This window comes from Rhinoderma darwinii, chromosome 4 (assembly GCF_050947455.1).
Source record: "Rhinoderma darwinii isolate aRhiDar2 chromosome 4, aRhiDar2.hap1, whole genome shotgun sequence".
Classification (NCBI taxonomy): Eukaryota; Metazoa; Chordata; class Amphibia; order Anura; family Rhinodermatidae; genus Rhinoderma; species Rhinoderma darwinii.
The window spans coordinates 79697494-79841672 of NC_134690.1; the positions used below are offsets into that span (position 1 = coordinate 79697494).

The 144179-nt window shown below is 43.3% G+C and overlaps 2 protein-coding genes across 2 annotated transcripts; both read right to left on the reverse strand.

The window, feature by feature from the left end:
• Positions 1–889: 889 nt before the first annotated feature.
• On the reverse strand, positions 890–7453 carry SHBG (sex hormone binding globulin). The gene is made up of 8 exons (XM_075861240.1): positions 6978–7453; positions 5096–5205; positions 3709–3898; positions 3439–3606; positions 3069–3234; positions 2647–2789; positions 2008–2233; positions 890–1037 (listed from the first exon to the last, which is right to left on the reverse strand). The coding sequence occupies exons 1-8, from the start codon at positions 7086–7088 to the stop codon at positions 907–909; spliced, it is 1245 nt and encodes a 414-aa protein (XP_075717355.1). The 5' UTR covers positions 7089–7453; the 3' UTR covers positions 890–906.
• Positions 7454–10454: 3001 nt separating this feature from the next.
• On the reverse strand, positions 10455–118357 carry RASA2 (RAS p21 protein activator 2). The gene is made up of 24 exons (XM_075861241.1): positions 118210–118357; positions 93800–93917; positions 88540–88643; positions 82798–82892; positions 72032–72105; positions 69430–69513; positions 66387–66459; positions 64570–64646; positions 54060–54161; positions 49863–50019; positions 49046–49188; positions 46182–46296; positions 43970–44044; positions 41852–41975; positions 37814–37920; positions 34814–34900; positions 34598–34675; positions 33027–33100; positions 24914–25020; positions 23691–23773; positions 23359–23567; positions 21651–21754; positions 17988–18168; positions 10455–15921 (listed from the first exon to the last, which is right to left on the reverse strand). The coding sequence occupies exons 1-24, from the start codon at positions 118301–118303 to the stop codon at positions 15891–15893; spliced, it is 2496 nt and encodes an 831-aa protein (XP_075717356.1). The 5' UTR covers positions 118304–118357; the 3' UTR covers positions 10455–15890.
• Between the last annotated feature and the right edge of the window lie 25822 nt (positions 118358–144179).

Here is a 144179-nt window from a genome sequence, read left to right on the forward strand (position 1 = left end):
AATCAATGGTGATGCAAACGGAAGCTATGGTTTCCATTTGCCTTTCCGTTGATGGGTTCCTCCGACGGAAAGGTCTGACAGAAGCCATCAACGGAAACCGAACGCTGATGAGAAGAGGCCCTTAGTGGTTGGAAGCTTCACTATAGATTCATTTAGAAGAATTATATATTTTACAAATGCGATCACGAAGCCAAGGATTGTACATTCCTAGTGGCTCTTAGTGAATCAGATATGAATTGTAAAAGACCATTGAATGACATGATTTTGCATATTATAAAACTTCAACACTCATTGGCCCACTTTTATCATGCATTTTAGGACAGGTTCTGGTGGACACTAGGAGAAAAAAGTTCCAATTCACAATGTGCAATAAATTTGCTGTCATTTGGAAAGTGACTAATAAATTTGACTAAAACTATAAATCCTTGAAGACTAAACCCACTTTTATAAAGGGGTTATGTGGAGAGCGAAAAGTATTAGCAGTTTACTCCATGCAGTATGTGAGTACACACGCTAATATACATTACGGTCCCCGGTCTCGCTGATTATGAGATTTTAATTGATTTTTATAGTGCTGGCGGGGGACCGGAAGTTTAGTGGCACAGTCTTCCTTCATGACAACACGACTCTTCGTCATGTGGCCCCGCTGTACTCTATGTAATCGCTGTACTAGTCACAGATTGGTTTATCTGCCTTTCAGACAGTGCAAAACTAGCTAAATTTATTACAAAGGTATCTTTTACTGAATTTGGTGCAAACTATATGACTGGTGTAAAATATGCCAGTCTTAATAAATGTGGGCATTCTCTCCAAATCCAGCAAGAAAAGGTGAATATAATGATTAACAATCAGAATGCTAGTACGAAAAAAAATCACAGACTCCAATGAAGACTTTCACATTATTCACTATATTGCCAGTGGGCAACTGTGACTGTGCACATGAGGGTGTTTGTACTGAGCCGAGTCGATCTCAACAGCTGTTCCTTGTAGAGTTATCTTCAGACACCCTGAGAAACGTGCTCCAGGCTCAGCTTGTTCTGCAAGATAAGAGAATTTGATAATTAGAATGGACATGTACATTACCTAATCTGTGTGCCTAGATGCCCAAATGGGTTTCCATAGACCATAGAAGCAGGCCTACAGTATATTGGTCAAATTAACAAAAATTAATTGTCAAAATAAATGTCAGATCACGGGCAATCAATATAAGGTTGACATTTTAGGGCACATAAATTGGTTTATATTTATCACGGCGCAAAGTAAAAAAAACAAAACTTTTTTTTAAAAGAAAGTTAGAATATAATGTTCCATGTAAACCTAATCATTCTAAAACAAAAAAAGAAATAAGAATTTATGAAAAAAATATATCGAAATAGCACCCTATATGTTGTGGGGCAAAAAATGGAAAAATCATTTGGTTTGCCTATTAAATAAATCATGTATAGGCCAGGAGAAATTACTGTAGCCTTACATAGGGGCCATTCAGATGAATGGCCATCAATATAATGCATGGAAGGCTGGAGTCCAGTTACAGAGCGGCTTTCCATTCTGGCTCATTGAGAGGGATTTCAAGCATGGGGACCCCCCCTCTTTGACGTCCATAATTACGTCCATATGGACCCCCCTCTTTGACATCCATATGGACAAGGGTTGTATTCATAAGACAACCCCTTTGAGGTTCTGACACAATAATGAGTCTCAAAGCTGACTTTAGAGCGGACTTTGAGGCCAATTGAATTTTTCTTATGGGGTGAGTCAGAAATAACCCATTATTGATGATATGTCCTGTGTGTGCAATGATAAAAAAAAGTTTACATTGCAATTAAATGTGGATGTGAACATGTTCTATACAGATGGAGGGTGGACCCTTAGAATAATTTCCTCTGGTGGACTCAAAGAACCCCAGTCCAACACTGCATAGATTAGAAAACAACATTAAGAAATATAGTTCAGGTGTTCTGACCTCCAGGATGTGGACTGGCTGTGGTCCAGACAAAATAAATTTACCTGAAGTGCCTCCAATATAAATTTGAGAACCAGCGTCCAACCATATGTCTTCCAAAGCCTTGAAGTCTACTGGTAGAATGTCCATGGAAGAGGAGGCCTCATTGGTACTCAGGACAACCTGATCGGACTGGATCACAACATTCACACTATGCCAGTTGTTGAGGCATGCACCAGATGGGAATTTTAATGAATGTGCTAATTTTCCCAATAGTGAGACTTCTAGAGCCTGAAGACAACGACATAATATTAAACATAGATTAAAGACTAAAAACATCTAATGGAAAAACGGGTCTAGAAAAAGTACTTAAAAAGGGAGCCTGTCCGTAGGTATGGAGCCACTAAACTACTAGCATGCGGTTATGCAGCTGGGATTTAGTGTTCCAAAAAGAGATATTTAGGGAAGTTAGTAATGTAAATCACAACTCACCGAGATGAGGGGCATCGGGCGCATGTGCATAACGCACATGAAGCCAAAGTGCGTCAGATGCTGCCGGACTCTTTTCTTTAAATGTCCATTTTTGAGGTAGGCAGACCGGGAACACTAAATCCTAGCTGGATAAAGGCATGCTGGTGGTTTAGTGGCTCCAAATCTAATGACAGTTTCCCTTTAAGAAACAAATAAAACTCAAGGGTTGTTACCAATTTCTCCAAATCCAAAGTGAATGTCAGTGCTGAAACGTTCCCTGCCCCAGACAATGCCAGCAGAACCCCACCATCTTCTAGTACTCGGAAGGAGAGCTGAAGGGCAAGTCTCCAGGAATCTTTGTCCTTTGTTAGAAAAACTAGAAAAAAAAATAGCAAAATATTAAAGGGTAATTCCATCAATATATATTTATGGAATATCAATGTCAAAAGGGGAGAAGAAGCAGGGAAGAGTAGGCACGGTACTTTTCATTATAGTCTATGGAAGCAGCCATGTTCCAAGAAGCAATGGGGGAAGTGGGTCCTCCATTCTCTCAAATCCAATCAGACATTTATGGTGTAAACTATGGACTCTGCAAAAGAATTTCTAATTTAAAAAAAGTAATAATCACTTGAATATAAATATGAGCACAACTCACTGGCTGGTTTAAAGGTAGCATAGCCATGAGAAGGAAAGAAAGCTCCCGGTTCCTCATGTTGAAAGCAGCGCCGGTTCTCATCTGTCTCCATTGCGTTGTCTAGGGCTTCTGTATTCTTTTTCACCCAGGCCCAGTTACGCAAACACCCATCTAGTGCAGGAGTTAGCTAGACAGAAGGAACACATAGTGAGGTCAGTTACACTCTTCACAGTGATGTCTTACCCGTAAACTAAGGTGTAGAGTAGATTGTAGGCATTTGCTCATTGTTTGATGTGTATTTCTATATTTTTGCTCTTTTTTTATATACATTAATTTGTTTTTTATGGAGTGTCTATCCATTTAATCTCTGTGCCACATAACGACATAGTACCGGCCTAAGAAGCTGCATTTCACTGTTTGCGGGAAGATCACCCAGGATGATGCCAAGTGTGGAGTAGCTCTGAGGCACCAGCTCATTGTTCACATGAAACGTCAGCATCACCACAATGTCTCCATTTACTCTCACATCAATAGTGTTGATCGTACTGTCTACAGTCACCTGCAAGACAAGAACGTAAACAATAAATGCAGCCCTAACTTCCATTGCCCAAGGCCCGCTGCGAGTGGTGATCTACAATGTTGATAGAATGCTTCGTCTCACCTTCCTCCATTTTCCATCGCTCACATTTGGTCCCCACTTGGAGAGAACCATCTGTCCATTTCCGTTACTCATCTGTACTTCTAGATGACGATCTCGGACCCCAAGTACAAACCAATTATACTTTCCAACATCTCCATAGAAGATGATGCCTTCTGGGTCAAAGGTTCGGAAATCAAAGGAGGAGAGATTACTGTGGAGTACAGGACAGCCAACACATTAGACCAAATGGGCACCATAAACGTGTACACATCCATACACAAATACAAAAAGACAGCATGTTAGTCATTGCTGGACTGACATGAAGATTTCCTTTTCTCTTCACAAAGAGGTTCTGCAGCACCGGGAGTTTAAACCATACAAAAACTTTTCCCCAGCTGTGCAGAACTTCCAAATACAAACCTGAACTGCTGAAGGGCCTCATTTTGAAGAGGGAGACTCATGTTACCCAATGAGTGACTGACCTGAAGCTCCGATTTTGTTTTTAAATGAGGTTCTAAGCAGCTGATGTCCGCCCTACTGCCAACTATTAAAAAAAATTAGTTTTGTGGCCTGTGTAAATTAACTTTTATATTATCCCTGAATTCTTTGGTGACTTTGAAGATTCTTAGAATTTACAGTCAGGGGTAGATTACCCTAAGTGACATTATTTAAAGGGAACCTGTCATGCATAATATTCTGCCCTCACTGAAAACTATGGCCAAGGCAGAGTAGACTGTTGATGCACCCCCTGGCACCTCTCTAGTGAAGCCCCTGACCATTATTGAATGGCCAAGTGAACACCCAAATGTAAACCCCATTGAGATGCAGTGGGGGAATTGAAACAGATTGTAAATTCATCGCACATTTCAAAAAAGATTCATGGAGACTTGGGAAAAAAATTGTCCTATGTCAGAAACTGGTAGACGGTTAAACAAAAAACACCTGCTGTAGGTTGTTTCTGCCAAAGGGGGAATACCCAGTATTATAGCCAAAAGACGTAAATGGCATATCAGTGTACTTTCGTTCAATGATAATTTAGAATTTGTTAGTATTTTTTGATTAATCACATCACCTCTATATTTATATACAGTTAAAATAGAAATTAAATATTAATATATATGCTTAAAAAAATAATGAAAGGATGTGTCCTTACTTTTTCCCATTCAACGACATACAGACAAATGTTATTTGCAAAAATATCTATATATACCTGCAGATCATTAAACATTCCTTCCATATCACATTGCACATACAGACCATTCATTTTCTCTTCATTTTTTGAAGATCCACCATGTAAACACTCTGCAATCCTTATGTAGCCGGTTCTCATACACATATTCCCCCACGTGGCAGTTTATCTGCAGAGCAGATGTCAGACTGTTACAAAACATAGTGAGATGGTTAATACCTTGTTAGTTCAGAAAGTTGGAATTCCAGGCGCAGAACACTCCGAGCATCTCCATTCCCTATGTACAAATTCTCGGAGGATCTCACCAGCTTCTCAACAGAACAAGGCACCTGGAAAACACACCACAAAGTAACTTAAAACAATCACATTTTTTCGTAGTCCAGTGAATATTTCATGAAGTCTTTTAGGGGAAAGGCTCTTTCCTTACAGATTTGGTAGATCGGAGTTTTATCATTTGCAACAAATCAAGACTATTGTGTTTATCTGTGGATCCGTATAATTTTGCAGGTAAATTTACTTATCTTATGTCAGAGAGTTATCACAATGCACAGGGGGCACAGGCCCAAATTCAGCTCTGCTACATCTGTAACTCAAAAGCTTTATGATTTTTTTAACTAGTGATATCATCCTCATAGATTGTAAGCTCTTGCGAGCAGGGTCCTCACTCCCCAGGTTTGAATTGTAAATGAACTTTGTCACTATGTAATGTCTGATATTGTTTGTTTCATGTTCCCTCTAAATTGTAAAGTGCTGCGTAATATGTTGGCGCTATATAAATAAAGATTATTATTATTATTATTATCATCCTCATCAATTCTGCATATATCATGAATTCTGAAACTCTTCTCTGGGTAGATATGAAATAATTCTAGAAGCTTTATTAAATTTTTAGAATTCTAAATTTCCCCTAATATATTGAGTACCTTTTTCACGGAATATAAGCGGATATGCAATAAACACTGGCTAAAAGTTGATGACACTTTTGTATTTGTGGTACATATGTTGTATTGATTTTGGCAATTGCACATTTGTTAAAAGAAAACCAATTATTTAGATAAAGAATAATAATAATAATCCATTTATTGTATCTCATTGTCTAATGTAGTCCAATATGCCATATAATAACATACTTTTGTCTCCATGACATATCAAAAGTGAAAGTGTAGTTACTCTTTAATGAAAATACTGTTTAGAATACACTGCTAATAGGTTTTCTAAAGTGGTCAAGACCTTTAAGATTCGGCAGGTTAATCTATAGAAAAATACCTAGAATTATTGAAATCAAAACAAAATAAATTTTTAATATTGTATTATTATTCAAAAAGATCTGTTGCCGTATCATTGGCCACTTTTGTTTAATTGCAAACAAGCAATACTCTGGTTACTGGACCAGTTGTTTTTTTTTAATCCAAATCTATTGATGCCTATTCCCTTTTAGAAGAGTTTACTGTAGATTTCCAGAAATATTGTATTATAATTGTGTGGAAATTATTTTTGGGGCTAGAAACATCAAATCCCAGCATATACCTATAAAACATTTGCCGTTTATTTGCAAAGATCATGAACCTCGAACACTCATCCAAACATCTAGATTCCTTTGGAATGGTCATTAAAAGTGAAAAAACAAAAAAAACAAACACAAACATACAAAATCATGGAAACAGACTTGTCCGTTATTTTTTTTAACAAAAAAGTTCCAACTATTCCTAAATAAGAATTATTAGAACCATTTTGAACGCAATTTTACAGAAAATTCCTACAGGAATCCTTTACAAGTACAAGAATAAATTAATCTATATGGTGAACATGATGAAAAAACACAATAAAGATTTAAAATATAGATGTAGCAGATCTAAAAAAGTTAAAATAGTTCTTAAACTCTTCATGGCTGCATTATTACTCTGAGGTACAATAACGTAGTGGATCTTGTAGGGAGTGCTGTGGAAAAGAAAAATATCACATTGTAATGATAAACTCAGCTCTGCTACATCTGTATAGGTATATAAAAAATATTACTAACGAAGTATGTGCCTACTGTGGTTCCTCAGATAACTTACACTATTAGTAACTGATCATTGCCAGTTCTTCATTAAAATATTACCTTTGCTGCGTGATCCTGGTTTGGGTCAGGCAATATCGTCCCCACAGTAACATCTCCATAGGAAAGCAGGCAAATAATGACCGGAATGAACACACTAATAAAAAGCTTCATTTCCTTGGTGTTGTGAACATGAATGGCTGTGACACGTTCACTGTCCTTTATATATTAATAGGAGGGGACTGACTCTTCTTATGTCCCTTATTCAAACGCCAACCTTGGCTCCAACCATAACATGTTCCCAGTATCTGCCTCCTGCAGACGTTTTACAGGAACACAGAAGATGTCCATTTAACCCTTCACCAATGCGTGACCATCTGGACTAGTGTCTGTTCCCTGAATAGTCTGATGGTCCTGAAATAAAATAATGTTCCGGAGTGTAGATTTATAAAGAGGTTTGTTCTCTACTAGCTCTCTTAGGGAACCGTGGACATCATAGCGGGTGGTCCACGCATTATATGGAAGGCTAATCATCTGTGGAACGCAGCCGCTGAAGGGGAGATTTGTGGTGGTCTGCACTTTCCCTTGGAGATAATAGCTGATCGCTGGGGATGAGATAAGGCGAACCCGCAAAAACGGGTTGTTTTCATGAGACAACCCCTTAAACAGTTATAACCAATGTCATTAAAGGGGTTTTTCCGGTTTCAGCAAATTAATGTTATTTTTTGTATAATTGAAAGTTACACAATTTTCCAATATACTTTCTGTATCAATTCTTCCGTTTTCAAGATCTCGGTCACTCAGCAGGAACATTCATTGGTTACTTCCAGTGGATACAATTCTGTGTACGGTCACGTGATGGACACACAGGTGCTGGGATCATTAGAAGACACATACTGTAACGAGCCGTGCACATGTGTCCATCACATGACCATGGACAGAATTTTATCCACTGGAAGAAAGCAATGAAGGTTCCTACCGACCTCTGTCGGAGCAGAACAGAAAGCCCAGGCGCAGGTGTGAATATAGCCTAACAATAGCACAATCAACAATCATCCAACGAGCCAAGATGGAGGGGTCAGTGGACTTCCAGGCCATTATGCTTTTCCAGGCGCAGAAAATGGATAAAGATTTTATCATAAAAGCCTTGAATGACTTAGTCTGTTGCATCCAAAGTCATTTTAAAAATTGGTAAGGGGTTGTTGGATAGTTATGGGATTGAGGTAAGGACAGTTTTATGGTCTGTCAACGATGAATGTATCAAGATTCCTCCATCAAAAACAACACCAACTTTTTTGTGATCTCTGAAACCCAGGATCCTGGTGAGGAACGAGTTGGGAGTAGCTACAATAATTCTCCATGGGTAACACCAAAGCATTGGCGTCATGAAATATTTTCTGAAGTTTTATTTTATTTGTTTTTATTTATGGACTTGTGATTGCACTAACAAATATGAATGGGTTCAAAGACTACTTGGGATGACACACACACACACACACACACTTGGGATGACACACACATACATACTTGGGATGACACACACATACATACTTGGGATGACACACATACACATACTTGGAATGACACACACATACACACTTGGGATGACACACACACTTGGGATGACACACACATACACACACTTGGGATGACACACATACACACACTCACTTGGGATGACACATGCACACACACACACACTTGGGATGACACATACACACACACACACTTGGGATGACACACATACACACTTGGGATGACACACACACACACACACACACACACACACACACACACACACACACACACACACACTTGGGATGACACACATACACACTTGGGATGACACACACATACATATATAAAACCTTTATTCGGGCATTCTGTAGCTGGGTTTAGCTAAAAATGTATACAGTGGATTTCAAAAGATCTTTATTCATAAAAATGTCTTCAGATTGATAACTTTTTTGTCAGAACTGTCCCTTACTAAGCATTTTTAGACCCAGTGAGCTCTCCGAACAGGTATGAGCAGTTTTAACCCCTTAATGACCAGGCCTGAAAAGGCCTTCATGACCAGCAAAATGTTTTCGTTTTTGCCTCTATGCTTTTCAGCAGCTATAACTGTTTTATTTTTTTAATTTATGTGGCTGTATGAGGCCTTGTTTTAGGCGGGAGAAACTATTTTTTTTCGCGCAGTTTGGAGGTAAAAAAAACACAAAAAAACTCATTTATTTTTACAGCGTGAATATAGGAAAAAACGATTCTCGGCGTTTTGTTTATTTTATATCCCGTTCATATTGCACGCAAAATAAACTATTACATTTATTCTTCAAGTTATTACGGTCGTGACGATTCCGAATATGTGTAGGTTTTTTATTTTTATGCAATGTAGGGGCTATAAAAAATAATTTAATTCAAAATAATGACTTTGGGCAATTTTTTAATTGATATTTTTCATAATTTTTTTTTTAAATCCCATTAAGGGAGAACTTGTTTTTTACTTAAAATGTATTAGCATACTTCCGGTATGTGTCACTACAATACACACAGTGTGCCCTAACAGCAGGTAGACTGTACAGACAACCCTGGGGTCCTCTCTAGGTCCCCAGAGTGGACTACAGAAGAATTTCCCGGTCTTCGATCGCGTCACCGGTTTTCCAGTGACACGATCGAAGAGGGGAGTTCCCTTTGATCATGTCGCGGTCACAAACCACAGCAATCAAAAGGGTTTAACAGCTGGGGTCAGAATGGTGGGGCAGATTCATGATTCAAAATGCAAGAAATCGTAGTGGCTTAAAATGGTGCCAAAATGTGGCATAAAGTTAGACAAGTGTCGAAAGGTGCGTCAAATTTATCATATAGCATGAGTCACTGTTATAAATTTGGAACATCTAGTCTAGTTTTAAGATGTCTTAATGCAAGGTATTAATATAAAATCTGCCCAACTGTGTCTGACATCCAGCTGAAATGAACATTTGGGAGAAGAATCGTGAATAGAGTGTTAGCTTTCAGTCAACCAACCTGGTCAGAAATGGCCTCTTCAATGCCATTTGATTGAGAGCAGCTGACACATGAGGAAAGCACTGTGAGGAGAGTCCGTTTCAGCTGGATGCCAAGCATATTACCATGTTCCCTAAACCCTGCTATTGGGAGCTGTTAGTAGGGGCGTAGAGGTAGCATTCACATCCCGGGCCTGGAGCCGGAGGAGGTCCAAAAGCCCCTCAGCCTCATAATAAGACACCAGTATTATAAATGATATATGGCAAGTGGGGGCCCGGTTAGAGATTTTGCATTGGGCCCAGGAGCTTCAAGTTACTCCTCTGGTTAGCACCAACTGCATTAACATTCTGTGGGCATCTAACTGGAATCCCAGATGAGTGGTGATTTAGGATTCATTACATCAGCTAAATCCTCATAACCATTGTTGGAATTGTAATCATTAAACATAGAACTAGTGCATAAGGAATTCATAAGTTCACATGCATAGACGTATAAAGGCAGATGTGGTACTGGAGATTACAGTTCAATAAGACGACACGGTTGAGCTTTCATTTCTGTCATTTTATTCAGTAGAGGTTCTTCTCCAACCAGTAGTTTACAAAAAGAAAAACATTAAAAAAAATTAACAAACATGAAATATGCCTGATGAGAAAATAAAACCGCTAATTAAAATAAACATTTCCACGATTTCTCAAGGTTAAAAGAAAGAGCTAGACTTCAGAGCGATGAGAATAAGCCTTACAAAAAGCAATGTGGGAAAATGAATAGATCTCAGTTCCGGGAACTGGCAGTGCCCATGCATGATCCCAGCGCAGAAGCCAACAGCATCCACAATAGCTCTGCCTCTGGGCCTGCCTTATTGAGGGCACCAGGAACCTTCTAATAACCCTTATGCGACAGAAAGATAAAATCAACACATATGGAAGGAATCATTGCGTGTAATGCCATATTAGTCTAAAAAAAAATAAAAATACCCTGTTCACGCATATAAGAAAGTGATTGTTCTGATGCTTTACAGTATATAAATAGGAAACGGTATGTGGACCATACAAAGACATATGTTCTATTCCAGGCTGGTAAGCACACTGCCGTTTCTCTAGCAGTTGTCACCACACACCATTTTGCCACATGCTGGACCCTGTAGTACGGCAGCTGCGGGGAGAGATTATTTACACATGATTCATAGGACTATCAAATCGATGTCTGGTTAGAATTCCCAGATTTATCGGTCACATATAAAGAAGAAAATACATTCGCTAATTTGAAAGAGTAGTTCAACCATAACTTTAGAGTCTCATTGGACGTTGTTCCAGGGATTTATTCTGATTGCCATATTTGTAGTTGGGAAGTCATTTTTTGCCCTAATATTGGGCAATTGGCATCTGCCTCATAGTGGGTTTTGCCTTCCTCTGGATCAACACAATAGGATTATAGGTTGGACTTGATGGACCGGTGTCTTTTTCCAACCTTATCAACTATGTAACATGTTCCCTAATTAAGTTTTGAATAGAGAGTTAGGAATTATATACATATTATATAGATATAAAAATAAAATCATAATGAATATGTATTTAAAGCGATACTCCAGGCAAAAGCTAAAAATACAGCTATTGCCCAGAGTGGAGGCACCCAGCCTAGCCCAAAAGTTTTACCTAAATGATCCCCACTAATTGGGGATCCACCGGTGAATTCTGGAATGCTGATCCTGCAGACTGACTGTACGTTCAGGAACCTACTTGGGAACCTGCTCAAGGTTTGACTCAATGTCAAGTCGGAGCGGACCTTGTGTCATTTCCTCGGCAGGTCCTTTGTTGGGTCACAAAAACCACTGATGGACAGCTAAACTTACGAGCAGGCTGCTGGAATGGTCTGTAAGAATACACCCATAGATCCCCCGATCGGTAGAGACAACGTAGGTAAGGCTGGGTTCACACGAGCATGTTACGCCCGTAAAGGACGGAACCTGTTTCGGCCGCAAGTCCCGGACCGAAACACACTGCAGGGAGCCGGGCTCCAAGCATCATAGTTATGTACGACGCTAGGAGTCCCTGCCTCTCCATGGAACTACTGTCCCGTACGGACAACATGATTACAGTACAGGACAGTTGTCCTGCAGCAAGGCAGGGACTCAGCGTCGTACATAACTACGGTTCGGGACTTGCGGACGAAATATGTTCCATCCATTACGGACGTAACATGCTCGTGTGAACCCAGCCTAAGACTTTGGGGATGGGGTGGAAGGCTCCCCATTGGGCAATAGCTGTATCTTAAGCTTTCGCCTAGAGTATCACTTTAACAAGCCATGGCATTCACGTGACAGCCTGTTCTAGCTGAAGATTCAGGATAATTCAAGGAATGTAAAGTTCAGAGTTGAAGGCTTGTTCCTATTGTTTGTTAAAGAATCCACATTTTTTTACCCCATTCCCACGATATGACTGCATGGTCAGGAAATGTAACCAGTGCAATTCAGTATGCCGATATGTACATAATTATGAAAGATTCAGAAGGGGGTTTTTAGACCTACAATATAAGTCGACTTTGCTTAAAAAGACAACCATAATTAACCTTTAATTATGTTACCAGCCATATACACTTTTTCTACCAACTTTTTATTGCTCCAATGAATCTAAATTTAAGAAAAAAAATGAAGCAGCTTTGAAAATAGGGTTAATAAAAATAAATTTGGTCAATTAGTCTACAGTTCCTGTGCAGACCCATGTGTGTCTATGGTTACAGGCCACAAAAATTCTGATTCTGCAGTCAGAGTTCTATCTTCCATCTGCCCTCTTATCTTGCTACCTTGAACACAGTGGGGGGGGGGGGGGGAGAGAACAAGTTAACACACAACTGCAGGACCAGACTACACAGGGTTTGTTTGTAGTCTGTCGCCATGGAAATACATAGGTCTGAATAGGAGCGGAGGACATAAAACACAATGTTTTAATTATTATTTTCAAGGTTTTTTCACCTTGCATATAAGCTATAAAAAAAATAAATCACAGCAAGTATATATTTAAAAATCTAGATTTATTCTCCTGCAGTTAGATTATAAACTAAGTTCAAGTATTGTGCTCACTTTCTGTCATATTTCTACATAATTTTTTCTGTGTGCTAATAAAATAAAAAAAGAAAGTCATATTGCAACGCTTTAGGACAGAACCAATATCTGGTCCTAGAAATCGATTTTGGGACCTGACAATTTTTATTCTGTTTGAAACAGCTTCTAAAAAAACAACGTAGCCCCTGGTGTTTCCAGAAAACGTGCCCAAGGACCTGTTTCAATGTGAACAAAAACTTAATCCTTCCAATAGCGAGATAAGGCAGAGTAAAGCAGTACCTGGGGTTTTTTTTTTTGATTTGTTTTTTTTTATAATACTGACGAAAGCAAACCTCATATCTTTTCCACAATGAAAGCAAGATTTAAAAATAAATACATACAGAAAGATTATAAGTCATCTTTGGTCTTCTAAACATTTCATAAAACTTTTTTTTTGCCAATGTATTTTTTTTTTTTATCATTAAAAGAAATTACAGCATTGATCATGGAACTGATCTTAACGAAGAAAACAACTTGATACATTATGCATCTTATATAAAAAAAACGAAAAAAAAAAAAACGACTCATGTAATCCGGCCACAGCAGATTACTAAAGTGCTCAAAGTGGTGGCTGCCTTGAGGAGGCCATTCCTATAGTGAAGACAATTGGTGCAGGATCAGATTGTGAGACAATTTCCCAAAATCCATGGAGGGGAGAAAAAAAAAAAAAAAAAAAAAGGGGTGGGGGGATGGGACACCAAGTATGCAGCCAGGAGGTACAATACCACCTGCATTGTAAGTCCTATTTTACAAAAGTGATATGGACATATGCCATTTTCATAGCAATCAATATTCAACGGCATGAATACATTCATCCCCTTTCCATAGTGATGCTACTACTGGCTATGGCACTTCGTGGAGCTCATGAAGGTGACAATGGGTTTATAACCACTTTCCATGCAAGCTCTGCACATTGTTTTACACTGGGCGATTAGAGGGCAGACAAGCGTTCACAGAACGCTCGTTGCCGATAATTGCCCTATGTAAACAGGGCAGCGATCAGCAGGTGAACGCCCAAACCCTCAATCATCTGATGATCGTATCGTTTTAAAAAAGTAAAATATTATCGTTGTCAGCTCATCTCCCTGTGTAAACAGGGAGATGCGCTGCCGACATGATAGAAATGTATGGAGACGAGTGATCGGAGTAATGACCGCTCGTCCCAATCCATAGCTCCGTGTGACAGCAGCAAACAAGCACCGATGAACGATGCCTCGTTGATCGGCGCTCGCACCGGCCGATTATCGACCAGTGTAATAGGGCTTTAAGGGTCCTATTAGAGACAGCTCGTTGATCGGCGCTCGTTCGCTCCTTTCACAAGGAGCTAGTATGGGGACAAGTGCTCGTTACCCCGATCGCTCATCCCCATACATTCCGATCATGTCGGCAGCGCATTTCCCTGTTTACAGAGGGAGATGTGCTGCCGACAACAATCTTTTCAGCATTTAAAACGATACAATCAGCCAACGAACGAGCGTTTGCTCGTTCATCAGCTGATCGCTGCCCTGAACGCTTGTTTGCCCGATAATTGGCCCGTGTAAAAGGGCCTTAACTGTGATCTTACTAAAGGAACACTAAACCGTGTCTGCAAAACTAAACCGCATTTACAGACCTGGGGCAGATCACCTTTGCAATCTAGTGTTCATTCCCAAGCATTCTGAATGAAAAGGGAATGTAAGCACATGCAATGCAATACATGCTGTATTGACCTTTCCAAATCATGAAGTACATCCTATGTTATACGCCATTTCAACCTATTCAGAAAAACAGTTTTTTTGTTTTTTTTTTACCTCACAGGTGTCCTACTAGCAGAGCATGGCCTTCCACTAGGATGGTATAGGTTTTAAATGCTTACATCTTCACCCTACCACAAAATCTGCCTGCTTTGATTGGTTTACAGGTTGCTTTTATCGCCAGCACAAGTTATTGCAGAGAAGGTCTAACCCAACCAAGTACTACATGAAATCTCAGTGAAACTTACAGTGGTCCCTCATGTCTCTTAACAAAGCCACTCAGGAGGGGGTGGCAACATTAACAGACCGAAGAAACGGTTTGTACAGCCAGTGGTAGTCAATAAACCCCTGTTTCCTAAAAAAAAAATCTACGACTAAGTTATTCTGTAAGGCGACATGTGGTGGTAAACTTCGTGCCTCTGAGTTTATAGAGTTTTACTGGGTCTATCCCTAATGTTTGCAGGAGGAAAAAAATAATAATATGGAAGAAAAATAAAATAAGCACAAAGAGAAAATAACAAAAAAAAAACAAAACAATAAAAACAATTTGTACCGTCGAAAGGAAACCAGGCCCTGATTTACCTAGTTCTAGGGCAGGTGGTAAAGTCTATTGTGGTTTCTTCAAGGGCTACTCCTATTACTCTGCCACAATTCTTCTTAAACTGGCCACACTTTTCATCCAGCTACAAAGTGCGCGCCAAGGTTTAGATAGAACCCTGCATGATTGCACAGCGCTGTGCGCACTTGACGGATTTCCCATTGTCCTTTGAGTGGTGTGTCCTAACACAGCTAGGTCACTGCAACCAGGCCAAGAATACAGAATTAAAACATTAGGTGTGACCCCTCAGGAGATGGGAATGAGAAATTGACGACAGTATCTGTACAATGCAAAGTACTGCCTGCAGTGTGAAGGTCATCACAAACCAAAATGCATTGTCATTATCCCTGGCTGCTGTAAGAAACTGGCACCTCATGGCCCTTCTCTACTTTCAACTAAGACATCCAAATGTCATTGAAAATATTCCTATAAAGAGAATTTAAGAGGATCCGGTCAAGTGGTTACAAAACTCCAGCCTTCATTATGACTGTGAATTGTCTTCTGGCAATACATTGTTCCAGTTTAGTGGCCCCACATTCCTGTGGGTGCTATGAACCTTTTCCCACAATTGGATTATCTCTGAAAGGCAAAACACAAAATGAATTACAGCACACAGTGCCCCAATGGAAATGCAACATTAACTTCATGCTATAAACCAAAAAGGTCATTCCAAAAGGTAAAATTCTGTAAAGAAGTATAAATTATTATGAATATTATCATCAGTAGCCAGGTAATAATTAAGAATGTCGCACTGACCTAGACTATGTAACAACAGCCATACTATGAGAACACTGCCGATAAGATATTCACACTTTCCCACAACATCCACTATGTTAGTGTACTGGCAAAATGCTGTTGGGTGCACATTGGACTTTTTATTTTATTTTTAGCAGCGATATTTGAGGTTGTGTTTAACATATTGCATTGTTTTAAATAGGTACTGTTATCTTATAAAGTAATGGCATATTACCAAGATACGTCATAACTTTATGATCGGTGTGGGTAAACCCTTTGCATCCCCTTCACTGGGGCCATGCGCCACTGTGCAGGGAAAAATAGTGACAAGGTCGCAGAGGTTAGACCCCTACCAATCATACAGTGAAACCTCCCCTGAAGACTACACCTTTGAAAGTACTCCCCCACCCTGACAGTAATTTTCGGTCACCGATTTTCCCCACTATTATAGTCTATGTAAGAGGACCCTCTATAAGCAGACCCCCCCCCCCCCTAATCCGACCAAAGACCACTCTTTTTAGCTATTTTTTTTAGTGGGAAACCCTTTGAAAAGTTCACAAATTGGACGAACATGCGCTGTAAAACTTCTGGATGTGAGTGCATGCCAGGTAGCACCGGTGTCCACGAGAGAGCAGGTGAAGTAAACTTGCTTGGCACATCAGGGGAGAGAAGCTGCCAGCATCGCACCAAATCATTGAGGCAGCAAGAGCAGGAGGAGGAAGAGCATTTCCAGCCTACGGTGCATTATAGGAAAGAAAGGGGATGCTGCACCGAACAGCCTGCAGGATTGATGAGCAAGGGAGCCTGCAGACTACCACTGAGATGTCAATATTAGCAGTGAGGGGGGATATGGAGAGGGGAGCCCCGCCGGGGACCGGGGACGAGAGGGGAGCCCCGCCGGGGACGAGAGGGGAGCCCCGCCGGGGACGAGAGGGGAGCCCCGCCGGGGACGAGAGGGGAGCCCCGCCGGGGACGAGAGGGGAGCCCCGCCGGGGACGAGAGGGGAGCCCCGCCGGGGACGAGAGGGGAGCCCCGCCGGGGACGAGAGGGGAGCCCCGCCGGGGACGAGAGGGGAGCCCCGCCGGGGACGGGAGGGGAGCCCCGCCGGGGACGGGAGGGGAGCCCCGCCGGGGACGGGAGGGGAGCCACGCCGGGGACGAGAGGGGAGCCACGCCGGGGACGAGAGGGGAGCCACGCCGGGGACGAGAGGGGAGCCACGCCGGGGACGAGAGGGGAGCCACGCCGGGAACGAGAGGGGAGCCACGCCGGGAACGAGAGGGGAGCCACGCCGGGAACGAGAGGGGAGCCACGCCGGGAACGAGAGGGGAGCCACGCCGGGAACGAGAGGGGAGCCACGCCGGGAACGAGAGGGGAGCCACGCCGGGAACGAGAGGGGAGCCACGCCGGGAACGAGAGGGGAGCCACGCCGGGAACGAGAGGGGAGCCACGCCGGGAACGAGAGGGGAGCCACGCCGGGAACGAGAGGGGAGCCACGCCGGGAACGAGAGGGGAGCCACGCCGGGAACGAGAGGGGAGCCATGCCGGGGACCGGGAATGAGAGGGGAGAGATGCTGGGGACAAGGAATGAGAAGGGAGGCATGCTGGGAACCAGGAATGAGAGGAGAGGCATGCTGGGAACCAGGAATGAGATGGAAGCCATGCTGGGGACTGGAATGAGAGGGCTGTTTATTTATGTGCTGTACATGTTTACTGACTGCATTACACACTGCAACCTGCCTCTCCGTGTACTTTTTTTCTCTGAGAGGACCACCCTCATAAAATACAATTTTCCTGTGTATTTTGGTTGGTCGGCTTAAATTGGTTTCACTGTAAAATGATAGATGGAAACTATGTCACCAGTTCTCTAATCTAATTTAGAAGTTTCATACCCATATTAATATAATACTCACTGGCTGCCATATTTTGCACTGGTAGAACCTTTCTTGTATTTCTCGTGGGGTTCATTCAGCTTCTCAACAATAGTTTTAATTTGTTGCAGGGTGTTGAAAATTTTTACAGAATCATCTCTACTGAAGTGGTAATCACTGTGCTCCTCTGGGCCCTGATACACAGCCATGCTCGCACAGGCCTCTGAAATGAAAGGATATGTTAATGTGCAAAATCGGCCATTAATTAACAAAAATTGCTCCCTCGTTTCTCCGTGAATACATTGTATCATGTTCGTTTTTCTTGGTTATGCCTCAATGCACCCTGCATGATCTAAAAAGGAACAGGATGTCAGGGCATGTAAGGAGTTTAGTTACGCCACCGGTGGAGAGCAATAGATTGCAGAACACTTTCTTTATAGTATCTATTTTACTTTAACCAGTCCTTCTTTACTTAAAGGGATACTTCCTTCAGAAAGAGTTTTTTTTTTTTTTTTTTAAGTTTTCCAGTCCTAAGAAAGAATCAGCCATAAATATTGGATCGGTGGGGGTCAGACTCCCAGCCCCCTGCCGATCAGCTGTTCTGAAGGGGCCGTGGCGTGGTTTACCCTTCATTCCTTAGCTACTTGTACTGTGAATCTCCAACACGCTTAATTGAACCGCTGCTACAAGTGTATCGGTGATTTTTCATTCTTACTTATATTTGCTTCTTTTGGACACAGCCGGGTTTTTGATGCTGGGAGAGTATGGTGTGCTGTTGTTTGGCATAGTAAGCAGGGTAGCCCGCTCTAAGAATTATCAAGGCGTCACAAATAGGCTTCTACTTATACACGCTGCGCCTCATGACCTACACACTATCCCTCCATGTTTCACACACACTGGCACCCCATTATTAATTTATTTTTATTTATGCACTTTACTAATTACTGCCCCCTATATTTCACCCCTATTATCACTTGCACATACACTATTCATTTATTATCTTTTACTACACATCCCATGCACCACACGCCACTCCCCTCAAGACTAGTGGGAGTGGCTATTATTATTTAAAGCACCTGCTCACTCTCCTTCATCAGCATTTCTGACCTGTCTGTGTCCATTTGTAAGTATGGCCTTTTTCTGTGTTTTTGTGTTATATGTCCCCTTGTTTTTATCTGTATCGGTGATTCACAGTACGAGCAATGACAGTAATGAAGGGGAAGCACCGCTCGTACGAGCACCGCGGCTCCTGCAAAACAGCTGAACAGCAGGGGTGCCGGACCCCCCCGCCGCTCATGTATTGGTGGCCCATCCTAAAGATAGGCTATCAATTTCTTAGGACTGGAAAACCCCTTTAAACTCAACATTCACAGTAAACAGATGAAAGCTCTTTTGTTCCCTTGATAGGCCAAAATACACATGGTCTAGACAGACAGGGGCCCTGACAAGTGTATAAAATGAAGACGTATAAAAGCTGCAAAATGTGTGTAAGGCTTTGTTCACATCTGCGCTCGATGTTTTCGCTGCTCTGCTCCGGACATAGGACACCAACGGCACCCGACATAACCCATTGACTTTAATGGGTCCTTCATGATTTTACCAGACAAAATAGCGCAGCATGCTATGCTGCTCTATTTATGTCCTTGGCTTAGGGTTACTATAATGGATGAACTATCAATATTATGAGGGCTCTGTGGTCGCTTCTGTTATGGGAGCACTGAAGCTGAATGGGAGATTAGAGGGGGAAAGCTTGGCGCTCTGCTGGATTTATTATGGAGGCTCGGCATCAGTTGTCATAACATGTTGAGTTTATCAGATGCAGCGGAGTTTAATATCTCAGATATAGTGCAGAGCCTTTCAGGTGCAGAAAAATTGAATATTTGAGATGTAGAAGCGCTGTGTCTATTAGATGCAGCAGTGTTCAATATATCTGATGTAGAAGTGCTGAGTGCATCACATGCAGAAGAATATGTTATATGTAGCAGACCGGAGTTAGTGTGCTGTCAAATGTAGTAGTGATGCAGCAGAGCTAAATATGTCACATGTACTGTGTCTGGTCATAAGTAATAGTAAGAGTTAAATATGTCATATGTAGTAGAGCTGAGCTAATCAGATGCAGCAAAGTTGAGTGTAGGAAATGTCGAAGATCTGAGTCTATCAGAATTGAATGTGTCAAATGTAGCATAGGTACGATAATCAGATGTGTCACAGATTATTGGGGGCGCGATTTTGCAGTTTTACCTGCAACAATGTGTCGAACATTATGCCAGTGGGTTTTTTCGCCCCGAGGGGCCTTAGCCTGACTATGTATGATGGCAAATTGCGATCGGCCTCCTCCTCCGCATTACAGGTGAGATGGCGGCAGGTTACACAGTAATAAGCCACCACTGGGTCCATCTTGTCATGTTTCTGTGATGTCCTAAGCAAGGACTTGAACTGAGGAGGTATAGGAGGCAGCTGAGCAGCCATTTCCTTCCACCATGGCTGGGTTTATAAGTGTTCAAGATGCATTTGTTTCTCGCCAAATTGCAGCAAAAACACGCCATTTTGGCACGATTTTCCAAAAAATTGAACACAATGTAAAAAAAACTAATTTCGACCGCAATGTGTAACTCCAATAGGCAGCTGAACACATTCCTTCCAGAGAAAAGGAGGAAGAAGCAGCACAGCCTCCACAATCAGGAGACATTGCTGGAGTATTACCATTGCCTAGTGTCAGGGTGGAAGGAGTAATGGGGTAGGCAGAGCAGCGAGCCTCTTCAGAGTAACACGTACTACAACAGATTGGTCTCTGGGACAAGGGATACGGGAAGTGGAAGGAGCCGCGTGTATGGGGAGGTGGGCATGCATTGGACAGGTCTTGCTTCTTATCTCAGAGGTGCAGTGTAACAGATCACAGACTACTGAACATCTAGCAGCTCCCGGCTTCATTTTATTGGCCATATTGTCCTCCAGCAGTCAAATTACAGGGAGGGCACACGTGACCAGTATACATAGTGGAAGAGGGGTGCTCTTACTGTCACCACCCCTCACTCCTCCCCGGTGGAACTGCTGGTCAACTATATCACAAGACCGAACTATTTAAATTTTTTATTTAAAACGATTTTGAGCTATTTTCTTATTAGTGCCTGTGTCATGGGAACTTTAAAACAAACATATATAAAATGTCTGAGTTATTACGACAGCGGGAACTCTGCAAAAGATGCGTGCGCGCAGCGCGTGATGAGAAGGACCCTGTAAGACAGCAAATACATCCTGATAATAAGGAATGAGGAAGAGGCGAACACCCCCTCCAAAGTCCAGGCTCTCCTAACTGCTCATACACATCTTATAACGGTGGCACGATAAGAAGTTTCTCCATGACATAAACACTGATGGCTCATCCTTAGAATAGGCCATCAACGGCGTCTGATCAGCACAATAAAAGAGCCACGATGCTCATTTCACTTGAATGGGACTGAGCTGCAATTCCAGGTACAGCCACCCTGAGCTGCTGGGACTGTGTAAACATAGGCCATGCAGTGCTCGCAGGTTATCTCACCCCCACCAATGAAAAATTTGTGTTTTAGACCTGAAAAACATCTTTAAATACAGTTTAAAGACAGTGATATATGCAAGCAATCGTCATATAAGCAATGAATTGCTTAAAGAATGGGACCAGTACAAAACGTACAGAAGCGGGGGTTATTTTTAGGAGCATGTTACCTTCCATTTTCTGCAGTCTTGGCATATTTGTGCTGAACAGAGAATAGATCTTCTCACATTCGCGATCTCCATCTATATCTAGCGCCACGTCAGCTGGAACACCTCTGTAAAGTGAAGACACAAGAGGCATTATTGAGCTCATGACACAATGTACCCAGCACAGAACACTCTGATTCACAGCTGCTGGGACAATGATTCAAGTGTAATGAATATGATAGAAGCCAGAAGCTTTCACATTGTCCCTTCCAAGTTGATTGCTCTCCAGATAAAGTTGTAGAAAATATTATATTGGGCAACTGAAACTTTAAGTATAAGGAAGTTTATTCCAGGATTATACATACTTCCGAGTAAGGAAGACATTAGAATACAAACAATGGATGCTCCAGTATAATACTCATATATGTACATATTGCGTGTCAATCCCTACTTTTGAGGACCACTTAGAGAGCTGAATATAACCATGAATATACACTGTTTAGCCAGAATATTAAAACCAAGGTGAAGCGAATAACATTTATTATCTCGCTATAATGGTGCCTAATAAGTGGTGGGATATATTATTAAGCAAGTGAACAGTCAGTTCTTAACATTGATGTATTCGAAGCAGGAAAAATGGGCAAGCGTAAGGATCTGAGTGACTTTGACAAGGACTAAAATGTGATGGTTAGACGTCTGGGTCAGAGCATCTCCATAACAGCAGATCTTGTGGGGTGTTCCTGGTGTGCAGTGGTTACTACCAACAAAAAGCGGTCCAAGGAAAGACAACCGGTGAACTAGCGACATGTTCATGGGTGCCCAAGCCTCACTGATGTGCGTGGGGAGCGAAGGCTAGCCCGTCGGTCCGATCCCACAGAAGAGTTACTGTATCATAAATTGATAAAAAAGTTCATGCTGGCTATGATAGAAATAGGGCAGAACACAGTCCGCAGACCGGTCACATTGCCCATGCGGACCCGTGTCTACCACCTAAAGTGCCTACAATGGGCACGTGAGCATCAGAACTGGATCATGGAGCAATGAAAGAACGAGGCCTGATCTGATGAATCACGTTTTGTTTTACATAATGTGGACGGCCGGGTGTTTGACACGTATCACCTACCTATACATTGTTGCAGACCAAGTGCAACCCTTTATGGCAACGGTATTCCCTAAGTGCAGAAGCCTTTTTCAATGGGATAATGTGCCCTGCCACACTACAAACATTGTTCTGGAATGGTTGGAGGAATTGACAAATAGTTTAAAGGTGTTAATTTGGCCTCCAAATTCCCCTCATCTAACAGCAGCTGTGAGAGTCGATGGAAAAACAAGTCAGATCAAATGCAGGCCCCACCTCACAACATACAGGACTTAAAGGATCTGCTGTTAACATCCTGGTGCCGGAGGTCTTGTGAAGTCCATGCCTTAATGAGTCAGTGCGGTTTTGGCAGAACTATGGGGACTACACAATATTAGGCAAGGGGTTTGAATGTTACAGGTGTGTGTGCGCGTGCATATTATATATACATATACACACATACATACATACATATACACATACATACATACATACATACATACATACATACATACTACACATACATACACACACGAAAGGAAAATAAATCTACAGTATATCACCTTCCTATATACTGTAGATACTGCATTTTATGATCTAGGATGACTTCTTTATACAAATTTATATTCTGTACCAGCATTGTTCAATACTTACACAGTGCAGGGGCTGCAGCCTTCAATACTCTCAGAAGATGCCTTGCAGCACAGCCAGGTCCCATTTATAAATGCAGATGGATGGTATTTGCTGAGTCTTCTATGATTTCGTCTGCTCACCCTACTCAGCACCTCTATCCATTCGCTTGCTTCGACACAGTTACTGGCAAGGATGTACAGGGGCTTTTCACCATAAATCACCTGGAACATCTGTAATATAAAATAGAACATAACAACCAAAATATCCATATTTTATGTATTAAATAGGATTTACAATCCAAATGAGGATTGGTTATAACAGGCGGGTGTGAAATACTAATTATTACGACTTACATTATTTTTACTGAAGGCACTTTCATCCAGCTTCTCAACAGCCAGAATATTTCTAATAGCAATGCGGAACTTTGGCTCTTTATCTGATAAAGATACGACATGATTAAATTAGGAAGATAATAAACAGAATTCCTTTTTTATGCACTGCATTCAAATAACACGGAGGGAACCTAATGTAAACATAGTGCCCTATACTACAGTCCAGTATTGTACACTTTTTTTTTTCCAGCAAAAAAATTTAAAAAATCAATTCATCTAAAGAATGTAGACCTATCGTTACTATATTTTATTATGTTCACATATTCTCAGTTTTGATCCATAATAATAATTTTGGTTGCTTTGAAGACATGTTGCTATACAGGCTACATGTCAATTTTGGCTACAATAACACAGCATATGTAGATACATCCATATAGCGGTTTTAATCCGAGCAATACAATGTTAAATAAGCACTAAGATAGAACAGTAAAGTAAACCTTGTCAATTTTCTTTACTTCTTACCAACTAAATTGGACTACAATCCAAATCTAGCAGAAAACAAATAAAATAAGGTGCCTCCAACACCCTATGAGAGCCAAAGATGTCGGCCACCCCAATGTCCGCGATGAAATGTAAATCTACTGCCACTAATATAACAATGTATGAAGAGGATTATGAAGAGGAGCCCCGGCTGTAATAATGGGCTAATAAAGTGGAGCTAAACGTTTGACAAACTTCTGATATGTCATAGAGACATGCCAGAAGTTTGGATAGGTGGGGGTCCGAGCAATGAGACCCCCACCAATTGCTAGAAGGAAGCAGCTGAAGCGCTCGTGTCTGTTCGGCTTTTTCGGGATATAAATATATCGGTGTACGGAATCAATAGAAAGTCTATGAGCCCGTACTCCGACACATTTATTTCCGGAAAAAGCCGAACAGACACGAAACGGCCGAGCGCTCACACAAGCGCTTCAGCTGCTTCCTTCTAGCGATTGGTGGGGGTCTCAGTGCTTGGACCCCCACCAATACAAACTTCTGACATGTCACTATGACATGACACTACGACATGTCAGAAGTTTGTCAAACGTTTAGCTACACTTTAATATCTGCATATCTAAGCGACAGAGACAGGAGTCTCTTAAGAAGACCGCAGAACAGTCATCATGTACCAGATAAATAGAGGATATTACTGAATCATTCCTTCACTTTAGACTATGGAAAAGCAGTCCTTATACAACATTTACCTTTCGTCTTGTGGAAAACAAATTCTCGACTTGTCAGTGAAAACCATCTCTTATTATATGGCTTCGTTGCAATTCTAATTCGATTCTGTGCTCGCTTGTACATCTCTCTGAAGTAGAAGAGGATGAATATTTTTGAAACATTAAAATATTTTTTTTTTATAGATGCATAGTTTAAAGAGGCTCTGTCACCAGATTTTGCAACCCCTATCTGCTATTGCAGCAGATAGGCGCTGCAATGTAGATTACAGTAACGTTTTTATTTTTAAAAAACGAGCATTTTTGGCCAAGTTATGACCATTTTCGTATTTATGCAAATGAGGCTTGCAAAAGTCCAAGTGGGTGTGTTTAAAAGTAAAAGTACAACTGGGCGTGTATTATGTGCGTACATCGGGGCGTGTTTACTACTTTTACTAGCTGGGCGTTGTGTATAGAAGTATCATCCACTTCTCTTCACAACGCCCAGCTTCTGGCAGTGCAGCACTGTGACGTCACTCACAGGTCCTGCATCGTGTCGGACGAGCGAGGACACATCGGCACCAGAGGCTACAGATGATTCTGCAGCAGCATCGGCGTTTGCAGGTAAGTAGCTACATCGACTTACCTGCTAACGCCGATGCTGCTGCAGAATCAACTGAAGCCTCTGGTGCCGATGTGTCCGACACGATGCAGGACCTGTGAGTGACGTCACAGATCTGCACTGCCAGAAGCTGGGCGTTGTGAAGAGAAGTGGATGATACTTCTCGTCAGAACGCCCAGCTAGTAAAAGTAGTAAACACGCCCCGATATACGCACATAATACACACCCACTTGGACTTTTGCAAGCCTCATTTGCATAACTACAAAAATGGTCATAACTTGGCCAAAAATGCTCGTTTTTTAAAAATAAAAACGTTACTGTAATCTACATTGCAGCGCCTATCTGCTGCAATAGCAGATAGGGGCTGCAAAATCTGGTGACAGAGCCTCTTTAAACATCAGTTAGAGAGGGCAGAGGATGCTGTAAAAGTTTTCCTGCAATTTTAGGCTGAGTTCACATGTCGCAGATTTAACGCAGATTTGTTGTGGATGGTGAATTTTACCCTTTGCAATGCAAAAGGGCGAGATCGGCATCAAAGCCGCAACAAATGTGTGACGTGTGAACTTAGCCTTAGGCTACGTACACACATCTCTATTTCTTGCAGAGTTTCGTGCAGATGTTTCAGCCAAAGCCAGCAGTGGATCCAGGAGAAAGAGGAAGATCTTCCTTTATATTTTCCATTCCCTTCGAAACCACTTCTGGCTTTGGCTCAAAAAATATGCAACCAAAAGCATTGTGTGAACATAGCCTTACAGTTCTTCATTCATATTCTTTTTTGGAATAAAGTAATCCTTTATTAAGGATTTTGTCAACAAAAAACCTACATACCCCTTAAAGACATGTATCGAATAATGCCATAAAGAGAATAGCACATTACCAGAATTGCGTAGATACTGCGACCTATCTCCAACTAATTCCCTCCCCTCCCCACCCTCTCCCTCTCCCTCCCCGGTGTACCCGAAACATGTGCAAATCATTCCAAAACATGTACATTATACATAATGATGAGATTTATACATATGATTAACCCATTCCACCACAATATAAGGAATTATGCATTGCGATTATCTATATAAAAAAGACACGACCTTGATATTCAAAGTTAATGAATAGAGCGAATCAGGAACATTCCGTATTATTCTGTCTCGAGTCATAGTAAAGGAGGCTAGGCCCGATTTATCTAACCACAGGGCCCACATTTCTTCAAATTTTTTCACAGATCCCATTTTTAGATATTTAGGTTTTACCATACCAACGAGCCAATTTATTTTATCTACAAATTCTTGACGTGTTGGGGTATTTCTTGCAACCATTTTTGAGCAATCCGCTTCCTCGCCATGTATAGCAGTTGAGCTATAAGGGTATGTTCAGACACACTAATTACGGATGTAATTCGGGCGTTTTTTCCCCGAATTACGTCCGAAAAAATGCGGCTTGAAAGCATTGACAAACATCTGCCCATTGAAAGCAAAGGGCTGACGTTTGTCTGTTCACACGAGGCGTATATTTACGCGCCGCTGTCAAATGACGGCGCGTAAATAGACGCCCGCGTCAAAGAAGTGACCTGTCACTTTTTGGGGCATAATTGGAGCCGTTATTCATGGACTCCAATGAAAAGCAGCGCCAATTACGTCCGTAATGGACGCGGCGTTCAATCGCCTGCACATGCCGTTACGGCTGAAATTACGGGGATGTTTTCTCCTGAAAACATCAACGTAATTTTAGCCATTACGGACGCTGCCGTGTGAACACACCCTAACCGTTTTAAACACCTCAGAGCCCGGCAAGTCATCCACATATCCCAAAATACGAACATAAAGGCGACATTAGAATACTGACAGAATAAAATGAATTTATATACCCTGTGGAGCAGATATAACTGTGACAGTCTATGTGCCTCACTAAGAGACAATCAGGGCGTATATGCAACAATCTCTTGCCACTGCATATCTTCTATGGGATAGAGATCTCTCTACCACTTTTCTTTAATGGCTAAGGGGGGGGGGGGGTGAAGCTTTTCCAAAAGGAATTTATAACAGATATAAGGCCTTTCAATTTCTCTGCAGAACCCACAATAGTAACAGGATTATTAGTGCACAGAACTGAGGCTCCTACGTGGATTTCTGCTTCCAGAGCATGTCTCAACTGTAGGTATTCAAAAAAGGAAGATCTCGGCAAGGCGAATTCAGATTGTAGATCAGTCCTCTCCCATATTCTATCAAATCGGTATACAGTGGGAAACGGTCTAGAATGTATTCTAAACGTATTAGTCCCAAGCGCTGCAAAAAGATCATCACATGGTATGAATTTTTTTTAGAATTGTCTCGAGTAGATTCGTGATCATCTAGCCGAAGATGTTGTAGCTGTGCTGCCAAATAAATTCCAGGATAAGGGACCGCTAATCCACCGTCCGTCTTAGACCTTTGCATGGTGTCTAATTTAATACGTACATGTCCCCACTTCCATATAAGATCTCTGAACAAACTACTGACCGTGATAAAAAAAACGTTGGGGTATCCAAACCGGAACGTTATGGAGACTATAGAGCAATTGAGGCATCCACACCATCTTTAGGAGATTAGCACGGCCCACTATAGATAAGAGCAACCCACACCAGACGTCCAGTTTATTTAGAAATCTCACAATTAAAGGGTCTAAATTAAGACGCTCATAATCTGTCAATACCGTCGAGATCTGCACTCCCAAATACTTCACAATTGCACATCTCAACGGCAGCCGCTCACTGTACAGAGCAATGAGGGGTTCATCCAACGGCCACAACTCTGATTTCGCCCAATTAATAGACAAACCGGAGTATGATCCAAACCGACCAATAACCGACATCACAACATCCAACGTGTGTCCGGTATCTCCGAGGCATAAATGCATGTCATCGACGTATAAAGCGATCCTTTCCTCCACTATACCTTGCCTGAATCCTACTATCCCTGGATGTATTCTAATCCACGCCGCTAAAGGTTCTATGGCTATAACGAAGAGCAGGGAAGACAAGGGACAACCCTGTCGTGTGCCCCTGCCCAACCCGAATGCCTCAGTCAATCCCCCATTGACCCTCACACATGCACTGGAGCCTCATACAATAGTTGAACAGATGTTCTGAACATTTCACCAAATCCCATACGTTTCATAACCTGCCACAAATACGCCCATTCTATACTGTCAAAGGCCTCGGCTGCATCCAAAGAGCATATAGCCCGTCTGCCCGGATTATCCACTGGTATCTGCAAATTCATGTATAATCTCCTAAAATTAATAGCAGTTGATTTTGCTGGCATAAAGCCGTTCTGATCCGGATGTATCAATAATATTATTTTGGATAAATGCACAGCCAAGGCCTTTGCAATGTCCTTCACATCTACTGGGAGTAGGGATATCGGCCTATAAGAGTCTGGTAAATGTGGATCCTTTCTTGGTTTCTCCAGAACCACAATAATAGCTTTCTTCATGGAATCTGGCAAAAATCTCAGCAGTAAGGCCTCTTCTTATACCTTCAGTAAATCAGGAAGTAGCACATCCCCTGTTTATATAATTCCCCCGGTGACCCATCTAGCCCAGGGGCCTTATTGTTATCTAGAGAAATAGTAGCCTCTTTCAGCTCCTCCAATGTCAACGGAGCCTCTAAGAAATCTCTATTAGTCTCCCAGAGGTATGTTGGATAAAAAGTGTTGTATCTGGTCAGATGACATGAGCAATCTAGATTTATAAAGATCCTTAGAAAAAAAGATAAAAAATATCCAGTATTTGTGCTTTGTCTGTTACTAGATCACCCTGGGGTGTAGTCATAATGGACACATGTGAGGAACCTTGCTGCGTCCTAGATATTTTGGCTAACATATATCCTGCCCTATCTCCTTCCTCAAAATAGTGTTGTTTAAAGAAGTATCTCTTGTTCTCAGCTTCTGTTAGAAGGTGTACCTGTCAAGTCTCCCTAGCTTCCTTCCATGGTTTAGCTGTCTCCTCCGTAGGACACTCAATAAAAGCAAATTCCGTCTCATCAACCCTTTGTCTTAATGCCAACCCCAATCATCTAGGTTTCAACTTCCTCTGACTAATGAGTTTAATAAGTATCCCCCTAGTAGATGCCTTCATAGCAACCCAAACTATGTTACAAGAGGCTGTATTAGAATTATAACCAAAGTATTCGGAAATATGCAGCGAAATAACCCCACCATCCAACAATGTAAGCCAAAATGCATTTACCTTCCACATCTGAAGACCCTGCCTAGCCGTATGTCAAAAATCTGCCCGCAACAACATAGATGAGTGATCCGACAACGCCCTAGTCAAACACCCTACATAGCGAATCCTGGGCAAAAGAAGATCATTGACAAACATATAGTCTATCCTGGATAAGGAATCGAAAGTACTGGAATGGCTAGAAAAAGCCCTCGTTTGGGGATGTTTGAGTCTCCAGATGTCGAGCAGTGAGACTTCTTGTATCAAACGACCAAAACGAGTTACGGTAACCCATCAGACCAAGAAGCAGGGTCAGCTCGCAGTTTATCCCAGTATCTATGAACCATATTATTAAATTCTCCCATCATAAGTAACGGGACACAGGGGAATCTAGCAGCAAATAAAATAACTTTATTTAACACAACCCCAGAGAAAGGAGGCGCCACATACATCGCTACCAAGGCACATTCGATGGCATAAATGGGGCAATGCAAGCATACATATCTGCCCCCTCCGTCTTTCTCTACATTCAGACATTTAAATGGAACCGTTTTATGTAATAGGAGACTTAAACCTCTAGAACATCCCGTATGGGTAGCGTGGTAAGCAGAACCAATCCACGCCCTTCTAATGGTATGTACCATTTCTTTAGTAAGGCGAGTTTGCTGCAAGCTAACAACTGATGGTTTTTGTAACTTAATATATTCGAATATAGCCCTCCTTTGAATCGTATCTCCCATACCCCTTATATTCCAGGTTAGAAAGACGACTCGTTCAGCCATCGTACTTGTGGATATCTAGACCAGAACGCTGCCGCATACCACCAGACCCGCCCCACCCCCGAGCAGCATACATCAGCACATAGCATATACCAGCAAAGTTTGGCATTGAGAGTGCATCCCTGTTCCAGGTGCACCAAACACCCCCCCCCCCCCCCCCCAACAACGGCAAATAACAGATACATAGTGAGATGAAGCCATCTGACCAACATTGTCAGGTGGGGGTACGAGTCCACCTTAGAACTTTCAGGTAGAATGTGATAATTCGGCTACCACCCATCACTCGTAGGAGACGCTGTCCCCCACCGGCTAGAAGGGTACATATCCCACAGATATAATAGCATTTCCTTCCATCAGGTTGCATTATCGCCTTGAGCATTACGTCACAATCTTTGCTTCCAACGATCCATCTAATCCAGGGCCATTTTCGGATTTTCAAAAAGTGTGTGGAACCCATGGCAACCACTTGCAGACAAGCAGGATAAAGCACGGCGTACGGCAATTGTAGATTTCTGAGGCGTCTCGACATCCATAAATTTCGCCTTCCTCTTTTGAATGTCCGTAGAATCCGGATAAAAGGCGATTTTACATCCATTTATGGCAATATCAGGCATCTCTCCAGCTTTCTTCAGGATAATGTCTCTACCGCTGTAATGTAGCAGTTTAGCCAAAACGGTTCTGGGCAGGGCACCTTCCGGAAATGGGCACGTTGGCGCTCTATGAGCCCTTTCTACAGCATACAATGGTGATAAAGTCCCCTGTCCGAATGTATTTAGAATCCAGGATTCTAAATACAACGTAGGGTCCGTACCCTCTACTTTTTCCGGTACCCCCACAAGGCGTACATTATTTCTGCAGTCTATTTTCTAAGTCATCAGCCTTAGTCATAAGACCCGCAATAGCTGAATCATGTAGTCGTATATATCTCGCAGGGCAGGTGTGACTACGTCCTCCACGTCACTTACTCTCCTCCACTGCTGCAGTTTGCTCAGAGATCTTTTGAATATCATGTCTCAGAAAAGTGATATCTGCCGTCACCTTTCCCATTTGAGAGACTTTTGTAGAAACATTCACATTGCATGTATTGACTGCCAGCAAAATGTCCCTCAGAGTAGGCTATGAATCAGAGGAACCCTGGTGTTTATCTGGCAGTGAAATAGCTGCAATAGAATCTTGAGGCATCAATAAATCACACTCTGCACTCCGTTCACTCCCACCTCCTGTCACTGCCATAGCCTCGTCCTCACCGGTTATATCATCTGCCAGCGTGTCTGATATCCCGAGTATTGCCGGATCCGTACATGTTGCAGGGATAGACGGTCTTGCAAATTGTTCAAGCCTCGCTGCCGCGCCCGCAGCCCTTTCCACCTGTCTCAGCTGCCTGGGCATCTGCAAGCCATGGCCAGCGCCATTTTGTAAGGCGCGATCTCCCCCTTCAGTGACAGTTTTCTTCTGTCTCGTCTTGAAGTTCTGGGTTTCGGAAACACCACCCTGTATTTTGTGCTCGGTAAGAAGGACTCCACCGTGTACCGACAGGATGTTTTAAGCAGAATAAACGGTCACTACAGAAGCGCCAGGCGGGGAGCTCTCACTTCCTGCGACTGCTCACATCCTGGTTGAGGCCACTCCCCCATGTTCATATTCTTTAGAATAAATGTATCACACTAAAACTGCCTCTTACCTCAAAATTAAAAAGCTCTAAATAGACGCTAACTTTTCAAAAACTTATTCTGATCTAATAGTTTACCTGATATATCAACTTTATAACGTACATATTGTTAAAATTTAGTTGATTTATCCATGCAAATTCTATGTGAAGTTACTGCTAGGTGTCTCCCTTCCTGTAATATGCTGTTTAGTCCCTGTTGTCAAGCAAAGTAAGTCCCTGGTTACAAAGCAGAGGAGACTGACTACAGGAAGTGGGGGTGGGTCTCTTCATCGTCTGCTCATAGAAGTCTATGGAGAGGGGAGAGGGAATAGGAGGAGAAGCAGAGAGAGAAATAGAGAAGTCTATAGGGAGGGGAAGCATGAAGAGGGAGCTAGAGCAGATTGTAAGAGAAAGACATGCTGCCCATACAAGTCTTTGGAGAGAGGAGGGAGAGTAGGAGCAGAGTTAGAAAAACACACACAGATGTGCAGCAGCTTTCTAGTAAGTGTCTTCTCCCACCCCAGTGCTAGATTCTCAGCTACAGTGCTCATTAATGCTGTATGATCTACTCCACGCTGCTGAAACACATATATATATATATATATATATATAATAGATAAAGATAGGGGTGCAGGATTCTCTTCTATGTGTGCTGTGTATAGAAGATATGATACCAGTTAGCTGAGAGACAACGAAGAACTAGAAATAGAGTCTGAAGGGGGAAAACGCCAAAAAAATGCAGAATACAAGTTATATAATAACCACAAATAGGGTTATTCCTTATGTACACACATCTGACAGCTTATTCTGAAAAGTCACCTGAAAGGTTAGGTATATTTTAAACAGTATAACTGTGGGAGATAGACAAGTCTAAACAGTTGTTAGTAGTGCTAAATAAAACCATGCACTTACCCTTCTTTCAGGATGACCGATTCACTCATTCCACTTGGCTCTTTACTTTCAGTAGATGAAATTTCCTCTAAAAACTAGGCAATAGGAATACAAATTAGGAGGAGTAAGAGGTCCTAGATTAATTACCCTACCTCTGCAAGTGGTCACTCTACAACACAAACAGACTGGCTTAGGCTTCGTTCACGTCTGCGCTAGGGTTGCGTTGCGATGGAGCTTTCCGTCGAAACAGGACCTTGACTGACACAAATGGAAACCAAAGGATTCCGTTTCTATCACCATTGATTTGATTTAGACTACAATATTGATTCCATCAAAACGAGGGAACCCTTGCATAACTGAGACAAACGGAAACCATTGGCACTGGATCTGTCACCATTGAAATCAATGGTGATGGAAACCTTTGGTCAGGGTCCCGTTCCGATGGAAAGCTCAGACAGAACTTGACCCTAGCGCAGATGTGAACGATGCCTTATTCATGGACCTGTATACTGTAGGGATGTCACGATACCAGAATTTGGACTTCGATACAGATACTTTGTTTAGTATATTTCGATAGCAATTCGATACTTTGCCAACAGTAATAAAAAAAGTTCTTTCGTTTTCTGATGTGAGGCGCAAGGTGTGATGAATTTTGAATGTGCCTCACATTAATAGTAATTAATCCCATCATGTTTCTCAGTCATAATGGGTTAATGTGTAAGGTACATGATGGGGTTAATTACTATTAATGTGAGGCACATGGAGGTTAAAATTCATCATCACACCTTGTGCCCCACAATAAGTGATAGAAAGCAGTTATTAAATTTTTTACAGCATACACATCATAAATGATGCAAACAAATTGTTGTGAAGGTTATTACGGCCGCGCCAATACGTGAATATTTTATGTATTGAGATTATAATGTTTATTGTAAAAAAGGTATGTGTGTATTTTTTTTTAATTTAACATTACTTTAGGTTTTTACTTTATTTTTAAACTTTAATGTACTGGCATATATCTATATGGCAGTACATTAGCCTGTGTACTGATAGAACATACCCAAGTATGCCCTAACAACAGGAAATATGGTAGGACAGCCCTGGGGACCTTCAATGGACCCTGGGCTGTCTGCCCATATATGGTATGTCCCTCAATCGCGTCACAGGTATTCCTGTGATGCAATCCAAGGGGTATCCGGACATCATCCTGATAGCGCGAACATGTCAGGACTCAGGAGCGCGGCAATGGCTGTATTACACGGCCGCAGCCCCGCTCTCGTATTCATGTGTTACTATACTGAGATTTGCGGCCGCACAGCTAAGTATCGAAATACATGAAATAACGGTATCGAACCGTTTGGGGACGCACAGTATCGAAGTTTCGATGCATCGTGCATCCCTAGTATACTGTTGATCTGGCAATCCAAGACATACAGAGGAATTCTGGATAAGAGTTTGTAAGAATAGAAACTGGTCCAACATCCTTTAAAGATAATTCCTTATCTTTGGTCCTACTATTTGTTATGTTCCTTTATGCATATCAAAGACTGATGGGATATTAAAAAAAACAACCCACATAACTATTAGCTAACCTTTTTAACATCTGCTGTGTAGGATTCTTCCTCAAACATCTTGTAGAATTCACACATGAATGGTTCTTTGAAGCTGGACTGCGGAGAGGTGCAGACAGGGTTTTAAGTTACAGGATTCAGCATATAAAGGAAAGAATGCAATTTGATTCGAAACAAGGACACTGACAATTTTGTTACACTCCCCACAATAGACAATACAATCCTGATGAAACTTACGGTTTTACTTTTTGACAAACTGCCAACACTTCCAAGAGTCTGAATGGTTTTTGATATGAGTGTCAATACACGTGATGTCTGAGCGTCCTGTGCAAGGGAAAGATTTAGGAAAAGCTAAAATATTTATATTGTATCAAAAACTGTTCATATATTCTATTGAATGGCCAGTATAAGCATAAACAATATCCTTGTGTGTTTGCTACACAAGTATAACCCTCGGTGGAAAGCCGGAGGATGTCCTTCGCTACAATTCTCTATGTGGCATAAGAAAACAATAAGATAAAAATGTCCATTTCCCCAAATTGTAGGCAATTGCTGTATTCCATAGTTGCCTATGTCTGCAATTTAACATTTTCCCATGAGAAATTTCATTGGCATTGGATACTGGTCATAGCCCATGAATATTAAATCCTAGAAAACCCCTTTAATGCTCTGCTCAGACGGAGTTCTGGTTCTGTTCCATCGGCTCCGTGTGACCTCTGACAGCAGAGAGGAGATTCCAAGTGAAAATATTTATCAGGTATAGTCCTTCAGACTGCTCAATGAATAATCCATCACCTCTGCAAGCAAAGACAATGCTATGTAGTTCAGATGGCCGCCTAGCAACTGGCTTGTAGCCTTATGCTTAAAGAGGATCGGCCACTGGTTTATTAATTCCCCATCTCCTAACTAATCTAAGAGGCGATATGATGCTGATAACTACATCATTTTTTTTTTTCAAAAACGTTTATTATGTGCAAAGTTATGAGCATTTTTTTTTTTTTAAATATGCTAATTTGGCTATACTTGCCAAATGGGAGGTTACTCATTCTTTTCACTCTGGGCGGTGTAATGTTTCCTGTATGACACTGTCCAATCATCATACAGCTTCTCCCCCTTCCCTGCCCAGCAACTGGTGATACCTCCGGTTGCTTTACAGATAGAACTGCGATCCTGGTGCCATATGAAAGAGCTGGGGATATGGCCATTTGAAGCGACCCCCGCCCCCCCCCCCCAGCCTCAATCTCTAACACTGTGTGAAGCAGCTTCATGCTGTTAGGACAGGGTCAGAGGCTGTGAGGAGGCTCCACCTCAGGAGAGTCGCTGGTGTTGACACCCACTTGTCTAGTATAGCCTCATCTGCATATTGAAAAAAAAAAGCTCATAAAACTTTTAAAATGATAAACGTTTTGGGACACAAATTTTCACTAGCATTATCAGTGTGAAAGCGCCCATTAGACTAGCAAGGAGATTGGGCATTACTAAACTAGTGACAGATCTTTAACCCATTTTTTTTTGCCAATTTTCACAATGTAAACAGTTAAAAAACAAAAAAAACACACAAAACATTAAAGCTGTTTACAAATAGAGTATACAAGAATCAGTGTACACCATATCCACCCCTAAATCCCCCCGAAAGATATTCATAGGTAAAGAGGCAACTTGTAAAAGCTTTTTGTCACGCAATGACCAGGGAAAGGACCATCTCGGATCAGCAGAAGTATTTACTAAATGTGCACAAACACATTTGGGAAGATTTAAAAAGACTAGAGCAAGGAAACAGTTGCTCACAGCTACCAATCAGATTCCAGCTCTCATTTTTCAGGGGCCTTCTGGAAAATGAAAAGGGCAACATGATTAGTTATGGGCAACGCCTCCATTTTTCACTTGCACTTGTTTTGATAAATATGTCACATTGTATTGATCAGGTTTCATTTGACTCCTTGGGAGACCCAGCCAATTTTCTATTTTCATTTTTCCATCGTCAAAGTCCAAGAGCCATAACCTATTTATTTTTTAGTCAACATAGCCACATGAGCCCTTTTTTTCCCCCAGTTATTAATGGCACCATTTAATGTTTAGACACAAACAATGATTATTTGTGGGGTGGTATGAGAACAAAAAAAAGCGATTCCTTCATTGCTTTTCTTTTGGATTCCGTTTTTTTACGTCATTCATTATGCAGTAAAAAAAAGTTTATTCTGTGGGTCAATGCGATTACGGCAATAACAGATTTAGATTTTTTTTGTGTTTTACTAATTGAAAAAAATAAATTTGTTCTGTTTTGCTATATTTTGGGAGCAATTACTCTTATTTTTCGGTCAATGGAACAGTGTGATGGCTTGTTTTTTGCCATTAGTTTTTACTGGTACCATTTTGGGAATACATTTTTGATCACTTCTTATTTAATTTTTTTGAGAAGCAAGTTGACCAAAAAAAAACAATGATTTTATTGCTATTATTTTGCTATGGCGTTCATCTGACAGGTTAAATAACTTGATATCTCGATTGTTCAGACTTTCATGGACTTGGCGATACCAATAATGTTAACTTTTTTTTATTGCTTACATAATTTTTTGTGAAAAATGTGCAAAGGATTTGGAGTTTAGTTTTTTTTATATTTTTCAAAATCTTAATAAACATTTTTATACTTTTTTTTTAGTCCCCCCCTAGGGAACTCAAACATGTGATCTTTGGATCGCTCGCATAATACACTGCAATACTTATATATTGCAGCGTATTGTCTTTATCTTTGCTCTACTGGCAAGGCTTAATAATAGATCAAAGGGCAGAAGGCCTCCAGGTGCCATGGACTTCGTCACGGGGGAGTAGCGTTCGGGGAACAGAGGGTCCCCGCCATCTGTCCTACTACCCAGATGCCAAGGTAGCTATTGATCGCGGCATCTGAGGGGTTAAACGCCCGGGATCGGAGTTCTCTCCAATCGCAGCCGTTGCATGCGGATGTTAGGTGTTTGAAAAAGCCGCCACCCACCGCTTATGGTGCGGTATCAGCTTCTGGGCCCGTACCATATTGTGATGGCATACATACAACAGAATAGTACGTCGGATGTCGCAACGGGGGTTAAAGAAGCTTGATTTTATTTTGGATTACTGTAGCAAAAACAGTACATACAAAAAGATATAAAATATTGAATTATTGTGACAATAGTCCAGTGTGTACCACCCACTCTATAATTATTATTGGATTGAGTTAGTAGCATTATAGCTGTGGTAACTTACTGGGTGATGGGACCTCAAATGGAATATATGAGGAGACACAACAGCTACAGCAAAGAATCGCAGGAAAACAAAACTGCTGACAGCGGAGTACTGTACATGGCGGTCATCTGCGGATATAAATTAAGGACAAACAATTGTCAAAATGGCCATTTGCGTATATTAAACCTCCTTAGACCACAGGACCTTAGTCCTGGCCCATAAGCTACTTACATACAGGGCAATGCAACATTCAATTTATGGAAAGGATTGAACACAACTCAGGCAAGAGACAGGGGAATGTCTAACAAATACAGGTATCCCTGAATCACCGGCTGAATATTGGGATATCATGTCGGATAAAACTGAAAAGAAAGACTGATGTATATACAATAATAACAACTAAAGTGTCAAAAGATTCTAATAGTTCTAAAATAATACTTATACTACAAATATACAAATATACAAATTTGCGATAAACCCCTTATCACACGCGGCTGACTGTCACAGTAGACACCTGTATTTTCACATAGAGCATGAAATGTCTGCGTTACACGGCTGGAATGCAACAAAGAAGGTTTTCTTGTTCTCAACGTGTACCTGTCCCCTAGACACTAGTGACTAGCCTTTTTGTGAGCTGACCCAATATGCATTTGAATGCAGCCGATCACTAGTGAACAGCGGCATCAATGAAAATTTTTTACCTCATCGTTCGGAGCAATCACCAGATCTTTCTGATAAGATAATGTGTATTATGGTATCTACAGGATCAGCCCTCAAAATGGCTGCCTCTATGGGTAATGGTATACTTGAAACAAGCCACCTTGGGGAAAAGAACGAAACTAGGGCGAGCATGTGGGTGATGTGTGAAGTGACTGAGCGGGAGCGCGCAAAACAGGGAAAGAAAAGAGCCAATATACAAACTGAATGTTACTGTGCAAAACCTCTTCATTCAGCTGCCTCCTCTGTTCTAATAGCTCAGTAGCAAGAAGCAGCTAAACAAGATAAAGCGAGAATCAGAGCAACTGAACAGGATGAGATGCGCTCCAGAAACCCTCCCACAGCCCCGACCATAGCAGGGATTTATAATTGAGCCCCCAAAGCAGTGGCACATGCAAGTTTCGAATTGAATTCCCAGCACTAAGACATCCTTTTCAATGACTATGAAGGAGTTAATGTTATATATATATATATATATATATATATAGCATATAAAAAAGTAAATAAAAATGACGCCTTTGGAATTCCCGTGATTTCTGCATTGATTACTAATAAATTATGGTCTGCTTGTAATCAGTCACAATTATAGACCAACACAATCTACCTAAACTAAACTCACAAACAGTTGTACAGGTCAAGTCCTTTATTGATCAGAATGGAGGAAATAGAGATTTACGCAAATTTTCTGAAGTAAAATATTTTGGCGCACGCCATAGCTGCACTAAAATGTAAGGCGGGATTCACACGACCGGGTCGTTCCCGAGCCCGAGTATCGGCCGGTAAAATCGGCCATTTTGCCCGGCCGGTTTGCATAAAGTTATGCATCCGTGCCGGGCCGGGCAGATCCGGACAGTGACATCAGCGGCAGCTCCTGAAGGGGAATCCCCATGTGTTCGGGGATTCCGCTTCAGGAGTTTCCCCTGATGTCACTGCCCAGATATGGACAGAGACATCAAGCGCTCTGTCCAGGAGCGGAATCCCCGAAAACACGGGGATTCCGCTCGGCTAGCACATAGCAGAGCGGGGAGATACCTCCCTGCTCTGCTATAGTGGCGTCGCTGCAGTAGTAGCAGCCGCAGCGGCAGCAGCTGCTGCTACTAGCGGCGCCATCGAAGGTGTCGCCGAGCCAGGGTGCTTTTAACAAGCAGGGGAAGGGAGCCAGCGCAGCGCTCCCTCCACCTGCTGTACACCCCGGCCCTGCAACACAGTGTACAGCGATGCCATTCGTCAGAATGGCATCAACTCCTCCTCCTCACATGCACTCTGCGCTGTGAGGAGGAGGAGATAGAGCGCAACCGCCGGGAAACCCGGCCATCACTCGGAACACATTCCGGTGATGGCCGTGTAATACCCGGCCCCATAGACTTCTATGGGAGCCGGGCGGCCGTGTGCCCGGGCAAAGATAGAGCATGTCCTATTTTTTGACGGCCGGATTTCCCGGCCGTCAAAAAATCGGTCGTGTGAATAGCCCCATTAGGGGTCTATCATTCCTAATGCAGCCGGGTGCCGGCCGATTTATGAACGGCCGGCACCCGGCCGGGAAACCCTGCCGTGTGAATGAGGCCTAAGACTTTTTACTTTTCTTGCCATTTTCTGAGAGCGGCAAAAGGGGTGGGGCTTAGCAAAAATAGGTGGGGCATCCACCGAAAAATATTTATCATAACTTACGCCAGAAACTGGCGCAAATCTACTCTTGTTCATAGCAGGCATGGATTTAGATTTGCATCGGCAGCCAAAGATGCACCAAATTTATTAAGAAGTGTATACGTCTAAATATATTTGGTGCAATTTGTGCCAATGTACATTAGTTTAAGGCTGGCGTTTGACAGCCAGTCTTAATATATTTTTCCCATTAGGTAAACGTCCACAGTGCAGGGATAAAAAGTAAGTAAATCCTTAAATGTATAACTCGTAGATCCCCTTTAGCAGCAACCACCTCCATCAAACGCTTCCTGTAGCTACAAATAAGATTTTTGGACCATTCCTTCCTGCAAATGTGTTTAGTTCATCAATATTTCAGGTCATGCCACAGCATCTCGATAAGGTGAAGGTCAGGACTCTAACTTGGCCATTCCAAAACACAGATCATCATCTTTTTCAACCGTTCTTTAGTTGATATACTTGTGTGCTTTGGGCCATTGTCTTGTTGCATCACCCAAAGTCTCTTCAGCTTGAGGTCACCATTTTCCTTTGAATGAATTGTTGAAATGACTGCAAGGCATCCCGTACAAGAGGTTAAAGTAGCTTGATTTAGTTTTGGATTACTGTCCAGGCCCTGAGGAAGCAAAGCCGCCCCAAACCATGATGCCCCTTTACAATGCTTCACAGTTGGGATGAGGTTTTGGAGTTGGTGTGCAGTGTAGTTTTTCCTCCACCCATAGTGTTGTGCATTTGTGCCTAAAAGTTCTACTTTTGTCTCATCTGTCCATAAAAAAAATTCCCAGAAGAATTGTGGAACATCCAGGTGGTCTGGGGCAAACTTGAGATGGGCTGCAATATTTTTTGGGACATCAGCGGCTTCCTTCCATAAACACCAACTATTGTTCAGTGTTTTTCTAATCTTGAACACAAACAGAAGCTTTTTCAGTTGGTAGAGACTTCAGTAGGTCTTTTGCGGTTACCCTTGGCTTCTTTCTCATCTCTTTCAGGATTGCTCATCATTCTCTTGGAGTGGTTTCCACAGAACGCCTACTACTAGGGAAAGTAGCAACAGTCCTGAATTTCCTCCATTTGTAGAAAATATACACCCAGGTCTTTACCAATGCTTTTGTAGCCTTTTCCATGCTTCATAAATCCGTATAACACATATTCTGAGGTCTTCTGAAAGTTGTTTGCCTCTAGGCATGGTTCACACTAACCAATTTTTCTTGAGAAGAACAGATTTTTCAGTAACCATGCTGTGTGTGTCTTTAGGCAAAGCACCTGTGAAACCCACACTTCCAATCTCATCTACTTGAAACACCTTTTGTCAATTAGCAAATGGATGTTTACTCATTGTGCTTAATAAAGGACATGACCCGTACAACTATTTGTGTGTTATTAGTTTAGTTGGATTGTGTTGGTCTATAACTGTGACTTAGATTAGAATTAGACCACATTTTATCAATGCAGAAATCCAGGGAGTTCCAAAGGGTTCACTTACACTTGTTTGCATGTGTATATATATATATACAGTTGCAAGAAAAAGTATCATCTTCTCAACTGTGCATATGTGGATTGTTCTGAAAATTAAACATGAACCCCTTCCATATTGGAACTATATTTAGTGCCTAAAGTATATAACAGATTGCTACTGCATTTACAAAGCTCCTTATAACAAGTCAATGGGGGAAGAGTTCTTACTAGGGAAATTTTTAACAGCCATGTGTCGTAGTGAGGAGAACAGGTCACACATCACAGTGGGGCAGCTCATGCTGGATTTCACTATACATGAGAACACCTTGTCCACATAATGTCTTAGATTGTCCTGTAGAAAAGAAAATGCATTATACATTTTTTCACACAGAAATAGGGCTGCTTGAAAGACTAAAATCTAGATCAGGTATAGAAAGAAGGTCTAGCAATTTACTGCATAATGACAGGTCACAATGTTACTACCAACCTGTAAAGCAAAACACTATAAGGGTATGTGCACACACACTAATTACGTCCGTAATTGACGGACGTATTTCGGCCGCAAGTCCCGGACCGAACACAGTGCAAGGAGCCGGGCTCCTAGCATCATACTTATGTACGATGCTAGGAGTCCCTGCCTCGCTGCAGGACAACTGTCCCGTAGTGTAATCATGTTTTCAGTACGGGACAGTTGTCCTGCAGCGAGGCAGGGACTTCTAGCATCGTACATAAGTATGATGCTAGGACCCCGGCTCCCTGCACTGTGTTCGGTCCGGGACTTGCGGCCGAAATACGTCCGTAATTAGTGTGCATGCACATACCCTAAACTGGCTGGCGCTTGGTAAGAAATAGTATGACAGGACAGGATTAGCTGGTCAACGCTTTTGAGATTATACTACAATTAAAGAGGAACTCCAGGATTCCCCCTCTTCCCCCTGGTTTGCAAATGTGATGTAGTGTAATATGAATATGTGTATTGACTTACCTGGGACTGCATTTCACTGGCCGCCACTCTGTTATGGGCCGCCATGGGGTCACGTGTCCTCATTTACTGCCTGTACCCTATAGCATCTGCAGTAGGGACCAGAAGTCAGGCTCTCTATGCAAGTCTAGAAAGTCTCGATGTGAGTCTCATAGACCTGCGATGAGACGGACAACAGGATTCTACAACAGATGCTGTAGAATTGGAGTACAGATCACGTGACCCCACGACAGCCCGGAGCGGACCGGCGCCCCGTGAAATACAGCATCAGGTAAGTCAATACACATGTCCACGTTACACTACATGTGCAAGCACGGGGGGGCCGGGCAGAAAAAAAACCCCAGAGTGCTTCTTTAAAGGTGTTATAAAGTAATCGAAGAAGACCTACTGACTTTGTAATATAACCTGTGAAGCGTGAGCAATGACTAAAGATGGAGTTGCTTACATAGAAATAAATATAAGCAGCACGATCCTTAGGTCAATAGATGCTTTGCCATAATTCAATCATTAAGTGCTCCTATAAAAATAAAAACACAAAAAGTGCGATCTTGATTTCATTATTATTTTTTAAATTCTGGTTTTATTTTATTAAATCAATTAAAGGAGATATCAAGACTATTCATGAGACAACCCCTTGGGGAAGATGATCATTGATTATCATAAAAGTCTCAAATATTAATGAAACTGCGACAAAGTCAATTGAAAATATATATTTTTTTATATGCTTGATTTAAATTTGTGCGTAACTTTAGAAGAAAACCACATATCGCCCTCTGCTGCCTGAAATGAGATTTGCACTTGCTTAAAATCTAGTTATGTTCCTAAATCTAAAATAAACAGGTCAATTAATGTTGCAGATGAAAGACTCATTATCATGTTAGCAGGCGATGACTTTTGTTTGTGGTTTGTAATAAATCGGTTTCAGGCTACATGCACACGTTGCGTATTTTGCGGCGGAAAATACGCACTAAAACCGCAGAAACACGCAGAAAATTTGCAGGTAAAAACCGCAGCTAATCGTGCATTTTACGATGTGTTTTTTGTTGTCGTTTTTACGTTTGGATGCGTTTTTCGGCACGTTTTCATGCTGTGGGTTTTGGTGCGATTTTCCACAGCACTAGGCAGATGCAATTCGAAAGCGGAAACACAAGATGAATTGACATGCTGCGGATTCTAAAATATACCGCAGCGTGTACATCAGATTTCCTGGAATCTCATTTACTATACAGGTACTGTATTATGCTGCGGATTTGCCGCACGCAAATTTGCGCGGAAAAAACGCACATAATACGCATCATGTGCATTGAATCTCAAAGTACCAAATGCTCCATAGAAAATATAGCCTGGAAGGAACATGAACACACCTTGTGATTGTCAACATTTTCACCTTCCCTCAGCCGATTAGGGTCTATCTCACAGGGTTTGGGAGATTCGCATATCTAGAACAGAGTACAAGGTGAGGGACACATGGACACATCACTTCTTTTGAAAAAGAACAATACAAAAAAATATGACTCTTATAACATGGTTCAGTATGTAAAACAAAACGCAAAGGTGAAACCTCTTCATGAGAGGACGATTGTGCCGCCTTCAAGATAATTGCAGCCAAAAACGCAATATTTTCCCCTTTATTTTTTTCATGTGGTGCAAATAAAGCTTTTTTGTTATCTTATTATTTTATAAGCATTGTTTTGGAATGGCTGTTTCTTTCGTTCTTCAGGCCCTTTTACATGAGCGATTGATCGGTCAAATGAGAATTCACATGAACGCTTGTTCCCGATCATTGCCCTATGTAGGGAGGGCAACGATTAGCCAATGAACAAGCAAACGCTCGTTCATTGGCGGATATGCTCGTTTATGTGACCAATAAACAGGGAGATGCGCTGCAGATATGATGGAAATGTATGGGAACTAAAGATTGTAGTAATGATCACCCATCCCCATACATGAAAAAAATCATTGCTCCTCGTGAAAGGAGCAAATGAGCGGTGATCGACGAGCTGTCTCACTGATCGGTGGTCGTTTTCACGACCTATGTTAGTGTGTCAACTTCTGAAATGCTCTAAAATACCGTATACAGCAATGCGAACCATACACTTTGTATTATATGGGAATATTCTGATGGCCCTTAAAGAGGCTCTGTAACCAGATTATAAGTGCCCTATCTCCTACATAATCCGACGCTGTAATCTAGATAAGTGATTTTGAAAAACGATCATTTTTGAGCAATTTATGAGCAATTTTAGATTTATGCTAATTAGTTTCTTAATGACCAACTGGGCGTGTTTTTACTTTTTACCAACTGGGCGTTGTACAGAGGAGGGTATGACGCTGACCAATGCCTCATGCACACGAACGTATTTTTTCCCTCCCGTAAATACGGGTCCTTGGTCACATGTATTCGACCCGGATTGCACCAGTATTTACGGACCCGTGCCTGTAAATACGGGTCCGGTGTCACCAGTATTCCACCCGTATTTACGGGCACGTTTTCGCTGCAAAATTGCACTGCACTAATCGGCAGCCCCTTCTCTCTATCAGCGCAGGATAGAGAGAAGGGGCAGCCCTTTCCGAGGTAAAAGTAAAAGAAATTCATACTTACCCGGCCGTTGTCTTGGTGACGTGTCCCTCTTTCGACATCCAGCCCGACCTCCCTGGATGATGCGGCAGTCCATGTGACCACTGCAGCCTGTGATTGGCTTCAGCGGTCACATGGGCTGAAAAGTCATCACGGGAGGCCAGACTGGAGGAAGAAGCAGGGAGTTCTGGGTAAGTATGAACTTCTATTTTTTTACAGCTTGATCTATATTGTGATCGGTAGTCCCTGTCCCTGGTGCTGAAAGTGTTACTGCCAATCAGTTAACTCTTTTAGCACCCAGGACAGTGACTATCCACTGACGTCGCCTAGCAACGCTCCCGTAATTACTGGTGCACACACGTAGTCACCCGTAATTACGGGAGCCCCATAGACTTCTATGGGCCTGCCTGTGCCGTAATTACAGCCTAAAATAGAACATGTTCTATATTTTTCAACGGCCCGGGCACCTTCCCGTAAGCATACCCGTGGCCAATAGAAGTCTATGGGCCCGTAATTACGGGCCGTGATTACGGACGTTTTTACGTTCGTGTGCATGGGGCCTTAGTCACAATTTAATCAAGTTACAATACTTTTAAGTTACAATGGTCGTCCCCAGTAGGAATTAATATTGTAACTTGAGGGAACACTATCAGGCCCCATGCACACGACTGTACTTTTCATCCATCTGAAAATACTGTCCGTAAATACGGATCCGTAGTCATCCATAAATCATTTGCAAATGCGGAAGGGCGTCCGTAAATACAGTCCGTAATGCATCAGTATTTACGGATCCACAAAAAAACAGGTCAGAATCTAGGGTAATCCCCTGGTGTCGCATAGAAATGCTGCTGATTTTTAGGTTGAAAACCATTTGAGATAAATGTCTGCGGGGGTTCCAAGTCCCTGTAATTCTATGAATGCACTTAACAAAAAGTTTTCAGAAAATATGGGCAGAAATATGGACAATAAAGAGTATTAGCAGAATGGGAAAGCTCTACCTCATCTATAACATTCTTCAAAGTTACTTTCAGATAATGGTTCCCAACAATCTTCATTGTCTCATCCATACAACGAGTGGCTAAAGAGTTCCCCCGGAAAATGGTATTGGCTTCTCTGTAAAGCAAAGCATTAACTGAATAATTATCACAGAAGGGGTTACTGTAGAGTAGTCTTAAAGAGTCTCTGTCACCAGATTATAAGTGCCCTATCTGCTATATAATCTGATCAGCGCTGTAATGTAGAGAACAGCAGTGTTTTTTACTTGGAAAAAAAACCATTGTATGACGCTGACCAATCAGTGACTAATCAGTGTCCTACACCAATCGCTGTGTCCTACACTTCTCATTGTTCCAGCACAGTGTGATTGTGCAGTGAAAGAAGCTGGGCTGGAACGATGAGAAGTGTATGTCGCTGATTGGTCACTGATTGGTCAGCCTCATACACTCCTCTGTACAACACCCAGTTGGTAAAAAGTAAAAACACGCCCAGTTGTCTATTAACCCCTTAATGACCGGCCATTTTGCACGTTAAAGGAACAGTGTTACCACAATTTTTTTTTTAATATGTTAAAGATGTTAGTGCTTTATTAAAAACGTTTGGATTAATTTGTGTGTTTGTGTTTTACTTTTTCTTATTTTTACACTTTTTCTTCCCTATGGGGGCTGCCATTTTTTTTCCCATTTCTGTATGTGTCGATTAACGAAACATACAGACATGGAATACGGCAGCCACAGTCCCATAGGGACTGCGAACGGGGCCCGTTCGCAGTCTCTATGGTGTACGCCGTCTGTGTGAACGGCGCATGCGCCGCTCCCACACAGTTCAAATTGAAATGCACGCCGTCTGGCGCCATTTTCCTGTGGACCGGAAGTCGCGGCCCGACAGTAAGATTACTACTTCCGGTCGCGGCTTCCGGACTTGTGCACATGGAGCAGCGGCAGCAGACGGAGCGGATGGACCGGCGGCGACTGGAGCAGTTAAGGGATTTCTATGTATGTTTGTGTTCAGTGCGTGTTTACTACTGTATGTAAACCTTCTACACTGTGTGTTAGCTCAAAAAATGGCGACACACAGTGTAGGAGGTTAGACCATTCAAACCCCTCGTTTCTCCCGGCACTAGCCAGGATAAAGGAGGGGGGGATTCTCAGAGCTCACTAGAGCGAGGGCTTTTTACTTAATTTTGCAGCATAAAGCAATGTGGTTGCTTTACCACATGCAATGCTGCAATTTTGGGAATGGTTCCATCTAGTGACCAGCAATGGTAAATATTATAAATTAGAATCCAATTGAATCCAATGTATAATATTTCCTGACTCGTGAAAAAAAAAAAAAAAATTAGAACAATGTTTAATCACCTACACACTAATTGTTTAACTAAAAAAAAAAAAAAACATGTTTTGCTGGCAACACATTCCCTTTAATGACCAAGGATTATTTTTTGTTTTTTCACGGTTGCATTCCAAGAGTCGTAACTTTTTTTTTTTCCTTTGACATAGCCGTATAAGGGCTTGTTTTTTGCGGGACGAGTTGTATTTTGTACCATTTTTAGATGCATATAATATATTGATTAACTTTTATTAACTTTATTTTAGGAGAGTATTGAAAATAAGCAGCTATTCCAGCATTGATTTTCACGTTATAAATTTACGCCGTTTACTATGCAGTGTAAATAACATGTTAACTTTATTCTATGGGTCGGCACGATTACGGGGATACCAAATATGTAAGGGTTTTATATGTTTTCCTACGTTTGCACAATAAAAACCCTTTTAGAAAAAAATTACTTGTTTTTGCATCGCCTCGTTCCAAGAGCCGTCATTTTTTTATTTTTCCGTCGATGTGGCCGTATGTGGGCTTGATTTTTGCAGGCCAATGTGTAGTTTTCATTAGTACTATTTTGGGGTACATAGGACTTCTAGATTAAACTTTTATTTTATTTTTTATGGGGGGAATGGGAGAAAAGAGAGAATTTTGCCGTTTTTTGCGTTTTTTTTGGACGCCGTTCATCCGGCGGTTTAATTAATGTGTTCATTTTATTGGTCAAGTTGTTACGATCGCGGGGATACCATATATGTGTATGTGTGATTTGTTTTGACACTTTTACTGAATAAGTTTTATTTGATTTTGACTGTAATTATTTTATTTTTTTTTCAACAAACTTTATTTAACTGATTGACATATTTTTTTTTTAAAGTCCCACCAGGGATCGCATATATAATGCTTTGGTATACTTAGTATACCAAAGCATTATTGCCTGTCAGTGTAAAACTGACAGGCAATCTGTTAGGTCATGCCTCTGGCATTGCCTAACAGGCAGTTGCGGAAGACAGACCTGGGGGTCTTTGTTAGACCCCCGGCTGTCATGGAAACCCGACGGCGACCCGCGATTTGTTTGCGGGGCGCTGATCGGGTGACAGAGGGAGCTCCCTCCCTCTGTCAAACACATTAGATGCCGCTGTCACTATTGACAGCGGCATTTAATGGGTTAAACTTCCGGAATCGGAGCGCGCTTCGATTCCGGCAGTTGCAGCAGGAGCCAGGCTGTGTATAACAGCCGTGCTCCTGCCGCTGATCGCATAGGTACGCTGTCAGTACCCGCGCGATCACAGGACGGATATATCCGTCCTCCTGCGCGAACTAGCAGCTGCTGAGGACAGATATATCCGTCCTTCGGCGTTAAGGAGTTAATAAACTAATTAGCATAAATCTAAAATGGTTTATAACTTGGTCAAAAATGCTCGTTTTTAAAAATAAAAACCACTGCTGTTATCTACATTACAGCGCTGATAAGATTATGCAGGAGATAGGGCACTTATAATCTGGTGACAGAGCCTCTTTAATGTCCATGTACATGAGCACGCACTCGTTCAGGTCGAGCTGAGCAATAGTTGTCACAAACGGAACTAATTTCTGATGGTGAAGAAGAAGCCGGACTAAAGGGAGGATCGCATCGTTCTTGTCTCTACAAATCTCTCCCAGGATGAAGGCAGCAGAGGTAGTGATGGGCTGAAAGAAAGAAATAGGATTAAGGTCACAAGAATTATTTTTCTCATTTTACTATATTTATTCTTGAATGTACGAGTTTCACTACGGGGCACAGGTTAGCAGGGAACACACGATCTGTGTGTTCCCTGTTGTCCCCATATACGGATCATGGTTACTAGTGATCTGTATACACAGACAAGCAGAGAAGATGTACATCGCATCGCGTCTTCTCAGAATGCTTCTGAGGCACATCTACACAGGGGGATATGTGATTGAATATGCCATAAATGTCTGACAGCACCTAACTTTACAATGGGGGTCACCCAAACCCCGTCCCACTTGTTGACCGAACGGTTTCCAGAACTCCCCTAGAAATTAATGGGGGGAGCTGCATACATGTGCAGCAACCTCTATTCATTCTCCGCCTGGATGCAGCTCCCACCCCACATGATGGGATTGGAGTCGAGTTACCCCCATTCTGGAGATAGGTGAGGATCCAAGAGCTTAAATCGATTAAAGTTGGTCATTGATAAGCCTTATTCTACAGCAATGGGTTTTAGTGCTTTTATCATGTAGCGGTTTTGTAGATTTACTCAAAACCACAGCATAGTGAATAAGCGATGTAGGAATAAGCCTGAAGCAGACGCATGTGTCAATTAATTTTAAATTAAAATGTTAAACCACAATATATCTACCTTAATATCAGATGAGTTCACAATCAGGGTTTTAAGTGGGATATATAATTCTGAAGACAGCACATAGTCTTCTGTATAACAAATGCTTAACCTCAGTGACCCCAGATCATCATACTTTGAAGATTTGCTTCCATTGTCTTTTGGCTGGAGCAGATACCTGAAGAAGGAAAGTAAAAGAACCAAGGAAGTCATGAGGGCAAGTTTTCCAAAATCTAGGACTAAGTGAAACTGGCCCAATAACTGGATCGTGTGATGGGGCTTTTGGGATCATACAACCATGCCCTTCGCAACCTACTATAGCCCCTGTTTAGCCCTAGTTTACATAGAGTCTTTGCCCTTGGTTTAGCAGATACCTCGGAAAAGCTCCCGACGTACATGCTAAACATGTCCATAGGGCTTCAATGTCCCATCTGGGTCCAAAAGAGTGTCCTTTTGGTTTTCCTTTTTCTTTAAAAAAATGGAATAGAAACCATCCTGAGGGATCCCACAAAAAAAAAAAAAAGTATACCGATTGGTAACATGGGCGCTTATGGGTGACCAATGCCACTGTATAGCACTGTCACAGGTATAAATGTAAAGGTCGGAAGCTCCTGATATCACGGTTCATATATGAACAGTAATGTCAGAAGCTACAATGCCAGTCCCCAGACAGAGAATCGGAATTGCTCCGCCTGCAGATTTTGGCCATGGCGGAAGCTCCTGATATCACTGTCCATATTTGGCCGGAGTGCCTGGACAGAGTGCTTGTGATGCTCTGGCCCGGAACGGCGGCATTGTAGCTCCAGACATCATTGTCCATATATAGACAGTGATGTCAGGAGTTTCCCCAGCACATAACTTTAGGTAGCGCACTGCCCAGGGGTTCTAGAACCCATACAGTGGGATACATTGCAGCCTTCTGTCAGAGGTATACATTGCGAGTGCTCTCGACGTATACCTCTGATGGAAGGCAAAAGGCGCAATGTGAACTTGGCCTTAGTCTTGCATTGGCATATCCATCACCTTTCCATTCCATCCAATTATTCAGACTGATTGAATTGTTAGAAAAATTATGGCCTGGATCTGATGGACATTTCCATCAGTGCAAGGCTCGCAGACCGTGGGAAGGAAACTCCTCCACACGAGATGCCGTTGTTGCCAAACAACTGTTGTGCCGAGTCGTGCCCTCGGCAGCAATGTCTTGTGTTAAAGTAGCTGTCGCTACCAGTGGCATTTACATTTGCAGCCAATAACTATGATATATAATATATATATATATATATATATTTTTTTTCTTGGCTGCACTAACTATCAATCAACATCATGCGATTTTTAGTGTTGATCATCATTCACACTTGTCAACTATCATTACGATGGTTTTGAAACAGGCATTTAGCTAGCCACAATTACACAACCCAATTTTCGGGGATCTGAGATACTAAAATTGTAGAATCTCTAATATCAGTCTTTGTAAACACTTAAAACTTGCTGTGTCGATGTTAATTTTCTCTCTCAAATATCTGGTTAACGGTCTAGTAAATTTTCTCTATCTTGTGATGTGGCACAAGTTATTTGATGTAGTTATACCTACCGTGCAGTTTATTGATTTACGATTTATGACATTCGATTATGTCCTGTGTCGTCAACATCGTAATAAAATGTAATTTGTCTATTAGAAAAAAAAAAAATCTACTCTACTAGTTGTAGACGCCTTTTTGTACAATGCATTCCAGGTTCTTTGTCAAAGTCTTCGTTCAATGCTCTGTGGGGGAGATTTATGAATCTAGTGCAAAGCAAAAAGGTTCTGCTGACAAACACAGCGACCAGTAAGATTAGAGCTGATTTTTTTCAAGCTCAGCGGCCAGCTTAAAGGGTAACTAACCATTTGACATGTGATAGCAACACGTCAGAAGTTTTGATTGGTAAGGGTCCAGGCACCGAGACCCCCCACTGATTGCTAAAACGAAACGGCAGAAGAGCTCGTGAGCAGCGTGCCGCTTAGTTTCTGATCGGCTTTCCTCGGAAAGCCGAGCGAGTGGTGTATGGGCCCAATAGAAAGTCTAGGAGTCCGTACATCGCTCACTCTGCATTCCACGCTCCGTTTTATCTATCGGTGGGGGTCTCATTGCTCAGTCCCCCACCGATTAAAACTTCTGACACGTCAACATTTTAAAAAAAATCACTATGAGTGAGTCCTCTGCTTCTCCAGTGCACCAGATTTCATATATATAGGTCCCTTACTGTTAAAGAGGCTCTGTCACCACATTATAAGTGCCCTATCTCCTACATAAGGAGATCGGCGCTGTAATGTAGGTGACAGTTTTTTTTAAAGAAAAAGCATTACTGTCTATTTTCACCACTTTATTAGCAATTTTAGCTTTATGCTAATGAGTGTCTTAATGCCCAAGTGGGCGTGTTTTTACTTTAGACCAAGTGAGCGTTATACAGGGGAGTGCATGACGCTGACCAATCAGCGTCATGCACTCCTCTCCATTCATTTAGGCAGCGCATAGGGATCCTTTTAGATCAGTATGTGCTGTCTTAGGCCTCATGCACACTCCCATCACCGTTTTATCGGCCGTTTTTTGACGGATCCGTGTGTCCGTTTTTGTTTCCGTGTGCACTCCGTTTCCGTTCCGTGTTTCCGTTTTACACGGACGTTGTGCTTCCGTTTGACTTCCGTTTAAAAAACGGAAGGTAAACTTCCTTTGAACTTGTCACATGTCCCAGGAAACACCCATAGAAAGGTTACAAGAAGTTTTTGGTGCTGTTTTCTGCAGCTTTCAGAGCATAGAGAACAGTTTGAGATGACTCTGCTTGGCTTGCTTTGGTTTTTTGGGATTGTTGGAGTGAAATGTGTGCATTTACTTGCTTATTTTGTGACGCTGGGCACTAGTTCCCTGCTGCCATCTGTGCGTCAAAAGCTCCTTGGCAAATTCCTCCCACTGGGCGTCCTTTTTATAGCGGTCATGGTAGGATTCTGCCCGCGTATCCCACAGTTCTGGGTGATCATGCACCAATGCTATGAGTCTCTCCACATCCATCTTCAGGAATGAATGTGTACTGTAGTCTGAACTTTGGCTCACCCAGCGGTTGCTATGGCAACGGATCCGTCAAAAACGGACGGCACACGGAAGCCTTGCGTGTGGCATCAGTTTTTTTTGACTGACCCATTGACTTCTATGGGCCACACGGTCACGGAATCACTGACCAAAGTAGGACATGCTCTACTTTTGGCGGAACGGAACAACCGATCCGTTTATATAACTGAAGTGTGTATGGGCCCATTGAAATGAATGGGTTCAGGGTGCTATCAGTGACAAAAACGGATAGCACCCTGAAGGAAAAAACTGAAGTGGGCATGAAGCCTTATACTAAACACATTAACAATACTGAAGTGTTTAGACAGTGAATAGACATTCCACAGGATGTCTATTGACAATCTCTGCACTTCGTTACTGTTTCTATGGTAGTTACAGCAGAGCAAGCGTAATCTCGCGAGATTACGCTGTAGATGACAGGTTACATGGAGATCACGCTTGCTCTGCTGTAACTACCACAGACACATTAACGAAGTGCAGAGATTGTGAATAGACATCCCATGGAATGTCTATTCACTGTCTAAACACTTCAGTAACGTTAATGTGTTCGTATAAGACAGAACATAGTGATCTAAAAGGATCCCTATGCGCTGCCTAAATGAATGGAGAGGAGTGCATGACACTGATTGGTCACTGATTGGTCAGCGTCATACACTCCTCTGTACTACGCCCACTTGGTCTAAAGTAAAAACGCCCACTTGGGCATTAAGCAACTCATTAGCATAAATCTAAAATTGCTAATAAAGTGGTGAAAACAGATCGTTTTATTAAATAAAAATCACTGCTGTCACCTACATTATAGCACCCATCTCCTTATGTTGGAGATAGGGCACTTATAATGTGGTGACAGAGCCTCTTTAAGATAAGAACATGTAAGATTCCACAGAGGGTGACATTTTAAGAGTCAGCGGAGAGGATGTGACAATGCCCAGGTGGCTGATACAGACTACCATAGACAAGGCCTGTATTCTGCCAACGGTGAATGCACTACACGCACTGGGAACTTAACTTTTTGTTGCTGTCATGCTCTCTTACATGAAGGGGCTGTTGTGGGACAAAGCCTTTAAGTTGGTACCAAGCAGCAATTGCCCATTGATTTTTTGTATGATATATTTACCATGCCTGGTGGGACGAGTCGTTCCTCAGTACTCTCACTGGAATTCTTATCTCTCCAAGAAACACATCCTGAGCAAGATTTCCATTGTTCCACAGGTCAACTCTGCAAAATGTAATGGAGTACATTACAGTGAAAGACAAAACCTCAAAAGGAACTTTTAGGGATACAGTAGGGTTGAATACATTTTATAGACCCACAGAGCCCATGTAGCACTTACATTTTATAAAAGTACTCCCTAATTTACTTAGCCTCCCTAATGCCGATCTCAAGGAACGTAGCCGCAGGAAAGGGAAATGGGGGATTTATTTACATATGCTTGTCCATCTGGATAGATAGAATATACACGTAACCTACAAACATATGTCTAAATGCATGTAAACAAAGAGGGCACTCCTTCCAGCTGCGGTCCTTCAGATGAGCACTTGGGGAACTGTTTGTAACAGAGTACATAAAGAAGTATGAGATCTAGGTTTGCTCATTTTGTGGATGTGACAAGCATAGAACACTTTAACCCTTTCCCATCTGGGGGTTTCTGGACATTTTGCACCTCTGGCAAACGGGATAATTTTAACTTTTTTGACATCTACAAATAAAATTGAAAAATTCATACCAAACCTTTATGCTCATATTTTCTGTAAAAAGACACCCACCACATTGTCAATATAACACTCCGCACTTTATACACACAGACCCCTTCACGCAATTTTGCAACAAAACATGTAATTTGTTGTAAAAATAAATGCATAAAAATCCATTTTTGTTTGTGGCTAAAAACGTCACTCATGCAGAAAATGTAGGAGTCACAGCAACTCCGCCACGAAGTCGCAGACTGTAAAAAGTTACAGAGTGGGGTTGCACATAGTGCACAAAAAAAGTAATCAACGCTTTGCAGAGCTCCAAACCTCCTCAGGCATGAACATCCACACAAAAACTGTGCGCTGGGAGCTTCATAGCACGGGTTTCCGTGGCCGAAAAAAAGGAATGGAAGCCTTACGTCACCAAGCACAATGGAGTGTGTGGGGCGAGTGCTTAGTGCTACTTACTGGAGGCCACGACCCAGACGCTGGTAAACGTACAGGTCTTGGAGTTAATGAACCGCAACTGCTCATCTTCTTCACCCTTATCTTGAAAAAAAAAAAAAAAAAATCACCCCCCTTGTTCGTCTCAGCGGCGGGTTCCATTAGACCTTTTCGTCGGATGAACCCGTGAATGGAAAGACAAAACGGAAACCGTATCTTCCGTTTCCATTATTGATTTAAATGGTTATGCTTCCGTTGCAAATGGTTTCCGTATGTTTTTTTTTTAGCGGAAACAACAACATAGTCTCAATTAGAGAGTGAATATGCTCTCTGATAAGGGAGTGATAACATGAACAAAGATTCAGGTTGTTATCCCTGCCCCAGGGGTCAATTGACACGCTAACACACCATGAAGTACATGTACGTCATGGCGAAAAGTGAGAAGTATGGAGCGAGCTCAGGAGCTGTATATTAGAACTGACAACCTGCTCTATCAGCCGGGATCGGAGAGAACTCAGTTCCCAGCCATTTAACCACTTCGGTGCCGCGGTCAATAAGGAGCGTGGCATCCAAGCCTTTAGACAGAGAGTCGGCACCTGACATCACATCGCTCAACCGCTACATAATTGCAGGTTGCCTAGTGAAGGCCACTAGTGCTCCTATTAAGTCCTGTCATAGGAGTCTGTTAAAAGCACAATACACTGTAGTGATCTCACTGTAAGCGGTCATTTACAGCGAGATCTCGCACGATTACGCTTGCTGTGCTGGAAGTTCCACACAAACGTTACCGAAGTGTCGGGATTGTGAATAGACATACCGTCCTGGCTGGAGGTGATGTCTATTCACTGTCAAGACACTTCAGTAATGTTAATGTGTGAGTATGTGACAGCACATCGTGAACAACGCAGGATCACTATGTGCTGATTGCATGAATGGAGGGAAAAGTGTATGACACTGATTGGTCAGCATCATACACTCCTCTGTACAACGCCCACTTGGTCAAAAAGTAAAAACACGCCCAGTTGTCTATTAAGAAAGTCATTAGCATAAATCTAAAATAGGTCATAACTCCGTCAAAATAGTTTTCTTTTTCTAAATAAAAAAACACTGCTGTAATCTACATTACAACGCCAATCACATTATGTAGAAGATAGGCCACTTATAATGTGGTGACAGAGCCTCTTTAACACAGGCTAAATTTGGAGCTGAAAACTTCAGCCTTCTCTAGTTTGGGCTAAATTGCGGCTAGAGCCACAATTTTGGTTGTGTTTTTAAGCCGCAGCCTGAGATAGTTCCATTTGTAGTCAGGACGTATGTCCTTGGTTACCACATGGCTCCTGGCTTAAAAAAATCACTAGGCTGTCAAATTAAAAAAATCAATATGTTACATGTAAAATAAAGAAAGCATTTACACTAGACCGTGGACTAACAAGCTGCAACATTTACACTAGACTGTGGACTAACAAGCTGCAACATTTACACTAGACCGTGGACTAACAAGCTGCAACATTTACACTAGACTGTGGACTGACCAACCGCAGAATTTACATTACACTGTCATAGTTGCCAACATTTGTTTTGTTTTTTTTCAGGGAAATTTAGGGTTTGGCGTCTTTGGTGGGTGTGTCTTATGGGGACTTTCCTGAATTTCTGCATACAGAAGAAAAACGGACAAAATGTCTGCATTAGTTTGGCTGACAACTACTATGGAGGCCGGTGTGTCTCTGGTTATCCGGTTGTTTACAGGCAAGTGATGTCTCACTTTATCAATAGGGCTAGGCGATATGTGCTGACCACTACTAGTAGCTTAAAAAGCCAGCGTAAATAGTGCCACACTCAGTCCCCCTTCTAGATGGTGGCCCAGACTGCCCCCATTGAATATTGCCACACACTGCTCCCTGTAGATGACGCCACACACAGCCCATCGGTAGATGACGCCACACACAGCCCATCGGTAGATGACGCCACACACAGCCCATCGGTAGATGACGCCACATACTCCCCCTGTAGATAGAGCCATTGTGGCTCCCTCTGTGAGCGGACTACCCGGCCAGGTGTCGGCAATACTCTGGCTGGTGATACCACTGCAGGTGGTGCCCCTGACGTCACTGCCCTTATATGGACAATGAAGTCATGAGGTACTGCTGGAGCGCCGGAATTCCCGGCCAGGGTGTCTGCAATGGAGAGACCTGACTTCACTGTCCATATAGGGGCTGTGACGTCAATGGCACCTCCTGCAACGCTTTGGCTGGGGATTTCGCTCGAGGAGGAGTGAATGGCAGAGCAGGAAGCGGATAGTTTCCTGCTCTGCCATAGTATTCAATTATATCTGCGTCCTGGGGATGCAAATGCAATTGAATGTAGCAGTTGCCGGGACAAGTCCCGGGACACTAATTTTCCGGGACGGTCTCTGTAAATTCTGGAGTGTCCCGGCAAATTCAGGACAGTTGGCAAGTATGCACTGTGGACTGACCGACCGCAGTGTATACATTACACTGCTGACAGTGTACTGACTTGCAGTAGCATTTACATTAGAATGTGAAATGACCGACCACAGATTAACCACACTAGACTGTGGACTGACTGACTGCAGCGTTTACATTAGACTGTTGACTGACCGACCACAGCATTTGCAGAAAGCAATGTGCTGTACATTCTGGTAGCTGCCAACTATGTTGTTTTTCGGTCCAAAGCTCTGTGCTGATTAAAGGGGTTATCCCACCAAAACAACTTATCACCTACCTACGGGATAGGTAATACAATTGTTTGATTGATGGGGTCTCACCACTGGAATCCCTGATCCAGAGAACGGGGTCCCGAGTCCCCTGTATGAACCAGGCCAAGCATGTGCGCTGCTGCTCCAGTCATTCTCTATGGGACTGCCAGAAGATAGCCGAGCACTGTATTTGGTTATCTCAGGCAGTGGGACCCCTATCCTGTAGATAGGTGATAAGTTGTTTTGGTGGGATAACCCCTTTAAGTTCCTAATATGTCACAGCTGAGTTTTTCCTCATACAAAGCACCAAATCCCCTGCATAGACATTTAAAATATAACATTATGGCTGCCGGCATAACTGCATAGTGATTTATTAGGGAGTTCAATGCATAACAGTATGCATAAAGCTTCGTAGCTCCATCTAGTGGCGGCTGCAGGTAGCCAGAACGTGTGAACGTATATGAGAGCTGCTAATATGTTTTTTCAATTTATTTAGATAAATACATATACAGTACTGTGCAAACGTTTTAGGCAGTTGTGAAAAAATGCTGCAAAGTAAAAATGCTTTCAAAAATAGAAGTGTTAATAGGTTATTTTATTATCAATTAACAAGATACAAAGTGAATGAACAGAAGAGCAATCTAAATCAAATCAATATTTGATATGTCCACCCTTTGCCTTCAAAAGAGCATCAATTCTTCTAGATACACTTGCACACAGTTTTTGAAGCAACTCGGCAGGGAGATTGTTCCATACATCTTGGAGAACTAATCTTTGGTGGATATAGGTTTCCTCAAATCCTTCTGTCTCTTCATGTAATGCCAGACAGACCCTATGTTAAGATTAGGGCTCTGTGGGGGCCATATCATCAATTCCAGGGTTCCTTGTTCTTTACGCTGAAGATAGTTCTTAATGACATTGGCTGTATGTTTGGGGTCGTTGTCCTGCTGCAGAATATATTTTAAGCCAATCCGACGCCTCCCTGATGGTATTACATGATGGATAAGTATCTGCCTGTATTTCTCAGCATTGAGGATCATTAATCCTGACCAAAACCCCAACTCCATTTGCTAAAACGCAGCCCAAAACTTGCAAGGAACCCCCATCATGCTTCACTGTTGCCTGCAGACACTCATTATTGTACCGCTCTCCAGCCCTTTGGCGAACATCTGCCTTCTGTTGCAGCCAAATATATAAAATTTGGACTCATCCGTCCAGAGCACATGCTGCCATTTTTCTGCGCCCCAGTTCCAAGTTATTGTGCATAGTTCAGCTGCTTGGCCTTGTTTCCACGTCAAAAGGTATGGCTTTTTGGCTGCAATTCTTCCACGAAGACCACTTCTGGCCAGACTTCTCAAAACAGTAGATGGGTGTACCTGGGTCCCACTGGCTTCTGCCAGTTCTGAGCTGATGGCACTGCTGGACATCTTCTGATTTCTAAGGGAAGAAAGCATGATGTGTCTTTGATCTGCTGCACGAAATTTCCTTGGTCTATAGTCCTAAACGTTGCTTGTTTCTTTGTGCTTCTTCAAAAGAGCTTGAACAGCTCATCTTGAAACTCCAGACGGCTTTGAAATATTTGCCTGGGAGAGACAATGCTGATGCAGTATAACTACATTGGGTCTTGTTGCTGTGCTCACTCTTGCCATGGTGGGCCTGTGACCTGAAACAGCGTTCCACAATCTCACCTTTGTAGCAGAGTTTGGCTGTTCCTCACCCAGTTTTAAGCCTCCTACACAGCTGTTTCTGTTAATCATTTTATATGTAGGTTGAAAAACTCATTATCATCTGTTTGGTATAAATGGTTAATCATACACCTGACTATAATCCTACAAAATCCATGACTTTATGCAAGTGTACCTAGAAGAATTGTTGCGGTTTTGAAGGCAAAGGGTGTATACACTTAAATATTGATTTGATTTAGATTTCTCTTTAATGCATTCACTTTGTATTGTGTGAATTGATAAAAACAAGAACTATTAACACTTCTAGTTTTGAAAGCATTCTTACTTTGCAGCATTTTTCCACAACTGCCTAAAACTTTTGCACAGTACTGTATAAAATGGTATTCAAGGGTGGTATGCAACACTAACATTTGGGGAGGTTGGTACAGCCCCATTAGAAATCATGGAAGATATGTGCTCTCTGATTGTCACATTTAGGGGTGGGGGGGGGGGTGCATTTTTTTTTTTTAAACTACATGGGTGGTAAAATGAACAGTTACACATCTAATCACCTCCTTTGTCTAATGAGACCATTTGTTGAATCTGTGACTCGGATGTTTACCAGTATCTGAATCTCTGAGATTTTTTGTCTCTTCAGTTTTGAGGAATATGCGAAGATTTTTGCATGTAGACATAGGCATAAGTATCATGTATGAACGCTGCACATCCTGAACTTTTATTTTTAGGAGCTGTTGCGTGTCTTAGATTCTGCTGGGGTGAGACATTTAGCCACAAACATGAACTCTTATACATTTTTTACAAAACTTTTATGCTTTGATGCAAAATTGCATAAAGGCGTCTGTGATTGTAAAGCGCTGGGTGTAATTTTTACATTGTGCCTGGTGTCCACTTTCAGAAAATATATGGATAGAGGAGTGTAATGTTATTATTTTTTCAATTCAGCTTTTATTTGCGTACTTGAAAAGTGTGAAAATTGTCCTGGCATTGAAAAGGTAAATTCCAGTAAATATTGACACTATCTCTGGAACTCTGTGTGGACGATTGGGTGCTCTTGGTAGGGTTCCCACCCCATAAAACATAGGATAGACTAGAGCACTCCGTAGTAGTGAATTGCAGTATTCTTTTATTCAGAATAAGGCAAAAAATTTAGTAAGGGAAGGACTGCTGAGAGTCCTGGCGCTAGGAAGTGGTGTATTAACCCATGTGCGGTGCTCCAGTAAAAACAGGTGTTTCGTATTGCAAATATTCATTAGAAAGTCTTGCTGACTATTTGAGAATCAGCAGCCTGAAAGTGTTTGGACTATTAGTTAGCAAAACAGACTGTGGCTCACGGGTGACACATTTAAATCTCCATAAGATCATGATGATCTAGATACATCACCCACCTCCAGATGGAGTGCTGGCAGCGCACAATGATACACACCAAGCGGGAGCAAGACGGCCATGACTCTTTGGTGATATTTATAAGTTTCATTTAAATACACTTCAGCAGGTGACTTGACTTGCACCCGACATAAGCACCACACAAAAGTAAAGAGATACATAAATACATGATAAAATTATTTCACTGTAAACAAATGGTCATCAGTAGGGATTTAAGTATTGTTAGACGTCTGCACAAAGCATAGCTCTCTGTAAATAGGGAATCACATTGGAAAATCCTATCACTACTCAGAGCTCAGGTGTGACATCTCAGAAATAAAAATCACAGTATGGAGAATAAACTGATGAGTAATGCACACAGGAAACAGTGTTCTTCCAAGGAACTGTAATACTAATGATGAAAAGCAATCTACTGTGTAGGTCTTGTTTGGTGTGAATTAGAATGTAAAACAAAGGCTGCATGTGACATGCACCCACGCATCCCTCAGAAAAGTTGCTCAATAGATGAAGCGGGGCCTGTCAAGCGCCTATGATCAGGTTACAAAGCCGTTTCTACACACAACCGACTGGCAATAATATTCAGTCAAAACAGTCTTATCATTTAACTGCTGGGTAGTCACATATCCTAAAAAACAGGAACATTGGATTTGGGAACGGTGATCTAGTGTGAGGGTATGTGTATGAAGCCCTGCTTGGCAGGAGTAGAATAAAAACACAAAAATATACACACGCTTAAAACACATGCATTACCTGTACTAAATGTATTGAATGTGTTAAATGTAAACTGCAGGAAGAAACAAATAGGACCTGGCCTGCCAGAAAATCTCCTGACGTATACGCAGATGTGCCCATAGAATGTAATAGGCAAATAAGTGGGGGCACTTTTGGCATAGGTTTGCCCAGGATATGTTAGGATCCCGTAGTCCCAACTGTATATATGTATAAAAAATATATATAAGTATTAATTTTATTTATAGGCTTACAGGTGCATACTTCTGTCTATATGTTTGGTGGGAATGTTTCAAATGTTTTTGTTTGAAGGACAGTTTATTAAAAAAAACCTCTATACAACCGAAACTATACAATCAACAGAAATTAAGGGAGAAAAACACACGAAAATTGCAGTCACATGCTGCTTACCATCCCATGACTTGACTGTAATAGGGACAAAAACATTAAAGATTGAGGGTAAGAATCCAGCATTTATAGGAAAAAAAAAATATCAGTACAAATAATATGATGGGACTTCCAAACATCACAATCTGTAGAGTTTAAGATACCTGAAACACAAACCTATTTTTAGTGTGTGTAGAAATCTAAAAACTAATAAGTGCTTATTACTATGATTTTCCTGTGAATTAAAGGGGTTTTCCAACTAAATACTTATAGCCTATCCACTGGTTCATAAAAGTGACGGAGATCTGACTGCTAGGAAAGCCACGATCCCCAGAACAGGGGTCCCTGAACCTCAGGTGTTGAGGTGGTTAAGTATGCATGGTCACTCATCATTAAAGGGGTTTTCCACTACCGAAGAACTGATGACCTATCCACCGGATAGGTTATCAGTATATCATCGGTGTGGGTCCGACACCCGGACCCGCACCGTTAAGCCGCTTCGGGTATATCCGGGCACTGGATGTTATGGCCCATTATGCTATGTATGGAGCCGAAAGCAGTTGGCTCCGTACAAAGCATAGCGGCCGTGCTGCTGCTCTGCTTCTATTCACTTGAATAGGAGCAGAGCTGCAGTTCGGCAGCTCGCCGCTATTCTGTGGCTGGAGCCAACTGCTTCCAGCATGTACGTCCAGTGCTCGGAGGCAGCCAGAGCTGCTTAACAATGCGGGGTACGGGTGTTGGACCCCCACAGATCATGTAATGATGTCCTCTACGGTGGATAGGTCATCAGTTGTCCAGTAGTGGACAACCCCTTTAATGTTTGTGCGATATGGAAACAGCCGCACACAATCACAACACATTTTCATAAACGGGCACCCCAATCAAGGGATTGGTCGTGGACCACGCAGTCTATTCTCTAACAATCAAACTATTATCGCATATCCAGTGGATATACCATCAAAGTATTTAATTGGAAATTCCCTTTGACATTTGCACTTTAAGCCGGTAGCTTCTAGGTTGCAGCTGACCATCACAACCAAGCAGTCCTGTTAAAGAAGCTCTGTCACCACATTAGAAGTGCCCCATCTCCTACATAATCTGATTGGCGCTGTAATGTAACCAACTTCTTTCACTACACAATCACACTGGAACAATGAGAAGTGTATGACACTGATTGGTCAGCCTCATACACTCCTCTGTACAACGCCCAATTGGTCAAAAGTAAAAACACGCTCAGTTGGTCATTGAGAAACTAATTAGCATAAATCTAAAATTGCTCATAACTTGCTCAAAAATGATCGTTTTTCAAAATAAAAACCACTGCTGTTCTCTACATTACAGCGCCGATCACATTATGTAGGAGATAGGGCACTTATAATGTGGTGACAGAGCCTCTTTAAGAGTTAGTTAGCAGTCAACATAGAAAATACTCAACTTGATAACTGTAGATTATGTCCTATACAAACTCCCACATGGGTTTTGACAATCCTACTCAGTTGTCATGGACAGCAAAGGCTTCAGCTGTGACATAGAAGACGACAGTGGGAGACCCCAGAACATCATCAAGGTAAATAAACTTTGGCAGCACATACAGAATGTGCCTTCAGTTGACCGTTATTTCTCCTGACACCCTCATACACATGCACGATTAGCCAGTTGGTGCATGCGTATTTAATGGGGAGAGGGGAATAGGCCACCGCCAAACAAAGGATCGGGCATGTTAAAATCCAACATGCCGATACTTCTACATCCTCCAACATGTGTCGGGACATCCCCATACGCATAAGATGGTCAGCGGGTAAATCAGACGTTCAAGTTTTGAATTTGGGCACCTCAACCTTGAAAATCAGCTGTATCCCCCTCCTCTAGAAGATAATTCACCAGGTTTGAGATTTGCTTTTGGAGAATTTGAGAAAAATTCAAGCGAATGGGACTGTGCTGCAATACCTCGTACAGCCACTATAAAAGCAACGGCATGCGCAAGTATAAACATAAATTAAATTGATGCAATCAAGAGGCGCCGTACAAGCACCGGAGCCCCTTCAGACAGTGGATAGGTGGGGCTGCAGACCCCCATTAGTCTAAGACTGATAGTCTATCCTAAGGAAAAGCTACTATTTTGCTTACGTATAGGAAATTGTTATTTTATCTACTAATTTCCTCTTTGATTCCCCATAGGATGTATTTAGTAAAGTATAGGGTGGAACATTATGCTACCTTCTTCGTCCATAACTTAGATGTGATCAATAACAGGTGGATTCCGTGTGTCAGAGACACGCAGGACCTGTTGTCATTTATGCGGTCAATCCCGCTGACATGAAGGATTCGGCTCTGAGCGCAAGATACAGCTTCAATGTATCCAGGATACATAGAAGCTGTATCTAAAAAAAGTAAAAAAAAATATTAAATAGAAAACAATTACAAAGTTGCGTAAAACACCATAATACATTGTTTTATTTAAAAAAAATAAATAAATAAGATGTTCAAAAGTTTACGGTCACAGACTGATACGACTATGTAGCTTCCGGACCCTATAAACAGGTCAACAATTTCAATTCGATGTAAGAGTAGAGAAAATGTGGACTACAAACCTTACTTCAAGTTTCTCAATATCTTCTTCCTCTACTTGAAACTGGGATTTCTTAGTGTAGCTGCTGGACCTCGTCACCTACAAATAACATTCTGTTATTACTGTAAATAGTATACAAACTGTATCGACTAAGGGCCTGTTCACATCTGCATTGGAGGCTCTGTGAGGGGCCTCTGTCACAGATTCTCCCAAAAATACTGGAAACAATAGTGCAGCATGCTGCGCTATTGTTTCCGCTAAATCCAAGGACACTCGACAGAAACCCAACGGAACCCATTAAGGTCAATGGGTTTCGTCAGGTGCCGGTTGTCCCAGTTGTTCAATGGAGTCTGTGCTTCCGGCATTTTTGTTGTTTTTCTCCTCTGAGGGAGAAGAACAACGGAAACCTGAACGCATATGTGAACAGGGCCTTATGCGATATCTCAGTAACACAACATGGACCTCCCTGTGCAGATATGCCAAGTAGTAAGAGACAGGGAAAACTTTGGTCCCAACAAGTACAGATTGACTATAGTTTATTCTTGAACAGAAGGCATATATGTCACAGAAAGGTTTCCTCTATAATGAAGATTTATGTAGGATACCAATTATCCACAAGTCAAATACTATAAAGAAAATTATTATTCTCATGCACCATTAACTAAAGATGAAAAGAGAAGCCTAAGGCTATGTTCACACGGGGTATTTTGCAGAGTTTTTTGACGCGGAAACCGCGTCGCAAAACTCTGCAAAAACGGCCTGAGAACGCCTCCCATTGATTTCAATGGGAGGCGTCGGCGTCTTTTTCCCGCGAGCAGTAAAACTGCCTCGCGGGAAAAAGAAGCGACATGCCCTATCTTCGGGCGCTTCCGCCTCTGACCTCCCATTGACTTCAATGGGAGGCAGGAGAAAGGGTATTTCTCGCTATTTTATGCCCGCGGCGCTCAATGGCCGCGGGCGAAAAACGGCGCGATAATCGCCGCGAAAATCGGCGTGCAGGGAGAGGAATATCTGCCTCAAAGTTCCAAACGGAATTTTGAGGCAGATATTCCTCCCCCAAAATACTCCGTGTGAACATAGCCTTAAAGCGTTCCTAACTTTTCAGGTGACTTTTCAGAATAAGCAGTCAAATCTGTGTACATGAGGAATAACACTATCTATAGGTCTTGCATTCTGCATTTTTTTAGCAGTTTTCCCCTCTGTAGGCTATATCTACAATTCTCAGTTTTCCCTGGGCTAGTGGGGCAAACCTAACTGCGATAATGTCTTCTATACACTGCACACAGAGAAGGAGAATCCCGCTCTATTATCTATCACATTTGTAGAAGCATCATCATGGAAAACATTACAGAGCAGTAATGAGCAGTGTAACAGTGTATCCATAACTGGGGTGATATAACTCTTAGCAGCCTGTGTCTCCCTCTTCCTCTCTGCTGCCCTCTCCATAGATTTATATGGGCAGCAGCGTCTGTGTCACTCTCTCTGCTTATGCACCCTCCTCTTGCTCACGCCTCCCTTCTCCATAGACTTCTATGGGCAGCGTGTATGTCTCCCATCTCTGCTCAAGCTCCCCCCTCCCCATAGACTTTATATAGACAGGCTGTAAAGAGACACATTCTCCCCACCTCCTTTAGTCCGCCACCTCTGCTCTGTAACTCAAGACGGATTTTGCTTGGCAACAGGGGATGGACAGCAGATTACAGGAAGGGAGACACCTAGTGGCAGTAACTCCACATATAATTTGAATGGATACAACAAAATGTTAACAGTAAGTAAATTACAAAGTTGATATCTATAACCGGTATACTATTAGAGTGTCCATTTGAGGACTTCATTCACCTCAAAGTAGAATTTCTCATTGAAATGTGGATTACTTGTTTTCTTTTTCACTTTGGTTTTCTTTTGGTCAATTCTGAAACAAAAGACAAGGAGCAACAAACCGCATCATGATAATGATCCTGCGTTGTTCACTATGTGCAGTCACATACGCACACATTAACGTTACTCAAGTGTCGTGACAGTGAATAGACATCCCCTCCAGCCAGGACGGGATTTCTATTCACAATCCTGACACTTTGGTAACGTTTGTGTGTGACTTACAGCACAGCAAGCCTAATCTCGCGAGATCATGTACGTCATGGCGAAAAGTGAGAAGTATGGAACGAGCTCAGGAGCTGTATATTAGAACTGACACCCTGCTCTATCAGCCGGGATCGGAGAGAACTCAGTTCCCAGCCATTTAACCACTTCGGTGCCGCGGTCAATAAGGAGCGTGACATCCAAGCCTTTAGACAGAGTCGGCACCTGACATCACATCGCTCAACCGCTACATAATTGCAGGTTGCCTAGTGAAGGCCACTAGTGCTCCTATTAAGTCCTGTCATAGGAGTCTGTTAAAAGCACAATACACTGTAGTGATCTCACTGTAAGCGGTCATTTACAGCGAGATCTCGCGCGATTACGCTTGCTGTGCTGTAAGTTCCACACAAATGTTAGTGAAGTGTCGGGATTGTGAATAGACATCGTGTCCTGGCTGGAAGGAATGTCTATTCACTGTCAGGACACTTGAGTAACGTTAATGTGTGCATATGTGACTGCACATAGTGAACAACGCAAAATCCCTATGTGCTGAGTACATGAATGGAGAGAAGTGTATGACGCTGATTGGTCAGCGTCATACACTCCTCTTTACAATGCCCACTTGGTCAAAAGTAAAAAAACGCCCTTGTTGGGCATTAAGAAATGCATTAGCATAAAGCCAAAATCGCTCATAACTTGGTGAAAATAGATAGTTTTTCTAAATAGAAACCACTGCTGTTATCTACATTATAGCGCCTATCACATTATGTAGTAGATAGGCCACTTATAATGTGGTGACAGAGTCTCTTTAAAGAAGGTCATAATCTAAAACAAAAGAAACATAAGACAAGACAATATAATTTAGCTTTTTCTTTGATTTATCATTTCTGGTCCATTTATTTTCTGTTACTTTTATAGTGCCAACATATCCCACGGTGCTCTATATAGGATTGTCATCACTCATATCAGTCCCTGTTGTTAAAAGGTTATGCTCAACATAGATATTTATGGCAATTCCATGGGATATGCCATAAATGTCTAGGATGAAATACGCCTGCAGGTTAACCCTAGAGTAAAATTCCTGTCGTTTCCCTACAACATTATGGACGTGTGGATTTTCTCTTCATCCGCAAACCACAATCTCGGGGACTGCAGTTGCACAGAGGCATCTGTTTACACACGTCCATTCAGCAGACATTAAAGACTATGCATGTAGCATGGCCACAACTAGTGGTGTATGGATGTGTACGTGAAAACATAGACTGTCAGACTCTACAGCTAGACCAATCAGATAAACCCTATAATTGTAATGCCTTATGTGGGATGGCTACACAAAGCTTTATAGCAAAGATTGGATATCTGCTTTAAATGAGAAAAAAAAAAAAAAAGTTTTTTTACAGTAAAAAAGGGATAAAAAGTGACAATGGCATTCCATGTCAACTTACAGCATAGCGCTTCATACAGTCAAGAAAATCTTCTGTGGCCTCTTAACCCCTAAACGATCAGGCCTAATTTGGCCTTAATGACCAAGCATGCTTTTTAATTTTTTCCTACCCGCCTTCCAAGTCATAACTTTTTTATTTTAAAGTCGCCATAGCAATAGGACTTGTTTTTTCGGTACAAGTTGTATTTTTTTTAATGATACAATTTTTGGAGATATATATATATATATATATATATATATATATATATATATATATATATATATATATATATATATCTATATATCTATATATAATAAAATCGATTAACTTTTAATAATATATTTTTTCGGAGGGAATGAAAAAAACAAAAAGCAAATAAAAACCCAAAACGGCTATTCCAGTATCGTTTTTCGCGTTTTAAATTTACAATGTTCACTATGTGGTGTAAAAAACATCTTACCTTTATTCTATGGGTCAGTACAATTATGGCGATGCCAAATATATAAAGGTTTTCTTTAGGTTATCACTTTTGCATCAAAACACTTTTAAACAAAAATTATTTGTTTTTGCATCGTCGCATTCCAAGAGCCGTAAATTTATTTTTTACGTCAATGTAGCCACATGTGAGCTTGTTTTTTTGCAGGACGAGATGTAGTTTTCATTGGGGTACTTCATTTGGGGTACTTGGGAGTTATTACCTTTTTTTTTTCTGGGGGGTGGGGTGGGGGTGGCTATTCACACATTTTTGTAATTATTTTTGTACGGCATTCACCCAGCAGTTTAATGTGTTAACTTTATTGTTTAGGTTGTTCTGATCGCAGCTACAGCATATATGTTCATTTTTCTTTTTTTTTCTACTTCTAAAAGCACTATTTATGACTTTATTTTTACTGTAATTTTTTTTAAATACGTTTTAACAATACGATCTTCTGATCGCTGATGAAATGCTTTGGTATACCAAAGCATTACTGCCTGTCAGTGTAAAACAGACAGGCAATCTAGTAGGACGTGCATCTAGCACAGCTTAATAGGCATATAGCCACGGCAGGCCTGGTGGCCTTTGTTAGGCCCCCGGCTGCCATGGCTACGCGTGGGTCGCCGATGAGTGACAAAATGGAGCCCCCTCCCTCTGTCAAACTTCTTAAATACCACGGTCCCAAAAACCACCGCATTAGGGAGGTTAAGTGGCTGGGATTGTCGGTTTCTCCAATCCTAGCCATTGCAGCAGGTGATTCCACTGTGATCGTGCGGGCACAGATTCTGTGCCTGCACAATCAAAATCACGTACATTATGGAATACGGTGCTAATAACCTTATCTACTGAAGTGCATTACATACATACAAAACTAATGCTATCTCATACATAGAAAGGTATTTACCTAGATGGGCCAACAAGAGACACAGAAGCGTATGGATCGCAGCTCTGCCCGTTCACTAGAGGTAGCCCCTCACATTCTACAATACTAAAAATAAGGAAAAATATGCTCATATTGATTAGAGATACAAACATGATAGCAAAGTCAACACCATTGTATTTTTCTTAAATTGGTTTTCTGGGACTTTGATATTGATGTCTTTTTTTCTTTAGGATAGGTCTTCAATATCAGATTGTTGGGGGCCAACTCAGACACCCACACCGATCAGCTGACTGAAGAGGTTGCAGCACTCCAGTGAGCACTGCGGCCTCTTCATTGCTTAACAGGCGCCAGCTCTGCACATTCGATAGCGACTGCCTTGTACTGAAGCTCAGCCTCATTAACTTAAAGCGTCTCTGTCACCACATTATAAGCGGCCTATATTGTACATAATGTGATCGACGCTGTAATGTAGATTACAGCAGTGTTTTTTATTTAGAAAAACTATAATTTTTGACGGAGTTATGACCTATATTAGCTTTGTGCTAATGAGTTTCTTAATGAACAACTGGGCGTGTTTTACTTTTTGGCCAAGTGGGCGTTGTGGAGAGAAGTGTATGACGCTGACCAATCAGTGACCAATCAGCGTCATACACTTCTCCCCATTCATTTACACAGCACATAGCGATATAGCCTTATCGCTATGTGCTGTGTAAACGAATGGAGAGAAGTGCATGATGCCGATTGGTCACTGGTTGGTCAGCGTCATACACTCCTCTGTACAACGCCCACTTGGCCAAAAAGTAAAACACGCCCAGTTCATTAAGAAACTCATTAGCACAAAGCTAATATAGGTCATAACTCCGTCAACAATGATTGTTTTCTAAATAAAAAAACACTGCTGTTATCTACATTACAGCGTCGATCACATCATGTACAATATAGGCCACTTATAATGTGGGTACTGAGCTGCAAAGAGCTGCAGTAACAGGCACAGCCACTACTGAATGATTGGAGCTGTGCCTGGCAAGCAATGAAGAGGCTGAAGCGCTCAATAGAGGGCCGCAGCCCCTTCAATGAGCTGATCAGTGGGGGGGGGGGGGGTGCTGGGAGTTAGAAACCAACTTATCTGATATTGATTAACTATGCAATATCAAAGTCCGAGAATGCCGCTTTAAGATTCCCTTTGTAAAGTCTTCACATGCATATTGAAAGGTCAATTAAATGTGTTCTAATAGAACATTAAATAAAGAATAAATAAATAAATGTATATATATATATATATATATATATATATATATATATATACATACACACATATATATATATCTCCCCATACACACACACACACACACACACACACACACACGCACACACACACGCACGCACGCGATAATGCAATAAATAAAACAATAAAAATCATAACATTGGCATGAAAGTATTGCATTTCTTGCATAATTTTTCCATTGGAATCATTCTTAAAAAATGGTCCTATGTATAGATATTGCTGTTATACACCTATTATGCCCCCCCCCCTTGTTACAGAAGCCACGCCCCCTTTCCACAAAAGTTGCGAGGGTGGCACAAAAAGGGCCCTTTTGTGACCTTTCTACGCCAGAAAACTATTGTAGAAATGTTGATGAATTAGCCCCATGGTGATTCAGTTCTTTGGCTCTAATAGACTTTTTTGTTGAATACCTAGGAAACTCTATAACCCTGTATGTATTTTCTCATCCTGCCTGGTATGGAACTAATCAGTTTTAGAAAAAGAGTTGTTTATACATTTCACGATATTGGTTTTATTGCAGCATTGCGTAGAACCACCTGTTCTCACTAGTATCATGGCTTCCGTTTATACAGATCTAAACAGACATTGAAGGACCCCATTGACTGTGCTATTCTTGCTGTCCAAAAAATGAGCCCGAAGGAGGCTCTGAACGACCGTGTGAACGAAGCAAAAATGTCTTAAATCAACCGGTCATCTGAACAGACTAAAAATACTCGGGCATCGATGTGATGCTCTATCAAAGGTTATGTAATCATAGCACAGTTGCACCCACTATACTGCCCATTAGGTGGCAATCAGGGCGACTGAAGTAAGCGCCATGACTCTTGAGAAACAGGGATTTTTGAGTATGTAAAGAGTCAGGGTGGCTCAGATGTTTTACAGAGGGAAGAGACATAGGTGAAAAGCCCCTCGATTGCACCTTCGGAGGCTTTTTAGCACCTACACTTTACAAATTACTAGGACATATACGTGAAGGGGCATGTCAAAGCAAATAAACAGACAATCCAGTGAAAGATTACCTTAAACAGTAACATGTAAAATATACATAGACAGCAGATTGGCTGTAATTTATGACATAGCTTTAGCATTTGCATAAAAGTTTATAACTAAAAAAGGAGAGAAATCTATTTTTCAGCTGGTGAATTCATGGCATTCTTTGTCCCGGGCAGACTGGCAGAAGAGGTTAACAGTCATTTGTATTTATTCAAAGCCTCTGTGCAGCCGCCTACGCTTCCTCTCTGCGCGTTACGGAAAAAAGGAAGTGTCCTGGTGGCTTTTCAGACTGACCACCGAGCATTGCTCATTGCACACGTTCAATATCCTCCCAGATATACTTACTGTACCATAAGCTGCTGCACTGATCCATTGTCAGTAATAAGCTCATTTAACTTCAGCTCCAGGTGGACTTTTCCCTGCGAGACAGAACGATTATAGGTTAGCGGCTGTAAGGCAGAGAACACAGACATCTTACAGCTCATGAGTCACATTGAGAGGACACATGATGGTGAAAACACTACGGAGAGAGGGGAGAAAGGGAATTCATTATTGTGAAAAGAGGTCATGACCACACAGATATTCCCCTGGAGAAACAAGCTGCATGCAATGGGTGAAATACACAACAGTAAGGCTAAATTCGTTAAAAAAAAACAAAAACAAAAACAAAAAAAACAGTTTTTCTTGCGTTGCAGTTCATGACGTCCATGTGCTGTCCGTTGTTTTCATGCACCCATTGACTTCAATGGGCTGCGTGGAGCGCAAAAAGGCTCTAAATTAGGACCTGCAGTAAGTTTCACGCATCAGTTACACGCTGCGTGAAAAACCACGCATGTCTGAATAGCCCCATTGAATTACATAGGTTGGTGTGACGGCCGTTGTTTAAACGTCCGCAACACGGACGTAAAATACGCTCGTGTGAATCAGGCCTAAGACTGCAGTGCGCCCTCAATTTCAGGAAGATTATTTCTGCAGCACATGGATGGGGTTTTGGAAATAAATCTAAACTCCCAGTCCCAATTTTCCCAAAGCCAAAGCCAAATTCCCTAAGTAAACGTTGTGCTGATCACGGGATGTTTGGCTACCTCTGCTATTCAGGTGAACAAAAAAATGTTGGTACTCTTCAGATGTATTCACACGTTCCGGTTTTGATCAGGTTTTTTTTATGCAGTTTCTAAATCCAAAACCAGGCGTGGATTCGAAAACGAGGAGAAGTATCTGTCCTTTAAGCATTCTCTCACCTTATGATCCAACCACGGTTTTGGCTTAATAAAATTCATTAAAAAAAAAACCTGAACAAAACCTGCAATTGTGAACGCACCCTTAGGATAGCTTCACACCTGGCGGTAATGGCGGCGCAGAAAGCACCACAGTTGCTACACAAAAAAAAAAAAAAAGCAAAAACGGCATATATTGACATGAATGTATTTCCACTTTTTCTTTTTAGTGGTTTTGCCACAGTATTGAATAGAGAAAGTTCAGATTTTATTTAAATGTACCAAAAAAGATATGTATTTGCATGCGGCATTGGTCGCGGTGAAGTCGCAATAGATCAACTTTCCAATTTACAGCAGTTATAGTGTATCCACAAGTGCTTTATTTTTGTGCAGCGGAGGAAGATTTCTGATACAGCAAGCTGCCACACAGAAAGGGAAGAGTTCTTTTCCAAGAGGAAAGAATTGGAGGCTAGAAAAAAATCCTTTTATTTACACTGTTTGGATTGTGATATGAGCCACGATAAAACGTAGAAATCTGTTAAAAAAGACCTGTCACTAAGGCTCGATTCACACGAGCGTGTGCGTTTTGCGCACGCAAAAAAACACGGCGTTTTGCGTGCGAAAAAGGCACTTAACAGCTCCGTGTGTCATGATCATATGATGCGCGACTGCGTGATTTTCACGCAGCCGCCATCATTATGACACTGTTTATATGTTTGTAAACAGAAAAGCATGTGGTGCTTTTCTGGTTTCATTCATACTTTTCACTGCTGTTGCGCGAATAACGCGCGTCACACGGAAGTGCTTCTGTGTGGTGCACGTCATTTTCACGCACCCATTGACTCCAATGCGTGCGATGCGCGAAAAACGCAGAAATATAGGACATGTCGTGAGTTTTACGCAGCGGACACCCGCTGCATAAAAATCATGGACTGTCTGAACGGCCCCATAGACCAATATAGGTCCGTGCGAGGCGCGTGAAAATCACGCGCGTTGCACGGACTATCACGGTCGTCTGAATAAGCCCTAACTCCTACAAAGTGAGTGATTTGACTCACGTAATTGCCGATGTGTCGGAGTCCAGCGTTGTTTGTTCCTTCTGCGTCCCCCCCGTCCCAAATATGCCCCTCTTTATTTATTAAACAACATGTAAATAAACCGCTGGCTAGCCAAATGGGTTTGGCCGCCAGCGAGTCTCAATGGGTCGGAGATAGAGAGCCTCTGACGCTTTGCTAGCCAGTGGTTCATTTACATGTTTAATAAATAAAGAGGGGCATATTTGGGACGGGGAGACGCAGAAGGAACAAACAACGCTGGACTCTCAGACACAGCGGAAATTACGAGAGTCTAAGGCTGGATTCACACGAGCACATTACGTCCGTAATGGACGGACGTATTTCGGCCGCAAGTCCCGGTTCGAACACAGTGCAGGGAGCCGGGCTCCTAGCATCATAGTTATGTACGACGCTAGAAGTCCCTGCCTCGCTGCCGGACAACTGTCCCGTACTGTAATCATGTTTTCAGTACGGGACAGTAGTTCAACGGAGAGGCAGGGACTCCTAGCGTCGTACATAAGTATGATGTTAGGAGCCCGGCTCCCTGCAGTCTGTTCGGTCCGGGACTTGCGGCCGACATACGTCCGTCCATTACGGACGTAATGTGCTCGTGTGAACCCAGCCCAACACCTTACTTTGTAGGAGCCAGTGACAGGTCTTCTTTAGCATTTTTCTTGTTCCAAAGTAAACACGGAGTTAAGAACATCAGTGGGTACAATTACAAGATTACATTTAAGTTTTACAGCTTGCCAATAAAGTGCAGCTTAACATGATCCCAGGACTGGTAAAAAGCAGAGACTCATGAATCAAGGTATAATATAAAAGAACACACCAAACTAGAATAATAAAAATCACAAAGCCTGTTCATTGTGAAGGCTTTGACTGTTAGGCTGGGTTCACACGAGCACATTAACGTCCGTAATGGACGGACGTATTTCGGCCGCAAGTCCCGGACCGAACTCAGTGCAGGGAGCCGGGCTCCTAGCATCATACTTATGTACGATGCTAGGAGTCCCTGCCTCTTCGTGGAACTATTGTCCCGTACTGAAAACATGATTACAGTACGGGACAGTAGTTCCACGGAGAGCCAGGGACTCCTAGCATCGTACATAACTATGATGCTAGGAGCCCGGCCTCCGGCCGAAATACGTCCGTCCATTACGGACGTTAATGTGCTCGTGTGAACCCAGCCTTCGGCTGGGTTTACACTGAGTTTTTTGCAGGAGGAAAATCTGCCTCAAAATTCAAGATTTTGCTCTGCCTACACGCCGATTTTCGCCCGAGGCCATTGAGCACCGCGGGCAAAAAAACGCCGCAAAATACACTTTCTCTGCCTCCCATTGATGTCAATGGGAGGTCAGAGGTGTAAACGCCCGAAGATAGGGCATGTCCCTTTTTTCTCCCGTGAGACGGATTTTCCACTTGCGGGAAAAAACGCCTCCGCCTCCCATTGATATCAAAAGGGAGGCATTTTGGGCCATTTTTTTGGCGCGTTTTCCAACGCATTTCCCGCGTCCAAAAACTCTGTGTGAACTCCCCGTTACAATACGGTTTCTACTGTATAGCAGCTTTTATCTCCAGAACACATTTTTTCCCCACACCATTTGTCAATTGCCAGGAGCATCCTATCAAGCGACAACAAAGCTTCAAAAAAATAAAAATAACTAGTAGTGGGAAATGATGGATTATGAGAGCGAATTGTAAAATGTTTGGACATTTGCATTCGGCAATGGTTACAACCAATCACTGGTGTCCTATAGGAGGTCTAAAAAAATTTTTGCTTATGAAAACTAGTCTATACAAGAAAAACTACATTTTGTGGCTATGGCCCACGTATTCGTACATAATGTGAATCCCTCGCTCTACCACCACTTATATCCCGCACTCAGCATCAACAAGTCCCTTGTTTCCGATAATTTAACTGTGTTAGAATAACCATAATATGATTTGCATCCCAGTATACAAGCAAACTAAAAGGTATTTGCATTTTTTATGGCTAGCCCTACAGTTGCAAAGTAAGAAAACATATGAAAAAAAAGGATAAAAGGATGGGCTATGGGGGAACAGCACCCATGGGAACGGCTGTCGTTATCAATGTGACCTATTTAGCGTATGTTAACAAGTCACAAAATTTTCAGAAAATCTGCAGCAAAGATCCGGAGCTGACACTCTGCCGCCAGCATGTGAGCGGATTCCTTCAGGATTTAGATGCGGAATCCACGCCTAAATCCTGACTGACTTCTTAACAAGGGACCTTACAGAAACTTTTGCTAAAATAACCTTGAAGGGAAAACCAAGAGTCAACTTAAAAGTTAGACAGTTTAGATAAAGTACTATACAGGGTGGGCGATTTATATGGATACACCTAAATAAAAATGGGAATGGTTGGTGATATTAACTTCCTGTTTGTGGCACATTAGTATATGGGAGGGGGGAAACTTTTCAAGCTGGGTGTTGACCATGGCGGACATTTTGAATCTAACTTTAGTTTTTTCAATGGGAAGAGGGTCATGTGACTAATCAAACTTATCGAGAATTTCACAAGAAAAACAATGGCGTGCTTAGTTTTAACGTTACTTTATTCTTTCATGAGTTATTTACAAGCTTCTCTTTGTTTACAGCCATTGACATGTCGCAGAGGTTAACACGTGAGGAGCGGATAGAAATTGTGTTGATGTCTGGTGAACGCAGTACCCGGGTCACTGCAGCAGATTTCAATGCAAGAAACCCTACGAGACCACCCATCTCCCATGCTACAGTTTGCAAACTCCTTGCCAAGTTTCGTGAAACTGGTTCAGTGTTGGATTTGCCCAAATGTGGACGCATGAAAACTGTCACTAATGAAGAAACATCAGTGGCTGTCCTAGCTTCATTCAGCAAGAGCCCACAGCGTAGCACTCGCCGCATGTCACTGGAGAGTGGCATCAGTCGAACATCCCTTCGGCGGATATTAGCTACTCACAAATGGCACCCTTACAAACTCCAGCTGCTGCAGCATCTCATCGAGGATGACCCAGATCGGCGCACTGAATTTTCAGAATGGGCAAAACAAAAATTGGAACAGGACCCTCAGTTTACACAGAACATTTTGTTTAGTGATGAGGCAAACTTTTATGTGAATGGTGAAGTCAACAAACAAAACCACCGCTATTGGTCTGACACTAACCCACATTGGATAGATCCGTCCAAGACTGTTGGAACACAAAAATTGATGGTATGGTGTTGTATATGGGGTACAAAGATAGTGGGGCCATTCTTCATCAATGGAAACCTCAAGGCCACGGGATATCTGAAATTGCTACATGATGATGTGTTTCCCTCTTTATGCACTGAAGCTGGCACGTTCCCTGAGTTTTTCCAGCAAGATGGTGCACCACCACATTATGGGTGTCAGGTCCGAGCATTCCTAGATGAACAGTTTCCTGGAAAGTGGATTGGTCGTCGTGGGCCAGTTGAATGGCCCCCTAGGTCTCCCGATCTGACCCCCTTAGACTTTTATCTTTGGGGTCATCTGAAGGCAATTGTCTATGCTGTGAAGATACGAGATGTGCAGCAACTGAAACTACGGATACTGGAAGCCTGTGCTAGCATTTCTTCTGCGGTGTTGCTATCAGTGTGTGAAGAGTGGGAGAAGAGGGTTGCATTGACAATCCAACACAATGGGCAGCACTTTGAACACATTTTATAAGTGGTCAGAAACTTGTAAATAACTCATGAAAGAATAAAGTAACGTTAAAACCAAGCACACCATTGTTTTTCTTGTGAAATTCTCGATAAGTTTGATGTGTCACATGACCCTCTTCCCATTGAAAAAACTAAAGTTGGATACAAAATGGCCGACTTCAAAATGGCCGCCATGGTCAACACCCAGCTTGAAAAGTTTCCCTCCTCCCATATACTAATGTGCCACAAACAGGAAGTTAATATCACCAACCATTCCCATTTTATTTAGGTGTATCCATATAAAATGGCCCACCCTATACATATGTACACTATACTTACATAAAACCCAAGGGCCCTTTTACACCGGCCAATTATCGGGCAAACAAGCGTTCACAAAACGGGCCGACAATCAGCCGATGAACACGCAGACGCCTGATTGTATCGTTTACGCAGCCTAAAATATTATCGTTGTTGCAAGAACATCTCCCTCTGTAAACAAGGAGACGCACTGCCAACGGCGCTCATTTACACGCCCGTGCAATGGGACTTTTAGACTGTATATGAGATCTAAGATTACACAATAAAATCTTATGAGAATTCAGCGATGAATAAATTCATACAACTGTGCTGGTCAGAGACTGTAAGGTGACAGAAATATGAATGATTCTGGGGACTGTATTGGACTTCTCAGCTATTGGACACCATAGTAAAGCTAGCCAAAGATGTAAGGACTTTTGTTAGCAACGATATATACAAAATATTTTTGTGGTCAGTGCAGAACAGCCGTGTAAGGCAGTTGTTGTAGGTCTGTGTGCTATCCACTCATTTCTAATGGCCCCATGCACGCGACCGTGAGGGGGCCGAAGGACAGAGACGCAAAATTTGGAGCAGGTCCTATTCCTGTCCATGTTTCTGTCTCAGTCTCGTCCATTCGTGTCAAACCTTATAACATACGGAACGGATGAGGAGGGAGCAATGATGACACACAGACCGCAAAAAAAACGGCCAATGGATACGTTGTTTATGGGCCTCAAAATACCATCGATCATGTGCATGTAGCCCAAGAGAGATGATAAATCAAAGCAATGTGAAAAATGTCACTTGGCCGAGACAAGCGTGGCTATGGGGGGAGTCGGGAAAAATAACAAGCGTTCAGCCGACCGTTATTTCCATAGATGTGAAGATTTGGCCATAATCCAATGAACGTTCTAATTACTTTCATAGGCCCCATGCACACGACCGTACCCGCAATCACAGCCCGAAATTGCGGGCACGGCCGGCCACCCGCAATTTCGGGCGCTGCTCCCATACAAAGTATAGGAGCACGGCCCGTAAAATACGAAAAATAGGACATGCTCCATAATTCCCGGCACGGACACCCATCCGTAGCGCTACGGAAAGGTGTCCGCGTTCAATGAAAGTGAATGGGTCAAGTTTTGCGGCCCGCAATTGCGGTCCGCAAAAACTGAGGTTGTTTTACGGTCGTGTGCATGGGGCCTTAGTTGAAACATTTGTTGGAAAGGGGCTACAAATGAAACCGTTCATTCATGAGCTCTTTATGGTCTGTTGTCCCTATGCATTTTCTTGGGCAAAAGTGAACTAAATGCTAAGATGGTAAAGTTGATCAATAACGACCAAGAAAAACGTTGAAGCAGAAACAATAAATGTAACGACCGATCGTTCAGCCGGATGAAATCATTATTTCTTCAAGAGACGCACAGGATATCGTTAACAATCCAAAAATTGGTTGGATCATTAAAGGGATTGTTCCATGAGAAGATTATACATGGTGTTCACGTGTTCTTTCCATTCCCCTCTCGGAACGTCCACCTCATGTGTCCAGTGCTGGTGGACTTGCATGCTCAGTACCCCTTTCCTACAGCCCGGATCCTACATCGGTGGCAGAAAGTTCCTTTTAATATGTAGTCCAGCCAGTAAGAATCGGCGCACTAAAAGCAGCTTCTTCTCAGACACTGGACCCATTAGATGGACGTTCTGAGAGTGAATCAAAAGAACACCAGGGGGCGCCATAACAGGCATGTAACAGCAATATCTACACAGGAGCATTTTTTTATTTAAAATTAGTCTAAGCATGATATAACAGAGACATTTTATATTTAATTGTGGGCCGACAACTTCACGTCTATGACCAGCTTAAGCAACATTCATCGCGGATAGGCCGGCTGGAAACCTTGCTGATGTAGCATTAGCAATACAATCCTACTGCACTGGAATAACCTGCAATTAATTAACCCCCTCATGGCAATGACTAATATATCCATCACTCGGATCAGCGACAGGGGCGTGGCTGTTATACACTGCCGGGCTCCTGGTGCAACTGCCGGTATTTGACATAACTCCGATCCTGGCAGTTTAACCTCTAACGAGGTCACAGACAATAGTGACCACTGCATCTAAGATGTTGGACAGAGGGAGGGGGCCCACAAGTCCCCCTTCTAATGGTTCATCTTAAAAAAAAAATATTAGGTACCACTAAAATCATAACGACCTCTGGAATAGAGATAACTTCATATGTATACCACACGGCGTAAAAGCGAATCAATAAATTATATGTACCCCCAAATTTTGCTATTGAATAAAAAAGTCATGGCTCTTGGAATAATAAAAAGTAAAAAAAAAAAGTTGGCTCATTAAGGCTTAAACAGGCTTGGTCGTTAAGGGGTTAAAGTACATCTATGAGCACTGCACTTTAATATGCATTAGCTACAATGAGAAAGTCTGTGTAGTCCTAAGTAGTACATGGTATGGTTAACTGAATAACAATAAGCAGCATTATATTCTTATGTGCCTAAGTTCAGTCTGCAGGAGGCTGAATATTGAACCAGGTCCTAGGTCGGTCATTGCTGAAGTGACCCCCAGTAAGGCCTTATTCACACGAGCGCGTTAAAACGACGGACGTCACACGTACCTGTGCAATTCAATGGGGCCATTCAGACATTCAGTGTTCTTCACGCAGCGTGTGTCCGCTGCGTGAAACTTACTGCAAGTCCTATTCATGTGCGTTTTTTGCTTATCACGCACCCATTGAAGTCAATGGGTGCGTGAAAATCACAGACAGCACACGGACGTCATCCGTGTGCTGTCCGTGATTCACGCAACAGCTGCTAAAGAGATGAGTAAAAGAAAACCACATCCTTGAGTTTTTTTTTGCGGACGTAAAAAACGCGTGACATACGTGCGTAAAAAACACAGACGCTCATCGTAAATGGAGGTCACGCGGAACTGCAACGCAAGAAAAACGCTGCGTTTTGTACACGCGCAAAACGGACACGTTTGTGTGAATAAGACCTAAGAAGAATGATAACTGAAGCACCCAACATCGCTAGGATATGCCACCAACTTATGATTGATGGGGTCCGACCTCTGGAACCCCCATCAATCCGGAGAACGAAAAGTGCCGCAGTGCTGATTTAGCACTATGTCCCCTTCACAGTTTTCCTCTGCACAGCGGCACCCCGCCAGGGAACTGCAAGACGGCCCCATTCAAGTGAATCAGAACTGATCAAGGGACCATAAAGCGATGACCTATCCTAGTAATATGTCATCACTTTATAAAATGGAAATAACCCTTTAAATTAGAACACGGTATTCCACGGATGGTTTTTATCTAAAGGGAGATCTAAGGCTAAGTTCACGCTAAAATCAGATCCGTTAAAAATTCCATGAAAATCAATGGGATTTTTAACTGCATCCGTTAGCATCCATTTGCGTCCGTTATGTTAGTCATCTGTTTTTTTGACTGAGATGAAAGTGCAGAGTACGGGACTTTTACGACGTTCAAAAAAAAACAAAAACGTATGTCTAACAAATGGGTTATTTGTATCATTGCGGTCAATGTAAAATGGATACAAACGGATTGTAATCTGTTTGCATCCGTTATTTAAATGGGATTTTTAACTGATCTGTTTTTATCCTCATTCTGATCTAAAAACGGATCAGAGTAACGGATTATATAAACGCAAATGTGAACTTAAGGCCCTATTTCACAGGGCGATAATCTGCTGGTGCAATGTCTCATTGATCGGCGCTCGTTTGCTCCAGTCACACGGAGCTATGGATGGGGACGAGCGCTCATTACTCTGATCGCTTGTCCCCATACATCATCATGTCAGCAGCGCGTCTCCCTGTTTACACAGAGAGATGTGCTACCGAAGATGATAAGATCGTGCTGCTGATCGTTCCTCTGTTTACACTGGGCAATTATCGGCAACGAGAGTTCTGTCAACGCTCGTCTGCCGGATAATCGTCCAGTGTAAAACCCCCTTTAGCCTAAAGGTGGGTTCACACGGTCCACTTATTTCTACACGGTTTTAGAAATTGCTTCATTCTTTAATGCCCCATAATCCTCTCTGGAGGAAATAAATACACATATATATTTTTTTTAAATGTGTTTTTTTTTTCCCCACATACAGTACCACACATAGAATACAAACTTGTGTCATGTGATTGGTGTAAAAGCAGCACATAACAAGTAGAGTGGAAATCCTGTATGCCTGGGACTCCTCATTTCAGTTGGGGAATCAGTTCTACTTTGCACTAACACCAGAAACAATTTCAGGTTTCTAACTCCCCATCTTTTATAAAACAATAAGATTTGTAGAGTAGTTTAGAGCACTCGTACACTCCCCCATGGTGATTTCATCTGGATAATCTATATCCTCTTTAAAAGGGATGTCCAGGATTAGAGAAGAGAAAAAAAAGGATCTGCCTTCTGTTCAAAAACAGCGCCACTCTTGTCCACAGCCTGTGTCAGGTACTGCGCCACTGTCATGTGCTGCAGTACCTTTTAGCCTGACTTATGACGAGTGTATAAACATTGTCAAAGATCCCCTTATACACAGAAAATACACGGATTTCGTTGGGTTTAGAAAACTGGTAAAACTGTTCCTTCAAGCCGAACGATAAGATATTAGGGGGGGGGGGTGTATGAAGTATAAATATTCAGCCTGCTGTCTTTTTTTTAGGCCGGTCTAACATACTTTTTTTTGTGTTTTGTTATTTTTTATTTCTTGCTGAGAACATCCCACGTCCCTTATGCTTCTGCTTCTTCCACTGGCAAAGAACGGATGCGGTAAGGCAGATCTTATTCTGAATAACACGACATAATGAGATTTCCATTAAAAAAAAATCTGAGTGTGATTAGTATTAACCTTACCTGTACTTCTGAATTAGAATCTATGGGTTGAAGTGGAAACCAGGGCTCTTTACCATAGTATGTGTACAAATCCTCTTTTTTAATGGCAACCTTTCCTGTGGGTTAACAAAGTGAATAAAAAAAAAAAGTTTATATGGATAGTGAAATACATTGTCAAAAAAAATAAAAAATTCTAACTGGCTGATAGCAAGGTCCCTTTGATACTTCATGGGGAGAGGGTCACAATGATAGACCGCTCACTACGCGTATTGCTCTATTTAACTTTTTTATATTTTGTGACTTTGGACCAAAACTTTTTTGGGTCCAAGCAAATAGACGACATCCTAATGAGGGACAATGACGGCAGTGCCACAGTAAATGATATCAATCTTTTTCCATACTTTATAAGGCAGGAATATATTCATTGCATTGCAAGTATTCCCTAACCAGTGGCTCTCTAACTATTGGCTGCTGCAGATACAATTGTGCACTAGGTGGCACCAGGAATGTCATAGCATTACTAGCACTTGGCACTAGGCTCAGTGGTGTAGCTATAGGGGCTGCTGAAGATAGGGGGGGCCCATGGCCCCCACACCACTTCTGTCCTCCATTACTGCAACCTATGTAATAAACCACACGGGCCCGTTACCACAGTAACTGTATACTTCAATCCTCACTACGGAGTTGGGACCACCCCGGATACAGCGTTTGGAGCCCGAAGAGGGCCCGACTCAGGAGCGGAAAGGGTAAGTAGATGGATACGGTCTGCTGGGGCCCGATATCTAAGATCATTATGTGTGATACGGTCTGCTGGGGCCATGTAGCCAAGTGTATAATGTGTGTTTCTGACAGTTGGGGCCATATATCTAAGCCGATCATGCGTCATACTGACTGCTGGGGCCATGTATCTAAGCCTTTCATGCGTGATTCTGTCTGCTAAGCCGATGTGTCTAAGCTTATCATATGTGATACTGTCTGCTGAGCTGATGTATCTAAGCATATCACGTGGGGTACTGTCTGCAGAGCTGGTGTATCTAAGCCTATCATGCCATCTCGGCCATGAAGAGAAGTTGGGGCGCCCAAGAAGAACTTTTGCGCAGGGATTCATGAACCTTTAGCTACGCCCCCGACTAGGGTCAAAACCATATCAGTGGCACTGAACACTAGGGTTAAAGCTTTATTCTTTAGTCATATCTTTAATAGGCTTTTTCACTTTAACTATTCGGTGTGGCTCAACGTATTTGATTGTGGCCCACAAGCTTATTATTGGGACTTCTGCCATATGAAATAAGAGGTTTGATTCTTTCCCATGTCGAAAAAGGAAGGAATATTTTTGGAACGGCGAGTCTTGATACATAACTGTATTTCCCTGGCTTATGATCCACTTTTGATCTCTAAGAATTACAGAATAAAAACTTGAAAAAGGGGTTTTCCGGTTTCAGCAAATGTTATTCTTTGTGTAATGAAAAGTTATAAAGTTTTCTAATATACTTTCTGTATCAATTCCACACGGTTTTCAAGATCTCTGCTTGCAGTCATTCAATAGGAGCTTTCATTGTGAATTCCCAGAGGGATACAAATCTGTCCATGGTCATGTGATGGACACACAGGCCAAATGAAAGATGACCTCCGATTGGATGCTCGGGGCATCAAACCAACCTCATATTTTCTGAGACACTTGTGATACGTGATGCCTATAGTATTTAAAAGCAGAAAACAATCCGCAACAGCGTTAAGCAAGACTTTTTGTCATATGAAAATAAAATGCAGGCTTTGGCCAAAAAGTCCCTGTAATAAAAAACCCACGCCACGGAAATCACTATGAAACGGAGTCACTGATGGGGATGGAGTCCCTAACTTCCCAGCAGCTGCAAACAAGACAACGGACGGGAAAACACTTAAAAGTCGGCACCACAAAACCACGGCACAGGTTTAAAGGTGGATAAAGCTCAACCCGAAATCCTTCCCTCTTCCTCATTAGCGAAGACACAGCCTGGAACGCAGATATCTGACAGACGGAACAACTAATGCTTTATAACAAATCATAAGTCACCATGTAAACAAATGCTGTAGAGATTTCCCATCCTTTTTCAGCATCCAGAGAGCAACTCCTTATTTGCATTAAAGGGAACCTGTCATCGCCATCTCACCGCCAAAACCAACAATACCGGCAGGCAGGGGATGAAAAATCATTCCCCTCTAACCCCCACTTATGCCCTAATAAGCCCATGTATCATTTTAATGATTTACTGAAGTGTTCCCGTACCATATGCAAATAAGTAGTCATAGCGTCGTTCCTGTGAGGAGAAGATTCGCGGTTATTTATGGGCTGGATAGTTAACCACGCCTCCTTTCTTTTGATGGACAGCCGAGACTTCAGTGATAGAGACCGTGATGGACAGGTCAATGAAGCGGCGGTAGGCGGGGCTATAGATAGCCGAGCTCGGTTCTAGTCATGTGCCATACCTAATTTGAATGCAGAGCACAAAACCAATTTCTCCGGTATGCGGCGGTGGTTGGGAAAGCAGTCGATCTGTTAGTTACAGCAGCAACATAGCGAGTATAGTTTGCTAGCTGAAATGCAGATAACATGTTCCCTTTAAAAGGTTATTGAGCGTTAAAATACCTCAAAATGTTCCAAACCAAATAATGTCAATCTGAATGAAACCTTAAAAATGGTACGCGAGTCAGTGCCTATAGGTGATGCTTGCCTGGAATTTATTTTTCTCACTGTTCAATTCCCGCTGTAAAGGGTGACAACAGTTTATCTATGGGGCCTACATGGAGGAGTAGTAGTCAGAGACACACCTCATCTCTCCTCATTGGTTCAGGGTGCTAGTCTCTCCCACTGCAGCTCTGCCTCGTCAGATTGGCTGCTTTGTATAAACACAAGTCTAAGACTGGATTCACACACAGCGTTTACTTGCGCTTCCGTGGCAGTTTTCGCAGCAATTTCTTAATTTAATGCCAAAAAAAAAACCACTCAAAACAACCAGATGTGTAAACGTGTCAAAAACGCTAGTGTTTTTGTAAAGCGCTTTTTAAAATACAGGCCTTTTTTACGCATTGTCGTTGCATCTTTTTACACGTTTTGTGCTCGCTTTTTTTGGCGCGTAACTAGGACTTCCATTGACTATGGGAATTAGGAGCATTTTCGGCGAGTTTTACGCGGCAAAGAATTGCCCTGATGCTTTTTTTTTTTTTTACACAATACGGTTTTTAAATGCTCTTGTGTAAAAAAACGCGTCGTATGCACTAACAATGCACTTAGCCACTGGCCGCAGCGTTTGTAAGTCTATAGTAAAAGATAAGAAAGCCTATATACACAGCGTTTTGGTTTGTGGCATTTTTGTAGCGTGTGGTCACGGTCATATATATATTTTTTTTAAATGCATCAAGTAGTAGGAATTTTCTGGCATTTTCTTTATAGAACTTCAAAAGCTCTAAGTAAAAAACACGTACAAAACGGCACCAAGTAAAAAAAGGCCATCAAAAACACATCTAAAAATGGCGTATTAAAAACAATTAAAACATTTTGTTTTAAATGTGTTTTTAAATGCTGAAAAAAAAAGGGTTCCCCAACTTCCCATGAGCCGATTTCAATTACAGCAAGGGCAGTCGGATCACGAGGACAGGGGAGCCTGGAGAGTCACTTCATGAAGAGACATGCGGAAGTCACCGGGGGGACCTCCTCTCGGGATTCCCCTTTATGAGCCAGAGAGGAGAGCCGCGCTCTGTATGGATTACATGTACGACCATTGATTTGAAAGCAGGTTTTTTAAAGTGGATTATTGAATAATTCTATACACAAATATCCAACGTCTTTTCTTGCTCTATATTTTAGAGATGTGTGACTTTAAACCATTACATAGAAAAATCCCACGCCACGCACAGATGAAAAACCTACATCTATACCAAATAGCGATTTCACTTCAGCCAAACTGCTTAGGACTCATTCCTTCTCCTCTGTAAGGTACAGCACTCGCTGGTGTAAGATCAGCAGAGTCGTGATATATCACAAGCAGTAAACGTATGGCCTTCTTTACTTCTGTATCTGTACGTCTCACATCTTATCGCATTGAAGAAATTGAAAAGCTAAAACTGGCCATAGAAACTAGAGATTTCAAATGGCCGACAGATCATCTTTTTGCCGATGCCGCTACAAACATACATGAAAAGATCATGAGATTCATTCGCACCATAAAATAAATGTTATGGCCAACTATCGGCAAAAAATCCAAAAACCGATTATCAGTCGTGATCCGTTACGCGCACACGGACCATTAATCACCGATAACAAGGGGGAATCGGTTAAAGTCTGTGGCGCGCTTTATAGAGGACATACAAATGGAGAAACTATTGTCACCTAATACCAAACTGTCCATAATCCAAAAGAGAAGAGTCTACGAAATAATTGTCAGATGGTAATATCAAAAATATAATGGCGATGAGGCTAATGAAAAATATACAAACATTAACGATACAAATGAAGCGAATTCTCGCAAGTCTTAAGTTCTGCTGAATATTAAAATATCTTGCCTTACATAGGACTGGAATAATATGAAATGCTTTTCTGCCGTGAAAGGTACAGCTTCATCCACGAACATCGCCACATTCCATATATGCCAGAATGTAACAACCATAGTGGATGCATTACTACACGTAGACCACGCACTAATGCTTACGTTGGCATAGCTGCACTATGGCATTTAGAAGATACCTAAACTTTTAAAGTGGCATGTCATGAAGACAGATCCTCCTATAAAAATGAATGCAGTATTCAGTAGCTGGCAGGTACACCACTTTCTGCTCACTCTTAGGCTATGTTCACACGGAGTATTTTGGGGGAGGAATATCTGCCTCAAAATTCTGTTTCGAACTTTGAGGCAGATATTCCTCTCCCTGCACGCCGATTTTCGCGGCGATTATCGCGCCGTTTTTCGCCCGGGGCCATTGAGCGCCGCGGGCATAAAACAGCGAGAAATACCCTTTCTCCTGCCTCCCATTTAAGTCAATGGGAGGTCAGAGGCGGAAGCGCCCGAAGATAGGGCATGTCGCTTCTTTTTCCCGCGAGACAGTTTTACTGCTCGCGGGAAAAAGACGCCGACGCCTCCCATTGAAATCAATGGGAGGCGTTCTCGGGCCGTTTTTGCCGAGTTTTGCGACGCGGTTTCCGCGTCAGAAAACTCGGCAAAATACCCCGTGTGAACATAGCCTTAGGCTATGTTCACACAGAGTTTTTTGCAGGCAGAAAATTCTGCCTGGAAAAATCAGCGCCGGTTTCTTTGAAGTGGTTTTGCACCATAGACGTTTTTTATGCTTTTTTTTACCTATTTCTTCAACAGGCAAAAGGAAAAACCCCGAGCGGTTTTCTGACATAAAACGCGTCAGCCGTTCGCAGCATTTTTTCCATCTCCCATTGATTTCAATGGGGTTTTTGAGGCAGAAAACGCCTCAAGATAGGGCATGGCGCTTCTTTTTCCTGCAAGAGTTTTTTTCTGCTCGTGGGGAAAAAACGCCTCCACCTCCCATTGAAAACAATTGGAGGCACCTTTGGTCATTTTTTGGCGCAGTTTTTGCCACGATTTCCGTGACAAAAAACTTGTAAAAAAAACTCAGTGTGAACACGGCTTTACACACACATACATATATATATATATATATCTATCTATCTATTTAGTTCAATGTTGCTATTCAATTTTATTGTTAATATTAGCTAGTAACCCAGTCTGGACTAAAAGACAATTTCCAGTTACTTCTCACCTATTCGAAGATCTCGCTGTAAAAGACTTTTATCGTAGATGTAAAAGGATAAATTGTGGAATGTTCTTGGGATGTCAAAGTAAAAATCTTCACCATAAAACGGGCTGTAGAAAAAGAAACAGTTTTAGGAAAAAATAAAAAAATTGACACTTCACAAGACAACTAAAAAGGCCAATATTGTCAATACGTAACGTGGGACACAAGTGCGTCCGTCTCAATGCACAATGTCATTTATTTGTAAACAGGTCATAACGCAGGTTAAGAAATACAAAAGTTAAAATGGGTTTCCAGTTTTAGTTTTTTTTGTTGTTTTTTTTTTTTTTTTATTCTGGCAGCTGCTTATGACATAAATTAACAAATGTGCCACAAGCACACCTTTTAAATCCCCTGCCTAACCAGCACGGCCAGTCTTGTGGTCCCCTGCCAGTCTGTTTACATTGCTACAGCAACGACGTGCCGCATCTACACGTGACCGCGATCACCAATCACTTTCGCAGTGGTTACGGCACATCATAGCTGCAGCAATGTAAACAGAGACCAGGGAACCACAGATCAACCGCACAGGAGCTGCCTGAGATTTTAAGGAGGAGTATGGGCATATTTGTTATTTTAGGCCGTAAACTGTAAAAAAAAAAAACATTAATTTTACTAGAATGCAATATAAAAGGGATATTTTGGTTTTAATAAATAAACGGTCTGAGCGGTTGATGCACAAATACCATGGCTGCCCTAAAGGGGTTATCCGGGATGTGATTTTTTTTTTATAAGGGGCTTAAAGAGGCTCTGTCACCACGCTATAAGTGCCCTGTCTCCTACATAAGGAGATCGGCGCTATAATGTAGGTGACAGTAATGCTTTTTATTTAGAAAAACCATCTATTTTTACCACGTTAGGAGCGATTTTAGCTTTATGATAATTAGTTTCTTAATGCCCAACTGGGCGTGTTTTTACTTTAGACCAAGTGGGCGTTGTACAGAGGAGTGCATGACGCTGACCAATCAGTGACCAATCAGCGTCATGCACTTCTCTCCATTCATTTAGCCAGCGCATAGTGAAATTTTTTTTTTTTTAAATGGAGCTCCGATCGCTATAAAGATATATTATAAAACAATAACTCTGAACCAGTAATAGTGGGGCATTATACTGTGTATGGGAGGGAGGGGGGGGCATTATACTGTGTGGGGAAGCTATGGGGGGGCATTACACTGTGGGGGAGCTATGGGGGGCATTACACTGTATGGGGGAGCTATGGGGGGCATTACACTGTGTGGGGGAGCTATGGGGGGTATTACACTGTGTGGGGGAGCTATGGGGGGTATTACACTGTGTGGGGGAGCTATGTGGGGTATTATACTGTGTGGGGCATTATACTGTGCGGGCAGCTATGTGGGGCATTATACTGTGCGGGCAGCTATGTGGGGCATTATACTGTGCGGGCAGCTATGTGGGGCATTATACTGTGGGGGCAGCTATAGGGAGCATTATACTGTGGGGGCAGCTATAGGGAGCATTATACGGTGAGGGGGCAGCTATGGGGAGCATTTATATATATTAACAGACCACTGCATTATTTTTGCTAGCAAACTCGTGTAACGGGTTTTCTATACAAGTAGATCTATATGCCAGTACATTAGCCTGTGTACTGATTGTACACAGGCAGTTGTTAGGGCATACTGAGGTATGCCCTAACAACAGGAAATATGTTCAGACAGCCCTGGGGTCCTTCAATGGACCCTGGGCTGTCTGGCCATACAAGTTATGGGCTTTGATCACTTCACAGGCATTCGATCAAAGGGCAGTCCCCCCTTCTCTTACTTACTTTGAACGCCGCGATCAGCGTTGATCGCGGAATTCAAGGGGTTAACGGCGGAGAGAAGAGGTTTCTCTTCTCTCCGCCGTTAGAGCGGGGCTGTGGCTGTGTATTACAGCCGTTGTCCCGCTCCCGATTGCGCGGGGATACTGGCTGTCACAAAGGACGAGAATGCTCGTCCTAATGCGCGAAGTACCTGCCGCTCAGGACGAGCATTCTCGTTCTGTGTCGGCAACCAGTTAAAGGAGCACTGCCACTATGTAAATTGTGGGGATGGTAATCTTCTTACCGGTGGCTGTATTTGTGAGTTATCCGCTCCCTTCCAATCCTCAGCTGTGTCATGTGACCAGCAATAGGACTCTACAACTGCCCCAGTGTCTGACGTGTGGACAGGAAGTCAGTTCCTCCATTCATTCCTGTATTTGTCCTGGTCCACAATTGACATAATGTGCCCCTCTAATGGGCCAGAGCATAAAACATTTTGTGGGAGTGTTAAATATTACTGTATTAGTTAAATGTAAAGTAAAAGAACACATTGATGGTGATCTTATAAATACCACATTAGAAAAAAATAAAAAAATTTACGCAGGGAAACCACGTCAGCAGAATACCAACCGGACCCGGGGTTTGTGCAACATTCATTTACTGAAGAAGCAAGGAAGGGAAATGATGCAAAAAACATGAGACTAACTGCTGTGGTAAATACATTACAACTTCCTATGCAGTGGTGGCTTTGTTTCATGTCATATTAACGTCTGGTAAGTAGATTGTGACTTCAATGTCACCGAGATGCACCTCAATGACCATCGCCCAGACACTGCCTGCAGTCACCAACACCAGGCCACATGAGTTCACAAGAATAAAGCGGAAACTAGTAAGACATACTGAACTCATTGTTAAAAAAAACACTAGTGTGGTTTTTGTCCATTTTTCTTTTCTTTATTCCTAGCCCACAATTTCCTGCGCACTGTTTAAGGTTAGGTGACCGGATGTAAATGAAACGCCTGACCCTGCAGAAAATGTACATGTTCTTCATACCGGCTGCGGATTTTATTTCTTGATTAAATATAGCGGGGCAGATTTACTACTATGTCTGGGTCTAGAAAATGGCAAAAAATACACCAAAATGATCAGGCAGCGTATACCACTGTGATAAATTCGGCGCATTTTGTGACTGCCTGGTCTAAATTCAGACTGTCTAACTATTAGACAGCATTAGTAAATGTGGGCCAGTGTTCCCCATCCAGTGGCTCATGAACCACATATGGGACCCTTTTTCACAATGTGGCGGAAAACCTCCCATTGTATTCAAACGTGGCTCTTAACCCTAAAGGCCCCATGCATAGGACAGTGCCCGTAACTACGGGCACGGCCGGCAGCAGACAGATGTCCGCATTTACGGGCCATGCTCCCATTATAAAGTATGGGAGCACGGTCCGTAAAATACAAAAAATAGGACATATCCTATTTTTTGGGGGAAAGTTTCTACTGCACGGACACCTTCCCGTAAAGATACAGGAAGGTGTCTGTCGGCCATAGAAATGAACGGGTCTGTAATTACGGGCGATTTTACGGTCGTGTGCATGGGGCCTAAAGGGAAAAAAATTGCGGACCTTTGATCAAGAAATGTGAATATAAATCTCTGATTACAACAATAGTTGTTCTAGCCCCAGAGTACATAACCAAATTTCTACCAGTCGCATAATTGGATGGCTGGTGTCATAGGTGAGTAATACGCTTACCTCTTAACCATTATTACCAATCATTGTCCTAAAAATAATACAACTTAGGGACTTAAAGAGGCTCTGTCACCACATTATAAGTGCCCTATCTCCTACATAAGGAGATCGGCGCTGTAATGTAGGTGACAGCAGTTCTTTTTATTTTAAAAAAACTATCTATTTTTACCACTTTATTAGCGTTTTTAGATTTATGCTAATGAGTTGCTTAATGCCCAAGTGGGCGTATTTTCACTTTAGACCAAGTGGGCGTTGTACAGGGGAGTGTATGACGCTGACCAATCAGCGTCATGCACTCCTCTCCATTCATTTACACAGCGCATAGGGATCCTGCTCGATCCTTATGTGCTGTCTTATACTTACAGATTAATGGAATGTCTATTCACAATTTCTGCACTTCGTTACTGTTTCTATGGTAGTTACAGCCGAGGAAGCGTGATCTCGTTGTAACCTGTCCTCTGCTGTAACTACCACAGACAGAGTAACGAAGTGCAGAGATTGTGAATAGACATTCCGTGGAATGTCTATTCACTGTCTAAACACTTCAGTATTGTTAATGTGTAAGTATAAGACAGCACATACTGATCTAACAGGATCCCTATGCGCTGAGTAAATGAATGGAGAGGAGTTACAACTACTAGGATTCTGTCATTTCACATATCAAAGCCATAGGTGCTACTCAGAACCAATCCCTCAAACTACTATATTTTTAAATTAACCTATTCGCGACATAAGCAAAATACACAAATATACACTAAACTACTGATTCCTCCTCTTTGGAGATTAACACAAATACCTGCAATCTCACAGTGGTTACATAAGGTAGTGCGGATTTTCTATATCGAAGAGACCACCACGCTCTCTATAAACGATCATACCGTCACTTTTTTGAAGCCCTGGTATGAATATCGGACTTCAGCCCAATTCCAAGAGTTCTTCTCAGACTCCCAGTAGTTGCGGTAAATCACTTCATCGATAGTCCATTCATTGGAATACAGAAATTGTGATCCCAGCACACTGATATTTTACACCGCTCACAAACCGATGCCAGAATTGCCTCAACCCAAACCTATCCTCTCTCCAATCCCTTCCAAGTTCATTATTTATATGTTTGGTAAATACTTCGAGAACATGAAGTGCTTTACAGAGGTTGACTAGGCGGTTTTTATTCTTCTACTGTACTATTGTTTCCTTAGATCAAACCTTCATGCTGTACAATGAAGTGCCAGTGATAGATTTTTGTTTTTAACATTTTGAGTTGTAGATCGCTCGCTCTTGGGTGTACGGATTGACATTTTCAATAAAGAGAAAATTAATTTCTGCAACTGTTACACATATCTGAATGGGGTTTGTAAAAAATCCATGCCCATGCTGCAGAAAAAGACTCCAGTAAGATTCCTGCTTCACGTGAACACTAAATGGAGTTGGTGTTGTGAGAAAGTGTATACCCCAAAAAAAAAACACGTTTTATCTTAGACGCTGTTCACATCTGCGTAAGGGCCTCCGTCAGTTTCCGTTGTTCTTGCCAGACAACACAGCATGCTGCCCTATTATGCCCGGCAAAATGACAGAAAAAATGGCAGAGACCTTCTCGTTGTTATGCTCCTATGACTGGACGGACTCGGCGCGCAGATGTGAACGAGCCTTTATGGAGTATCCAAATAATAATAAAAACAATGGCACAAAAAAACAATACATTTCCTGTTCTTACTTGAGTGACTTTTCAACAACATTGGTCCTAAAGATTTCTTCCTGGTCCAGATTAACCGTGCAGAAGCAGTCTCTCATCTTGTTTGGTCCTGGATACGGCAGCAGATTTTTTGCCTCACCTGCAAATTTGGAGAATATCACACTCTTAACACGTGGAGAGTGTAAAGTTTTTTTTATTTTGTTTTAAGCAAACAGCAAGCAAATGACACCCAGTTCTACTTTATATAGTGGATTACATGGTGTAGCACTGTGCTGAGCATTACGCAACACGTGGCCCTTATGGAATTCATTTCATGAAAGAAAACGGCTCTTTCCTGTGATGCGAACTGACAGATTGACGTCAGAAGGATACAGCTACTCAACAATAACCGCTAGAACCCAACTGACGGCGTTTCCTGCACCTAAATACGTGCATCTTCTGTTCATTTACATATCAGATAAAGTACTTTCTGACTTCTGAAGATATATCAGACACTCTGTCAGGTAACTGAACTTTGTATTCATGGGTAAAACTTCTGAGAAAACGTGACACCCAACAAACTGCTCAAAAATAGGAAAGTATGAGGCAACACAAGCCCCGGTATACGGGATGTGGTCATGTCGTCCTAGATCTGATAAACCCCTTCAGATTTGTGCAATATTTTCATTAGTGTTTGGACAAATCACACATCTCAATCATAGTCCAAATGTTATTTATTAGTCCAACATCAATAGCAAAACAGCAATGTTTCGTTCCGTCGTGAATGTAGGTTCCTTCTTAAAGGGTTTGTCTGGGCACAGGGAAGTTTTTCATACTGAAGACCTCCCCACAGGATAGGTCATCAGTACACGATCGGTCAGGGTGCGACACCCGTACCAATCAGCTGTTCCGCCTGCCTCCGGGCACCTGATGTCCACGCTGGAAGCAGATGGCCCTGATCACAGTATAGCGGCCGTGCTGCAGCTCTGCTTCTAGTCAAGCGAATAGGAGCAGAGTTGCAGTACTGCAGCACGGCCACTATACAGTGTACGGAGCCATCTACTTCTGACACGGGCCACAGAATAACATCCAGTGCCCGAAGGCAGCCGGAACAGTGGATCGGTGCAGGGTCTGGGTGTCGGACCCCCACCAATCATATACTGTGGATAGGTCACAAGTATGAAAAACCGCCCGGTGCCCGGACAACCTCTTTAAGCCTCACAAATTGCTAATGACAAATACATACGATAAAAAAATGAAGACTGTGTATCATATTATGCAACTAAATGGTTATCCAGGGAATGAGCAATACGGGACATTTACGAAGCAAGATGTGCAGAATTCTGTGGCAGAAAATGAAACTATAACGTGCTCCACTCTTTACACAAACCTTGGCAGTTTTCACTGACTCCTTAATTCATGAATCTTACGACTCCATTAAAAAAATCTTTCCCAATATGTTTTGCCTGGAGATCGGACTGCATGTTTGATGTTACAAGTTCCCTTTAAGACCCTTTTACACGGGCCGATGATCAGGCAAATAATCACTCATACGATCCCTCGTTCTTGATCATCGGTCCGTGGAAACATGGCAGCAGTCAGCCGACAAACGAGCAAACACTTGTTTGTTGGCTGATCGGCTCTTCCATGCTGCCATAAAAATGATTGTTTATCAAGAGAAACAGGAGATATGCTGCCGACCACATAGCAATGGTATGGAACGAACAATCGTTCGACCCTATACAGCCATGATCATTGCTCCATGTAAACAGAGCGCCGATCGTCATGTTATTATGGTTATTAGAAGCGACTATATTACATGTTGCCTGCAGGTCCCTGGGATCTGGAGTTCAGGGGCGACTTGGTCATTTGCCGACGCTAAATACCAACATTACCTACCCATTGCAGAGGATACAAATGTATCCAAAAGTGAGAGATGCTACTTAGAGCTTATCACTAGTTATGTACCCGCATTGATGGAAAAAAATTCCCCTTATTGGTGGGGGAAGAATAATGGATACATTTCCTTTTTCTCTGGATGTATTTTAGTTATACTTGAAACTTTTTTAGTTGATAACCTGGAACCATAATTGAGAGAAAATGGTTCAAACATATAACCATCCACCACATAGAAGTAACAGATAAGTAGACGTTTTATTAGGAGACCCTCACTGTGCGGCTTCTATGGATTATAATAGGAAGATAGCAGTGTTGGCTCTGGTACTGAATCTCTTCCACCAACAATGATCACGTAGTTCAACGATGACATCGTTGAGGCGGGAAGTGACTCCATGCACTGGATTTAGACTCAATCTTTTATGGAGTGTCGATCTTACGTGTGGCCTAGTGTATTAGTAAGGCTATGTTCACATCTGCATTGGAGGCTCCGCAGCATGCAGTCTCAAAATGACGGGCAGTTCCGTCAAAACGACGGGCGAAATGACGGAACCCATTTTAAATCAATCAGGTCTGTCAGACGCCATTGGTCTCTGTCATATAAAAGATCCGGCGCTCCGTCAATTTTATTGTTCTGCTCCTATGACAAAGCCGAACTACTAAATTTAAGAACGCAGATGTGAACGAGGCCTGAAACAAGGGAATGAAGAATATAATAAGTCCAGACCACTAGAAACGCATTTTGAAGCGTCACATCCCATCATAGTTTGTCTAAACATGTCCTGGTAATAAAGGTCACTATATATATATATATATATATATATATATATATATATATATAGTTTAACCAACTAAGAAATGTGTGTGCGCCACAGACAAAACATAAAATAGAAAAAAAAATACTACAAACTGGACTGTTTACGGAGGACTGAAAGGCGAGTGGCAGTAGCACAAAAAAAGGGATTTCATAATATTTAGTAGGAAGTATTCTTAGAAAAACATTAGAACCAGAGATGATCTAAAGTGCGTGGGTGGAAGAGGCAGAGCAAGAACATATTACTTAACAGAAAGGGATGTGGATGAATGTACTTAAAGGTGCAGCATCAGGATTTATTTTTTCCTTTAAGAGGATTTCCACACAAACCGGAAAAATGGTCACATATTGATGTAAATCCGAAATTAGAGCAGCAGCAGAATTTGTTAGTTATGTTTTATTTATGGAGATATTAGCATTTTCATATACAGTTGCAGCAGCTATTTTTGATCTTTATTTTTTGCATAAGTGATAAAGGAAGTGCGGCCATATTGGTTGTTACTTGTGAATGATCTGGTCTGAACCGGATAAGAAATACTCATCTTGCCATGTAGAGAAGTATTCGGCACACAGACAAATATGATTCAAAAATTCTTTCGTTTTATTTGTATAGTATTCAAATGCCATGGGCGGAGTGTGTGCAACGTTTCGGTCCAAGAAGACCTTCGTCAGGCACTAGAACCCTGTTGGCGTGGATGTGTCCTGCTGATGAGCGCTGTTGTTCATAACGCGGCTTACCGCTCGTTTTGTGCGCCATGGCATTTGAATACAATACAAATAAAAACGAAAGAATTTTTGAATCATATTTGTCTGTGTGCCGAATACTTCTCTACATACGATTGGGTTGGGACCCTATTCGTGCACCTCCTATAGGTCTAGTGCACTCTGAACCAATACCGACTCATTTTGCCATGTTCAATCAATAACAGAATGCTGAGCAGCGAATACTAAATACGCTGCATTTCCTTGTTACTTTTGCTATAACAGAACAGAAAAATGGCAATACCTCCAAGTCCTTCTTCACACACAATTTTTTAAATGAAATTGCATTAAAAACCGATTCTGAAAACGTTTGCGTCAGCATTATTAAAACGCAACGTGCTTTTTATTGCCATTTTTAGTGGTGTTTGGTGACATTTTGTACATGCATTCTTTTCTGCCGCATTCAAAGTCCTCAAGTGAAGCCTGAAAAAAACAGCACCATACCCAGCGCATGCTGCATTTGAAAAGAAAAAAAAACAAAAAAAAAACGCCACTGATCACAAAATTGCCTTAAAAGCGCCAAAAAATAAAAAAAAGTAGTTGTGTGTAGCGTATTTGATATTTTATTACAGACTTTAAAGCGGTTTTCCAGGGACATTCTTTTTCTCAGGCCGTGCAGCGCATGAGCACGGAGGAGTTTTACTAATAAGAGGCAAATGGGGCGGGCATTGAGGCATAATCAAAGTGCCGGGCATTGAGGAGACTGTGGACCAATAGGATGCCTCAAACCTGGGTGTACGTCAGAAGTCCCAGTTTTTGAGGCATCCTATTGGTCCACAGCCTCCTCAATGTCCGCTCCATTCATTCTTTGCTTGTACGTCAATAGCAGTACGAATATAATATATATATATATATATACATACACACACACACACATATATATATGGGGTACATATATTATGATGGTGATCACATTAGATATCGGCGGTGCGGTCAGGATTCTGTAACCGTACCTCAGATAAAGCAGCTGTGTGGGATAAACTCAAGGGGAAGGGAGAACTAGTTGGGAGGGCCAACACACAGAGGGGGCGGAATAATTAAATAATTATTCTAGTTTTAGGAAATGTTTACATTTTGGGTGGCTACTTTTGCATTATTTCCAGTTTTTAGTTAAAAGGCATGACGAAGGCTCCTCTACGGACAAAGGACATAAACAAATTTATATTTAAGATATGCTTAAGGCTTCGTTCACATCTTCGTCAGGGCTCCATTCTGATGTTCCGTCTGCGCTTTCTGTCAGAACGGAGCCCTGACCGAAACAAACGGAAACCATAGGTTTCCGTTTGCATCAACATTGATTTCAATGGTGAAGGATCCGATGCAAATGGTTTTCGTTTGTCTCAGTTGTGCAAGTGTTCTGTTGTTTTGAAGGAAACAATACCGTAGTCGACTGCGCTATTCAAAAAGACGGAACCCTTGCACAGCTTGTTTCAGTCAGGGTTCCGTTCCGACGGAACGCCAGAACGGAGCCCTGATGCAGATGTGAATGAAGCCTGACTTGGATAAAAACAACGAAAAAAAATAAATTATATATATTATATATTACACACAAAATAATATATAATAAATAGAAAATAAATATTCTGCCTTGGGGCCTTACAAAAAAATAAATATATAAATACAGCCCACAAGTAGGTTGTAAGGGCCTGTTCACACAAAGTATTTTGCAGAAAACCTGCCAGCACTTTCTTGCCACGGTTTTCGCCCGTAGCCATTGAGGACCACAAAAACCGCAGCGAAAAACACCTTTTCTGCCTCCTATTGATTTCAGTGGAAGGTTAGAGGTGGAACCGCGGCAAGAACGTACTAAAAGCCGCTCAGGGAAAAAAAGCGCCTCCGTCTCTCATTGAAATCAATGGGAGGCAGTTTTGGACGTTTTTTGGCGCGGTTTCTGATGCGGTTTCCGCGTCAAAATCAGCACCAAAAAACGGTGTGTGAACTGGGCCTTGTACCAGCAGCATTCGATCATATACCGTACAGTAGAGTGAACATGAATGAAGTTATAAAAATCTATATAAAACCTTATTCACATGCTGCGGGAAAAAGTCAGGGGACACTGCCGATTTACAAATTCGTCATGAAGTAACTGCATGAGAGGGGTTATCGGATGAACTTTTCCATTACTGAAGGAACGTTGTGTTGTTCATCTATACTTACTTTTAGCTTAGGGTCATAAGACTATTCACGGCTATGCCCAACCGCAACTATTGTAGTAGCAGCTACTCAACAACCCGCCACGGACTCAGAGTATCCCAACCAAGTCAGTGAAAGACGCAATTCAAAGCTTTTGTAAATGAAGATGCAATGCCATAAACATGTACCCCATCCCATATTCATTCAGTGCATGTTAGAGAAAAGAAAGAGTCATTAGGTCTGTATAAAAGCATCACTTATATTAACAAAAAGAGAGAGGTTTATGTCGTCGTCTGACAAAAATGTGAAAATCTGTGAGACAGCTAATCAAGTCATGGGATTTATTTTATTTTCTGTTATAAAACCAGAGAAAATGTTTTCGGGTCAGTTCATACAGAGGTTTTTTTGATGCGGAAACCGCGTCGGAAAACGCGCCGAAAAACGTCCGAAAGTGCATCCCATTGATTTCAATGTGAGACGGAGGCGTTTTTTTCCCGAGAGCGGAAAAAACGGTTTGCGGGAAAAAGAAGCGACATGCCCCATCTTCGGCCGTTTACGTCTCTGACCTCCCATTGACATCAAAGGGAGGCAGAGAAAGCGTATTTCGTGCCACTTTTTGCCCGCGGCGCTCAATGGCAGCGGGTGAAAAACCGGCATGCAGGCAGAGCAAAATCTGCCTCAAAACTCCAAACTGAATTTTGAGGCAGATTTTCTGCCTGCAAAAAACTCAGTGTGAACCCAGCCTTAAATTAAAAGATAAAAACAAAAAATAAAAAGCACTGTGGCACAGAGACAAATAGTCGATTGTACTTTTTTCCCCATTCCGTTGAAAACAGAGTAGTGCCCATCTAATCCTCCTTGGTGTTGGAAGCAGGAACACTGGTGGCACGCATACACACCCTTCTCCAGTACCACAAGTATAATTTACAAAAAAAATGGATCTCGCGAAAAATATTCAGTATTGAGTCTGAAGGACTCTCAAATGAATAATCACAATGCATAACTTCTGGATCTAGTGGAGTTTCCTTTTAGGCTCCTCATAGGCATAAGACGTCTGTCACCACTTCTCAATGGAACCTAAAGGGAAAAAAATGCAAAGGAAACCGCAAAAAAATTAAAAAAGGAATAAAAGAAAAAGAAAATGCCTGGTTTCCTTCCAAATCACAATTGGATACCTGAGAGGTTTCAAAAGCCTCAACCACATCAGAACATTAGCGGAAACCCACCGAAAACAGTGGGACATGCCAGTATTGAATTGGTTGTTTGCGATTACAAAAAAAAGTTCTGCTTTTGGTTTCCAGAACAGCTGCACTTTTGTCCATGGGCTGTGTCTGAAATTGCAGCAGGAATGGGGCAGCACTGCAATATAACACCACAGCCCATTGACAAAGCTGGCACTGGTACTTGAAACAGCAGACTGAACTCCCTGCATATGGATTTATCATTAAGATTTCCCTAGTGGTGGCTGTAGACAGCCAGGATTTTATCATTTAACTTTGGCAGTGAAGGGAAGCATGATATATTAATCTCTGTAATAAAAATGCAGCTCCTATCCCTTTAAAGAGGCTCTGTCACCCGATTAGAACTTGACTATCTTCTACATAATCTGATCGGCGCTGGAATGTAGATAACAGCAGTGGTTTTTAATTTGAAAAACGATCATATTTGAGCAAGTTATGAGCTCGTTTCGATTTATGCTAATGAGTTTCTCAATGGACAACTGGGCGTGTTTTTACTTTTGACCAAGTGGGTGTTATAAAGAAGTGTATGAGGCTGACCAATCAGTGATCAATCAGCCTCATACACTTCTCATTGTTCCAGCCCAGCTTCTTTCACTGCACAATCACACTGTGCTGTGGATCATGCTGGACTGGAACAATGAGAAGTCCAGGACACTGATTGGTCACTGATTGGTCAGCGTCATACACGCCTCTGTACAGCACCCAGTTGGTAAAAAGTAAAAAAAAACGCCCAGTTGTCCATTGAGAAACTCATTAGCATAAATCTAAACTAGCTCATAACTTACTCAAAAATGATCGTTTTTCAAAATAAAAACCACTGCTGTTATCTACATTACAGCGCTGATCAGATTATGTAGGAGATAGGACACTTATAATCTGGTGACAGAGCCTCTTTAAACATATATTGCAGGGGTACTCAACTAGCGGACCATGGCACAAATTCGGCCCACGGATCCGAACCCCTGCCATCCAGACTAAAAGAGGAGCATTCAGCAGGCTGGCAGCCCTTGGCCTACTTACATGTTAGGGCCTACTCAGCCGCATTACTGGAGAGGAAAGGGGCCTGTTCCAGATTCCCACAGGCTGCCACATCAGGCAAGGTCTGTGCCGCAGCGCATAGAAGATCCGGACACTGGGATCAAGACCTTCTATGCGCCGCAGCCATGAGGTGGCAGCCTATGGGGATCCAGGGCGGGCCAGCTGGCTCTGAAGAGAGAAGTTAGCCTGAAGAGAAGCCAGGGGCAGGGAGTATGTTTTTTTTTTTTCTAAATGTCTAATCTGATCAAGGATTCTATTCTGGGGATTCCATGTTGTGGGGGGGGGGACAAAATCCCACAAAAGTGGTCATAAAACAGGGGAGTAGGTACACGACTGCATGAGGGGACAAAGGGCCCCACATGTATTACTCAGGAACAGGGGCGTAGCTAAAGGCTCATGGGCCCGGGTGCAAGAATTCAGCTTGGGCCCCCCTACCCCTCCCCAGCACCACCATCATCATCAGACCCCTGCGCGCTCCTATGCCCAGATGCCTTGCCCAACAGCCCCCATAGTATAATGCCCCCACACAGTTAATGCTCCCATAGCTGCCCCCACACAGTTAATGCTCCCATAGCTGCCCCCACACAGTATAATGCCCCCCCCCCATAACAGCCCCATACCGTATAATGCTCCCCATATCAGCCCCCCATACAGTATAATGCCCCCCCACTATATCAACCCCCCCATACAGTATAATGCCCCCATATGGGCATAATTACTTACCTATCCCCGTTCCCACGTCGAGTGGAGGATCCTTCGCCTCCTCCGGTGTGTTCTATGAGTGACTCAGCGCAGGCAGGCGCGATGATGTCGCTACATCCCACCTGCCTGCGTCGAGCCGCTCAGGGCACAGGGAATGCTAGATCATGGAGATGTCAGCTCCTTGCTCCAGCATTGATTGGAACCGGGACCTCGGTGAGTGACTCACGAACCCCCAGGGGGACGCGACCCACAGTGTAGGGATGTCCCGATACCAAAATTTGGACTTCGATACCGATACTTTGTTTACTTTGCCAACAGTAATAATAATTAAAAAAAAAAAAGTTCTTTCGTTTTCTAATGTGAGGCACGAGGTGCGATGATGAATTCTGAATGTCTCACATTAATAGTAATTAACCCCATCATGTTTCTCAGTCATAATGGGTTAATGTGTAAGATACATGATGGGGTTAATTACTATTAATGTGAGGCACATGGAGGTTAAATTCATCATCGCACCTCGCGTCTCACAATTAGGCCCCATGCACACGACCGTAGATAACCTCCGTTTTTGCGGACCGCAATTGCGGTCTGCAAAAATGGACCCATTCACTTTCATTGAGCGCGGACATATTTCCGTAGCGCTACGGATGGGTGACCGTGCCGTAGAAATGTTCAGAAAATTATGGAACATGTCCGTCCATTTGCATTTTGCGGGCCGTGCTCCCATACTTTGTATGGGAGCATGGCCCGAAAATGCGGGTGGCAGTCGGCGGCCGGCCGTGCCCGCAATCGCAGGCCGTGATTGCGGGCACGGTCGTGTTAATGGGGCCTAAGTGATAGAAAGCAATTTTTATTTTATTGTTTTACAGAGTACACATAAATGATGCAAAAAAATAGTTGTGCAGGTTATTACGGCCGCGCCAATACCGATTATGTGTATGTTTTATGTATTGAGACTTATTTTAATGTATATTGTAAAAAAGGTGAATGTGTATTTTTTTTAATTTAACATTACTTTGTTTTTACTTTATTTTTAAACTTCAATGTACTGGCCTATAGCTATATGCCAGTATATTAGCCTGTGTACTGATAGTACACAGGCAGTTGTTAGGACATACCTCAGTATGCCCTAACAACAGGAAATATGGTAGGACAGCCCTGGGGTCCGTCAATAGACCCTGGGCTGTCTGCCCATATATGGTATGTCCCTCAATCGCGTCACAGGAATTCCCCGTGACGCGATCCAGGGGCATCCCCCTTCTCATTTTCCCCTGAATGCTGCAATCAGCTTTGATCGCAGCATTCAGGAGAATAGCGGCAGAGATGAGAGGTTTCTCTGATCTCCGCCGTTATAGAGCGGGGCTGCGGCTGTGTCATACAGTCATTGCCCCGCTCCTGACAACAAGTGCACGCGCGGTCAGCATGAGGTGATGCGGCCGGCGCTGCACTAATGAGCGGCGGTTCAGGCACTGAAGACAGAACATGGGGGTGTTTTGTAGCGCGCCCGCCATGTTCTGTCTTCAGTGCCGCAGATCATTAGTGCAGCGCCGGCCGCATCGAATCATCCTGACGGCGCGCACGTCAGGACTCAGGAGCGGGGCAGTGACTGTATTACACAGCCGCAGCCCCGCTCTCATAGTCATGTGTACTATACTGTATTGTGCAGTTTGCGGTGGAGGAGGGGGGGGCTGTGATTTAACGCCCCCTCCCCTCTCAACCGCAAATAACACAATACATTACAAATCATCACAACACAATACATTACATTACAATACATAACATTACAATACACTGCAGCTTACCTGGAGTCCTCCGCACCGAATCTTCTGCTCCGTCTGGAAGCCGTGTCACGTGACAACACGGTCACATGGTACACTAAGTGTACCATGTGACCGTAGCCAGGACGTGCCGGCTTCACGGCACAGAAGATTGTTAAGAAACATGCTGTATGGCAACGGGGGCCCGTGGGCCCCCCAGGCTTAGGGGCCCGGTCGCAACTGCGACCCCTATAGCTACGCCACTGCTCAGGAAGGTAACACGGCAATACTCTTGGGGTCCTTGGAGCCAATCATGGAGCCACAGTTGTGTACCTACTCCCGTTTTTTGACAACTTTTGTGAGATTGTATACATTATCATATTTCTCTCTATTTGCTCTCCTTGTATTGTAGGGATATTCATATTGTTTTGAGCTTATAGGTTTATTTGTTTAAGGGGATGAGTCTCAGATATGTATATTATTCTGGGCATATGTGTACACACTTTTGTGATCCATGGTTCATGACTTGTTATAAGCGGAATTTTCCATTATTGATTTGCCTTTGAGCATGACCGAGGGTTAGGACTTGGGTCCAGCACATGGTTGTGCATTTTTAAAGGTTCTTAATTCGGTCTGTGTCTGTTTGTATTATGTAATGTCACAATAAAATGATTCTATTCATATTAGCGGTGCAATCTGATATACTGTGTTTTCTTGCCTCTACAATTCCCATAGGCGTTGACTGGCACTTTTGTTAGATATTTATGGTGCCCAATGTTTACTGTTCCAATATTTAGTCATGTGTAGCTAAAATAGGGGAGGTCCAAAGCTAGTGACGTCTTGCCACTTTTGGCCCAGAAAAGTTAGTGGGGGTTCGGTGAGAGGGGGAAGGGGGAAGGACCATTGTCGGTTCGATAGATTTAATATAATTTATTCCAGAAATAAGCGTAAATTAAAGTGCAAATGGCTACTCATAGAAGGCGTAGATTTCACTTTCTGTCTTTAGGACAGCCAAAAAAGCATAAATTAGTTTTTTTTAAGAGGGGTGCAGCAAGGGTCAGCTCCAGGTTTATGTGGGCCCTCGGGCGACTCACTTAGTGGGATCCACTTTGTGCCCCCATATATACAATGCCCTCCGCAGATAGTGCCACAGTGCCCTCCGCAGATCGTGCTCTTGCCGGCGATTCCACTCCTAGAGGGAGCCCCTGTCTAGAAGCGGAATCCCCCCCCAGAGCGTGGGCAACGCTCTGGCCGGATATTCCGGTCCCTGAGGAGCCCCTAACGTCACTGCCCATATATGGGCAGGGACGTCAAGGGATCCCTCTAGGATCAGAATCTCCGTCCAGAGTTGGCAACGCTCCAGGGGGATTCCTCTCCTGGAGGAGCTTCTGACATCATTGTCCATATATAGATAGTGCCGTCAGGGGCTGTCCAGTAGCGGAATCCCCGCCGAGGGCGTCGGCAATGCTCTGGCCAGGGATTCCGGTCCTGGAAGGGCCCCTGTTATCACTATCCTTATATAGCGCCACCCCCCCCCCCCCTCTTGTAGATAGCGCCATTAGGGCTCCCTCTAGGAGTGGAATCCCCAGCCAGAGCATTGCTGATTCTCTGGCCGGGGATTCCTCTCCTGGAGGAGCCCCTAACGTCACTGTCCATATGTGGACAGTGACGTCAGGGGCTCCCTCTAGGAGCGGAATCTCTGGCCAGACCGTCGGCAACACTCTGGCCAGGGAATCCTGGAGGAGTCATAACGCCAGCGTTAAGCACCCAGCGGCCGAGTGTGCCCACTCAAGGGAAGTGGGCCCAGCACTTGCCAAGGTTCCCCAGGTGTTGACGCCGGCCCTGCGTGCACGTCTTTGAAAATTTGGCGCATTTAATCCAACACTCTTCTGATTGGTGTTTCGATTGCCAGACCCAGTCTTTGTAAATCTCCCTTTCTTTGTATTACTGTAGGGGAAAAAAGAATTAAATGTGTTTCCCCATCTTTGGCATTTCCAGAAGATATGCCATAAAAGTACAATATATGAGTCCCACCTCCAGGACCTGCACCTACCTCTATAACGGGGCCACCTGACCCCCGTCAGCAGCAGCAGTCAGCTTCTGGCAGGGGTCCTGCAATATTACAATATGGGTTTTTCAAGCAGGGCAACACCTCTATACCATTTTTTATATATACTTCAAAGTAGGCTCAAAAGGGATGCTACACTAAAACAACAAATATGGAGAAACCAGAAAACACCTCATAGCCATAAGCAAATAAAATTGAAAAGTAACTTAGAAAGGTTTTTGAAGTAAGACGTAGACACACTTTAGGAAGTGAGTGTGATGTGTTTTGTACATCTGTGCAGTTTCAGTGTAAAGCGGAAACCGCAATCTCCTTTCCTCCGCCATTGTCTTTTTACATACAATCTGTGTTGTGTTAGAAACCCCACCTCAATGACAAGCTTAACAGTTTGTTGTTTTTTTTAAGAAACAAAACCGATATTGCACGATGAACTGGCTGTGTACTAAACCTTTCATATCCGCTTCCTCATAGGGGGAAGTGCTTTTGACACTCAGCACTGTGGTCTTCTTCTAGGGCATTTTTTTTTTCAATAAGGAATATCCAGCCCTTTATGGATGTATAGTGTGTATTGTTAACAACGTGTATTATATGTCATTTGTATTCTACCCTTAGCATTGAATGTAGAGCAGATTAATAGATCGGCATTATTCTTTAGTATACGGTGTACTCCATTATATAGAAGCCCATCACGAGCTTTGATCTCTAACTTTAAATGTGGATGATGCAGAAGACAAGCAGCTGTCATAATGTGTGTCCACAAAAGACAGATTGCCAGCACACCCAATTGGAAATGGCAGGATCAACCAATATAAAACAGTGCCCAAGACAGTCCCGAAAACCTTCCACTTTATACAATGGAGAAGTGCAGCACTTTCATGCAGGGAAAAACTTTGAAGGGGGTACAGCCCTAAACTAATGTTGCGGCTCGTCCAGGTTTCAGGTGGGGTTCCTGGCAGTCGGACCACTAACAATTCAAAAGTGATATCATAGCGACAATTGATCACTTTATTACTAAATAATAATCCAGCTACAGAGCAAACCACCAAAAAACACCATTTCTATTCCAATTAGGTAAATGTGGACAATAAAAGCAATAAATGTGATCAAATGTCTTTAATAATGTAATCAGTTCTACTGTGGATGTACAAGAAGGAAGTGGTGAAGGTCTTGTATCTATCCTATTGATAGTGGTCACACAAGGAGATGTTAAAACTTTTCTTTTAAAGAGTATTTTTCACATGTACTGAAAGTTGTCCACAATGGGTTAAACAAGTGGGAGCCAACACACTGCATGTCAGGGTGCTCCACACGGCTTCTCCCGTCTCAGAGAATTGGCCACCTCATTGGAAAAAGGAAATCCCTACTTATTATATGAGCCAGGCAGCATGGGGTGCCATGGCAGCCGGGGGCCTGATAAAAGCCCCCAGGTCTGCCCTGTTAGGACAGGCAATAATGCTCTGGTATACTAAAGTATACCAAAGCATTATAGCAGTGATCTAAAGATCGCATAGTAAAGTCCCCTAGTGGGTAATGTAAGTAAGTAATGTGAAATAAAAATTGCAGTAAAAAAATAAAAGCATTTTTTTCCCATAAAAAGTGGATTTTGTAAAAGTGTAAAGAATAAAAGTACACATATGTGGTATCGCAGCGACAGTAATGACTCAAACAATAAAGTTCATATGTAATTTAAACCACAAGGTGAACACCGTAAAGAAAAAACGCAAAAAGCAATGGCAAAATTGCAATTTTTTTCCATTGCCCCCCAAAAAAACTCATAATAAATGTTAAGCAATAAGTCCCATGTACCCCAAAACAATACCAATCAAAACTACGTCTCGTCCCGCAAAAAACAAGCCCAAAAAATCACTACATTGATGGAATGAAAAAAAAATGACGGCTCTTGGAAAGAGACGATGCAAAAACAAATAATTTTAGTTAAAAAGTGTTTTTATTGTGCAAAAGTCGTAAAACATTAAAAAAAAACTCTACATATGTGGTATCGTCGTAATCGTAATTCATAGAATAAAGATAACGTGTTATTTACTCCGCACAAGGAACGGTGTCAATTTAAAACGCATGGAACAATGGCGGAATTTCAGGATTTTTTTTCTATTCCCCCCCCAAAAAAAGTTAATAAAAGTTTATCAAAAAATTATATGTACCCCAAAACTGGCCATTAAAAAGTACAACTAATCCCGCAAAAAACAAGTCCTCCTTCAGCTAGGTCTACAGAAAAATAGAAAAAGTTACAGCTCTTAGAATGCAACTATAGGAAAACAGAAAAAATAGCTTGGTCATTAGGGCCTAAAATAGGCTGGTTACTAAGGGGTTAAATAACGGCAGCTGTGTACGGACTATTATTTAAAATTAGTTTGAATGTGATTGGCTAATTCTGAACACAACCACATCCCCAAGTATAAGAGGGTGTTCACACTTATGCAACCACATAAGGGCCTGTTCACATCACCGTTCTGGGGTTCTGTCGGAGGTTTCCGTCGGGTGAACCCCGCAACGGAAAGTGAAACCACAGCTTCCGTTTCAGTCACCATTGATATCACCATTCTTGCAGGTTTCCGTTTTTCCGGCGGAATCAATAGCGCAGTCTACTCCACTATTGATTCCGTCGTTTTTTTACTTATCCCCCTAAGGGAACTTGAACCAGTTGGATACTAATGTATTGCAGTATATTGTGACACTGACCTTCTCGTACAAAGCCATGCCAACCAACGGCACCCAGCGATCGCGTCACAGGGGGCCCGTTGGAACGTTACAGCGGGCGGCCCCCCTGTGTTTAGTCATTTATTGACCACGGCATTTAATCATACCGTGATTTCATAAAGGAAAAACGGTACATGTGTCAGCTGGATTTCCTGGCCCGACCACGGTACATGTGAAGGGGACTCCTGGCATCAGTGATTTAGGCTACATTCACAGAACAGTGAAAAAAAATGGCAATTAAAAACAGATCAACTGTCAGTTTTTCATGGCCGTTTTGCATCAGTGCATCTCCAAATTTTCATCCATTTCGAGTCCATCTGTTCCTTTTCGATGCGCTTTTGCTATCAGTTTTTCATGGCCGTTAAAAAATCAAAACAAAAAACGGCTGGTTTTTGTCAAGGTTTTTTTGTCCCAACCCCCCGAAAACACCAGTGTCCGTGCCCACATAAACAGTGCCCACATGGTGCCACAGTACCTACATATAGTGACACTGCCACAGTGCCCACAAGGTGCCACAGTACCCACATATAAAGTGACAGTGCCACAGTTAAAGTGTGAATGTGCCCACATAGTGCCACAGTGCCCACACATAGAGTGACATAGTACCCATGTAGATAGGGCGACTGTAGCTCCTTATAGGAGCTGACGCTCTGGTCAGGGATCCCGCTTCATATATGGACAGTGATGTCAGGGGCTCCCTCTAAGAGCGGAATCCCCTGCCAGAGTGTCGACAACGCTCTTGCCAGGGGAATCCGCTCCAGGAGTAGCCCTTGATGTCACTGTCCATATATGGACAGTGACGTCAAGGGCTTTCCCAAGGCAGAAGTCCCCAGCCAGAGATCACGCGATGCTCTGGACAGGGACTCTGCTTCTAGAGGGAGCCACTGACGTCACTGTCCATGAACAGTGACAACAGGGGCTTCTCGCGGAGCGGAATCCCCGGCCAGAGTTTGCCGATGCTAGGAGTCTCATTTTACCCACGAAACTGCTGTTCCGTACTGAATCATTTTTTTTCAGTACAGAACAGCAATTCGGTGGGGAAGCAGGGACTCCTAGCAGCATATGACTAGGATGCCAGGACTCCTGTTCTCATGTACCATGGTCGGGTTGGGAAATCCGTCCGACACATGGAACATTTTTCACGGCCAGATCACAGTCATGTGAAACGGTAGAGGCAGAGCCGGGACAGAAGACGGAGCAGATGAGAGGACGGAGAGCAGCTTCTCAGACAGGGCGGACCAGGCAGGTGGCGAGGCGGATCTTCCTCCTCCAGCAGTGGCGTAACTAGGAAACACTGGGCCCCATAGCAAAGTTTTGACTGGGCCTCCCTGCCCTGGGTGGCAAACACAGCCCGCCCTTGTATTTAGTGCCTCCCTGTAAATAGTGCCATACAGCCCCCTCCTGTAGACAGTACTATAAAGACCCCCCTGTAGAGTGCTATACAACGCCCCCTGTAGACAGTGCTATATTTTCAAGTATGACAAGGAGGGATAATCGATGAGGCACGCAGCGCAATTTTTTCTTTTAAGCCATGCCCCTAATCCCACCCAATTTCGGCCCATACACACCCGGTTCAGCCCACACAGTATTATGCTCCCATAGTGCCCCCCACACAGTATAATGCCCCCCACACAGTATAATGCCCCCATAGCTGCCAACATACAGTAGAACTGACCCGTAGATGCCCCAGACAGTATAATGCCCAAACAGATGCCCCCATAAAGTATAATGCCCCCATACAGTATAATGCTCCCCCTAGCTGTCCCCACAGTATAATGCCACCACAGTAGACCGCCGCCCATAGCTGCCCTCACAGTATAATGCCCCCCATAGCTGTTCCCACAGACTAATGACCCCCCATAGCTCTCCCCACAGTATAATGCCACCCATAACTGTCCCCACAGTATAATACCCCCCACAGGTGTCCACACAGTATAATGCCCCCCAAAGCGGTCTACACAGTATAATGCCCCCCATAGCTGTCTACACAGTATAATGCCACTACAATATAATGCCCCTCATAGCTGCACCCACAGTATAATGCCGCCCATAGCTGTCTACACAGTATAATGCCCCACATAGTATAATGCCACTACAATATAATGCCCCTCATAGCTGCACCCACGGTATAATGCCGCCCGTACAGTATAATGCCCCATATAATAAAATGCTCCTATAGCTGCCACCATATCAGCCCCCCTTCCCTACCCAGTATAATGTCCCCATAGTGCCTAATAGAAAAACATCAACATAATTACTTACCTATCCCCGTTCCCACGACGGGTTCTCCTCCAGTCTGTGCTGTGGGTGAGTCAGCGCAGACAGGTGCGATGACGTCACTACATCGCGCCTGCCTGTGCAGAGCCGCTCATGGCAGAGTGAATGCTGGAGCAAGGAGCCGTCAGCTCCTAGTTCCAGCATTTAGGAAGTGGGACCAGCGCGGTCAGCGCTTTGTGGCTATGGGGGCCCTGTGGGCCACCCAGGTATAGTGGCCCGGTCGCAAATGCGACTGTTGCGACCCCTAGAGCTACGCCAGACATTATTGAATGTGGTGTCGCTACCGCTGTAGCAGCCATGGCGGTTGCTAGCGGAGCCCCGGGGCATGGAGGGATGTGCTGGCTGGCGGCACAGGCCCCCTCAAGCTGCGCCCCCGTAGTAGCCGCTATGGCTGCTACAGCTGTAGTTACGCCACTGTCCTCCAGCACGGTGCCGGTAGGGAATCAATTCAACGATTGTCAGATCATCAAAAACAAATCGTCATAGGCCTAGAGGGCGAATTAATCAAATTAATTTGTTGAATCACCCAGCCCTACTTAAAAGCAATGGCACAGATGCTGGTGGGGTGGGAGATCTACATTTTTTGGTTTTCTAAAGGTCTGCACATATGCTTATGTCAAAATTAATAATAAGAAGAATGCCCAGTTGTCAATTTATTCAAGTATTAGCCAACGGGGCTGAATGTAGTGGAACGGAGGCACACGGATCAAGAAAAAAAAAAGCCTCGTAAATCAGTGGAAAGGCAAAGGAATGGCGCGATTTCGTTTTTTTGGGGGCACCTGACAGGTTGACTTTAATATATTGTTCAAATCCAGTTTCATAGTGATCTTTTTGTCACCCACTGTTCCCAATATTCCTATATACACGTATCAGACATAAAGCACTAGTGTGAAACAGAAATGAAATTAGCATTCAGACCATCTGGTAATTCTGGAGTGAAATTCTGCTCGTGTCTGTTTTATCGGCATGCCAGAGCAGCAGGACTTCTAATGACCATGGCTATAGGTTGTTGTTTATGTTATTGTTACACTGCCCATAAAAAGTATTCACCCCCCCCCCCCCAATATAGTATTTTTTTCATGTGTTATTATGTAATAACATCAAATAAAGCGGATTTGATTGGGCTTCTACTGACAATGAGCTGAAAGCGTAGGTTTTGCTTCCAGAACTCCCCCCACGATCAGCTGTTATTGCCGGGGATATGGCCAGAAAGTATAATGCGGAGTTCACCCGTCGTGGATTTATCTACCGCGAATTTGCTGTAAATTGCAAAGGGTAAAATCTGCAAAAGAACTTACATGATGCAGATTTAAAAATCCACAGCGTGCGGGTTTTTTCCGCTACATGTTCAGTTCTATCTTTGAAAAATGCTGTACTATGGTTTCAGGTAAAACCACGGACACCCCGACGGAAACGCGACCGGACCCATTAAAAATCAATGGCCTCCGTCGGCCATCAGTGGTGCCGATCGTGCAACGGAACCGGCGCTTCAAGTATTTCCGTTGTTCTGCTCAACGGAAAGCCAAACGCAGGTGTGAACCCAGCCTTACTTTGTAGAGGTTTGTTTATTTCCGATTGGTTCCCTATTTCTTGGTGAGAACATATTTCACAGCACTGTAGAGATATTATCACCACTCACATCAGTCCATGTCCCCAATGGGGCTCATAATCTAAATTCCCTGTCTCAAACACACCCTAGGGTCAATTTTATACGAAGCCAAATAACCGATCAGTATGTATTTGGTGTGGTAGAAAACGGAGAATGCAAACATGAGGGGAAAATACACACAATGCATATAAAGTTGTACATTTTTTTTTTTTAAATGTTACAATTTTTTTGCATTGACTCTGCATCCAGAGATGGCATTCTGTACCAGAGCTGTGTTTACAATTTTGCTGGTTGTCATTGGAAACAGTCAAAAAGCTGGTTTTCAGACACATCCCTAACAGTTTAGGCCTCGTTCACACCTGCGTTGGGGGCTCCATTAGGGGCCTCCGTTGCAGATCCAGCTGATACCATGGACACCCTGAGACATGTTACATGTTATCAAGAATTAAAAAAGAGATTAGAACATTTTATACACACAACCAACTGAATCACTGAAAATAAATACAATACCAGCTAGAAATCATTGTATGTACTTGTTGATACAACTGCATTTTCGGTCAGCGCTCCATGCACATATATCGTACTACAGGCTGGAGTAGTAAGGGAGAGTAGAGGTGCATTGCCAATATGTAAAATGAACACAGACTAAAAATACAACGGTGCGAATTATTTGAAAAGTAACTCTAAATTGTGGGTCTTAATATAGAGAATAAAAACTTGAGATTGAAACTCACATCCACAAACATAAAATAGTTTTACCAAAGTATCCAGAATGTAAGAGTAAGTTCACACAGTCAGGATTTGCACCAAACTCTAAGGGTATGTGCACACACACTAATTACGTCCGTAATTGACGGACGTATTTCGGCCGCAAGTACCGGACCGAACACAGTGCAGGGAGCCGGGCTCCTAGCATCATACTTATGTACGATGCTAGGAGTCCCTGCCTCGCTGCAGGACAACTGTCCCGTACTGAAAACATGATTACAGTACGGAACAGTTGTCCTGCAGCGAGGCAGGGACTCCTAGCATCGTACATAAGTATGATGCTAGGAGCCCGGCTCCCTGCACTGTGTTCGGTCCGGTACTTGCGGCCGAAATACGTCCGTCAATTACGGACGTAATTAGTGTGTGTGCACATACCCTTATTGCGTATCCGCACGCCGATCAGTGACATTGTAATTCAACGGAGCGAATCCGTGACTTTTCAGCAATGAACAAGCTGTAGATGTTTAAATCTGTGACACGTCCATTATTCCCGGAGCATAGAATACCCCATCCAGGGTAGTGCCGACTGAATGCTAGCAGATTCTGTGATGTTTTAGGAGCAGAATATGCGTCTAAAACCTGACAAAATCCACTAGATGTGAACATGGCCTAAGCGCACCTCCACTTAGACGCTCTAAAATCCATAAAATAAAAAAAAAGTTTGATACTTCAAAGGTCGGCGCTTCATATCTTTAATATGGAGTACCAATAGTCTGTTCCTCCACATTGTCACTTAAAATTTTGACAGCAGAAGCAATCTGTATACAGCTGCACACCGCTCCTACTGACCTAACCAGGACATGTATACAGCTGTACACCGCTCCTACTGACCTAACCAGAACCTTTATATAGCTGTACACCGCTCCTACTGACCTAACCAGAACCTTTATATAGCTGCATACCGCTCCTACTGACCTAACCAGAACCTGTATACAGCTGTACACCGCTCCTACTGACCTAACCAGAACCTGTATACAGCTGTACACCGCTCCTACTGACCTAACCAGAACCTGTATACAGCTGTACACTGCTCCTACAGACCTAACCAGAACCTGTATACAGCTGCATACTGCTCCTACTGACCTAACCAGAACCTGTATACAGCTGTACACCGCTCCTACTGACCTAACCAGAACCTGTATACAGCTGTACACCGCTCCTACTGACCTAACCAGAACCTGTATACAGCTGTACACCGCTCCTACAGACCTAACCAGAACCTGTATACAGCTGTACACCGCTCCTACTGACCTAACCAGAACCTGTATACAGCTGTACACTGCTCCTACTGACCTAACCAGAACCTGTATACAGCTGTATACTGCTCCTACTGACCTAACCAGAACCTGTATACAGCTGTACACTGCTCCTACAGACCTAACCAGAACCTGTATACAGCTCCTACTGACCTAACCAGGACCTGTATACAGCTGTACACTGCTCCTACGAACCTAACCAGAACCTGTATACAGCTGTACACTGCTCATACTGACCTAACCAGGACCTGTATACAGCTGTACACCGCTCCTACTGACCTAACCAGAACCTGTATACAGCTGTATACCGCTCTTACTGACCTAACCAGAACCTGTATACAGCTGTACACCGCTCCTACTGACCTAACCAGAACCTGTATACAGCTGTACACCGCTCCTACTGACCTAACCAGAACCTGTATACAGCTGTATACCGCTCTTACTGACCTAACCAGAACCTGTATACAGCTGTACACCGCTCCTACTGACCTAACCAGAACCTGTATACAGCTGTACACTGCTCCTACTGACCTAACCAGAACCTGTATACAGCTGTACACTGCTCCTACTGACCTAACCAGAACCTGTATACAGCTGTATACTGCTCCTACTGACCTAACCAGAACCTGTATACAGCTGTACACTGCTGCTACTGACCTAACCAGGACCTGTATACAGCTGTACACTGCTCCTACTGACCTAACCAGAACCTGTATACAGCTGTACACTGCTCCTACTGACCTAACCAGAACCTGTATACAGCTGTATACTGCTCCTACTGACCTAACCAGAACCTGTATACAGCTGTACACTGCTGCTACTGACCTAACCAGGACATGTATACAGCTGTACACTGCTCCTATGACCTAACCAGAACCTGTATACAGCTGTACACTACTCCTACTGACCTCACCAGAACCTGTATACAGCTGTATACTGCTCCTACTAACCTAACCAGGACATGTATACAGCTGTACACTGCTCCTATGACCTAACCAGAACCTGTATACAGCTGTACACTGCTCCTACTGACCTCACCAGAACCTGTATACAGCTGTACACTGCTCCTACTGACCTAACCAGAACCTGTATACAGCTGTACAGCGCTCCTACAGACCTAACCAGAACCTGTATACAGCTGTACACCGCTCCTACTGACCTAACCAGAACCTGTATACAGCTGTACACTGCTCCTACTGACCTAACCAGAACCTGTATACAGCTGTACACTGCTCCTACTGACCTAACCAGAACCTGTATACTGCTCCTACTGACCTAACGAGGATCTGTATACAGCTTTATATTGCTTGTACTGACCTAACCAGGAGACAGGCTAAACCCCAGTGGCTATAGTGGAGAAGAGAGTGGATAACTGAGGACTTGTGCCATGTACTACACAAACTGAGGACCAACACCTGATGAAGTATATAAGAAAATGTCTTCTTAAATTGATACCGTTGCCGTCTTAAAATAAAAAATTTAATTTATAGGACTTGTCCTGTCTTTCTCATTAGTGCACTTTAACTGGAGCATAATACGGGTGCATTCTTGTGGTCAGTGAGTGGGTACGTTTGTTGAGAATTTTCCACAGCGTCACTAGCGCAAAATCTGTATGTGCTACATGACGATTTTTCTGCGGATTTCACCCCTTCTACATTGGAACGGTTGAAATCTGCAATGAGCATCCAAAACAGAACTGAGTATGCGGAGGATCTGGTAATTCACAGCATACTCGGATTTCCAGCCAGAAAATGTTCAGCAGAATGTGGATCAGATTTATTAACAATCTTCTGCCGCAATCCTGGATGGAAAATCTGCAGCAAATCTGCTACATATGCAAAGGGCCTTAGTGTATGAGCAGCTATACAGCTTTCAATTTGCTACAATGTATCCAGTCTGGGCGATCATCTGTGAGCTGAGCAGCATGGGCTCCAGGCCGTTACATTTACTTACACTGACACATTGTAGCAAACCCTCAGGACAAGAAATAGATTTGCGCTGGGGATGTGTTTAGCTCACGGAGTATTGTCTAGACTGGATACAATTGTCGTAAACTCTCAGTTGTGGATAGTTCTGTATCACTTTGCAGCCTCTGCATATAAACAAGAATGTTCCCAGTCACTTACATCAAGCAGAGATCTTGAAGACAGTCGGGAGTTGAAACACAAAAGTATATTAGAAAGTTTACATATTTCTTAACATTTTATAACAGCAATAAAATTATATTGGCTTAAAGTGATTTAGTATAACTTGTATATAATAAAATGACAACTATAGTGAATGACAGTAAATAAGTTTACACAAAAATAAAGTACATATAAAATAATCTGCCATTGTCTAGACTTAAGTGCAAGGACAGGGGTGTATTTTATACGTATTGGTTTTCATGCTCTTAACAGGTAAACTTGTAAATCTTTTTACTGACAACTTTATAAAGGAATCATTACATTGTCACAGGGACAGGTCAGAAAGCAGCAGTCACCAGACCCTCATCCTGTAACCCATCATTTATGAAGCTCAGGCTTTAACGAAGGCCTGGCTCTAAAGACTGTGACCCCCTCCTGATCTAGCATCATAGTTATACTATTAACTCAAAAGACAACTATAAAGTGCAACAAGGATCCAAATAAGAAGACTATAGAACAAAGTAGAGGAAAAAGAGAAGAAGCAAGGTTAGTATAGTGCTAGAAGACAACGGCAAACATACTATAGAGAGCCTACCAACAGGAGCAATGATATGCTACATCGCGAGTGTATCCAATTTACAGAACACTAGATAGATAAATACATAGATCATACATAGATAGATCATACATACATAGATAGATCATACATACATAGATAGATCATACATAGATAGATCATACATAGATAGATAGAGATAGATAGATAGATAGATAGATAGATAGATAGATAGATGTAGCAAAGCTGAAATGTCATATCAGGCACCTGGAATCAACAAGTCTTCTATAATAGATATGCAGTCTTCCTAGAAGTTCTGTATCTCTTATAAGTAAATTGTATAACTTTTCTATTAGTGCCTAAAAAAACAAAACAGAATGTATGTGTGCATATATATATATATATATATATATATATATATATATATATATACACACGCTGATAGACACTGGCATTCCTTATATCCACAGCAGACGCCTCGGGGTACACACACATTCACCAGCATGTAGGTGACCTGTTGTTTATAAGTGTATAATAGTGTATATGATCAGCACCCTCACCACTGGCATGCTCCGATGTTGGCAGACACTGTATAGAAGTTGTACTAGTAATAACATCCCCAGATGTAATACACACAGCTAACAATACAAGTCAAAAATGCCATTAATATGCCCAGGAGGTGACAAGGAGCACTGAATGGAGGTCCAGTGATGGTACACCGCATAAATACTCACATATCTTCACTCTCAGACTCTGCAGGACACGCATGGGGGCCGCAGGCGGATCCCCGGCCTCTCCTCTTCCTCCTGCCCGCTGCTCCCCTGCCATCTCAGGCGGCAGCGGCAGAGTCTCTGCTGCCCGAGCTCTTCCGCCAGCCGAACTACTTTAGCAGTGTATGATAAGAGCGGCAGCCTGCCGCGGAGTAATACCTGGGGCTGTCCAAGACTAGACGCTACAGCGGATACGTCTGCCCAGGGGGCGGGGCTGCAGTAGGAGTATAAATCAGTGTCAGTAGTGTCTGTGACTCGTTAGATACGGATACTGCACGTAATAGCGACCCTCAAACGTGTCCCCTCGCAGACAAAGTGTCCCCTCGCAGACAAAGTGTTCCCTCGTACGCCAATGGTCCATACGTTGTATAAGAAACCCTTCGTCTGTATGAGAATGAATGGCTATGTGCTGTACGTTTAATAAGGTCTCATCATAGGGGACATTTTGGTATCAGTGTGAAGAATAGTCCTCATGGACACAGCAAAGCTGTCTTCAAGGACACTGTACGGTGGCGACGACGCACAAGCCGTTATGAATCCGTATTACGCAGCCCTAGTTACTCTACATCTGCAGTATGCAGCGCTATTTTGTCAGTGAAAATGACAAAACCCAATGGAACCCTTTAAAGTCAATGGTTTCCAGATAGCCCTGTTGGTGTCCGTCTCATGATGGAACAGAATAACGGAAATGACGCAGACGTGAGCAAAGACTGGCATTTCATACACCAGTCCTAGACAAGAGTACATTGGAGTGAAATGCGCCATCATTTATTAAGAGGCGCACGCATTTTGGTCTATCTTGGCTCTTAGCAGGCGTAGATTTGCGCTACATTGGCGTAAGAATTAATAAATCTGTCAGACTGATGGTGGCCTGCCCCCTGCCACCTAACCCTTATTACTTTTCTCATCACAACTGTGGCAAGAGATGGGAAAAGTTGCAAATTTTACTAACTTCAGTAAATTGATTAATAGATTCCCTTGTTTTCACCACGCCTGCTAGAAACACTGTAAAACATTCTCCACTTCATATGCCTCAAAGATGTCCATAGTGTATAAAGGGACGATATATGCCAAATAAATCACATACATTCGGGTGGTATGTGTTGGTATATCTTTTTTCTCACTCTTTAATATAGGGAGATCCCTCAAAAAATGTATACCACATGATATAAGTTTTTATACTTTGGGTGTCAGAGCGCAACATATCCAACTGTATCAGGCGGACACAGACTGCAGGGGGCCCCTGTGCAAAGAATGTGCCTGGGGCCCCTATGACCTAAACACATCCGCGTGCATATAAAACTATACAAATCTATATTGCACATTGTATTTAAAACACAAGTAACAAACATAAATAATGCAAATAATGTTACTGAATAATACCCCCATAATGTTACGGAATAATACCGCCACACTATAACCACATAGTGACTGAATAATACCCCCATACTGTTAAATCAACATAATAACCACATATTGTCTGAATAATACCCCCATACTGTTACTGAATAATACCTCAACATAATAACCACATATTGTCTGAATAATACCCCCATACTGTTACTGAATAATACCTCAACATAATAACCACATATTGTCTGAATAATACCCCCATACTGTTACTGAATAGTACCGCCACACCATAACCACATAGTGACTGAATAATACCCCCATACTGTTACTGAATAATACCGCCACACCATAACCACATAGTGACTGAATAATACCCCATACTGTTACTGAATAATACCACACCATAACCACATAGTGACTGAATAATACCCCATACTGTTACTGAATAATACCGCCACACCATAACCACATAGTGACTGAATAATACCCCCATACTGTTACTGAATAATACCGCCACACCATAACCACATAGTAACTGAATAATACCCCCATACTGTTACTGAATAATACCGCCACACCATAACCACATAGTAACTGAATAATACCCCCATACTGTTACTGAATAATACCGCCACACTATAACCACATAGTGACTGAATAATACCCCCATACTGTTACTGAATAATACCTCAACATAATAACCACATATTGTCTGAATAATACCCCCATACTGTTACTGAATAATACCGCCACACCATAACCACATAGTGACTGAATAATAACCCTATACTGTTACTGAATAACACTGCCACACCATAACCACATAGTGACTGAATTATACCCCCATACTGTTACTGAATAATACCGCCACACCATAACCACATAGTAACTGAATAATACCCCCATACTGTTACTGAATAATACCGCCACACCATAACCAAATAGTGACTGAATAATACCCCTATACTGTTACTGAATAATGCCACCACACCATAACCACATAGTGACTGAATAATACCCCCATATAGTTACTGAATAATACCTCAACATAATAACCACATATTGTCTGAATAATACCCCCATACTGTTACTGAATAATACCGCCACACCATAACCACATAGTGACTGAATAATACCCCATACTGTTACTGAATAATACCACCACACAATAACTACGTAGTGACTAAATAATACCCCATAGAGTTACTGAATAATACCTCCACATCATAACTCCCTGGTGACTGAATAATACCCCCATACTGTTACAGAATAATACCGCCACACCATAACCACATAGTGACTGAATAATACCCCCATACTGTTACTGAATAATACTGTCACATCATAACCACATAGTGACTGAATAATACCCCCATACTGTTACTGAATAATACCTCCACACCATAACCACATAGTGACTGAATAACACCCCATACTGTTACTGAATAATACTGTCACATCATAACCACATAGTGACTGAATAATACCCCCCATACAGTTACTGAATAATACTGCCACACCATAACCACATAGTGACGGAATAATACCACCATACTGTTACTGAATAATACCTGCACACCATAACCGCATAGTGAATGAATAAATACCACCATACTGTTACTGAATAATACCTGCACACCATAACCACATAGTGACTGAATAATACCCCCATACTGTTACTGAATAATACCGCCACACCACAACCACATAGTGACTGAATAATACCCCCATACTGTTACTGAATAATACCTCCACACCATAACCACATAGTGACTGAATAATACCCCCATATAGTTTCTGAATAATACCTCAACATAATAACCACATATTGTCTGAATAATACCCCCATACTGTTACTGAATAATACCGCCACACCATAACCAGATAGTGACTGGATAATACCCCCATACTGTTACTGAATAATACCTCCACACCATAACCACATAGTGACTGAATAATACCCCCATATAGTTACTGAATAATACCTCAACATAATAACCACATATTGTCTGAATAATACCCCCATACTGTTACTGAATAATACCGCCACACCATAACCACATAGTGACTGAATAATACCCCCATACAGTTACTGAAAAACACTGCCACGCCATATCCACATAGTAACTGAATAATACCCCCATACTGTTACTGAAAAATACCGCCACACCATAACCACATAGTGACTGACTAATACCCCCATAGAGTTACTGAATAATACCTCCACATCATAACTACCTGGTGACTGAATAATACCCCCATACTGTTACAGAATAATACCGCTACACCATAACCACATAGTGACTGAATAATACCCCCATACTGTTACTGAATAATACTGTCACATCATAACCACATAGTGACTGAATAATACCCCCATACTGTATCACAGTGCCCCCTGTTGGTAGTGCCACAGTGCCCCTGTAGATCGTGCTACAATGCCCCTGTAGATAGTGCCACATACTGTCCATGTAGATAGTGCCACGCACTGTCCATGTAGATAGTGCCACACAGTGCCCACTGTAGAAAATGACACACACTGCCTCCCATAGATAGTGCCACACACTGCCCATGTAAATAGTGCCACACAATGCCCATATAGATAGTGCCACACACTGCCCACATAGATAGCGCCACAGTGACACTGTAGATAATGCTACAGATGTAGATAGTACCACACTCACCTGTCCCCGTTCCCACATCGTCTTCCAGCGATGCAGGTCTTGTCTCTTCTGACCAGGCCTGCTCCAGCAGGAACGATGCAGGTGACGCGATGATGTTGTGCCACCTGCATCTCAAGAAATGCGCTGAATGGCGAGGAAGGGAATTTATCCAGTGGCGTAACTACCACCGCAGCAGCAGTAGCGGCTGCTACGGGGCCCGCGGCATGAGGGACCCCACCATGGCCGGAGGCTCCGCTAGCAGCCGCTATGGCTGCTACAGCGCGATGCCACTGATCACTACGGCAGAGCAGGGAGGTATCTCCCCGCTCTGCCAGTAAACAAAAGACATGTATCCCCTATCCACAGGATAGGGAATACATGTGTGATCGCTGGCATTGATAGGGAGAACAGGGGACTAAAAGTCCCCTGAAGTTCTCCATCACAAACCTCGGACTTCCGGGGTCTGTCGGCAGCTCCGTAGAAATTAATGGAGCGCCGGCCGCGCTTCTGCGCATGCGTGACCAGCGCTCCTTTCGGTAATGGCAGGGGAGTAGGGAAACAGACAGTGAGCCCTAAACTACCCACCACTCAGTCCCTGCCTACTTGCAACGACCCGCCCTAGGCGACGGGGTACAACTGGGCGACAGTCCCTACGCTCAGTAGGTGCACGACAGACAAACAGACAAGGGGACACAAGCAAAGGGAAATGGGGCAGTTGCCCACGGCAACACCGTGAGCAACAAGAAAGGTGAACGAGCCGAGTCAAACCAGGAATGTACGAGGTACCAAACGCAGAGCAGGAGAGTAGTCAGTAAGCCGGGGTCAGTATGAAGCAAGGTCAAATAGCTAGGAGCTGCAGCAAGGCCAGGAAACCACACGAGAAGAATCACAAGCAAAGGAGGAACAGGAAAGGCAGGTATAAATAGACAGAGGGCGGGAGCTAGCTCCGTCTGGCCAGGCTGCGATAGGCTCTCCCACTCCTAAGCCTGCCATCCTGAGTGGTGGAAGATGGAGTCAGTCTCAGAGACATGGAACCAGGTGCAGACTGATTACCCATGGGCGTATACACAGAAGTTGTGCCTGGCAGATCCTTTACACTTTCATTTTTATTGAGCTGCGCAGACGCCGGAAGTCAGAGGTTAGTCATGGAGAACTTGGGGGACTTTCGGTCCCCCGTTCTCCCTATCGCTGCCAGCGCTGGCACCTGCTATCTCCCTGCAAACAGCTGCTCTGCTGTGTGACTCTGACCTGGGTCTGCGCAGTACAGAGCCAGAGAGCAGAGTCAATGGAACAGCTCCCGTTCATTGACTCCTATGCACTGTAGCTGCCGTATTCCATCTCTGTATGTGTCGTTAATCGACACATACAGAGATGAAAAACAAAATGGCAGCCCCCATAGAGAAGTAAAAGAAAGAAAAAAATAAAAAGTACAAGACAAAAACACAAATAAATAAAATTTATTTTAATGACATACTAAAAGCAATATTATATAAAAATTTTTTTTTCGTGACACCCGTCCTTTAAACAGTTGGGATTGGAGTTTCCTCTGACCCAAGCAGTAGTCAAGGGAGTGTGGATGTAAATTACAGCTAATCACATGGGCACATCTGCTGGTCCCACGTGATCACTATCACATAATGCGGGGCAGTAACACTTTTCCGGTTGCGGTTATGGTTCAGGCAGGAAAAGATGATTGTTAACGATTACTGGTACTAAAACGTTTGGTTCTGATTAACAGAAATATGTTCCATATGTTTTTCATACAGTCTTTAAAAATTTTCTTACACGTTAAAGGTAAGCACTACAATCAAGGCGTTTACTTCATCATAGCCCTAGAAATCGATATGCAATACGAAAGAATGGTGCTACTATATATACTGTAGAATCAAACATTTTTCCTGGACTAAATCATTTGTATCTCAAGAAATAATTTTCTGTGCGCTTACCTTTTTCATTGAGCACGTAAAAAATATCAGAACACTTGTTGGATTGAGTCCAAATTATCCACTGTCAATAAGGCCGACTTTACAAGTGTTTGATTACAATCAATAAAAATGTTAAAATGTGAGTAAGGGCTTATTCAGACAAACGTATAATAGGTCCGTGCAACGCGCGTGATTTTCACGCGCCTCGCACGGACCTATGTTGGCCTATGGGGCCGTGCAGACTGTCCGTGAGTCTCACGCAGCGTGTGGCCGCTGCGTAATACTCACGACATGTCCTATATTTGTGCGTTGTTCGCGCATCACGCACCCATTGAAGTCAATGGGTGCGTGAAAATCACGCGCAGAACACGGAAGCACTTCCGTGGGACGCGCGTGATTCGCGCAACAGCAGTAAAAGTATGAATGAAAAAGAAAAGCACCACGTGCTTTTCTGTTTACAAACATACAAACAGAGTGTCATAATGATGGCGGCTGCGCGAAAATCACGCAGTCATGCATCATATGGTGATGACACGCGGAGCTGTTATGGACCTTTTGCGCGCGCAAAACGCCGTTTTTTTTGCGCACGCAAAACGCACACGCTCGTGTGAATCCGGCGTAAGGCTGTATTATGCGGGGAGATTCACAGGTGCTAATGTAGCAGAGATCCAACGTGACTAGACCCACCACATACATCTCTGACTAAGCTCCGAACATGCAGAATGTATTTGTAGTTCACCATTGCTGTATTAACCCCTTCAGGACTGAGCCTGTTTTGGCCTTCAGAACGAAGCCAATTTTTCAAATCTGACATGTGCCACTTTATTGGTATCAATTTTTGGTACATACAAATTTTGAGCACTTTTTATTACATTTTTTGGTAGAGCCAAGGTGACCAAAAAACAGCAATTTTGCCGTTTTAAATTCTTTATTTTTCACGGCGTTCACCGTGCGAGTTAAATAATGGTATATTGTAATAGTTTGGACTTTTACAGACACAGCGATACCAATTTTGTGTATTTTGTTTTCTTTTTTTACATTACTTAAGGTTTTTTTTTGGACTTTAAATAATTATTTAATTTTTTTCACTAATAATAATTTACTTTTGTTTTTACACATTTTATTAGTCCCCCTAGGAGACTTGAACCAGCAAATCAGTAGATCGATGATACAATACACTGCAATACTAATGTATTGCAGTATATTGTCATTTTTACAGGCTCCTGTAACAGCGTGATCGCTGTTCCGTCCGTTAGTCCCAGGTGTCCGCTGTAATACACAGCTGACACCCGCAGCGTATGGCGCAGGCACAGTGCGTGAGCCCACTCCATACATCAACCCCACACCACGACATGCTATTAAGTTGTGGTGCGCGAAGCGGTTAATGCGCAGCGGATGGTGCAGAGTGAAAAATGCAATTTTCCACTGATATGCCAGTTTAGTGCACTATATGTTATGCCCAGTTTGTGCCACTGAAAACAAATACCTCATAAAATATCTGTTTGGGCACGCTGTAGGGCTCAGAAGGGAGGGCATTTGGCTTTTGGAGCGCAGATTTAGCTTGGTAGTAGTTCTGTTTGCCATTTTGCTGCTATTTCAGTTTATAATGTGGGGGCATATGTAATCTGTGCGGAGTACATCAGGGCATAATAAGAGGTTATAATAATGGGGTAAACAAATAATAATCCGCAGATATGTGGCCGGTGTCGCACAGATAAATGGTGCCCAATCTTATCCGCTTTTGGAACACTGCACATTTTGCATCACCATATTCAGAGAGCCAGAACTTCTTTATTTTTTCTCCACCGGAGCTATGTGAGGGCTTATTTGTTGCGGGACAAACTGTAGTTTCCATTGGTACGATTTTGGGGTACATGCGATTTTTTAAATCACTTTTTATTCCATTTTTTCGCAAGCAATTTTTTTTTTACGCCATTCACCCTGGGCTATAAATGACCATTTTACTTTATTCTGCAGGTCGGTGCAATTACGGCGATACCATATGTATATAGTTTTATTATGTTTTGCAGCGTTTGCGCAATAAAATCACTTATTTATCAAATAAATTATTTTTTGTGTCACCATATTCTGAGAGCCGTAACTTTTTTAGGACTTGTTTTTTGCGGGACGGGTTGTAGTTTTTATTGGTACTATTTTGGCGTACTTTTTTATCACTTATTATTGTATATTTTGAGAGGGGTGGTGACCAAAAAATAGTGATTCTAGCATTGTTTTTTTACTTATTTTTTTTGCGGTGTCCATCGTGCGGGAAAAATAATATTCTAGTTTTATAGTTGGGGTTGTTACAAACGCGGTGATACCAAATATGTGTACTTGTTTTCTGTTTGTCAGTTGCACTTGTACGAGTATAGGGCACGTCGCCCAGTTGTGCGCCGTTGTTTAGGTTGGGTCGTACAAGTAGGTAGGGACAGAGGTTTGCGAAGAACAGGGACCTCACTGTTACCCGTGTGTTTGTTCATGACAAAATTACAGGCCCCTTACCTGCTCTTCCCTGTTGTCTGGCTCGACCGACGCATCCGGGAGCGTCGGCAGGAACAGTCCGGTCCTCCTACTCCAGTCGCTCCTCCTAGGTCTCGAGCTGTCCCAGTGCCATCTTCTTCAGCTGACTGCCAGGAGGAACAGATGGAGATAGGGATCACAGGAGATCCGAAAGTTCGCAGGGAGTTCCGTCGCAAAAATGCCTTATGCTTCTACTGTGGAGACGTGGACCATCTACTCAGCGCCTGTCCCAAAAGCAAAAAAGAAGACTCCGGAAAACATTCGCACCTAAGCAGGGGCGTAGCTAAAGCCTCATGGGCCACGATGCAAAAGTTCTTATTGGGCCCCCCCACCCCCCGCAAACTTCTCATGGCCGACGGTCCGCAGCTTTCAGCTACATCACTGGGTCTCCTAAGTGACACAACAATGCAGCATTAGCAGCCAGGGGCGTAACTAAGGACTTAAAACATCAGGGGGAATAGCCCCAATACATATGTGTCCGCCCAAAAAAAAATGTGTGTATAGGAGACAGCATAGCATATCTATAGCACAACGACCCTATAAACTATGGATAGGATTAGATACATTGGCTCAGCAGACAGTATCACACATGATAGGATTAGTGTAAAGGATCTGCCAGGCACAACTTCTGTGTATACGCCCATGGGTAATCAGTCTGCACCTGATTCTATGTCTCTGAGACTGACTCCTTCTTCCACCACTCAGGATGGCAGGCTTAGGAGTGGGAGAGCCTATCGCAGCCTGGCCAGACGGAGCTAGCTCCCGCCCTCTGTCTATTTATACCTGCCTTTCCTGTTCCTCCTTTGCTTGTGATTCTTTTCTTGTGGTTTCCTGGCCCTGCTGCACCTTCTAGCTATTCGACCTTGCTTCATACTGACCCTGGCTTACTGACTACTCTCCTGCTCTGCGTTTGGTACCTCGTACACTCCTGGTTTGACTCGGCTCGTTCACCACTCTTGTTGCTCACGGTGTTGCCGTGGGCAACTGCCCCATTTCCCTTTGCTTGTGTCCCCTTGTCTGTTTGTCTGTCGTGCACCTACTGAGCGTAGGGACCGTCGCCCAGTTGTACCCCGTCGCCTAGGGCGGGTCGTTGCAAGTAGGCAGGGACTGAGTGGTGTGTAGATTAGGGCTCACTGTCTGTTTCCCTACCCCCCTGTCATTACATAATCACAAGCCCATATACCTAGGCTACCCTGGTCCCTCATACTACTATGGACCCCCTTGAGACCCTGGCTCAGCAAATGCAGGGTCTCTCCCTACAGGTACAGGCCCTGGCTCAGAGGGTCAACCAGCCTGACGCTACCATGGTAGTGCCCCTCACCTCACCTCTTGAACCCCACCTCAAGTTGCCTGACCGGTTCTCAGGGGACCGGAGGACTTTTCTCTCCTTTCGGGAGAGTTGTAGGCTCTACTTTCGCTTAAAGCCTCACTCCTCAGGTTCTGAGAGCCAGCGGGTGGGTATAATTATGTCCCGGCTCCAGGAAGGGCCCCAAGAATGGGCCTTCTCCTTGGCTCCTGACGCCCCTGAACTTTTCTCCATTGATCTTTTATTTTCTGCTCTCGGACTCATTTATGACGAGACTGACAGGACTGCCTTTGCCGAGAGTCAGATGGTGACCTTACGTCAGGGTAAGAGACCTGTGGAGGAGTATTGTTCTGACTTTAGGAAGTGGTGCGTAGCTTCTCGGTGGAATGACCCTGCCTTAAGGTGCCAGTTTAGGTTGGGTCTGTCGAACGCCCTGAAAGACCTGATAGTTAGCTATCCCTGTTCTGACTCCCTAGACCAGGTTATGGCTTTAGCGGTACGACTTGACCGACGTCTCAGGGAACGACAACTTGAACGTTTTTGTGTTTTCCCCTCTGACTCCCCCATGATGCCTCCCGAGGTCCCGTTGCTTCGCTCTTCCACGGAAGACTCGGAGGTACCTATGCAACTCTGGGCCTCCGTGTCCCCCCGACAACGTAGAGAGTTCCGCAGGAAGAATGGTCTCTGCTTCTATTGTGGGGATGACAAGCATCAAGTGAACACATGTCCTAGGCGTAAGAATAAGCAGCCGGAAAACTTCCGCGCCTAAGTGATCATCGGGGAGGTCACTTGGGCGCACAGGTATTTCCCGTAAATATGAAACGTAATAAAATCTTGCTTCCCTTTCAGGTCTCTTTTGGTGGTAGGTCTGCTACCGGCAGTGCCTTCGTGGATTCAGGGTCTTCTGCTAATATCATGTCTGTGGAATTTGCTATGTCTCTAGCTATGCCTTTGATTGATTTGCTTAAACCTGTCCCGGTAGTGGGTATCGACTCCACTCCTCTTGCTAATGGTTATTTTACTCAGCATACCCTTGTTTTTGAACTCCTTGCTGGCTCCATGCATTTGGAGCAGTGCTCTGTACTGTTGATGCAGGGATTATCGTTCGATTTGGTTTTAGGCCTTCCCTGGTTGCAGTTGCATAATCCCACGTTTGACTGGAATACTGGAGAGCTTACCAAATGGGGTAATGAATGCTTGATGTCATGTTTTTCTGTTAATTCTATTTCTCCCCCTGAGGAGGTGAACACGCTACCTGAGTTTGTTCAGGACTTCGCTGATGTTTTCTCTAAGGAGGCCTCTGAAGTGTTACCTCCTCATAGAGAATACGATTGTGCTATCGATTTGGTACCAGGAGCTAAGCTCCCTAAGGGTAGGATATTTAATCTTTCTTGTCCCGAACGTGAAGCCATGAGAGAGTATATCCAGGAATGCGTGGCCAAGGGTTACATTCGCCCTTCTACTTCTCCGGTAGGTGCTGGCTTCTTCTTCGTAGGGAAGAAGGATGGTGGTCTTAGGCCATGCATTGACTACCGTAACTTGAATAAGGTCACTGTAAGGAACCAGTATCCCCTTCCTTTGATTCCTGATCTCTTTCATCAAGTGCAGCGGGCCCAATGGTTCTCTAAGTTTGATCTACGGGGGGCGTATAACCTTATCTGCATCAAAGAGGGGGATGAGTGGAAGACTGCGTTTAACACGCCCGAAGGTCATTTCGAATACCTTGTCATGCCCTTTGGGTTGTGTAATGCCCCCGCGGTCTTCCAGAATTTCATAAATGAGATTTTAAGAGAGTACCTGGGGGTATTTCTTGTAGTGTACCTTGATGACATACTTGTATTATCCAAGGACTGGTCCTCCCACATTGAGCATGTCAGGAAGGTGCTCCAGGTCCTTTGAGAAAACAAACTGTTTGCGAAGACCGAAAAATGTGTGTTTGGGGTGCAGGAGATACCATTTTTGGGCCAAATCCTCACTCCTCATGAATTCCGCATGGACCCTGCCAAGGTCCAGGCTGTGGCGGAATGGGTCCAACCTGCCTCCCTGAAGGCGTTACAGTGCTTCCTGGGGTTCGCTAATTATTACAGGAGGTTTATTGCTAACTTTTCGGTCATCGCTAAGCCTCTTACGGATCTCACTCGCAAAGGTGCTGATCTCCTCCACTGGCCTCCTGAGGCTGTCCAGGCTTTTGAGGTCCTTAAGAAGTGCTTTATCTCGGCCCCGGTGCTGGTTCAGCCCAACCAAATGGAGCCATTTATCGTGGAGGTTGACGCGTCCGAGGTGGGAGTGGGGGCTGTCTTGTCCCAGGGTACCAGGTCCCTCACCCATCTCCGTCCCTGTGCCTACTTCTCCAGGAAGTTTTCACCCACTGAGAGTAACTATGATATTGGCAACCGCGAACTCTTAGCCATTAAATGGGCATTTGAAGAGTGGCGCCACTTCCTGGAGGGGGCTAGGCACCAGGTAACGGTCCTTACCGACCACAAGAATCTGGTTTTCCTAGAATCTGCCCCGAGGCTAAACCCGAGACAAGCTCGTTGGGCGTTATTTTTTTACCAGATTCAACTTTGTGGTTACCTATAGGGCTGGGTCTAAAAATGTTAAGGCTGATGCACTGTCATGTAGCTTCATGGCCAGCCCTCCTTCGGAGGAAGATCCTGCTTGTATTTTGCCTCCAGGTATAATCATTTCCGCTATTGATTCTGATTTAGTCTCTGAAATTGCGGCTGATCAAGGTTCAGCTCACGGGAGCCTTCCTGAGAACAAGCTGTTTGTTCCCCTGCAATTCCGGCTAAGGGTACTTAGGGAAAATCATGACTCTGCACTATCTGGCCATCCAGGCATCCTGGGTACCAAGCACCTCATTGCCAGAAACTATTGGTGGCCTGGGTTGCCTAAAGACGTTAAGGCCTACGTCGCCGCTTGTGAAGTTTGTGCTAGGTCCAAGACTCCCAGGTCCCGACCAGCGGGCTTACTATGTTCTTTGCCCATTCCCCAGAGACCTTGGACCCATATCTCCACGGATTTTATCACCGATTTGCCTCCATCTCAAGGCAAGTCGGTGGTGTGGGTTGTAGTAGACCGCTTCAGTAAGATGTGCTACTTTGTGCCCCTCAAAAAACTACCCAATGCTAAGACGTTAGCTACCTTGTTTGTCAAACACATCCTGCGTCTCCATGGGGTCCCTGTCAATATTGTTTCGGACAGAGGGGTACAATTTGTTTCATTGTTTTGGAGAGCCTTCTGTAAAAAGTTGGAGATTGATCTGTCCTTCTCCTCTGCCTTCCATCCTGAAACTAATGGCCAAACTGAGAGGACTAATCAGTCTCTAGAACAATATTTAAGGTGTTTTATCTCTGACTGTCAAAATGATTGGGTCTCATTCATTCCCCTCGCCGAATTTTCCCTTAATAACCGGGTCAGTAACTCGTCAGGGGTCTCCCCCTTTTTCTGTCATTTTGGGTTTAATCCACGGTTCTCTTCCGTTTCACCTGGTAGTTCCAACAATCCCGAGGTAGAGGTCATTCATCGAGAACTGTGCACAGTCTGGGCCCAGGTTCAGAAGAACCTAGAGGCGTCCCAGAGCATACAAAAAACTCAGGCAGATAGAAAACGTTCTGCTAACCCCTTGTTTATGGTCGGGGATCTGGTGTGGCTATCGTCTAAAAATTTGCGCCTTAAGGTCCCATCCAAGAAGTTTGCTCCCCGGTTTATAGGGCCGCACAAGGTCATTGAAGTCCTCAATCCTGTCTCCTTCCGACTGGAGTTGCCCCCATCTTTTCGAGTACACGACGTGTTCCATGCCTCCCTCCTTAAACGCTGCTCCCCGTCCTTGGCTCCCTCGAGGAAACCTCCGGTTCCTGTTCTCACCCCTGAGGGGGCAGAATTCGAGGTGGCCAAGATTGTGGACAGCAGGATGGTCCAAGGCTCCCTCCAGTACCTGGTCCATTGGAGAGGATACGGGCCTGAGGAGAGGACTTGGGTACCCGCTCGGGATGTTCACGCTGGGATATTGGTCAGGAGGTTTCACCTTCGCTTCCCCAGTAAACGAGGTCCACTTAGAAAGGGTCCGGTGGCCCCTCATAAAAGGGGGGGTACTGTAAAGGATCTGCCAGGCACAGCTTCGGGGTTAACGCCCATAGATAATCAGTCTGCACCTGCTTCTATGTCTGTGAGACTGACTCCATCTTCCACCACTCAGGGTGGCAGGCTTAGGAGTGGGAGAGCCTATCACAGCCTGGCCAGACGGAGCTAGCTCCCGCCCTCTGTCTATTTATACCTGCCTTTCCTGTTCCTCCTTTGCTTGTGATTCTTCTCGTTTGGTGTCCTGGCCCTGCTGCAGCTTCTTGTACTATTGTCCCTGCTTCATATTGACCCCGGCTTGCTGACTACTCTCCTGCTCTGCGTGTGGTACCTCGTACACTCCTGGTTTGACTTTGCTTGTTGAACTACTCTCCTGCTCTGCGTTTGGCACCTCGTACTCTCCTGGTTTGACTCGGCTTGTTCACTTCTCTTGTTGCTCACGGTGTTGCCGTGGGCAACTGCCCCTTTCTCCCCCTAGCTCTGTGTACCCTTGTCTGTTTGTCTGTCGTGCACTTATTGAGCGTAGGGACCGTCGCCCAGTTGTACCCCGTCACCTAGGGCGGGTCATTGCATGTAGGCAGGGACTGAGTGGCGGGTAGATTAGGGCTCACTTGTCTGTCTCCCCACCCCCGGTCATTACAGTTGGATACAAAATGGCCGACTTCAAAATGGCCGCCATGGTCAACACCCAGCTTGAAAAGTTTCCCCCCTCCCATATACTAATGTGCCACAAACAGGAACGACCGAACCTGTAAGAAAACACACAAAAAAAACGATTAGTAACACATGTTAGGCTTAGATACAGGGCCCATGTGTGATACTGTCTGTGGGACCCTGTATCTAAGCCTACCACAAGGTAGGCTTAGATACAGGGTCCAGCAGACAGTAATCTTATACAGTATAAAATTACTGTGTGCTGGTGCCATGTATCTAAGCCTACCATGTGCTTATGTAAGATGCTTATATATAGGGCCCATCAGACAGGATCACAAATGGGCCATGTATCTAAGCCTACCATGTGATTGGCTTAGATACGGGGCCCAGCAGACAGGATCACACAATCTGTGATCCTGTCTAATGGGCCCTCTAAGCCTGCTACATCGTAGGCTTAAAGGGGTTGTGCAGTCCCTAAACATTGATGGCCTATCCTCAGGATAGGCCATCAATAGTTGATGTGTCAGGGTCCGTCTCCCGGGACCCCACCAATCTGCTGTTTTGAAGGGGCCGCAGCACTCGTATGAGTGCTGCGGCCCCTTCAAAACAGCTGATTGGCGGGTCCCGGGAGTCGGACCCCGCCAGTCAGGGCTACTAATCATACCTTCCTTTTCAGCCGCGGCGGAGGTCCTGTCCTCTTGATGTTGTGCGCTGCCCACAGCGCTTGACGTCAGGACCTCCGCTGCGATCCGGAACCAGGAAGGTAAGTACAGTCTGTTACTATAGCAACAGGGGCCCGCGGCCCGAGTTATTATAGTAACTTTTTATTGATGTGGTGCGGGGGGCTGTGGGCCCCCCTGGCTTCGGGGCCAGGTTGCAATTGCGACCGCTGCGACCCCTATAGCTACGCCAGTGTGTGTATGTGTGTGTACATATATATATATATATATATGTATATATATATGCATGAGCCAGCATATCTATAGCACTACGACCCTATAGCTATTGATAGGATTAGATACATTGGCCCAGCAGACAGTATCACACATGATAGTTACAAATTATTTTTGGGTTTGTGTTTTTTTACAGGTTCGGATGTTTTACTACTTTGATGGCGCCGTTTTTTTATTCTCAATAAAATGGTTAATGAGGGTTTTGTGTTTTTTTTTTAATTTCAATAAAAAAAATTCTGTGTATTTGTATTTTTTTTAAACTTTATTACTACCACCTTAGTAATTGTCGCCCCCACACAACCCTCATTAACCATTTTATTCAAAATAAAAATAGCCGTCATCGAAGTAGTCCTCGAATCCGAAGAAGTCCAATGACCGAACCTGTAAAAAAACACAAGCAATAGATAGATAGATACACTGGCGTAGCTATAGGGGTCGCAGCGGTCGCAATTGCGACCGGGCCCCGAAGCCAGGGGGGCCCACAGCCCCCCGCACAAATCAATAAAAAGTTACTATAGTAACTCAGGCCACGGGCCCCTGTTACTATAGTAACAGACTGTACTTACCTTCCTGGTTCCGGATCGCAGCGGAGGTCCTGACGTCAAGCGCTGTTCGCACAGTGCATGACGTCACAGCGCTATGCGCCGCGCACAGCATCGAGACGACAGAACTACCGCCGTGGCTGAAGAGGAAGGTACGATTAGCCCTGACTGGCGGGGTCCGACTCCCGGGACCCGCCAATCAGCTGTTTTGAAGGGGCCGCAGCACTCGTAGGAGAGCTGCTCCCCTTTATTCCGGTCACACTGTGAATCGGTGTCGGCGATTCACAGTGTGAGCGAGTAGTGAAATGAAGGGGAAGCAGCTCTCGTACGAGTGCTGCGGCCCCATCAAAACAGCTGATTTGCGGGTCCCAGGAGACACATCAGCTATTGATGGCCTAGCCTGTGGATAGGCCATCAATGTTTAGGGACTGCACAACCCCTAAGCCTACGATGTAGCAGGCTCAGAGGGCCCATTAGACAGGATCACAGATTGTGTGATCCTGTCTGCTGGGCCCTGTATCTAAGCCAATCACATGGTAGGCTTAGATACATGGCCTATGTGTGATCCTGTCTGATGGGCCCTGTATATAAGCCTACCATACTGTAGGTTTAGATACAGGGCCCCAGCACACAGTAATCTTATACTGTATAAGATTACTGTCTGCTGGACCCTGTATCTAAGCCTACGTTGTGGTAGGCTTAGATACAGGGTCCCACAGACAGTATCACACATGGGCCCTGTATCTAAGCCTAACACATGTGTTACTAATCGGTTTTTTGTGTGTTTTCTTACAGGTTCGGTCGTTGGACTACGGCGGATTCCAGGACTACTGAGATGACGGCTTTTTTTTTATTATCAATAAAATGGTTAATGAGGGTTGTGTGTTTTTTTATTTTATTTCAATAAAATATATTTTCTATGTCTTCGTGTTTTTTTTTAAACTATATTACTACCGCCTTAGTAATGGCTGCCGGCTGATTGACAGTATCCATTGCTAAGGCGGGGCTTAGTGTTAGCCGGTGCAGAGGCTAACACTAACCCCCTTTATTACCCCGGTACCCACCGCCACCAGGGGTGCTGGGAAGAGCCGGGTACGATCCAGTACCTGACCATCTGTAGTGATGGTCGGCCACTGGGGTGGCCGCAGGCTGGTATTATCAGGAGGGGAAAGGCCAGATACAGTGGCCCTTCCCACCCTGGTAATGCTAGGCTGCTGCTTCTTTATTGTATCTGGCTGGTTATGAAAAATGGGGGGGACCTCACGTCATTTAAAAAAAATTAAATAATAATAATTATTGGAAAGAACGATGTGGGGTCCCCCCCAATTTTCATAACCAGCCAGATACAACACAGCAGCAGCAGGCAGCATTACCAGGGTAGTAGGGGCCACTGTTTTTGGCCTTCCCCAGCCTAATACTACCAGCCTGCGGCCACCCCGGTTCCTGCCCGTCACTACAGATGGACGGGTACTGGTTCGTACCCGGCTCGTCCCAGCATCCCTGGTGGCGGTGGGTACCGGGGTAATAATGGGGGTTAGTGTTGGCCTCTGCACCTGCTAACATTAAGTCTTAGTAATGGAGGTTGTCAATCAGCCAGCAGCCATTACTAAGGCGGTGCTAATAAAGTTTAAAAAGATACAAGCACATAGAAAAAATATTTTATTGAAATAAAAAAACACAACCCTCATTAACCATTTTATTGAGAATAAAAAAAACGCCGTCATTGAAGTCCTCGAATCCGAAGTCCAACAACTGTACCTGTAAAAAAACACGAACACACAAAAATAATCAGTAACACATAAAGAAGCAAAATTATTATTCTTACCTTTCCTGGGTCCAGCGCTGGAGCCGCAATGTCAGCGAGCTGAGTCCTGTATCTAATCCAATCATGTGTGATACTGTCTGCTGGGCCCTGTATCTAATCGTATCATGTGTGATACTGTCTGCTGAGCCAATGTATCTAATCCTATCCATAGTTTATAGGGTCGTAGTGCTATAGATATGCTATGCTGTCTCCTATACACACATTTTTTTTGGGGCGGACACATATGTATTGGGGCTATTTCCCCTAACATTTTAAGCCCTGAGGGTATGTTCACACGGCAGCGTCCGTTACGGCTGAAATTACGGTGTTGTTTTCAGGATTAAACAGCACCGTAATTTCAGCCGTAATGGTATGTGCAGGCGTCTTTCGCTGCGTCCATTACGGACGTAATTGGAGCTGTTTTTCCATGGAGTCCATGGAAAACGGCTCCATTTACGTCTGAAGAAGTGACAGGCACTTCTTTGACGCGGGCATCTTTTTTACGCGCCGCCTTTTGACAGCGGCGCGTAAAAAAATGACCGTCGGCACAGAACAACGTAAGACCCATTCAAATGAATGGGCAGATGTTTGCCAACGCTTTTGAGCTGCATTTTCGGACGTAATTCAATGCTAAAACGCCCGAATTACGTCCGTAAATAGGGTGTGTGAACCCAGCCTTAGTGACGCCCCGGCTGCTAGTGCTGCATTGTTGGGTCACTTTGGAGACCCAGCGATGCAGCTAAAAGCTGCGGACCGTCGGCCATGAGGAGTTTGCAGGGGGGGGGCCTAATAAGAACTTTTGCATCGGTGCCGATGAGCCTTTAGCTACGCCCCTGGATAGATAGATAGATAGATAGATAGATAGATAGATAGATAGATAGATAGATAGATAGATAGATAGATAGATAGATAGATAGATAGATATGGGATAGATAGATAGATAGATAGATAGATAGATAGATAGATAGATAGATAGATAGATAGATAGATAGATAGATAGATAGATAGACTTTGTCTGCTATGCTAAACAGTGAGCTCTGGGGTGACTGCTCAGCATGACAGACTTACACACAATGAAGGGGTTAATAGCTGCATTACTAGTTGCTACTTACATACATCTGGTGTGGGGTCAGAGAGAAGCAGTAGTCAGGATTCCTGAGCTCTGTAACAGCGGTGACACTGTGGCTCGTACTGTCGGGAAGGAGCCGGCACGCACATGATATTCTTGCTCTAGCCATTCCTTTCCCTCTGCACAGGCCACGAGGAAGAGGGAAACAGCTAGAAGCGAGCTGATTGGGTGGACAGCATAGTAGGCGGGCAAGAGTCTTCCCCCTCCGTGCAATGACTATTTCATCGCTGAGCTGCCACCAATGCTTTAAAATACATTGCTGGGTCTCTTTTGTACCCCAGCAGGGACCCAGCAATGCAGAGGAATCATTGTAGCACTACTGTGCTACTGTGGTGAGGGGGCCTGCGGGCCCCCCTAGCTGTAGGGCCCGGTCGCAGTTGCGACCGCTGCGACCCCTATAGCTACGCCTCTGCACCTAAGTGGTAATCGGGGAGGTCACTTAGGCGCACAGGTATTTCCCATTCATTTTAATAAGGTCTTGTTGCCAGCCCAGGTGTCATTTTTGGGCAAGACTGGGATAGGTTCTGCGTTTGTGGACTCTGGGTCCGTTGCCAATTTTATTTCCCACAGTTTTGCTTTGTCGATTGGTTTACCCCTTATTGATTTATCTGTTCCTATTTCCCTGGTAGGTGTAGACTCCTCCCTGTTAGATTGCGGACACGTTTTGCAGTCTACCCCTGTATTTTGTTTAAAGATTGGTTCAATTCACTGTGAGGAATGTACTATGTTTGTCCTTAAGGGGCTACCCACGGAGATTTTATTAGGTCTCCCCTGGTTGCGCAAGCATAACCCCATCTTTGATTGGGTGACGGGAGAACTTGTTACTTGGGGTAAGAAGTGTTTGTCATCTTGTATGTCCACCGTAAGTGTCAGTCTCGTTGAGGAGGGGAACACTCTTCCTGAATTTATACAGGACTTCAGTGACGTCTTTTCTAAAAAAAAAGCCTCTGAAGAGTTACCTCCTCATCGAGTACACGAATGCGCAATCGACCTGGTACCTGGAGCCAAGCTCCCCAAAGATAGAATCTTTAATCTATCTTGCCCGAGCGTTGAAGCGATGAGGGAGTATATCCAGGAGAGCCTGGTCAAGGGGTACATCCGCACCTCCTCATCACCTGTAGGTGCTGGTTTCTTCTTTGTGGGGAAGAAAGACGGGGGGCTCCGACCCTGTATCGACTACCGTCAGCTTAACAATATCACCATAAAGAACCAACACCCACTTCTGCTCATCCCCGATCTCTTTAATCAGGTTCAGGGGGCCCAATGGTTCTCTAAGTTTGACCTGGGGGGGGGGCCTATAACCTGATTAGAGTTCGTAGGGGCGATAAGTGGAAGACTGCCTTTAACACTCTCGAAGGGCACTTTGAGTACCTGGTGATGCCCTTTGGTCTATGTAATGCGCCAGCTGTGTTCCAGACTTTCGTAAATGATATTTTTAGAGACTATCTGGGGCTCTTCTTGGTGGTATACTTGAATGACATTTTGGTATTTTCCAAAGACTGGGACTCGCACGTCAAACATGTCAGGACAGTCAAGAGATGCCTTTCTTGGGACACATCCTTACCCCTGAGGATTTCCACATGGATCCTGCCAAGGTCCAGGCGGTATCTGAATGGTTCTGGCCTACTTCCCTGAAAGCCCTCCAAAGCTTTTTAGGGTTCGCAAAATACTACAGACGTTTTATCCAAAAATTTTCAGTAATCGCCAAACCTCTTACCGACCTCACCTGCAAAGGTGCGGATCTCCTCCACTGGTCTCTGGAGGCGGTCCGAGCCTTCGAGGTCCTTAAGGGATGCTTTTCCTCTGCCCCGGTACTAATCCAACCAGATCAAACTCAACCCTTTTTTGTGGAGGTGGATGCTTCCGAAATGGGTGTGGGAGCAGTATTGTCTTAGGGTCCCACTTCTCACACTCACCTCCGACGCTGTGCTTTCTTTTCCCGTAAGTTCTCTCCCACTGAGCAAAATTACGATGTTGGTAATCGGGAACTGCTGGCCATAAAATGGGCTTTGGAGGAATGGCGCCATTTTCCCGAAGGGGCAAGACATCATGTCACGGTCCTCACTGACCATAAAAATTTGGTATTTTTAGAATCAGCCAGGAGACTCAACCCTAGACACGCTAGATGGGGTCTATTTTTTACCAGGTTCAATTTTGTTGTTACCTACAGGCCTGGTTCAAAGAATATTAAAGCGGATGCTCTGTCCCGTAGTTTTCTGGCCACCCCTCCGCCTGAGACCAAACCCGAAGGGATATTGCTTCCTGGTGCAGGTGTGTCAACCGTAGACTCTGACCTGACCACAGAGGTCACGGCCTGCCAGGACTCTGCCCCTGAAGCCCTTCCAGAGGGCAAACTGTTTGTACCCCTACACCTCCGGCTCAGGCTCCTCCAGGAGTGTCATGACTCAGTCTGGTCAGGTCACCCAGGCATCTCTGGTACCAGGGACCTTGTCAGCCGTGGTTTCTGGTGGCCAGGGCTTCTACGGGATGTCTGAGCCTACGTGTTCTCATGTGAGACCTGCGCCCGGTCTAAAACTCCCAGATCCCGACCTGCAGGCTTGCTGTGTCCTTTGCCGGTGCCCCAAGGACCCTGGACCCATCTAGCCATGGATTTTATCACTGATCTCCCTTCGTCCCCGGGCAGGTCGGTGATCTGGTTAGTGGTAGACCGGTTTAGTAAAATGGCCCACTTCATCCCCCTGAAGAAATTGCCCAATGCCAAAGAGCTAGTTAACCTCTTTATTAAACATATTTTATGTTTGCACGGGGTACCTGTTAACATCGTCTCTGACAGGGGGATTCAATTTGTATCGTTGTTTTGGAGGGCGTTCTGCAAGCAGTTAGGACTAGACTTGTCCTTTTCATCGGCCTTTCATCCAGAAACTAATGGCCAGACTGAGAGGACCAATCAGTCTCTGGAAGAGTATCTCAGATGCTTCGTGGCCGACGCTCAGGATAAATGGTTCAGGTTTTTGGCGCTTGCGGAATTTGCCCTCAATAATCACTTTAGCACATCGTCAGGAGTTTCTCCATTCTTTGCTAATTATGGTTTTAATCCCCGGTTTTCTTCATTTTCCCCATGTGTATCAGATAACCCTGAAGTGGAGCTTCTCACTGGGAACTTGAGGGTCATCTGGGACCAGGTCCAGAGTAATCTCAGGGCAGCCCAAGACCGCCAGTGGCTTCAAGCCAATAAAAGGCGTTCGGCCAACCCTGATTTCTTGGTGGGAGATTGGGTTTGGTTATCTTCCAAGAACCTCCACCTGAGGGTACCCTCCAGAAAGTTTGCCCCCAGGTACATCGGTCCTTATGAGGTCAAGGAGGTGATCAACCCGGTCTCCTTCCGCTTAAAATTGCACCCCTCCCGCATCCGTGATGTTTTATTCCCCCTTCTTAAGAGATTTGTTCCCCCCATCCTTCCCATAGGGAAACCTCCCGTCCCAGTATTGACACCGGAGGGACAGGAGTTTGAGGTGGCTAGGTTTCTGGACAGTAGAAAGGTTCAGGGGTCTATCCAGTACCTGGTCCATTGGAAAGGATATGGTCCAGAGGAGAGGACTTGGGTCCCAGTCCGAGATATCCATGCTCAGACCCTTATAAAAAAAATTCTGAAAAAATTCCCGAATAAACCTGGTTCGGTGGTGCAGGGTCCAGTGGACCCTCGTAAAAGGGGGGGGTACTGTCATGTACTCCCTTCCTGCGGCTCCCTCGGTCTCCAGGACATCGAGAGTTACTTCCTTGGGCGTCTCTCGGCCTGGCAGGCTGAGGCAGTCTGCAGCCAATAGGAGCTCAGGAGCGTCAGGCCAAACAAGACCTGGCTGATGTTCCTGAGCTCCCGCCCTCTCCTTATTTAGTTCAGCCTGGGGCAGTAGGCCTTTGCCTGTAATTAGTGTTTCCTAGCCCTGTGCTTTCCCTAGTTACAGACTCCCCTGAGCGACTTGCATTTTACTCCTTTGTTATCCCTGACCCCGGCTTGACTCCTGACTTTTCCTTGCCTTCTGACTTTTGTTTTGCCGCTCTCCCGGTTTGGCCCTGCCTGCCTGACTCCACCTTTTGCGCCCAGACTTGTCTGTGGCGCATTTGCCTTGCCTCCATGTACTTCCCAGGTGACCCTTTGTTGTTTCGAACTGTCTCTGTCTTATCTGTTTGTCAGTTGCACTTGTACGAGTATAGGGCACGCCGCCCAGTTGTGTGATATGAAAAAAGAATGAGCCACACACCACTCAAGACTAACGGATAACAATTGTAATTTTTTTATAAAAATCTTTTTTTGCACTTTAATAAACCATTGGTGTCTACCGTTGACAGCAGCTTTCCGTCTCCTATTATTATACTTCCAGTAATTTATATATGTGTTGACCGATGTATTGACATCCCACTCTAATCAAAACTTACACAAGCTCTTTATGTGATATGTAGTAGACCGTTATGCTTACTTATGGTTGCTGCCACACGGAGGGGTGGATTGTATACCTTTAGTTGCATGGAGCTTGATATGCTACATGATACATGTGGATAATATGACAATGACACGGTCTCAAATATATCTGGGCGCTTACAACAAATATATTTCTTATATTCCAGTTTGACTTATTCTATAATGTTAGTGGGTTTGTCTCTATTTTGAAGTCAGCATACACTTCGTTTGAAGCGTGTGGTGCGCAAGCGCCGCTATGATGAGTGACAACGTTGCCTTGACGCCGGCCTGTACTAGGCCGATATGTGCAAACACTATAGCAACGGGTGACGCTCTAGTTGGAGTGGCTCCTTGATATCTGTTGCATAACCTGTAATGACGCATGTGCTGCTGATTCTGGTAGACGCCGTGGAACTAGTTGATCATCAGGGATATTATTCCCAATATGTGTCCATGACTGTGGGATTGGTGAGTGATTTTGACAAGACTATTTTTGAATGTTTAAAACTATTTATATAGTGTATTTTCACTGTGCACTTTATTGGATCTATGCACTATTGCTTGAGAAAGGTCCTGCTGAGAGCACTGAAACGTAGCAATTTCTTCATGGGTTAAATAAACCACATTCTTTTTGCCACTATTTCTGGAGTGATGCGATCATTTCTTTGTTGCTGTATCTAAAGTATGGTCAAGTACGCATAGCACCATTTACTCTATACCTTGGCAGTGCTGCTTTTTTCTACCTTCTATATATATATATATATATATATATATATATATATATATACACATATATATATATATGTATATATATATTTATATATATATATATATATATATATATATATATATATGCATACATATATATATATATGCATACATATATACACAAATATAAGAAACTTTATTTAACTGTATTTAACTTTTTTTTTTTATTAGTCTAAATGTATTGTAGTGATTTTTACAGGCTCCTATTAAGCCCTGCCTTCATTAGGCCCCCAGGCTGCCATGACAACCATTGGCACCCTGCGATCGAGTCGCGGTGGAGGCTATGGGAAGGGGCTGCCCCCTCATTCTAATGGCTTAGATGTCGCTATTGATCGTGGCATTTAAGGGATTCATACAGCGGAAACACTCATCATATGGAGTGGGTTTAGCCCAAGAGCCAACTCCATACCCCCCCCCCCGGCCTCCAGCTCCAGGGCTAATCTCTATATTAATGACCTTGTGGATGGGATCCATAACAAGGTGTAAATTTTTGCAAATATAATGCTTTGCAGGGTACTTAAAACTCAGCTTGACTGTGAAATATTTAAAAAAATATATACGGAAAAAACAAGGCAGATGAATTTTCATGTTGATAAATGCAAAGTAATGCACTTAAGCTGTAGTAATAGTACTAATGCATATATTCTAATTAAAGTAAAACTAAGGATAACGGAAGAAAAGAACAGGCTCTAGGTATTCTGGTTACAAATAAGATAAGCAGCAGTGCTAAATGTCAAGCAGCAGCTGCAAAAAAAAAATACAATTTCAGGGTGTATAAAAAAAGAGATAAAAAAACTGGAATTGAAATGTAATATTAGCCCTATATAAATCACTTATAAGGTCACATCTTGAATATGGGATTCAGTTTTCCACATCGTAAAAAGGATATAGGAGAACTGGAGCAGATTTAAATAAAGTCGACGAGATTATTTAATGGGATGGGGGGTCTTGCTTAACATGGAAAGGCTCGAAAACTTGGGGATTGTTCAGCTTGGAAAAAATATGCCTTAGAGTTGATCTTATTAACATGTATAGTATAAGTATATGTGTGTCACGACTGTGGGGTATGTGGGCCCACTGGGCTGCTCCGCCATTGCCGAGTAGCAGCTGGCCAAACAAGAGTCAAAAACAGTCTTTAGGACAACAGTACCTGGATAGAAGACTTGGCAGACACTTGTCTTGGCAGACACTTGACATGGCAGACACTTGACGTGGCACACTTGACGTGGCTGACACTTGACGTAGCAGACACTTGACTTGGATGTAATGTAGACGTCTGGACCTACGAATCGGCACGGGCACCGGGCACAGATGTGTACTCGAATCCGACACTAGACTTCGCATTGGAACTAAACACAATTACTAGATACGGGATACAGGATACGGGAAAACAGGATACAGCTAAGGAATAATTTTCTGAACAAACATGGGTAGACACAATAACGCTCAGGCAAGGAGGAAGTGGGCAGAGTCCTTTTTAAAGGCCAGGGTGAGTTGGGATTGGGCAGGGACAATTTTACTGCTGCATGCACTGGCCCTTTAGGACTGGGAACGATTGCACGCGCACCCTAGGGGAAACACTGGAGAGATGCAGTCGCGTGTGCTGGCATATCCGAAGAGGGAGATGCCAGCAAGCTCTGAGTGTCTTGCGGTCACGTCTGCCAGTAAGTAGGGGATGCTGCAGGCATTACAGTACCCCCTTCTTCTTAGGTTCAGAGTGTAGGAGGAACTTGTTGATGAGAGCTGGGGCATCCACGTTCTCTTCAGGTTCTCTTCAAGACCTCTCCTCAGGACCAAACCCTTTCCAGACCACCAGG

Bases quoted from the DNA above. Each gene is read 5' to 3' on its own strand.
- SHBG (XM_075861240.1), bottom strand. From the start codon at position 7,088: ATGAAGCTTTTTATTAGTGTGTTCATTCCGGTCATTATTTGCCTGCTT. The intron at 3,899-5,095 runs GTATTAACCATC...TGTACTCCACAG, and splicing joins CAACTTTCTGAACTAACAAG to TAATCTCTCCTCCTTTGATT. The intron at 2,790-3,068 runs GTGAGTTGTGCT...TTTTTTTTCTAG, and splicing joins TGCTACCTTTAAACCAGCCA to TTTTTCTAACAAAGGACAAA.
- RASA2 (XM_075861241.1), bottom strand. From the start codon at position 118,303: ATGGCAGGGGAGCAGCGGGCAGGAGGAAGAGGAGAGGCCGGGGATCCG. The intron at 46,297-49,045 runs GTGCGTGCTCAT...TTTGCTTTACAG, and splicing joins GCTCAGCTCGACCTGAACGA to AGAAGCCAATACCATTTTCC. The intron at 41,976-43,969 runs GTGTGTTCATGT...TCTTTTCTACAG, and splicing joins AAAATGTTGACAATCACAAG to GACAATCTAAGACATTATGT.